At 45.1% G+C, this 144,179-nt stretch overlaps 4 protein-coding genes across 7 annotated transcripts; 2 read left to right on the top strand and 2 right to left on the bottom strand.

The window, feature by feature from the left end:
- Positions 1–2,948: 2,948 nt before the first annotated feature.
- On the top strand, positions 2,949–7,939 carry LOC121531768 (microtubule-associated proteins 1A/1B light chain 3B). 2 transcript variants are annotated; one of them, XM_041837204.2, is made up of 5 exons: positions 2,949–3,033; positions 3,121–3,204; positions 6,158–6,213; positions 6,706–6,812; positions 7,028–7,939. In XM_041837204.2, the coding sequence occupies exons 2-5, from the start codon at positions 3,165–3,167 to the stop codon at positions 7,200–7,202; spliced, it is 378 nt and encodes a 125-aa protein (XP_041693138.1). In that variant the 5' UTR covers positions 2,949–3,033; positions 3,121–3,164; the 3' UTR covers positions 7,203–7,939. The 2 variants fall into 2 exon arrangements, with proteins under 2 accessions (XP_041693138.1, XP_041693137.1); XM_041837203.2 differs by having other exon boundaries at positions 2,966–3,204.
- A 4,906-nt stretch (positions 7,940–12,845) lies between these two features.
- zcchc14 (zinc finger, CCHC domain containing 14) lies at positions 12,846–44,683 on the bottom strand. 2 transcript variants are annotated; one of them, XM_041837205.1, is made up of 13 exons: positions 43,201–44,683; positions 40,513–40,657; positions 30,518–30,588; positions 30,322–30,393; positions 30,032–30,117; positions 29,468–29,565; positions 28,833–28,869; positions 27,149–27,437; positions 26,589–26,677; positions 23,955–24,079; positions 15,492–15,647; positions 14,243–15,391; positions 12,846–14,106 (listed from the first exon to the last, which is right to left on the bottom strand). In XM_041837205.1, exons 1-13 carry the CDS (start codon positions 43,840–43,842, stop codon positions 14,051–14,053), a joined length of 3,015 nt encoding a protein of 1,004 aa, XP_041693139.1. In that variant the 5' UTR covers positions 43,843–44,683; the 3' UTR covers positions 12,846–14,050. The 2 variants fall into 2 exon arrangements, with proteins under 2 accessions (XP_041693139.1, XP_041693140.1); XM_041837206.1 differs by having other exon boundaries at positions 23,955–24,076.
- A 20,508-nt stretch (positions 44,684–65,191) lies between these two features.
- On the top strand, positions 65,192–114,505 carry jph3b (junctophilin 3b). 2 transcript variants are annotated; one of them, XM_041837209.2, is made up of 6 exons: positions 65,192–66,595; positions 82,941–83,742; positions 103,261–103,385; positions 109,504–109,749; positions 109,801–110,534; positions 111,930–114,505. In XM_041837209.2, the coding sequence occupies exons 1-6, from the start codon at positions 66,214–66,216 to the stop codon at positions 112,008–112,010; spliced, it is 2,370 nt and encodes a 789-aa protein (XP_041693143.1). In that variant the 5' UTR covers positions 65,192–66,213; the 3' UTR covers positions 112,011–114,505. The 2 variants fall into 2 exon arrangements, with proteins under 2 accessions (XP_041693143.1, XP_041693142.1); XM_041837208.1 differs by lacking the exons at positions 103,261–103,385; positions 109,504–109,749; positions 109,801–110,534; positions 111,930–114,505 and adding an exon at positions 87,751–88,126.
- A 7,331-nt stretch (positions 114,506–121,836) lies between these two features.
- Positions 121,837–131,206, bottom strand: klhdc4 (kelch domain containing 4). The gene is made up of 12 exons (XM_041837210.2): positions 130,991–131,206; positions 130,572–130,663; positions 130,190–130,268; positions 129,339–129,437; positions 127,480–127,616; positions 127,270–127,362; positions 126,882–127,044; positions 126,659–126,737; positions 126,319–126,527; positions 125,789–126,200; positions 125,578–125,697; positions 121,837–122,201 (listed from the first exon to the last, which is right to left on the bottom strand). Exons 1-12 carry the CDS (start codon positions 131,090–131,092, stop codon positions 122,026–122,028), a joined length of 1,761 nt encoding a protein of 586 aa, XP_041693144.1. The 5' UTR covers positions 131,093–131,206; the 3' UTR covers positions 121,837–122,025.
- Between the last annotated feature and the right edge of the window lie 12,973 nt (positions 131,207–144,179).

The raw sequence follows: 144,179 nt of genomic DNA, 5'->3' as shown, positions 1-144,179 counted from the left end.
CTATGGCATAAGGGGACGACGAGAGGATAAGAGGCAATCTGTAATTTCGATTAAAACATTAATGAGCGAGCTAGGACGGACGTAGTCAATATAACTATTTGTTCAGCGCTTTTGAAATGTACAGCGACAGAATTCAGAACATGGGCCGTTCTTACAATATTCTCCCTGTACACCAAGTCAGAACCGTAGGATAAATAAAGGGGGCATATAAGCAGACAATGAAAGCTCTTACAATATTCGATGATTACATTTCTCTAAAACAGGCTATAGGCTACATGTGCACCACCAAGTCAGAACAGTAGGCGAAATTAGAAGGGGAAACGGGACCAAATTATTAGGGTGAGGCACATGGGCTACTAACAGCTTACTACACAACATACACTTAGTATTACTTTCTTAGCTACAGTATACATATATCCCTGGTATATTACATCATTTATGCAGCAGCATACAAGACATTTTTGGATTCACCTTGTTGTGCTGTGCTCACTTGAACCGGAAAGTGGCACGGAGGTCCTTCGTGGGCAAATTCTGTCATCAAACTTTATCATCAAAGTCTGGCATTCTCTGGATTAATGGTGCTTTCAAGACAACTGGGAATTCTGAAAAAAAACAAGGTTGAATCATGATGACGTCACTGATCTTCAGGTCGGAGCTCTGGAAAGAGGCCCAAGTTCCCGACTTGCGATTCTGAGTTGGATGACCCTTCAAAACGTATTTTCCCAGTCGGAGCTCGTTTTATTCCGAGGTCCCAGTTGTCTTGAACTCACTGAAATCAGATTTCCCAGTTCTGAGTTTCCAGTTGTTTTGAGCGCGGCAGAAGTCATGCTGGATTGACACCATGGCCAATGTTGAATGTTTATCCTTTTAAGCTCTGAAAAGAGACCCTTAATCCCAGACTTCGGACCACACACCCACTTTACTGAATAGCAGGCTAGTGATTGCTTTGCAAGGCTTGCAGTTAGCCACTGATTCCTTCCAAACCACTCATTGTTGAATTTGCAATTTCCAACTTGTTGTGTAATGTTTATGACCTTGAGCCTTCTTGGATGGGCACTTCTAATGTAACTATATGGCAGCACCCAAGGGGCTTGAATTTTCAAGCTCTACCCTTAGATTTGGCGTTGACGTAGTGTCCCCATGAGTGACAGAACACTGAGCCAATCATGGCGCAACTAGAGAACATTACCAACCTCTACCCTCTCACTCATTAACTTACTCACTTATAAAAAATAAAAAAATGTTTTACATTGTTTGCAAACTGATATGTGACACGTATTAATGCCAAAATAACATGCAAAACAGGCATATTATTTTTAGCTAGAAAGGTGGGGCTCAAAACAGGTGGGGCTCTGCCCAACCTGCCCTGAATGAGGGGTTGCCACTGGTAACAATACAAGAACAATGGTAAACGGCACAGGAAGAAGGGTTTGAGGTTGCGGGCTGGAAAAGCGGATCCTTGTTATTCATTTTATTTCTGTATTTTCTGATATCATAGACCTTTATGCCACTAATACCATTCAGGCTGTGGTATTGGTCCTCTACTATTAAACCTGCTGTATCCAGCTTATTCACTCCCCCTCCTGGATATAAAGGAATAGACTGCTGTAAGAAAATGGCAGAAGGGGTGGTGGTCCCTGAGCAAATTCATACTTCAGGGAGAATGGTGGAGAATCTGAATGTAGTCCATGTCCAGAAAGAATCCCTACCTCCTACCTCCTAGGTCCTAGGGCCCCTAAAACGTTTTTGCCATATTGTTTATATCTATCCAGTTCCCTCAAGTACAGTACCTAAGGTGTGCAGGGGCTGGTAATCTCACACAACATATAATAATAGTATGACGTGAAAATGAATAGGAAGCGGTGTTTCACCGCGTGGCACCGTATGCTAGTGTACATGAAGGGTGAGACTGAGACAACCGGCTTGTCTATCTGTGTGGCACATTTTTACGTAGTGACTCACTCACTGCAGAAGTTTATTTACTTTGATTATTTACTACATCCATAACTGTGCTGTCTAAATAAAATACGTTTTCAGTCTGTTGAAAAAATGGTATTTAAATGTTTAATATATTACAAACATATTACATATTACAATAAGACATTATAGGCCCCCTATATGTTTATAACAAGTAATAAATCATTAGTTTATCAAACATGTTTGTTTAAAATAAAGTAGGCCTGGTCTAATAATGTCAGTAGGCCAAATTTGAGTGAAATTGTTCGTTAGCTAGGTTGTCTGAATACTCACCCCAGGCCTGACCAGGATAATCTCTCTCAATTCAATTCAATGGGCTTTATTGGCATGGGAAATATATGTTTACATTGCCAAAGCAAGTGAAACGGATAGACAAAAGTGAAATAAACAATAAAAAGTTAACAGTAAATATTACACTCACAAAAGTTCCAAAAGAATAAAGACATTTCAAATGTCATATTATCTATATATACAGTGTTGTAGCGATGTGCAAATAGTTAAAATACAAAAGGGAAAATAAATAAATATGGGTTGTATTTACAATGGTGTTTGTTCTTCACTGGTTGCCCTTTTCTTGTGGCAACAGATCACACATCTTGCTGCTGTGATGGCACACTGTGGTACGGTTTGACTCTATAGATATGGGAGTTTATCAAAATTGGATTTATTTTCGAATTATTTGTGGGTCTGTGTAATCTAAGGGAAATATGTGTCTCTAATATGGTCATGGTCAAATGTCATTAATTTGGCTGGATGTTAGGAAGTGCAGCCTAGTTTCCACCTAATTTTGTTGGCGATACATTTCAATAAAAAATGTTATATTTCAATTTAAGGGCTTTATTGGTATGGAAAACATATGTTAACATTGCCAAAGCATGTGAAGTAGATAATAAACAAAAGTTAAATAAACAATACAAAAATTACACTAAACATTACTACTTCCTCTCTCTCTCTCTCGCTCTCTCAGTGACGTCAAGTATCAGCTGACTGTTTTGTTTCGCTATAGACTCCGCAGCAATCAGCAAGGAAGGCATAGCACAACATCAGAGGACTCAAGTAACTTCTTATTATTACAAAAAGCTGGGCTTTGATCTGCCAAAAATTTATATGAACTACGTTGAAATATATTTTCAATTCATACAGGGATCTTTTGCCTCGTTTACAAAACGGTTTGACCTGCGTGAAATATGCCTTCAGAGAAGACATTCAAACAAAGGAGGACATTTGGTATGTAGCCTATTAGTAAAGCAGGTTTTATCATTGAAGTTGTCTAATTGTATAGATTATTTCGATTATTATCAAATTTAGTGGCTTCTTATTTCAGTGTCAGCTTTTATTTGGAGAACAGATGGTTTCCCAATTTCCCCTAGTAGGCCAGGCCTAGTGTCTGAATAGTTAATCAGATCAGACGGATTGCAAATATGGTGTTGTTGTGTTTAGTTTATATGCTGTAGCATATAATGTATGTCTCTGTAAAGTGTGAGCGAGTGGCAGCAAAACGTTAAATGGATTATCTTATGCTCAGCTTGTTTGTGACAGAGATGTTAAAAAACAACAAGTAGCCTATATTACTCTTCTCGAAAAGCAGTAAAGTGCGCTGCATGATTGGGGGATGGGACGTATTGCGTAGGTTAAAGGAAGGCCTAGAGGAAAGGGACAAAAACAAATGTCTGTAACCTCTGAGACTTTATCATGTAGGCCTAGACCTAGATAACAATCCAAATATTAATTGTCGTGTTAACTTCGGTTTCTGCCAATAGGCCTTTGTGTCGATACATTTTTGCGTCTGCGATAAGGCCCCTTGTTTACTTGTAGACTTCGCGAAAGTCAGCTCTTTGGCGATAAAAGCCATGTAGCCAAAATATCGGTTAGTTACCATTTCCTGCATTGGCTACGAAGGTTTCCTATTTCTTTGAATTTGGCCAATTTGTCGTCACTGTAAATTACTGCTGCCTCAGTGCCTGTACAAATGCCAGGCGCTGCATAAGGCCTAGGCTATATAAAGTATCTGATGTCATAGAACATTTCTTCAAAACAATTCAGACCAAACGTCAGTCTTCAACGTTTCCATGTGGCCGTGTCCAAACAGAACATTTGCGCAATATCACCACGTGAGAATGAGAGCACTGACTGAACACGTGCAGTGTTTATGAAGAACATAAACATCTTACCAGTTACAATGTTGCTGTAAAATGCAACTATTTTACACTGCAGTAGTTACCACAGGGGATGATGTAGTTATTACATTGGTTATTATTGTAGTTATACATAACGTACATCTATGGATTGGAAAGTGAAATCTAAAAAGTTAAGTTACGTTCACATAGTGTGTAGAGTTGACCAGCTATGCCAAAATATGTGGCTATGAAGTCATGAGTAGGCTAGATCTATGCTTATAGAGGCTACAGACGTGAAATGTGTCCACTTTCGTAATAACTTTTTTTAACAGGGTTTGTGAAAATAGAGATGGATGTAAACAAGCTTTTTATTTTCCTTCTGTTATATTTCATTCCAAATGTTGAGCAACATATTGGTACACTGGCTGGTAGCCCAGAGGTAGCCAGAGCTTCCTTGTTTCTCTAACTGCTCTGGCATTTAACCTGTTAAACTGCAAGTATTTATAATAATTGAAAAGTTACTTATCATTTGAAAGCTGCAGACCTTGTCGTTTTGGAAATTGAACTCAAATCTTACTGCTGACAATGTCATAAGGTCTGACATTTAATCTGACATAAAATCCCCTTGGAACAGTAATTTGTGACATATTTTATTTCAGACCTAGACATTCAAATCTCTTATTCCCCCTCCCCGAATGTAAAACAAATAAAAAACAGTATATTGCAGGGGTTATTGGCCTGCTGTATCTCAGGCTCTGTAGTAGTCACATTGTTTCTGACACCTTTATCAGAATCCCACAGTTCTTTCCAACAATACTAAGCAGTTCTAACAGTGGGGTGGCAGGTAGCCTGGCGGTAAAGAGCGTTGGGCCAGTAACTGAAAGGCCAGTAAGCTGCCATTCTGCCATTGAGCAAGGCAGTTAACCCCCAACAACAACTGCTCTCCAGGCTCCTATGACGTGGATGTCGATTAAGGCAGCCCCCCGCAGCTCTTTGATTCAGAGGGGTTAGGTTAAATGTGGAAGACACATTTTGGTTGTGCAACTGACTAGGTATCCCCCCTTTCCTAAGCATGTGTTTGTAGGACTTATCGTTTTGAAACAGAAATGTACTTTATGAGGGTAGTAAACAATATTAAGCGTTGTTTAGAAAATGCCACCAGAGGGCGTCAGAGTTTAAGAGGTTAACTCATTACAGAGGTAAATGTGGAACAAAAGCCTTTACTCATCTGAAATAACAATTTGTCTGAACTATCACTTTAAGTCTGTTGGATTTACTTAAGAGCAAAGTGAACAATCAGTACTGTAAGCATCTGTTTCTCTAGTGTATTTCTGGATAGAAACATTTACATTTGAGTAATTTAGCAGACACTCTTATCCAGAGCGACTTACAGTTAGTGAGTGCATACATTATTATTTTATTTTTTCATACTGGCCCCCCATGGGAATCGAAGCCACAACCCTGGCGTTGCAAACGCCATGCTCTACCAACTGAGCAACATCCCTGCCGGCCATTCCCTCCCCTACCCTGGACGACGCTGGGCCAATTGTGCGCCGCCCCATGGGTCTCCCGGTCGCGGCCGGCTACGACAGAGCCTGGATTCGAACCAGGATCTCTAGTGGCACAGCTAGCACTGCGATGCAGTGCCTTAGACCACTGCGCCACTCGGGAGAAAGGCAACAATATGAACATTTTAGTGGAGTAATTGGGATCAGGCAGTTCATCCTTCCAGGCATTTGTGTTATTGTTGTTTCTTCTGTCAGAACTAACCCAGACCAGTTTTTGAGTGTAAACAAAGGGGCCCAAGGCGTTATCTGGTGCCATGGAAACAGTAGTTTTGGCCTTGTTGCAAATGGTCACGGAGGTGCAAAGTTCAGCTGGGCTGGATTAGTGCCGATAATGTTCACTTACTGTTTCGTTTAGGGTCTGAGTTGATTCAGCACCTGGTGGTTTGCTGCACTGATTGTATTGTCTAGAAACATAGGAGGTTTGAGATAACATGCTACCATATATTTTCCCATTGATTTGTCATCTCACCTGTTCTCTCTTCCTTGTGTCCACAGAGCAGAGAGTAGATGATGTGAGACTGATTCGAGAGCAGCACCCCAACAAGATCCCGGTTAGTATCACATCTATTGCCACAACAATTCTAAAGTATACATGAACAAAAAATATTCCTCAATACAGACCCACCCTTGCTTCCCTCCACACACTGAAGGTATCCTCCCTAGCGGTTATTCTCATGAATAATAGGTAGAAGGGTGTGGAACTGTCTCTGTGTTAGCCATGTGTCAGGACCCAAGCAGACCACATAGCAGATTGAATATCGCTCTAACCTTCCATCTGCTGCCTCTCTCCCCTCCTCCACCCAGATGTACACACACACACACACACACACACACAAAGACACTGAGAGCCTAACAGAGCCTCATTTACAGTACATGACTGCTTCCTGAGCCTTTCCTTTGTCTCTCCAGGGGTCACAAAGTGCTGAGTAATGCCCCTCCCCCTCTGACTAATACTAGCTGTGTCTTGGTATTGCCCCCCCCCCCCCTCTCTGACTAACACTAGCTGTGTCTTGGTATAAGACATTTCCTCTGCTTCTTTTCAGGTCATCATCGAGAGATACAAGGGAGAAAAACAGCTGCCCATCCTGGATAAAACCAAGTTCCTGGTTCCTGACCATGTCAACATGAGTGAACTGATCAAAATCATCAGGTACTCCTTCAGGATGTTACATTATCGTCTATTAACTTCTCTGTATTTACTGACATCAATTTATCAGTAATTTAATCACTAAAGCAAATTTACTTAGTTGATCTTATAAATAATAATACAAATGTGAGGATCTGATACACTATCTACTCTCTGTCTATCTGTGTAAGTGAGGATATTATGTGCTAAACTATCTGTCTGTATGCTTGCCCCACTAGGAGGCGCCTCCAGCTGAACTCCAACCAGGCCTTCTTCCTGCTGGTGAACGGCCACAGCATGGTCTCCGTGTCGGCAGCCATCGCTGAGGTGTACGATCGCGAGAAGGACGACGATGGCTTCCTCTACATGGTGTACGCCTCGCAGGAGACCTTCGGAACCGTGGCCCCCCAGTAACAGTACCAGTGCTCGGACAATGATACCACCCCCTCCCTCCCTGATCCTTCGTTCCTAAATACAGATCGATCCCCCCTGCCTTCCCTCGAACCCTTGCTTACAACCTTAGCCAAGACAATAGGAACCAGACAGACCTCTTCTCCCATGCCCTTACGGGCCCCTTATAGATATTAAAAGCTATGTCCTGCACCTTCTCATACTCTGCCCCCTACCCATTACTCAAAACCCCTCCCCGTACATCCATTACTCAAAACCCCTCCCCGTACATCCATTACTCAAAACCCCTCCCCGTACATCCATTACTCAAAACCTCTCCCCGTACATCCATTACTCAAAATCTCTCCCCGTACATCCATTACTCAAAATCTCTCCCCGTACATCCATTACTCAAAACCTCTCCCCGTACATCCATTACTCAAAACCTCTCCCCGTACATCCATTACTCAAAACCTCTCCCCGTACATCCATTACTCAAAACCCCTCCCCGTACATCCATTACTCAAAACCACTCCCCGTACATCCATTACTCAGAACCTCTCCCCGTACATCCAGCCATGTGTTTAAGAAAAGAGATTCAATAGTTATGTTTGGTGTATAGAATGGATGAGTATAGCAGAGATGATTGCCAGCTCAGGTTGAGTTCGCTCCCACAAGACTCAAACAATTTACATTTTAGTAATTTGGCAGATGCTCTTATCCAGAGCGACTTACAGTTAGTGAGTGCATACATTTTCATACTGGCCCCACGTGGGAAACGAACCCACAACCCTGGCGTTGCAAGCGCCATGCTCTACCAACTGAGCTACAGCTTAAATCCCTGCTTGAGTCCATCATGGTTGAGTTCAGGTATACAGAAATCTCCAAATTTTATTTTCCACTTGTTGGGTTTGCTAAACTTGAATGAGCTCAGTCTTTTGGAAGAAGCTTCAATCACAACAACAGCTGCTAAGGAATTTGCTAACAGTTTAGTTAAAGCGTTAAATCCATTTTGACTGACATGGGACATATTACTTCCACAAGAACATGTTTCATCATGTGTTAAAAGTCTCCTATAATTGGTGACTCAGGCCAATAATCTTAATCCTCTTTAGACTTTCCTTTAGCAACTTGGTTGAATATTCTAGGCCAAATATAGGCTTCATTATATTTACACAAGTTTTTAAGGCTAACATGTTCATGTTTGTTCAGTTTAGCAGTTCCCCTCCCCCTCTGTTGCTCAGTTGAGCTACTTGATAAGGGTTGTGGGTTCAGAGATTATTTTACTTTGCTCCTAAAAATAAAAAAAGAAGGTCCTTTTTCTAATGATTTTTTATTTTCCCGCGCTTTGTTGGAAACATCTCCACATAGAAGAGATGTGAGGGACTCCTGGTTAATTTTTTTAAAAAATGCTACCGAAAACCTGCTATGATGATTGTAATAAGAAATTTGCCTCCGTGTACAGCATGATGATCGAATTGCACGTGTGTGAAAGGGTCACTGATGTGGGATAATGCTGATGTCAGAAGTAAGGTGTGGGGTTGGTGGTTGTTTTGGACTGGGCGGGCATCACGGCCGGGTCTGTCCACCAACCAACTGTCCATCCCTCCCCCTCCTAGACCTGCCCTAGGGCTCCGAACAGTACTCGTCCCTGGGTGGTATCACGCTTTTAGAATATTCAATTTGTTTAATAGAGGGTTATTTACGCCTTTATAATGTGTACTGACTGTTGTGCTTTTCCCTCTCGCTGTCCTCTCAACTGCTTAAATGTTAGATACCTTTTTATCTCAGCGTTTTTGGCAGTTAATCTTTCTTTCTTTTGTTTTTATTTAATGTGATGTTACTTCCTTGTACAAATGTCCATATGCTATACGTGTGTGTGTAATGAATAAGAATAATTCTATGATCAGTTTGATTGAGGGTTTAATAACAGAGGAATTGTGCAGTTTTATCAGCCCAATGTTCCTCTGCATGCTCCACTGTTTGCCGCTCTCATTCTTCATATTCACAGCAATATTACACAACCTTTTATTGTATTTGTTGGTATTTTATGAATAAAACAAACCAAAACTATGTAAAGGTGGTGTGTATTCCCCATCTAGAACTCCTATCCTGATGTTAGAATTAGATAAAATACTGATCACAGAGAAACACAAATGTTGCCATGAAATCAGAAAACATTTTAATGTATTTTACAATGTTTTTGATGCAGTATATAAAACAAACAATTCTTAACACACTACACCATACAATACAAAAATCGTACATAAAAATGAACAAGTGATTTGCCCTTCAAGCTCAAATCTGCTTCAAAATAAAACCAAATGTTTTAAAACACCTTTTAAATGCACAAAATGTTTACTTGAGAGCAAGCAACATATATATAGCTATTGACTAAGAAGATAGCTATGTTACATTCAAATAATACCAGCTAATAATATTTGTCTTTGGGACAGGGGGGTGTCATGTATGTTTGACAACAATCTCATTGGTACCAAGTAAGGCGAAACAGTTCCAGAATCAAAAATATGGTATCATTTTATTATGGCCATACATTTTCTTTAGTAAATGATTGTACCATGCAGGGTTGCTAAGGCATCCAGGAAGCACAGCTTAGTGCACAAACATGATTTCCAATGGTCAATCATTTCACTCTTTTTCATTTGAATTATATAATGAAGACAGTTGGTGGTTTACACAACATGTTTGCAGCATGAACCAGGGTGTATTCATTAGGCACAATGTTACAGAACAATGTAAAAACAAATGCACCACCAGAGAATCATGTCTGCTCTGTGACCGTGGTGCATGCTAGTTCTGTATGTGGTGTACTGTTACAGTAATGTGCCCACTGTAAGCTATTACTCCCTTGAGAAATAGACAGTATGGATGTGGTAAAAAGATTTGACCACCAAACTTTGACACTTTTTATACTAAATACAACATTCCCTAGCATGCAATACTGTACAGATAGTCAGATACAATTCTTTAATCTTCAGTCCTCAGACCAGATATCACATCCATCTGAATAGAACTACTGTAAATCTGTTTCCTGTTTCAACCAAAGGGATCCTGATTTTGTCAAAGTCTTAAAGAGCAACTGCCCCTAAAAAACACCTTCTCATTTAGAAAACAGCCTGTGGCATCGATATGAGTCAGAAACATTTATTATACTGTCAAAATTGACTATGAAATAGGATAATTTTGGTCATAAAGTCAGTCTCGTCCAAAACAGAGTTTTGTAAGTCTTGTGGTCGTGACTGCATCACAACGTAAATGAAGGTTGGGTTTGCTTCAATCCTGCCCACGTGCCCACAGCACACAAGTAATCATCAATCCAGAGTGGAGCTGCACGCGACCCAATCGTAATGCCTGTGGTAAATTTGGGTTGACTTTGGATATCCCTATGGGGCTAGTTATGGAGCATCTGTAAATTACACAATACAGTGAGGGAAAAAAGTATTTGATCCCCTGCTGATTTTGTACGTTTGCCCACTGACAAAGACATGATCAGTCTATAATTTTAATGGTAGGTTTATTTGAACAGTGAGAGACAGAATAACAACAACAAAAATCCAGAAAAACGAATGTCAAAAATGTTATAAATTGATTTGCATTTTAATGAGGGAAATAAGTATTTGACCCCTCTGCAAAAAATTACTTAGTACTTGGTGGCAAAACCCTTGTTGGCAATCACAGAGGTCAGACGTTTCTTGTAGTTGGCCACCAGGTTTGCACACATCTCAGGAGGGATTTTATTCAACTCCTCTTTGCAGATCTTCTCCAAGTCATTAAGGTTTCGAGGCTGACGTTTGGCAACTCGAACGTTCAGCTCCCTCCACAGATTTTCTATGGGATTAAGGTCTGGAGACTGGCTAGGCCACTGCAGGACCTTAATGTGCTTCTTCTTGAGCCACTCCTTTGTTGCCTTGGCCGTGTGTTTTGGGTCATTGTCATGCTGGAATACCCATCCACGACCCATTTTCAATGCCCTGGCTGAGGGAAGGAGGTTCTCACCCAAGATTTGACAGTACATGGCCCCGTCCATCATCCCTTTGATGCGGTGAAGTTGTCCTGTCCCCTTAGCAGAAAAACACCCCCAAAGCATAATGTTTCCACCTCCATGTTTGACGGTGGGGATGGTGTTCTTGGGGTCATAGGCAGCATTCCTCCTCCTCCAAGCACGGCGAGTTGAGTTGATGCCAAAGAGCTCCATTATGGTCTCATCTGACCACAACAATTTCACCCAGTTCTCTTCTGAATCATTCAGATGTTCATTGGCAAACTTCAGACGGCCCTGTATATGTGCTTTCTTGAGCAGGGGGACCTTGCGGGCGCTGCAGGATGTCAGTCCTTCACGGCGTAGTGTGTTACCAATTGTTTTCTTGGTGACTATGGTCCCAGCTGCCTTGAGATCATTGACAAGATCCTCCCGTGTAGTTCTGGGCTGATTCCTCACTGTTCTCATGATCATTGCAACTCCACGAGGTGAGATCTTGCATGGAGCCCCAGGCCGAAGGAGATTGACAGTACTTTTGTGTTTCTTCCATTTGCGAATAATCACACCAACTGTTGTCACCTTCTCACCAAGCTGCTTGGCGATGGTTTTGTAGCCCATTCCAGCCTTGTGTAGGTCTACAATCTTGTCCCTGACTTCCTTGGAGAGCTCTTTGGTCTTGGCCATGGTGGAGAGTTTGGAATCTGATTGATTGATTGCTTCTGTGGACAGGTGTCTTTTATACAGGTAACAAGCTGAGATTAGGAGCACTCCCTTTAAGAGTGTGCTCCTAATCTCAGCTTGTTATCTGTATAAAAGACACCTGGGAGCCAGAAATCTTCCTGATTGAGAGGGGGTCAAATACTTATTTCCCTCATTAAAATGCAAATCAATTTATAACATTTTTGACATGCGTTTTTCTGGATTTTTTTGTTGTTATTCTGTATCTCACTGTTCAAATAAACCTACCATTAAAATTATAGACTGCCCAATGACAAAGAAATGATCAAACGTACAAAATCAGCAGGGGATCAAATACTTTTTTCCCCTCACTGTATACATGGGACAATATGTAAAAATTCCAATATCTCCAAATTTCAATGACTTAAAACGTCAAACCAACTATAAATTGTAGAAATTCATATACAAATATTGAAAGCATTTAATGAGAACTAAAAGTTGTGCAACATGAAAATATTGTTTCATTTACATTGTGTCATTTATTGACGGTCCCTAACTAGCCCAGGAAATAGGCTATCCAAAGTCAAACAAACTTTGCCGAGGTCGCAGCTGAAGCTAATTGGCGAAATAATTTGGCTAATTCTTCTCACCTGCGAACACACACAAAAGACACCCACATCAAACCACACCCCAAAACCAACTCAGTTTAAATTCAGTCATGGCCCCTAGCATTTCTTAATGAACCAAATCTAAAATGAGGCCAAAATAGGAAGTGCAGTTGCTCTTCAATGACCAATTTGAAGCAATCGGTGCTAGTGTTTATTGGTACCTACATGTACAAATTACCTCGACTAACCTGTACTCCCACACATTGATTCGGTACCGGTACCCCCTGTATATTGTTATTGTATTACTTTTTATAATTTTTTACTTGAGTTTATTTGGAAAATATTTTCTTAACTCTTTCTTGAACTGCATTGTTGGTTAAGGGCTTGTAAGTAAGCATTTCACGGTAAGGTTGTATTCGGCGCATATGACAAATAAAGTTTGATTTGATTTGGTATATAAAGATCATTTTCAACGAAATGTCCCTTATGACTGAATTGTGTCCTCCAGACCTGGCTAGGAACACTCCAGTGCAACACAAAAAAACAATAACTTGTCCATCCTTGAGGACTACTGTCCTCATGTCACACTCACATCCAATGGACTGGGACCAGCCGGTCTCATAAAAGTGCTTTCACATGCCACACCATGGTGGCAACTCAAGGACACATTCACTGACATTCAATATCAAATCTTTCTCAAAAAGGATCCTCTTACATATCACCACCTCATCACATAAAATCCAACTATTATAAAACATGACAAAATCTAATTTACATAACATTATACATACAATTAAAACATACACACATTTCAGGCAGTGGTTATACAATTAGACTGCTCCAACTTCTAAACTTCTAAATGATTAAACAACACAAATATCAATGACATCTTAAAATCTAAACTAAGAATGCTTGCATCATTCTTTCACCATTAATACCTGCACTGTATAGGGCCAGTGAATAATGTGTAGAATAAAGCACTTGTTTCTCTTCCTCTGTGTTTCTCACAGACCTGCTCTGTCAGTCAGTCAGTCAATGTGCATTATTTGGCAGTCATCTTATACTGTAAAGTCTTTACATTCACACTTCAACATCCTCTCAGATACATCCCACTGTCATCTCCAGAGCGACTTAAAAGGACATCTTTGCATACTACATGAGTTGTTATGAAAGGTGTAGATCTGTGGAGTTTGACCAGAGAACTGAGTGAGGCTGAGGTGTGTACCAAGTAGTGTGAGGAGTATTGTATAATATTTTCAACTTTGGGTTTTGTACAGCTAAATCATTTCCCATTCGAAAATACTGTATACCCTGGCCTCAGGGTTTAGACCTGACCATCTCTTGTATTTGGTATGATCAAAATCATATGTTACAGATGGACTGGGGTTAATAGCACCTTCCAAACCGACTCTATGCTTTGACTTCCATCAGTTGAGTTAAGTGGCCTCTGCCTACCATTCATTCACCAATCATCAAAGAGTGTTCAAAGATTCAAAGAGTCACCTAAATGAAAGGGACTCCTCCATCAGGAGGAGCATAAGGTGCTGATGTGCACAGAGGTCACAGGTCACAGGAGTTTCTTGTTCTTAGTCCCCAGAGTCCTGGCTGTCTGATTTGGGAGCATACTTCAGCCGGAACGTGCCTGCAAAAAAACAAAATACCAATGGAGCTAAACATATCAAATTCCCCAAGAGGTTTCTGCAGATATTAAACATATGTATTTTCAATCATGGAATTACAATATCTATTTTAGTAGCTGTAAGGTTTCTATGTTATACCTTGTTGAGCAGCGTCCATGGGTGGCTGCTTGCATTCCGGTGCCCGATGGCCGGTGACCCCACAGTTGTAGCAGGACAGGCTCCCTGGCTTCTTGTGCCCTCCGTTCCCCACCACCCCATGAGGCTGGTGCAGGTTGGCACCGGCCCCCAGGAAGCCCTGCATGGGGGGCAGGACCAGCCCCTGGGTGTCATGGCTGTGAGACATGCTGTTGTTGTAGAGGGGCGGTGCCACCAGGGGGTAGGGGAAGGGGGTGGCAGTACTGCTCCCAGCCAGCAGGGGACTGAGGTGAAGCATGGGCCCCAGGGTGAACACTGACGTCCCTGAGAAGGGGTGCTGGAAGTACCCTGCGTAGCTGGCCGGGAGAGCCCCGTAGGAGCCACAGTTCCCACTGCAGCCACAAGAGCTGCAGACGCAGACAGAGGAGCTGGGGGTGGAGCCAGAGGTGACAGCGTAGCTGCTGGTCTCTGTGGATGTGGGACTGGAGCTGGGTTGGACAGCAGCACTACTGCTCACACAGTAGGTGTTGCCTGGCACCGCTGCCATGGGAACACTGCTCGTAGTTCCCATGCGAACGCCACTCACAGACGGAAATGCTAACTTGGCGGCGGGAGAGGAGGAAGAGGCAGAAGAGGAGGGGTAGGGGTAGTGTCCAGCACGCCATAGGGAGGGGGACACCTGCAGGTGTAGAGGGGGGTGTGAGACGTGGTGCAGGGTGTTGGAGGTTGTGGTGAGGGCGGAGCTGGTCTCCACCATCAAGACTGGAGGGGGGCGCAGCACGGTGACCCCAGAGGGCCCCCGTGGCCCGGCAGAGTCCTGATGGAGGGGAGGGGACCCCATACTGTCCACACTCAGGCCAGGGAACACGCTCTCCAGTCGCACCCCAACAGCTACACCTGAACCCAGGGGTTTGGCCCGCTCGTCAGGGCAGAGGGGAGGTAGCCGGGGATTACGGGGGGAACCCAGGATGCATCCTGATGACTGTAGGTTTAGGGAGGGAGGAGGGAGGCTCATGTGGGAGGGGCAGGGAGTAGGATCATTCTGCACGGGAAGAACCTGAGCAGTGGGCCGACTAGGCCCTGTTGTAACGGTGGGGTTTAGGAGAACATAAGTCCTGTCCTTCTCTCCTAGGTCTAGTCCTGACTCCATACCTGGATAGGGACAGGATGACATAGAACAAAATGTTATCAGTGATATACCCACTTATTAAAGACCATTTCAGTTAGCATAACTGCTGAGGAAGGTACTCACGTCTGTGTGGCTCCTTGGCCCTGTCAAAGGCCCCTTCCCGGGACAGAGACAGAGAGTGAGGGGTCATGGGGCTGGAGGGGGCGCTGGAATACCCTGAAGAGGAGCTGCTGTCCCGGGCAAGAGGGTGCACGCCAGTCTCTACCTCCACACACAGCTCTAAACAAAGAAACTGTGATCAATGAAGCTGAAGGTGTATATACAGTTGAAGTCGGAAGTTTACATACACTTTAGCCAAATACATTTAAACTCAGTTTTTCACAATTCCTGACATTTAATCCTAGTAAAAATTCCCTGTCTTAGGTCAGTTAGGATCACCACTTTATTTTAAGAATGTGAAATGTTAGAATAGTAGTAGAAAGAATGATTTATTTAAGCTTTTATTTCTTTCATCACATTCCCAGTGGGTCAGAAGTTTACATACGCTCAATTAGTATTTGGTAGCATTGCCTTTAAATTGTTTAACTTGGGTCAAACGTTTCGGGTAGCCTTCCACAAGCTTCCACACAATATGTTGGGTGAATTTTGGCCCATTCCTTCTGACTGAGTCAGGTTTGTAGGCCTCCTTGCTCGCACACGCTTTTTCAGTTCTGCCCACACATTTTTCTATAGAATTGAGGTCAAGGCTTTGTGATGGCCACTCCAATTACTTGACTTTGTTGTCCTTAAGTCATTTTGCCACAACTTTGGAAGTATGCTTGGGGTCATTGTCCATTTGGAAGACCCATTTGCGACCAAGCTTTAATTTCCTGACTGATGTCTTGAGATGTTGCTTCAATATATCCACATAATTTTCCTTCCTCATGATGCCATCTATTTTGTGAAGCGCACCAGTCCCTCCTGCAGCAAAGCACCCCCACAGCATGATGCTGCCATCCCTGTGCTTCACGGTTGGGATGGTGTTCTTCGGCTTGCAAGCATTCCCCTTTTTCCTCCAAACATAACGATGGTCATTATGGCCAAGCAGTTCTATTTTTGTTTCATCAGACCAGAGGACATTTCTCCAAAAAGTACGATCTTTATCCCCATGTGCAGTTGCAAACCGGAGTCTGGCTTTTTTATGGCGGTTTTGGAGCAGTGGCTTCTTCCTTGCTGAGCGGCCTTTCAGGTTATGTCGATATAGGAGTCGTTTTACTGTGGATATAGATACTTTTGTACCTGGTTCCTCCAGCATCTTCACAAGGTCCTTTGCTGTTGTTCTGGGATTGATTTGCACTTTTCGCACCAAAGTACGTTCATCTATAGGAGACAGAACGCGTCTCCTTCCTGAGCGGTATGACGGCTGCGTGGTCCCATGGTGTTTATACTTGCGTACTGTTGTTTGTACAGATGAACGTGGTACCTTCAGGCTTTTGGAAATTGCTCCCAAGGATGAACCAGACTTGTGGAGGTCTACCATTTTTTTCTGAGGTCTTGGCTGATTTCTTTTGATTTTTCCCATGATGTCAAGCAAAGAGGCACTGAGTTTGAAGGTAGGCCTTGAAATACATCCACAGGTACACCTCCAATTGACTCAAATGATGTCAATTAGCCTATCAGAAGCTTCTAAAGCCATGACATCATTTTCTGGAATTTTCCAAGCTGTTTAAAGGCACAGTCAACTTAGTGTATGTAAACCTCTGACCCACTGGAATTGTGATACAGTGAATTATAAGTGAAATCATCTGTCTGTAAACAATTGTTTGAAAATTACTTGTGTCATGCACAAAGTAGATATCCTAACCAACTTGCCAAAACTATAGTTTGTTACCAAGAAATTTGTGGAGTGGTTGAAAAACGAGTTTTAATGACTCCAACCTACAGTGGGGGAAAAAAAGTATTTAGTCAGCCACCAATTGTGCAAGTTCTCCCACTTACAAAGATGAGAGGCGCCTGTAATTTTCATCATAGGTACACGTCAACTATGACAGACAAATTGAGGAAAAAAAATCCAGAAAATCACATTGTAGGATTTTTAATGAATTTATTTGCAAATTATGGTGGAAAATAAGTATTTGGTCACCTACAAACAAGCAAGATTTCTGGCTCTCACAGACCTGTAACTTCTTCTTTAAGAGGCTCCTCTGTCCTCCACTCGTTACCTGTATTAATGGCACCTGTTTGAACTTGTTATCAGTATAAAAGACACCTGTCCACAACCTCAAACAGTCACACTCCAAACTCCACTATGGCCAAGACCAAAGAGCTGTCAAAGGACACCAGAAACAAAATTGTAGACCTGCACCAGGCTGGGAAGACTGAATCTGCAATAGGTAAGCAGCTTGGTTTGAAGAAATCAACTGTGGGAGCAATTATTAGGAAATGGAAGACATACAAGACCACTGATAATCTCCCTCGATCTGGGGCTCCACGCAAGATCTCACCCCGTGGGGTCAAAATTATCACAAGAACGGTGAGCAAAAATCCCAGAACCACACGGGGGGACCTAGTGAATGACCTGCAGAGAGCTGGGACCAAAGTAACAAAGCCTACCATCAGTAACACACTACGCCGCCAGGGACTCAAATCCTGCAGTGCCAGACGTGTCCCCCTGCTTAAGCCAGTACATGTCCAGGCCCGTCTGAAGTTTGCTAGAGTGCATTTGGATGATCCAGAAGAGGATTGGGAGAATGTCATATGGTCAGATGAAACCAAAATAGAACTTTTTGGTAAAAACTCAACCTCGTCGTGTTTGGAGGACAAAGAATGCTGAGTTGCATCCAAAGAACACCATACCTACTGTGAAGCATGGGGGTGGAAACATCATGCTTTGGGGCTGTTTTTCTGCAAAGGGACCAGGACGACTGATCCGTGTAAAGGAAAGAATGAATGGGGCCATGTATCGTGAGATTTTGAGTGAAAACCTCCTTCCATCAGCAAGGGCATTGAAGATGAAACGTGGCTGGGTCTTTCAGCATGACAATGATCCCAAACACACCGCCCGGGCAACGAAGGAGTGGCTTCGTAAGAAGCATTTCAAGGTCCTGGAGTGGCCTAGCCAGTCTCCAGATCTCAACCCCATAGAAAATCTTTGGAGGGAGTTGAAAGTCTGTGTTGCCCAGCGACAGCCCCAAAACATCACTGCTCTAGAGGAGATCTGCATAGAGGAATGGGCCAAAATACCAGCAACAGTGTGTGAACCTTGTGAAGACTTACAGAAAACGTTTGACCTGTGTCATTGCCAACACTACTGACGGGAGAGGTTGTGTTTTCTCTAGCAGGAGGTAAGCTTGGCTTCTTATATGGTGTTGAGTAAAGCTTAAACCATGTATTTAGATTGTAGGTAGGTATTGTAGTTAGGTATTATAGGTAGTTTACTCAGGTAGTTATTGAAGGTTATTGTAGGTAATTATTGTAGGTAAGGACTGTATTCGGCGGACTCCGGCGAAGCACGAGGCTAGCCTACCCACTACTTGGACCAACAAAGCTAGCTAGCTAGCGGGTAGCTACCGGTAACTTTTAGCAACTGTGGTTAGCTGTTTCCAATGTTATTTCACGCTTAAGAGTACCTGTAATTGAGCCAGCTAGCTGCCACCTTCAGCTGTTTTTCTAACCTCATTATCATTAACGTTAGGTGGTTGGTAGCTGCTGTACTTAATTTCGGCTACTGATTGCAGTCTGCCAGTTTGGCTTTATACATAGCTTGGGCTTTGTCGAGTAAGGCTTAAACTATGTATTTAGATTGTAGTTAGGTACTATAGGTAGGCATCGTGGGCTGTATATTATTAAGTAGTATAGGTAGGCATCGTGGGCTGTTGTGGGTAGCTGTTGTGTAGTTATTGTAGGTTACTTTTGTATTCGGCGGTGCCGGATGTAGCACGAAGCTAGCTAGCTAACTCACCTCCTGGATTAGCTGGCGAGTTGCTATTAGCAACGGTTGCAACTAAAAACAATATCCTTTTAGCCAGCTACATTCGTTCGCAGCGACGCCGTTTTTCAAACAAAGTCAACACAGTAGCCATTGCTAGCCAGCCAACACTACCAGCAGGCTGTGGTAGCTAAATACAATATCTTTGTGCTAGCTACCCAACGTTTAATCGTTGCTGCGTTATGAAAGGTAAGCTTGGCTTCTTATATGGTGTTGAGTTAAGCTTAAACCATGTATTTAGATTGTAGGTAGGTATTGTAGTTTGGTATTATAGGTAGCTTACTCAGGTAGTTATTGAAGGTTATTGTAGGTAATTATTGTAGGTAAGGACTGTATTCGGCGGACTCGGCGAAGCACGAGGCTAGCCTACCCACTACTTGGACCAAGAAAGCTAGCTAGCTAGCGGGTAGCTACTGGTAACTTTTTGCAACTATGGTTAATTGTTTCCAATGTTATTTCATGCTTAAGAGTACCTGTGATTGAGCCAGCTAGCTGCTACCATTCAGCTGTTTTTCTAACCTCATCCGAGGCATTAACGTTAGGTGGTTGGTAGCTGCTGTACTTAATTACAGCTACTGATAACAGTCTGCTGTAGTTTACAACAATTCTAATTTCTAAAGTGGAAGTTGGGAGAGTTTTACTCGGGTGGTTCAGTGAAACAATTATAGTTTCTGAGGTGGAAGTTGGGAGAGTTATATATATTTTTTTTTTTGGTGAGGGAGGCCTGCTCTCTCCTTTCCCTGATGTTTAGTTCATTTCATCCCGATCTCCTCTGCATTATTGTAGCCATCTGCTGCAGCCTGTCAACTATGCCTCTGCCTATCCCTGTTCTCTCCTCTCCGCACAGGCTACACAAACGCCTCACACCGCGTGGCTGCTGCCTCTCTAACCTGGTGGTCCCTGCACGCACCACACACCTGGAGTTCCAGGTCTCAGGCAGCCTCTGGAACTGCCGTTCTGCCGCCAACAAGGCTGACTTCATCCCAGCCTATGCCACCCTCCAGTCCCTCGACTTCCTGGCACTGACGGAAACATGGATTACCACTGAAAACACTGCTACTCCTACTGCTCTCTCCTCGTCTGACCATGTGTTCTCACATACCCCGAGAGCATCTGGTCAGAGGGGTGGTGGCACAGGAATCCTCATCTCTCCCAAGTGGTCATTCTCAATTTTTCCCCTAACCCATCTGTCTATCTCCTCATTTGAATTCCACGCTGTCACAGTCACTAGCCCATTTAAGCTTAATATCCTTGTCATCTATCGCCCTCCAGGTTCCCTTGGAGAGTTCATCAATGAGCTTGACGCCTTGATAAGTTCCTTTCCTGAGGATGGCTCACCCTTCACAGTCTTGGGGGATTTCAACCTCCCCACGTCTACATTTGACTCATTTCTCTCTGCCTCCTTCTTTCCACTCCTCTCCTCTTTTGACCTCACCCTCTCACCATCCCCCCCCACTCACAAGGCAGGCAATACGCTTGACTTCATCTTTACTAGATGTTGCTCTTCTACTCATCTCACTGCAACTCCCCTCCATGTCTCCGACTACTACTTTGTATCCTTTTCTCTCTCGCTCTCCTCCAACACTACTCACTCTGCCCCTACACAGATGGTAACGCGCCGCCGCAACCTTCGCTCTCTCTCTCCCACTACTCTCTCCTCTTCCATCCTATCATCTCTTCCCTCTGCTCAATCCTTCTCCCTCCAATCTCCTGATTCTGCCTCCTCAACCCTCCTCTCCTCCCTTTCTGCATCCTTTGACTCCCTGTGTCCCCTATCCTCCCGGCCGGCTCGGTCCTCCCCTCCAGCTCTGTGGCTTGATGACTCATTGTGAGCTCACAGAACAGAGCTCCGGGCAGCTGAGCGGAAATGGAAGAAAACTAAACTCCCTGCCGACCTGGCATCTTTTCACTCCCTCCTCTCTACATTTTCTTCATCTGTTTCTGCTGCTAAGGCCACTTTCTACCACTCTAAATTCCAAGCATCTGCCTCTAACCCTAGGAAGCTCTTTGCCACATTCTCCTCACTGCTGAATCCTCCCCCCCCTCCCCTCCCCTCCCCTCCCCTCCCTGGATGACTTTGTCAACCACTTTGAAAAGAAGGTTGACGCCATCCGATCCTCGTTTGTTAAGTCTAATGACACTGCTGGTCCTGCTCACACTGCCCTACCCTATGCTTTGACTTCTTTCTCCCCTCTCTCTCCAGATAAAATCTTGCGACTAGTGACTGCAGGCCGCCCAACAACCTGCCCGCTTGACCCCATCCCCCCGTCTCTTCTCCAGACCATCTCCGGTGACCTTCTCCCCTACCTCACCTCGCTGATCAACTCATCCTTGACCGCTGGCCATGTCCCTTCCGTCTTCGAGAGCGAGAGTTGCACCCCTTCTCAAAAAACCAACACTCGATCCCACTGATGTCAACAACTACAGACCAGTATCCCTTCTTTCTTTTCTTTCCAAAACTATTGAGCGTGCCGTCTTTAGCCAACTCTCTTGCTATCTCTCTCAGAATGACCTTCTTGATCCAAACCAGTCAGGTTTCAGGACTGGTCATTCAACTGAGACTAATCTTTTCTGTGTCACGGAGGCTCTCCGCACTGCTAAAGCTAACTCTCTCTCCTCTGCTCTTGTCCTTCTAGACCTGTCTGCTGCCTTTGATACAGTGAACCATCAGATCCTCCTCTCCACCCTCTCCGAGCTGGGCATCTCCGGCGCGGCTCACTCCTGGATTGCGTCCTACCTGACCGGTCGCTCCTACCAAGTGGCGTGGCGAGAAGCTGTCTCCACACCACGTGCTCTCACCACTGGTGTCCCCCAGGGCTCAGTTCTAGGCCCTCTCCTTTTCTCCCTATACACCAAGTCACTTGGCTCTGTCATATCCTCACATGGCCTCTCCTATCATTGCTACGCTGACGATACACAACTAATCTTCTCCTTTCCCCCTTCTGATAACCAGGTGGTGAATCGCATCTCTGCATGTCTGGCCGACATATCAGTATGGATGACGGATCACCACCTCAAGCTGAACCCTGGCAAGACGGAGCTGCTCTTCCTCCCGGGAAGGACTGCCCGTTCCATGATCTCGCCATCACGGTTGACAACTCCGTTGTGTCCTCCTCCCAGAGTGCGAAGAGCCTTGGCGTGACCCTGGACAACACCCTGTCGTTCTCCGCCAACATCAAGGCGGTGACCCGATCCTGCAGGTTCATGCTCTACAACATTCGGAGAGTACGACCCTGCCTTACACAGGAAGCGGCACAGGTCCTAATCCAGGCACTTGTCATCTCCCATCTGGATTACTGCAACTCGCTGTTGGCTGGGCTCCCTGCCTGTGCCATTAAACCCCTACAACTCATCCAGAATGCCGCAGCCCGTCTGGTGTTCAACCTTCCCAAGTTCTCTCACGTCACCCCCCTCCTCCGCACACTCCACTGGCTTCCAGTTGAAGCTCGCATCCGTTACAAGACCATGGTGCTTGCCTATGGAGCAGTGAGGGGAACGGCACCTCCGTACCTTCAGGCTCTGATCAGTCCCTACACCCAGGCGAGGGCATTGCGTTCATCCACCTCTGGCCTGCTGGCTCCCTTCCTCTGCGGAAGCATAGTTCCCGCTCAGCCCAGTCAAAGCTGTTCGCTGCTCTGGCACCCCAATGGTGGAACAAGCTCCCTCACGACGCCAGGACAGCGGAGTCACTCACCACCTTCCGGAGACATTTGAAACCCCACCTCTTTAAGGAACACCTGGGATAGGATAAAGTAATCCTTCTACCCCCCAAAAAAAAAAAAAAAAAAGTATAATTGTAAAGTGGTTATCCCACTGGCTATAGGGTGAATGCACCAATTTGTAGTCGCTCTGGATAAGAGCGTCTGCTAAATGACGTAAATGTGCCCTTGAGCAAGGCACTTAACCCTAATTGCTCCTGTAAGTCGCTCTGGATAAGAGCGTCTGCTAAATGACTAAAATGTAAATGTAAATGTAATGTATATAACAAAGTATTGAGAAACTTTTGTTATTGACCAAATACTTATTTTCCACCATAATTTGCAAATAAATTCATTAAAAATCCTACAATGTGATGTTCTGGATTTTTTTCTTCTAATTTTGTCTGTCATAGTTGACGTGTACCTATGATGAAAATTACAGGCCTCTCTCATCTTTTTAAGTGGGAGAACTTGCACAATTGGTGGCTGACTAAATACTTTTTTTTCCCCACTGTAAGTGTATGTAAACTTCCGACTTCAACTGTAGTAGGTTACCTGCAGTATGTTGTAAGGGTAATGTTGAGAAGGTGTACATCAGAGGAGGCTGGTGGGAGAAGATATAGGAGGTCGGGCTCATTGTAATGGCTGGAATGGAATAATTGGAACGGTATCAAACACAAACATATGGAAACCACACGTTTGACTCCGTTCCGTTTATCCCATTACAGCCATTAAAATGGGCCGATCCTCCTAAATATCCCCCCACCAGCCTCCTCTGGTGTACATGTTGAGGGATTGCCTATGTTAATTAATGTGTAGTCTACATGCTAACAGAGTACAGATCATTTCTGTGTAACCTGTATTCCAAATGTCAAGTTTACTTGTATTGAAAGTATAACCTCTGTCAGATGAGTTGCATACCTGTGTTGCTACTGGAGTGGACGTGTGCCACTGGGACTATGTGGCTGGATGGAGTAACCCTGGCAATGCCACTGCAGGACACAGGGAACTGGGACAACATATACCTCTTCTCCATCTTCTCCCTACTGACAGGAACACAGTCAGTCATCACAGAAACATCTTTGTCATCTCTACATAGCAGACAGCCACAGTATAATCTGGTGACAATAGCACTATTGAAATCCTAGAGGGTGCTCTAGTCTAGCCGTCAAGATTACAAAAGCACAGCATCAACATCCTCTGTTTCACCTACACACCAGCAACAAGTTGTGTGAGGAATAGTCATTTGAGATGAACACCAGTGCCATGAATGGTACAGAGAATTGCTAGATTTTTTTTTAAACAACTTTTGAGTCAGTACTCTTACAAATACAGTACACGGAGGAGGACATATGACACATGCACGATTTTGACAACTCACCATGTTATATTGCTAGGGAAAAAAGTGTTAATTTAGCTATTTCGCCAGGTGGAGTAAAAACCCGACTTGACAGTGTAATGAGTGATCCCGAATAAGCTCCCATTAAGCTCACTGATAATCAGACAGATCTATGGAAAAGCACCTGAGGAACTTTCCACTTCCTGTCACCAATGCACATGGTCGTACCTGGCTAAACCTGGCTAATGGAAACATGCTGATATTAGCTGTGGAAACAGGCAAAGTGATAGTGTTCTCTCTCAGTACCATTCCTACGCTACAACAGGTGACTGGGTTTTCCATGCGGTTTATTCTTTCCATCTTCCCTTAAGGTACAACTTATCTGGACTAACCAATCTACCCCACCGGAATGCTAGTTAACCATTGACAACCAAATTACCATTATTAATCTTTATACCATTGCATCCCTTACAAAAAAAGATTGCAATTAGAGTGCAGTAAAACTGCAGTATGCTGCAAATACTGCGTCCAAAATAACAGTTTATTTTAATGCAGTAATGTTGCAGTGTACCTGCAGTTACAGTGCAGTATAACTGCAGTTCAACTGCAGTCCACTGCAGTTATTCTGCAATTACTGCGTCCAAAATACCACAGTCGACTGCAGTTAGGGTTTGTTGTAAGGGTTTGTTGTATACTAATTTCTGGCTTGAAGGGTATTCTAGAGCTTGCATTATTTCCCTATAACGCACTGTATATTTGCACGGTACAATTCAATGGCTATAGTTCATTTTTACATGTTTTGTTTGAGCTGCTTTTGAAAGCAAAAGTCAAATTGAAAACAGTATTAGTATTGTTGAATTAGATTTTCATAATAGTAAGCTAGGACTGATGGTTTGGTTAGCTAAACTAGCAAGTCTGTTTGTTTGGTTACCACAGCAACTACTGTTGCTATCTAGTAAACTTGCTAGCTACTTCAGTGAATGTTGAACACATTTCTACCGGCAAATGAACACATTTCGAGTTGCAAATGTGTTAAATTATAGCCATGGTGTAAAAGGGATAATCAACATGGGGCTCTATGCGTTCTCTGGAAAATAATGCAACTCTGTGGAATGTCAGTTCCACTCCGCTAGCGCGTCTTGGAACACACCTTCCACTTTCCAAAGAACTCATAGCCCTATATCGCATTGTTGAATACTCGTTTCTGATTGCCTTGAAGGGCATTCTAGAGCATTCATTATTTCCCTATAACGCACGGTATATTTGCATGGTAGAATTCAATGGCTATAGTTCATTCTTACATGTTCTATGTTTGAGCTGCTTTTGAAAGCAAAAGTCGAATTGAAAACATTATTGGCATTGTTGAATTAGATTTTCATAATAGCAAGCTAGGACTGATGGTTTGGTTAGCTAAACTAGCAAGCCTGTTTGTTTGGTTACTAAGGCAACTACTGTCTATCTAGTAAACTTGCTAGCTACTTCAGTGGATGTTGAAGACAATTCTAGAGGCAAATGAACACATATCTAGCGGGGAATGTATTAAATTATAGCCATGGTATAAAAGGGATAATCAACTCATGGCTCTCTGGAAAATAATGCAACTCTGTGGAAGGTTATCCACTCCGCTAGCGCAACTCCGTGGAAGGTTAGTTCCACTCCACTAGGGTGTGTCGTTCATTATTTTCCATAGAACGCATAGCCTCTTGTTGATTATTCCTTACATATTCCCTCGCACAAAAACATAATTGATCAATCTCCTGTGTTAATGTTTAATAAAATAAACAAACAACAGACGCACCTTTTACAAATGCTACACCAACTATGAAGTATGACTATCTAAATAATAAAATGATGAAACATTAGTTGTAAATAGAGTATCTATCTATCTATCTATCTATCATTTTAGTCATTTAGCAGAAGCTCTTATCCAGAGCAACTTACAGTTAGTGAGTGCATACATTTTTTCATACTGGTCCCCCGTGGGAATCGAACCCACAATCCTGGCGTTGCAAGCGCCATGCTCTACCAACTGAGCTACACAGGATCTATCTATCTATCTATCCATCCATCCTTCTACCCATCCATCCATCCATCTCATAACCCTCTGAACTACATGTGTCTACACATGAGTATGTTGGAATGGGCACGTCACTGCTTTTATGGGGCTGGGGGACAGAGGGCTTGATGAGGGGTCTGGGTTCAGGGTTCAGACTTACTTCTGCAGTTCCAGCTGCGTCTTCAGCTTCTTCTTGGCTCCCTGGGTGAGGTCATACTTGTTCAGATCCTCCTCTGTGAGTCCAAGGAACTGTGGGAAAGGAGAGACATTTTAAGAGCACAGCTAGGGACTACTAGGGAGAAGAATGTGACTGATAGGGGAAGACAGCAACTGTTGTTTGATCTATTCTAATGTCTACTGTTGGGGCTTTGTAATAACAGACATCTAGCCTCTGACATGTAGCCTTATTCTGACATTTTATAATTTATATTGCACTTGTCCAGCCTACTTGCTTGTAAATATCCTTTGCTGTTTTGATGTTGTTTTTTAATATGTGATTTTGTCTGTATTGTGATTGCTGCAAAATTAATCCCTCTTTGAGGACATTAACGTTTTCTGAATCTGAGCTTTCCCTGCATACACCCCATTTCCAAGCCAAAACAAAGCCACTTTTAGTTATATCCTCATCTCTACAGCTCCATAGGTGTCTTAAATGCCACTCATCCACTGTAACCTAAACCCACCAATGAGAGACTCACTCCTTCCTCAGAGCTCACCCACCTCCTCCATGGTCAGCTGCTTGAACACTGGGTAGTACTTGTGCAGGCGTAGTTTCCTCAGCCAGTCCAGGATGCCGTTCTGTTCTGGGCTGCTCTGCAGTGGAGGACCAGGGTTCTGGAGGTAGCCGGGAGGGGGCGCGTTGTCCCCCCCTGCTACCCCCACCCCACCAGGGGGAAGGATGGGCACAGTGCCCTGGGGGGGCAGAGGGGGCAGCTGGGTTGGAGAGCAAGGCTGAATGGAGTTGTGAACGCTCATGACTGTCTGGATACTGGCTACACCACATACAGCCCTGAGAGGAGGAGAGGAGGGCGGGGGGGGTGAAAGAGGAGTGGAAACATGGAAGGAAAATAGGGAAAAGATAAATATATTGCAAACGATGGAAATAATGTAATTCAGATATTAAGATCATTATACAGTTTGCAGATTTGGATTGGCAGCAACAGCCTATATCAGACTTAGTGAAAGAGTACACAACATGACCAAAAGTATGTGGACACATGCTCGTCGAACATCTCATTCCAAAATCATGGGCATTAATATGGAGTTGGTCCCCCCTTTGCTGCTATAACAGCCTCCACGCAATGAGAAGGCTTTCCACTAGATGTTGGAACATTGCTGCAGGGATTTGCTTCCATTCAGCCACAAGAGCATTAGTGAGGTTGGGCACAGATGTTGGGCAATTAGGCCTGGCTCGCAGTCGGCGTTCCAATTCATCCCAAAGGTGTTCGATAGGGTTGAGGTCAGGCCTCTGTGCAGGCCAGTCAAGTTCTTCCACACCGATCTGGACAAACCATTTCTGTATGGACCTCGCTTTGTGCACGGAGGTATTATCATGCTGAAACAGGAAAGGACCTTCCCCAAACTGTTGCCACAAAGTTGGATGCACAGAATCGTCTAGAATGTAATCATATGCAGTAGCATTAAGATTTCCCTTCGCTGGAACTAAGGGGCCTAGCCCGAATCATGAAAAACAGCCCCAGACCATTATTCCTCCTTCACCAAACTTTACAGTTGGCACTATGCATTGGGGCAGGTGGCGTTCTCCTGGCATCCGCCAAACCCAGATTCGTCCGTCGGACTGCCAGATGATGAAGCATGATTAATCACTCCAGAGAACGTGTTTCCACTGCTCCAGAGTCTAAGGACGTTGATCTTAGGCTTGTGTGCGGCTGCTCAGCCATGGAAACCCACTTCATGAAGCTCCCAACTAACAGTTCTTGTGCTGACGTTGCTTCCAGAGGAAGTTCGGAACTCGGTAGTGAGTGCTGCAACCGAGGACAGACGATTTTGACGCGCTATGCGTTTCAGCACTCGGCGGTCCCGTTCTGTGAGCTTGTGTGGCCTACCACTTCGCAGCTGAACCGTTGTTGGTCCTAGACGTTTCCACTTCACAATAACAGCACTTACAGTTGACCGGGGCAGCTCTAGCAGGGCAGAAATTTGACAAACTGACTTGTTGGAAAGGTGGCATCCTTTGACGGTGCCACGTTGAAAGTCACTGAGCTCTTCAGTAAGGCCATTCTACTGCCAATGTTTGTCTATGGAGATTGCATGGCTGTGTGCTCGATTTTATACACCTGTCAGCAACGGGTGTGGCTGAAATAGCCAAATCCACTCATTTGAAGGGGTGTCTCCATACTTTTGTATATATAGTGTATGTTGAGTGTTAAAGACGGGAGCCCACCTGTTGGCTCCTCTGTATTGAAGCAAGCACCCAATACCTGTAGCACAAGAAAGAAACATAGATCAGTCAGTCACATATTCAACAACCTCTAAATAAGCATACTCTATGAATGGCTATATACTGTACGCAAAACACATTTTTGAATCTCGTCTATTGTCTATTGACTTCTTGACCTCTTTACAAGTTAGGAACGAAATATCAGCTGAGGGTCGCCAGTTTGTCCAGTTTAATTTGAGAGCAGTGTGATATTTCAGCATGTCACTGGGGCCTGTGGTACCACATTACAGTGGAGTAAGATAGATTTTTATTCCACTGCATCCCAAGGGTCTCATAATATCAGCCAAGGGGCGAAAGTCTAGCTGCTCCAGACACAGTCAGACAGACATTCAGGTCTCTCCTACTGCCACTGCCCTGCCTGGGGGGACGGAATTATAAATAACTCTAGGATGAGGTCACCATTCACCAGGCCTACCAACACAAACATGCTAGTCCAAATTCCCACACAAATCTAAAATAGAAACCCTCCCCCAACACCCCTCAAACCCCAGAGATGAAGTGCCCCTACTCTCCGCCAACTAGAGAGGGGGAACATATACATCCCATGAACACTAGTAGGGTTAGGACAGGAGTCTTACCTGCAGTGGGGGGGAAGGAGGGGGCGGTGGTGGCAGTGCTGAAGAAGAGTTTAACTTGGTAGTGTTTGAGAATGTGGGCTGGAAGCATTGTCAGGCACCTGTACAGGCAGAGGGTTAAAGGGCAAACATATGAGATAATGTTACATTCAATGCTTGATATGATTAATTCCCTCCTTATCTCTTGTCTTTGACAGTAACACCAAGAACTAGGTCAAAAACAACATTAAAACAACATGGGTTGTTTTCTCAATTACAGTAACTACTTGGTTGTTACTCATTATCATACATATACAGCATGAAAATAATATATATTACATTTTAGTCATTTAGCAGACGCTCTTATCCAGAGCGACTTACAGTTAGTGAGTGCATACATTTTCCATACGGGCCCCCCGTGGGAATCAAACCCACAACCCTGGCGTTGCAAGCGCCATGCTCTACCAACTGAGCTACAGGAGGCCTATATATCACAACACATACAGTATTAACTATGCACCACTGTTATCAAGTGAACATATTCAGGTGGTCTACCTTGGTCAGTGACACAATGCTGATGGACCTTACCTGGGGTCCAGCTCAGGGGCCTGATGAAGGCCAGGGGACTGAAGCAGGAACTTCTCTAGACCTTCATCAGGGAAAAGCTGGGAGACCTGGGAGAAACACAAAATAGATATTGATCTTCACATCACTATCCATCAGACGGCAGATGGGTACAATGGAAATAAAGACAGGTTTTTTCATCACTTCAAATACTGTAAATCCTAACCTGAAAAAAGGTTGCTGCTAGTTAGCAGAACAGCCAATAAGAGACACTAGCGTTCTGTCCCCTCTCTGTGCTTCAGCCACTTTCTTACCTGGGAGAGAAAGTTCAGCACCTCCTGGTGATTCCTGCTCACAGTGGAAACAGAAGAGTCTGACCATGTGACCTGTGGGATAAGGAGAGTGTGAGTAGACAGGGCAACAGCATACAATAACTAACATACAGTACATACTGGAACTTGTGTGTTCCTGCGTGAGTGGGGCTGTGTGTGCGTGCGTGCGCATACCCACCTCTAGCATATATTCACTTGGTTTCTCCCCCTTGTGAGTCACTCCACTCAGCTCTATCCTCTCTATGTTCACTGAAAAAAATAGAAATCATTGTTTGGATTATCTGACATTATCGTTTAGCAAACAAAGAACACCAAGTACGTCATTGCTTGGTGTCTCATATTTTTCTACCATGCTAGATTATGGGAAAAGCATGCTAGATGAAAATGTAGTTCTTAATGCTCCTATTAGATCTACTGTCGTGACTGTTCTTTTGGCACCAAATGTATGTAACTAAATGAAATATCTGAATTCATAGAGAAAATCCCAGGGAATGATATCACCTGGTGTTTATTTAAACACAAACACTTTAAACTGGAGAACAGAGGAGGACAGCGAGACTAGAGGCAAAATACAGATAGAGAAACAAGGTAGAGAGAAAGAGAGCCATGGAGAGAAACAGCGACAGGAGGATGATCTAGATTTATGTCTGGACTAGTGGCACATTTTAGGGATCCTGCCAGTGACATTTTGAAACATTTGGCTGAACTCCGTATCGGAGATTCAGAGAACACACACACACACACACAAACCCTCTGAAATCACATACACAACACTCATAAACCCACATACAGTAGAGCACACACATACACACAGGCCTGTTTGTTAAATATACCTTGCAGACTCAGCACTTCCTCCGGTGTGTATTAGCAATGGGAGAGGCACTAGCTAGCTGAATGAAGCTCTGTACTGAAAGTGCCCTATCTGAGTGGATCAGAAATGTGGAAATATTGTGAAAAACCTCCCGCCACTGTTCTTACCCAGTGGTTTAGCTCTCAGTCTCAGGCCAGGAGTGTGAACTAATCTGAAGTGTTCTGAGTAGCAGAAAGCTTTTAGGCCTCACCGTAAGGCTAAACTGCTTTACTAAAGGCTAAAACTTCATTACTTTCACTGTGTGTGTGTGTGTGTGTGTGTGCGCGCGTGCGGTGCGTGCGGTGCGTGCGGTGTAAGTGAAAGAGAGTAGGAACAGTGTGTGTAAAAGAGTCAGGTGAGTGAGTAAGTGGGGAAAGTGAATGTGATGTGAGTGAGAGACAGAAGAGGAACTATGTCATGCTGTCTGGCCTGAATTCTCTCTTCCTGTGTGAGCTCCCACTCCTGCAGTCATGGCTAGAAGGGATCCAGCTTTTACTGAGTTACAGTTCATATAAGGAAATCAGTCAATTGAAATACATTTATTAGGCCCTAATCTATGGATGTAACATGACTGGGAAAACAGATATGCATCTGTTGGTCACAGACACCTTTAAAAAAAAAATGTAGGAGCATGGATCAGAAAACCAGTCAGTATCTGGAGTGACCACCATTTGCCTCATGCAGCGTGACACATCTCCTTTGCATAGAGTTGATCAGGCTGTTGATTGTGGCCTGTGGAATGTTGTCCCACTCCTCTTCAATGGCTGTGTGAAGTTGCTGGATATTGGCAGGAACTGGAACACGCGGTCATACACATCGATCCAGAGCATCCCAAACATTCTCAATGGGTGACACATCTGATGAGTATGCAGCCCATGGAAGAACTGGGACATTTACAGCTTCCAGGAATTGTGTACAGATCCTTGCGACATGGGGCCATGCATTATCATGCTGAAACATGAGGTGATGGCAGCGAATTAATGGCACGACAATGGGCCTCAGGATGTCGTCACGGTATCTCTGTGCATTGAAATTGCCATTGATAAAATGCAATTGTGTTCGTTGTCAGTAGCTTATGCCTGCCCTACCATAACCCCATCCCCACCATGGGGCACTCTGTTCACAACGTTGACATCAGCAAACCGCTCGCCCGGTACAGTTGAAACCGGATTCAACCGTGAAGAGCACACTTCTCCAGCATGCCAGTGGCCATCGAAGGCGAGCATTTGCCCATTGAAGTCGGTTACGACGCCGAACTGCAGTCATGTCAAGACCCTGGTTAGGACGCCAAGCATGCAGGTTTCTGACAGCTTGTGCAGAAATTCTTCGATTGTGCAAACCTAGTTTCATCAGCTGTCTGGGTGGCTGGTCTCAGCCCTTCCAACAGGACAACGACCCTAAGTACATAGCCAAGACAACGCAGGAGTGGCTTCGGGACAAGTCACTGAATGTACTTGAGTGGGCCAGCCACTGGAGAGAGCTGAAAATAGCTGTGCAGTGACGCTCCCCGTCCAACCTGACAGAGCATGCGAGGATCTGCAGAGAAAAATGGGAGGAACTCCCCAAGTACAGTTGTGCCAAGCTTGTAGCGTCATACCCAAGAAGACTCGAGGCTGTAAAGGTGCTTCAACAAAGTACTGAGTAAAGGGTGTGAATACTTATGTAAATGTGATATTTCCGTTAAATATACATTTGCAATATTTTTGAAAAGCCTATTTTTGCTTTGTCATTATGGGGTATTGTGTGTAGATTGATTAGGAGAAAAAAAACAATTTAATCAATTTTAGAATAAGGCTGTAACATAACAAAATGTGGAAAAAGTCAAGGGTTCTGAATTCTTTACGAATGCACTGTAGAAAAGTATGTGGACACGCCTTCAAATTAGTGGATTCGGCTATTTCAGCCACACCGTTGCTGACAGGTGTATAAAATCAAGCACACAGCCATGCAATCTCCATAGACAAACATTGGCCCATACTGAAGAGCTCAGTGACTTTCAACGTGGTACCGTCATAGGATGCCACCTTTCCAACAAGTCAGTTCGTCACATTTCTGCCCTGCTAGAGCTGCCCCAATCAACTGTGAAGAGGAAACGTCTAGGAGCAACAACGGCTCAGCCGCAAAGTGGTAGGCCACACAAGCTCACAGAACGTGACCACCGAGTGCTGAAGCACGTAGCGTGTAAAAATTGTCTGTCCTCGGTTGAAACACTCACTAACGAGTTCCAAACTGCCTCTGGAAGCAATGTCAGCACAATAACTGTTTGTCGGGAGCTTCATGAAACGGGTTTCTATGGCCGTACAGCCGCACACACACCTAAGATCACCATGCGCAATGCCAAGCATAGGCTGGAGTGGTGTAAACCTCACCGCCATTGGACTCTGGAGCAGTGGAAATGCATTCTCTGGAGTGATGAATCAGGCTTCACCCTCTGGCAGTCCGACGAACAAATCTGGGTTTGGTGGATGCCAGGAGAATGCTACCTGCCCAAATGCAAGTGCCAACTGTAAAGTTTAGTGGAGGAAGAATAATGGTCTGGGGCTGTTTTTCATGGTTCGGGCTAAGCCGTTTTGTTCCAGTGAAGGGAAATCTTAACGTTACAGCATACAATGACATTCCAGACGATTCTGTGCTTCCAACTTTGTGGCAACAGTTTGGGGAAGGCCCTTTCCTGTTTCAGTATGACAATGCCCCCGTGCACAAAGCGAGGTCCATACAGAAATGGTTTGTCGAGATCGGTGTGGACTGCACAGAGCCTGCACAGAGGTGTGGACTTCACTGGCCTGCACAGAGCCCTGACTTCAACCCCATCGAACACCTTTGGGATGAATTGGAAGGCAGACTGCGAGCCAGGCCTAATCGCTCAACATCAGTGCCCGACCTCACTAATGCTTGTGGCTGAATGGAAGCAAGTCCCTGCAGCAATGTTCCAACATCTAGTGGAAAGCACTCCCAGAGGAGTGGAGGCTGTTATAGCAGCAAAGGGGGGACCAACTCCATATTAATGGCCATGATTTTGGAATGAGATGTTTGACGAGCAGGTGTCCACATACCTTTGGTCATGTAGTGCATCTTGATTACATAAGTATTCAACCCTCTGAGTCAAAACATGTTAGAATAACCTTTGGCAGCGATTACAGCTGAGTCTTTCTGGGTAAGTCTCTAAGAGCTTTCCACACCTGGATTGTGCGACATTTTCCCATTATTATTTTAAACATTTCTTCAATAGGTTGATGATGATTGCTAGTCAATCATTTTCAGATCTTGCCATAGACTTTTAAACAAATTCAAACTGTAACTCGGTCACTCAGGAACATCCACTGTCTTCTTGGTAAGCAACTCCTATGTAGATTTGGCCTTGTGTTTCAGGCTATTCTCCTGCTGAAAGGTGTATTCATCTCCCAGTGTCTGGTGGAAAGCAGACTGAAATAGGTTTGCCTCTAGGATTTTGCCTGTGCTTAGCTCCATTCCGTTTCTTTTTTATCCTGTAAAAATCCTTAACGATTACTAGCATACCCATAACAAGATGCAGCTACCACTATGCTTGAAAATATGGAGAGTGGTACTCAATAGTGTGTTGTATTGGATTTGCCCAAAACATAACACTTCGTATTCAGGACAAAAAGTTAATTGCTTTGACACATTTTTTGCAGTATTACTTCAGTGCCTTGTTGCAAACAGGATGCATGTTTTGGAATATTTATATTCTGTACAGGCTTCCTTCTTTTCAATATGTCAATTACAGTGCCTTGCAAAATGATTCATCCCCCTTGGCGTTTTTCCTATTTTGTTGCATTACAACCTGTAATTTAAAATGGATTTTTATTTGGATTTCATATAATGTACATACACAAAATAGTTCAAATTGGTGAAGTGAAATGAAAAAAATAACTTGTTTCAAAAAATTCTACAAAATAAATAACGGAAAAATGGTGCATGTATATGTATTCACCCCCTTTGCTATGAAGCCCCTAAATAAGATCTGGTGCAACCAATTACCTTCAGAAGTCACATCATTAGTTAAATAAAGTCCACCTGTGTGCAATCTAAGTGTCACATGATCTCAGTATATATACAGTCGTGGTCAAAAGTTGAGAATGACACAAGTATTGGTCTTCACAAAGTTTGCTGCTTCAGTCTTTTTAGATATTTTTGTCAGATGTTACTATGGTATACTGAAGTATAATTACAAGCATTCCATTAGTGTCAAAGGTTTTTATTGACAATTACATTAAGTTTCTGCAAAGAGTCAATATTTGCAGTGTTGACCCTTCTTTTTCAAGACCTCTGCAATCCGCCCTGGCATGCTGTCAATTAACTTCTGGGCCACATCCTGACTGATGGCAGCCCATTCTTGCATAATCAATGCTTGGAGTTTGTCAGAATTTGTGGGTTTTTGTTTGTCCACCCGCCTCTTGAGGATTGACCACAAGTTGTCTCTCGAGTGGCGCAGTGGTCTAAGGCACTGCATCGCAGTGCTAGCTGTGCCACTAGAGATCCTGGTTCGAATCCAGGCTCTGTCGTAGCCGGCCGCGACCGGGAGACCCATGGGGCGGCGCACAATTGGCCCAGTGTCGTCCAGGGTAAGGGAGGGAATGGCCGGCAGGGATGTAGCTCAGTTGGTAGAGCATGGCATTTGCAACGCCAGGGTTGTGGGTTCGATTCCAGTATGAAAATAAATAAATAAATAAAATAAACATGTATGCACTCACTAACTGTAAGTCGCTCTGGATAAGAGCGTCTGCTAAATGACGTAAATGTAAATGTAAGTTCTCAATGACAGAGTGATCTCATGACAGAGTGATCTCCAGCCTTGTCCTTGTCAACACTCTCACATGTGTTAACGAGAGAATCACTGACATGATGTCAGCTGGTCCTTTTGTGGCAGGGCTGAAATGCAGTGGAAATCTTTTTTGGGGGATTAAGTTCATTTTCATGGCAAAGAGGGACTTTGCAATTAATTGCAATTCATCTGATCACTCTTCATAACATTCTGGAGTATATGCAAATTGCCATCATAAAAACTGAGGCAGCAGACTTTGTGAAAATTAATATTTGTGTCATTCTCAAAACTTTTGACCACGACTGTACACCTGTTCTGAAAGGCCCCAGAGTCTGCAACACCACTAAGCAAGGGGCAAAACCAAGCAAGCAGCACCATGAAGACCAAGGAGTTCTCCAAACAGGTCAGGGACAAAGTTGTGGAGAAGTACAGATCAGGGTTGGGTTCCCCAAAAAAATTCTGAAACTTTGAACATCCCACGGAGCACCATTAAATCCATTATTAAAACATTGAAAGAATATGGCACCACAACAAACCTGCCAAGAGAGGGCCGCCCTCCAAAACTCATGGACCAGGCAAGGAGGGCATTAATCAGAGGCAACAAAGAGACCAAAGATAACCCTGAAGGAGCTGCAAAGCTCCACAGCGGAGATTGGAGTATCAGTCCATAGGACCACTTTAAGCCGTACACTCCGCAGAGCTGGGCTTCACGGAAGAGTGGCCAGAAAAAAGCCATTGCTTAAAGAAAAAAATAAGCAAACACGATTGGTGTTCGCCAAAAGGCATGTAGGAGACTCCCGAACATATGGAAGTAGGTACTCTGGTCAGATGAGACTAAAATTGAGCTTTTTGGCCATCAAGGAAAACGCTATGTCTGGTGCAAACCCAACACCTCTCATCACCCCGAGAACACCATCCCCCATGCTGTGGGGATGTTTTTCCATCGACAGGGACTGGGAAACTGGTCAGAATTGAAGGATGGCGCTAAATACAGGGAAATTCTTGAGGGAAACCTGTTTCAGTCTTCCAGAGATTTGAGACTGGGACGGAGGTTCACCTTCCAGCAGGACAATGACCCTAAGCATACTGCTAAAGCAACACTCGGGTGGTTTAAGAGGAAACATTTAAATGTCTTGGAATGGCCTAGTCAAAGCCCGGACCTCAATCCAATTGAGAATCTGTGGTATGACTTAAAGATTGCTGTACACCAGCGGAACCCATCCAACTTGAAGGAGCTGGAGCAGTTTTGCCTTGAAGAATGGGCAAAAATCCCAGTGGCTAGATGTGCCAACCTTATAGAGACATTCCCCTGTAGCTCAGTTGGTAGAGCATGGTGCTTGCAACGCCAGGGTTGTGGGTTCGTTTCCCACGGGGGGCCAGTATGAAAATGTATGCACTCACTAACTGTAAGTCACTCTGGATAAGAGTGTCTGCTAAATGACTGAAATGTTAAAATGTAATACCCCAAGAGACTTGCAGCTGTAATTGCTGCAAAAGGTGGCTCTGCAAAGTATTGACTTTAGGGGGGTGAATAGTTATGCACACTCAAGTTCTGTCTTATTTCTTGTTTGTTTCACAAAAAAATAGAGTTTCATTACATGTGAAACTGCAAATATGATTTTTTACATGTGTCTTGTTTTTTACATGTGATGATGCAATTCCATATGTGAATGTGAGATTTTTGCACGTTTAATTTTTTTACGTTTTAGTTTGATTTATTTTGTTTTATTTATTTGCATCAAAGAAAACAAGTGAAGTGTGCAGGTGTGGTTGGAAGCCCAAGGGCTTATATGAAAACCATGTGATTGTTTTTTCACATTTAAAACTGCACATTCCACGTGAGGTGAAAACATGTTTTTCTTCTCACATGCAAAAAGGTGGTGTTAAAATGTGAACTCAAAATGTCATACATTTGAAAATATGGTTTCATATTAAATTTAAGCTCAACATGTGAAAACAGCTATTTCACATGTGAAAATGTTTTTTTGTTGTTGTAAGTGCAGCCACCCAACCCACTGCCCAGCCACCCAGCCCACTGCCCAGCCACCCAGCCCACTGCCCAGCCACCCAGCCCCCTGCCCAGCCACCCAGCCCCCTGCCCAGCCACCCAGCCCACTGCCCAGCCACCCAGCCCCCTGCCCAGCCACCCAGCCCCCTGCCCAGCCACCAAGCCCCCCTGCCCACAGTGCCCATCCACCCCACTGCCCAGCCAACTGCCCACAGTGCCCATCCACTGCCCAGCCACCCAGCCCACATCCACCCAGCTCACTGCCCAGCCACCCAGCCCACAGTGCCCATCCACCCAGCCCACTGCCCACAGTGCCCATCCACCCAGCCCACTGCCCACAGTGCCCATCCACCCAGCCCACTGCCCAGCCTACTGCCCAGCCACCCAGCCCACAGTGCCCAGGTACCCAGCCCACTGCCCTCTACCACCTTGCCTCTCCCTCAGCACCCTGCCCTGCCCTGTGCCCAGCAGGCAGCAGCTGCTGGAGGCTCCACATGCCTGGTGCCAGACTCGTTAATCCAGGGCATTCTGCCATTCTAACAGATCTGGTTACATATTGCACCCTGTGAAAATACACCGGCACACAAAGACACACAAAAGTAGGTATTAAATCAACAGTTTTTCTCTTTTGTGCATTATCAGCACCTTTCGTGTTGTGTGTGTATTATGATAATGACACCAAAACCAAGATTGCATTACCAAAATAATAGTCACTCACTATCTGCATGTTTGAATAACAAGTGCACTCTGGCTGCTGTCTGTGTGTGTGTGTGTGTGTGTGTGTGTGTGTGTGTGTGTGTGTGTGTGTGTGTGTGTGTGTGTGTGTGTGTGTGTGCGCATGTGTGCGTGTGTGTGTGCTTGGAGGTATGCTTGCCCTGCTTTGTGCTGCTGATGACAGGCATGCAGCCCTGGCCATGAGGTAGTGTAGCTAACTCAGCATTGGGTTACCAGAAAACGAAGAGGCCAATCCTACTGAGTAACCGAGAGACCTGCTCCTTTCAAAGCAATATAAGACCCCAGCTTAACATGCTCCTCTAACTATCAACTCTTTACCCCTCTAACACCGTTCAAAAAACTATCAACCCCTTAATATTTGCACTACCTTCAGATAAAAGACAATCCTGCACACTGACACATAGTGTGTGTGTGTCTGTGCGCATGCTTGTGTTCAAAATATTAAATTGTTACAGTAGAATCCATTGACCTGTCACGTCTACCTACAAGATAGTGCACAGTGAATCAAAGAAGAAGAATCAAATCTCGAAGAAGAATCTGGAATTTAGAACTTCTACTGTACTACCATCTACTGCCTATTTTGAAAACTTTGGAGAAAATCTGTAATAATTTCCTATTTGCCCCCCCACTCCGTCCCACCTCCAGACAAAACCTTCCAAAACTGGAGAAGAAAACGTGGCTCGTGAATTACATAACATGTGACCACTCTTGGATTCAACATCTGTTATGCTCAAGAGTAGTCTCAGTAATCTCAAGAGTTCCAGTGTGTTCTGCTTTAGTGTACTTGACATTGACACAACAATATAGAGTAGTAGTGTGGAATGCAGATATATTGCAGACAGTCAGGTACCCAGGCCAGGAGAAGCCATCGTCATTATGCAAAGAGCAGGGAGTTGAAGAAAGACAAAAATACATGCGGACAACTAAGAAACAATATTTATAGCTGTAGTGTCTGGGACCTTAAAATGATCCAATGCAACAGTATCATCCAAATCCAAACAAGCATGGCCCTTTGTGAGTTTGTTTCTTCGTGGGTGTGCATGCGTACAAGTGTCTATTCCGGTCTGTTCATAGCCTAACAGCAAATATTTAAAGATATTGTACTAAGGAGAAGTAGAGAACAGTCTGCTACACTCTCATTGAATAGCATATACAGTATTCCCCCTCATAACAAATACCTTAATACTAAAGTGACACTCTACTAGAGTAAAGGTTTTAAACATCATTCCACATAGCAGTGGAAGTGTTTAGTAGTGTGTGAGAGGTATGTACAGTGTAAAGGACTGACTGAAAAATGAGAAATGTGAAACAGAGGTTGATGGGAGATTCCTGCAGCAGCTTCTCCCTCCAGACCAGAGCAATGTAGTAGTGTGTAAAACATAACACTGATGCCCTTCACCGCACCATGGTGCACCCTCAGGTTGAGAACTAAATATATGACCATCCTTCTCCCTCTCCTTCTGATAGGGGGAGGGCCGTAGGGCAAGCATGCCTCCACATTCCTCAAGGAGCCTGGTTTGTCGGTTTCGGTGTTTCAGCGTGTGGTTTCTTGTTCTGGGTGCATGTGTGAGTGTCTGGCACAAACTGAACTGCTTATTCTAAAGACACGTACTGAATGACTGACAACGTAATACCTTTGAACTCAAGAATCCCATACTACAGTGTGTGACGTTGTTGGAGAGAACCTTGACCCTTACTGTCACTGGGATGTCCTGTCCTGTCTCGTACGCAGACAGGGTAGATAAGTGTGACAGATTTCTGTGTATAAGTATGTCAGAGCAAAGTTCTGTGTCTCACCTTTGCTCGATTTCCCAACATGCACCTTGACTGGCAGCTCCTTGCATGAGAGAGATGGCATGTGGGGCATGGGTTCTGGAACAATCCCCTCGTCCCCTCGCCCTGCACCGTCCCCTCGCCCTGCCCCGTCCTCTCGGAGCGTTGTCTGTGAAACAGGGGTCAAAGGTCAGGTTAAGTAATCAGAGGTTAATATCATGGTCAGAAGCAGTTAGAAGGTTACGGATCTGTAATCTTTCAGCACCTTGACTGCCTTTCAGACTGTCCTACACATTGACTGTCACACATTCAGCTTCCTCATCTATCATGACTCAAAGAGGTAAGAAACAGGATCACACATACATTTTTCAAAATCACTGAATTCATTTGAAAATGACCTCAGATGCCCTCATAGGGGTCATTTTCTCAGGACCTTTTCTTCATCTCTTTTTAACTAAAGAACATAGAAAATCACTGTTTTCACATAGACAATGGTATGGTGCTGGAGATACTGAATATGAGGTTAAAAAGTGATTAAGTGCCCCTTTAAGTGATGGAAAGCTGTCATTAGTAAAAGGTTCCCACAAATATGACAGCTGGTCTTTCACAAAATTGTTTAGCTCTTTCGCAGTAGCCTATATTGTCTTAAGAGTTATACGTTATGACCATTGACAGTGGGCATTGACACACTAAGCAGCACACTTGCTCTGTGATTAGGTACCTTGTCAAGAAGACAGCTAGGTGACAGTAATAGCCACTGTTACTCTGAACACTTGTCTGTACAACTAACCACTTTCCTGGAAAGGTGAGCCATTTGAAAAAGGACTGTTGTTAGGTGGTCTACTCTTATATTATTTCAGGACAATTTATCCTGCTTGTCTTTACTTTTATATGCACAGTAATCTTATTGCTTCAGTAATTATTTACATGTACCGGTAAAATTTAATTTCTAGAGTTGTGCAGTCCAAATTGATTGGTCACGGGAATGGCTTGATTCCAACCAAATGTGTATACAGTTGTGTCTTTCTTTCCTTTTTGAAGCCCTTTCAGTGGTGAGGCTGATGTGTTTAACAGCAGAGGTCATGCAGCACACATGCTCATCCAAGCAGCAACAGAAACACACACAGACAAGCTCTGAAACCAATTAAGTGTGCTTTACAGTGTGCTACTGCCACATCCACATCGACTCCTGCCAAATCTTCTACTTTTCTCGGGGAAAATGGGAAATCCTGCTGCTAGGAGAAATGCTAGCTGCCTGAGCTGGGTTTAGAACTGAAATGGGCATGGCAGTGGCAAAGGTCCTGGCAGATAACATACTGAAACACCGCTAAGGAGTTCCTCCTGCCTTTTTTCCTGAAGGCTTAAACCCAAAATAAAGCAGTAAATGATGTGTGACATTTTTAATTTACTTTTTTCTCATCACTCATTACCATAAGTTTAGAATTTACTGTATGATTAATATGTGAGTGTGGTTTATGTTTCATGTCTGATCGGGTTAGGGTGATCGTAAAGGCTTCTTCTTTGAACAGTCAGAGAGAGCAGCAATCAGAGCTTCCTGGTGATTCACTGGAGGGTTAAGTCTCTCTCACACAGGATTGATTTCAGCATTGAGAAATGTGCTGGCCTGCACTTAACGGAGGCCAAGACCAAAACAACACTAAATACAACCAACCGCTTTCCTTTGAGCAGGCAGGGTACTTTCCCCTCAGACACAAGTTTGAACAGCCCTGTGTGTGTGTGCTGTGTGTCTCAGATTCAACACAATGACAAACAGGCCTTCGTAGAGATCCTCTCTTTGCCTAAGAATAGAAAAAAGTCAACCTGTGTGCCAATGTGTTCAAATCCAACTGATGGTTTACGGTACATTTTTCATTTGTAACATTATATCCGGCCTTTTAAGTGTTCTTGACTCTCTTTCTCTGTCAAACACACACGCCAGTGCATACACACATACACGCACACACACACACACACACACAAGGGTAATGACATTTTCAGATGTATCTAGAGGTTGTTTTTTGTAAATAATAATATTCCTGATGTTCAACAAAAGCCCCTTAAACTGTCGTAACATCATTCATAATGTTTTGCAATACATCTTAAAAGCAAAGAAAGCTGTATATTTAGTTAACAAGGAAGACGTGGTTTCCCATTCCCACATTGCTGTGTTGACATCCGGTTCTCCAGAGAAATAAAAGTCATGCTGAATCTACAGACAGACATTGTGAGTGAATGTTCAGGACTCAGGAGGAACACCAATGGTTGGGGACAACAGACAGACATGCCCCTGGGGGACCAGTGAAAAACATGTTTGTTTATTTTTTTTTATTTTTTTTTCCTTTATTTAACCAGGTAAGCCAGTTGAGAACAAGTTCTCATTTACAACTGCGACCTGGCCAAGATAAAGCAAAGCAGTGCGAAAAAACAACAACACAGAGTTACATATGGGGTAAAACAAAACATAAAGTCAAAAATACAACAGAAAATATATATACAGTGTGTGCGAATAGTCAATTAGGTAAGGCAATAAATAAGCCATAGTGCAAAATAGTGTTGGGAGTTGTTGAATGCACTAGCATTCACCAACTCTTTTGCTTATTAGGTATCCTAGAACTTTGTGTTTTGGATATTTTCTCAAACTTGGCAGTGGCACAAGACCATTCAGATATCTAGCCATCAAGTAAGTGACAACAGGGACAATATATGACCTACCTTATGACAACATGGACACCCGGCCTGACAGGAGTTGAGGGTGGGCGCAGTGATGTAGGTAGGGATGCTAGTGGCGGGAGACAGGGTGGCCAGCGAGCCAGTCCCGCTGCAGCCTCCAGTGCCGGCCTGCTGCTCTCCACAGGTGACCTGCAGGATCTCTTGGATCTGGGTCAGCTCCTGTCTTAGCACCTGTTTCTGGTGAAAGCTGAAAGCCGGGTGATTGGATGCCATGGTGAAGAGGAGAAGGAACTGCTCCCCCGTTCGTCCATCGTTGAGCTGCAGGCCATAGTTGTTGATGATGCTGTCGATGTGCGTGAGCGTTCGGAAGAGAACACCCGCCGCCTCTCGGTTGTCGGAGCTGAGAAGTGCGAGGGAGATGAGCAGCTTGCTCCTCACGACGTCGTCCGTGATGTTGGTAAGATTCGAGAGGTCAGCAGGGTTGTTGGCTTTGATCTCGGCGTCCCTGAGGGAGTGATAGTCTTTGCGGGCTAAGTCTTCCAAGCAAGACCCGAGGAAGCGTAGTTCGATTGGAACACAGAGGTCCAAAAGCCCACAAAGGAACTCAGCTCTCTGGGCCGAATTCAATATCGAGAACCAGTGGTAGACCCCTTCCCTTTGAACGGAACATCGATTTTCAACCATTTTAATAGCGACTCACAAATTTAAACATGGATTATTTTGTTGATAGTAATTAGGCCTAAAAATAATAAGATGGCAAGACTAAAATGAGTCAGCCAAAACTCCATCTAGGCCTACTACAATAAACTTGAAACAAAGAGTGCAGCAATTCCGGTGCCGGAACAGTTACTTTGTGAACGTTCACCTGGCGCTGGTTATTATTTTGACAATAATCGTATTCAATGTATCCAGGACCACTTGAGTTTTCGGAAACATAAGTTAGGCCTATCGCACGCCCAATTTATTTGTTTACAGGCCAGTCGCAACATTGTTGAAATATGTATTCAAAACGTTATTCACGTGAAAGTCTATAAACAAAAGCATGAGTCTGGGTTTACTATATTGCAAGGCTCAGCGTAGTGACAACTCCCCAGTCATCCAGGCTTTCTCCGCCAGCCCTCCGAGGTCCCCACGTCAATGGATTATGGAACAGAGCATGCACATTCCTCCATAAAGTAGATTGAAATGAAAAATACCATATAAGTATTACACACAGAGATACTTTACTTCCAGTGTCATTGGCGCCACTCTCTGATTTCCCCCTGTAAGACAATACTTTTCGATGGGAATCCGCATTGCATTCGTTGAACTTCTGAGAGCGTCCGCCAACAAACAAGACCATAAACTGCAGCCAACAACCTTAGTGTTAAAGTTTAAACGCAAACTATTTAGTTAAATCCTATTGGTCGTAAGCATAACCAGTGGCGCATCCAGATTTGTTCCAGACAAATAAAGGTTATGATGATCATTTCGGTAAACAGTCCGTAACTTTTTCGAAATGCAATTCAAGTAATACGCACCCTCCCTTTCATTCGGTCATAACCCTGAAATCAAGAAAAACAGCTGTGTGATACATTATCCCAACCTCTGCCAGATAAGCCCATTAACTGAAAATTCTCCACTTCGATTGGGTGTACATCTTGTCAGTAACCCCAGCTGCTGGTGTGATTGGTCAGAAAAGTATCTGCACTACACATCTTTTTCATATGCGCTCAAACATACACCTCTCCGATTTGGTCAACGCGGTACTGTACTTTTTAAATAGCGAGTCACCCTCTAAAGTGTATGAGTTGAGGAAGTGTATCGTTTTAAAGACAGACGCATATGGCATCTTTTGTCATCAAATGTTTTTTCAAACTAATATTAGTGTAAGACGAGCAGCAGAATAGAGAGAGCAGAACAGTTATGAAGTCATTTCCATAACGTCACTCTGGCTGTGTGCATTGTTTGGTCCATGGCCTTTATTTTACAGAAGATCTGAACTGTAGCTTTTTCTGACTATGGCCTAAAAAAAAGTACTGACATCTTTAGAAATATACTACATGACCAAATGTATGTGGACACTTGCTCGTAGAACACCTCATTCCAAAATAATGGCCATTAATATGGAGTTGGTCTCCCATTTGCTGCTATAACAGCCTCCACTCTTCTGGGAAGGCTTTCCATTACATGTTGGAACATTGCTGCGGGGACGTGCTTCCATTCAGCCCCAAGAGCATTAGTGAGGTCGGGCACTGATGTTGGGCGATTAGGCCTGGTTCGCAGTCTGCATTCCAATTCATCCCAAAGGTGATGGGGTTGAGGTCAGGGCTCTGTGCAGGCCAGTCAAGTTCTTCCACACTGATTTCGACAAACCATTTCTGTATGGACCTCGCTTTCCCCAAACTGTTGCCACAAAGTTGGAAGCACAGAATTGTCTAGTATGTCATTGTATGCTGTAGCGTTAATATTTCCATTCCCTGGAACTAAGGGGCCTAGCCCGAACCATGAAAAACAGCCCCAGACCATTATTCCTCCTCCACCAAACTTTACAGTTGGCAATATGCATTGGGACAGGTAGTGTGGTCCTGGCATCCGCCAAACCCAGATTAGTCCGTAGGATTGCCAGAGGGTGAAGCGTGATTAACCACTGCTCCAGAGTCCAATGGCGGCGAGCTTTACACCACTCCAGGCGATGCTTGGCATTGCGCATGGTGATCTTAGGCTTGTGTGCGGCTGCTCGGCCATGGAAAACCATTTCATGAAGCTCCCAACAAATAGTTATTGTGCTGATATCGCTTTCAGAGGCAGTGTGGAACTCGGTAGTGAGTCTTGCAACCGAGGACAGACGATTTTTACGCGTTACGCGTTTCAGTACTCAGCGGTCACGTTCTGTGAGGTTGTGTGGCCTACCACTTCGCGGCTGAGCCATTGTTGCTCCTAGACGTTTCCACTTCACAATAACAGCACTTACAGTTTGCCCGGGACAGCTCTAGAAGGGCAGAAATTTTACGAACTGACTTGTTGGAAAGGTGGTATATAATATAATATAATAATAATATAATATATAATATAATATAATATATAATATAATATAATATAATATATAATATAATATAATATATAATATGCCATTTAGCAGACGCTTTTATCCAAAGCGACTTACAGTCATGCGTGCATACATTTTTTTTTTTTGTGTATGGGTGGTCCCGGGGATCGAACCCACTACCTTGGCGTTACAAGCGCCGTGCTCTACCAGCTGAGCTACAGAGGACCACGTATCCTATGACGGTGCCACGTTGAAAGTCACTGAGCTCTTCAGTAAGGCCATTCTACTGCCAATGTTTGTCTATGGAGATTGCATGGCGGTGTGCTCGCTTTTATACACCTGTCAGCAACGGTTGAGGCTGAAATAGCCGAATCCACTAATTTGAAGGGGTGTCCACATACTTTTGTATATATAGTGTATATTATTGCAAACATATTTCTAATGTGTGCAATGCATTCATATATTGTTAAAAGATGCACTTGTTTGACATTTGAGTATTCTCTAATGGAATGTCTTTCCTTGACCACATAGCAGATTGACATTTATTGTCATGAGTCCTGTCCTGAAGGCAGGACTGGCCCACTGGGCAAAAACTTATTGAATCGACATTGTTTCCACGTCATTTTAACCCAAAATCAATGTGATGATGTTGAATCAACTGGAAAACTCATTGGATTTACAACCCGTCATCATCGTAAGGGCATTTAGTCTTTTTTTCATCTAACTTTTAACCTAAATCCAATGACATGGTGAAATTTTTTGTTGATTTCACGTTGAATTCACAATTATTGAAAACAACGCAATGTAAATCAAAACTAGAAGTTGAACAGTTGACAGTACAGGTGCATCAAAGATGGGACCGAGAGACTGAAAAACAGCTTCTATCTAAATAGTCACCACTAGCCGGCCTCCGCCCAGTACCCTGCCCTGAACTTTAGTCATGGTTACTAGCCGGCTACCACCCGGTACTCAACCCTGCACCTTAGAAACTGCTACCCTATTTACATAGTCATTGAACACTGGTCACTGTTTTACCCACTTCATATGTATATACTGTATCCTAGTGAAGACTCATCCTATATAACTACTGCTGTACAAATGTTTTCTATTCATATACTATCCATAATGTCTATACACACCATTATATACATATACAATGCATTCAGAAAGTATTCAGAGTTTACGGTCTAACCAGACACCTAGGTATTTGTAGTTGTCCACATATTCTAAGTCAGACCCGCCGAGAGTAGTGATTCTAGTCGGGCGGGCGGGTGCAAGCAGCGTTCGATTGAAGAGCATGCATTTAGTTTTACTAGCGTTTAAGAGCAGTTGGAGGCCACGGAAGGAGTGTTGTATGGCATTGAAGCTCGTTTGGAGGTTTGTAAACACAGTGTCCAATGAAGGGCCAGATGTATACAAAATGGTGTCGTCTGCGTAGAGGTGGATCTGAGAGTCACCAGCAGCAAGAGCGACATCATTGATATACACAGAGAATAGAGTCGGCCCGAGAATTGAACCCTGTGGCACCCCCATAGAGACTGCCAGAGGTCCAGACAACAGGCCCTCTGATTTGACACATTGAACTCTATCTGAGAAGTAGTTGGTGAACCAGGCGAGGCAGTCATTTGAGAAACCAAGGCTATTTAGTCTGCCAATAAGAATGCGGTGATTGACAGAGTCAAATGCCTTGGCCAGGTCGATGAAGACGGCTGCACAGTACTGTCTTTTATCGATCGCGGTTATTATATCGTTTAGGACCTTGAGCGTGGCTGAGGTGCACCCATGACCAGCTCGGAAACCAGATTGCATAGCGGAGAAGGTACGGTGGGATTCGAAATGGTCGGTGATCTTTTTGTTAACTTGGCTTTCAAATACTTTCGAAAGGCAGGGCAGGATGGATAAAGGTCTGTAACAGTTTGGATCTAGAGTGTCACCCCCTTTGAAGAGGGGGATGACCGCGGCAGCTTTCCAATCTCTGGGGATCTCAGACGATACGAAAGAGAGGTTGAACAGGCTAGTAATAGGGGTTGCGACAATTCTGGCAGCTAATTTTAGAAAGAAAGAGTCCAGATTGTCTAGCCCAGCTGATTTGTAGGTGTCCAGATTTAGCAGCTCTTTCAGGACATCAGCTATCTGAATTTGGATGAAGGAGAAGCGGGAGGGGCATGGGCAAGTTGCAGCGGAGGGTGCAGAGCTGGTGGCCGGGGTAGGGGTAGCCAGGTGGAAAGCATGGCCAGCCGTAGCAAAATGCTTATTGAAATTCTCTATTATCGTAGATTTATCGGTGGTGACAGTGTTTCCTAGCCTCAGTGCAGTGGGTAGCTGGGAGGAGGTGCTCTTATTCTCCATGGACTTTACAGTGTCCCAAACCTTTTTGGAGTTAGTGCTACAGGATGCACATTTCTGTTTGAAAAAGCTAGCCTTTGCTTTCCTAACTGCTTGTGTATATTGGTTCCTGACTTCCCTGAAAAGTTGCATATCGCGGGGGCTGTTCGATGCTAATGCAGTACGCCACAGGATGTTTTTGTGCTGGTCAAGGGAAGTCAAGTCTGGGGTAAACCAGGGGCTATATCTGTTCTTAGTTCTGTTCTTAGTTGATGGAGAGGAAAGCACTTTTGAAGAACATCCAGGCATCCTCTACTGATGGAATGAGGTCAATATCCATCCAGGATACCCGGGCCAGGTCAATTAGAAAGGCCTGCTCACTGAAGTGTTTTAGGGAGCGTTTGACAGTGATGAGGGGTGGTCGTTTGACCGCGGACCCATTACGGACGCAGGCAATGAGGCAGTGATCGTTGAGATCCTGGTTGAAGACAGCGAAGGTGTATTTAGAGGGTAAATTAGTCAGGATGATATCTATGAGGGTGCCCATGTTTACGGATTTAGGGTTGTACCTGGTAGGTTCCTTGATGATTTGTGTGAGATTGAGGGCATCTAGTTTAGATTGTAGGACGGCCGGGGTGTTAAGCATATCCCAGTTTAGGTCGCCAAGCAGTACGAACTCTGAGGATAGATGGGGGGCAAGCAATTCACATATGGTGTCCAGGGCACAACTGGGGGCTGAGGGGAGTCTGTAGCAAGCGGCAACAGTGAGAGACTTATTTCTGGAAAGGTGGATTTTTAGAAGTAGAAGCTCAAACTGTTTGGGCACAGACCTGGATAGTATGATAGAGCTCTGCAGGCTATATCTACAGTAGATTGCAACTCCGCCTCCTTTGGCAGTTCTATCTAGACGGAAAATGTTGTAGTTCGGAATGGACATTTCTGAATTTTTGGTGGCCTTCCTAAGCCAAGATTCAGACACTACTAGAACATCAGGGTTGGCAGAGTGCGCTAACGTAGTGAATAACTCAAACTTAGGGAGGAGACTTCTGATGTTAACATGCAAGAAACCAAGGCTTTTAAGGTTACAGAAGTCAACAAATGATAGCGCCTGGGGGGTAGGAGTGATACTGGGGGCTACAGGGCCTGGGTTAACCTCTACATCACCAGAGGAACAGAGTAGGAATGGAATAAGGATATACCTAAAGGCTTTAAGAACTGGTCTTCTAGTGCGTTGGGTACAGAGAAGAGGGGCAGATTTCCGGGCATTGTAGAATTGATTCAGGGCATTATGTACAGACAAGGATATGGAAGGATATGAGTACAGTGGAGGTACACCTAAGCATTGGGTAACTATGAAAGAGATAGCATCACTGGAGGTACCGATTGAGCCGGTCTCCGCATGTATGGGGGTGGGACAAAGGTGCTCTCTGAGGGTGGTTGAGCTGAACTTGGAGCTCTACAGTGAAATTGTATAATAAGAACTAACCCAAACAGCAAATGGCTAGGCATATTGACATGGGAAAGAGGCATAACGCAATTATTCGAGAGGGCTAAGACAACAACTGGTAATGGCGATGAAAGTTTGGGCTGAGGCTAAACAGATAAACAGGATGGGGTACAGTGTAAAGTAACAGTCCAACAGGCATTAGCTGTGTAGCTGAGTGATCATAAGGTCCAGTGAACAGCACTAAGTAAGTCCGGGAGCAGATTGTAGGCTGCTAAAGCACAGGCGAGCAGGAGGCACGGCTGTTGATTGCGCGTGCTAGCGGGCCGGGGCTAGCAGATGGATCTTCGTGGTCGCCGCAACGGGAAGCCTGTTGAAACCACATCAGACGATTACGTCGGCAGACCAGTCGTGATGGATCGGTGAGGCTCTGTGTCAACACCAGGAGGTCTCGTCCGGTTGACAGAGAGGTAGATAGCCGGGAGATGGGCCTGGCTCGAGGCTAGCTCAAGGCTAACTGGGGCTAGCTTCGGACAGTGGTGATTAGCCAACAACAACAACAGCCATTTGAGTGCAGCTAGATAGTTGCGATGATCCGGTGTTAAGGTCCAGTGATTCAGGCAGAAAATCCGATATGCTCTGGCTCGATAGCGCGATGTGCAGACTGGCCGATAATTGCCCAGGCTAGAGCTGGCTGGTAGGTAGTGCAGGCCACAGACAATGGTGAAGCCCACTAACGGTGGCTAATAGCAAGTAGCTAGTTAGCTGGCTAGCTGGCTAGTTTCAGCCAGAGGTTCTGGATAAAAATAAATAATATAATCTGTTCCACATTGGGTGAGGCGGGTTGAAGGAAAGTATATTTAGTTAACAGATGGAAAGTGAGATTGAGAAATATATTGTGTGTAGATTGATGAGGAAAAACATTTATTTAATCAATTTTAGAATAAGGCTGTAAAATAACAAAATGTGGAAAAGAGGAAGGGGTCTGAATACTTTCCAAATGCACTGTATTTATATTCAGGACTCTGACATTGCTCGCTTTAATATTTCTATATTTCTTAATTCCTTAGCCTACTTTTTATTTTTTGGATTTGCGTGTATTGTTATTACTGCACTGTTGGAGCTAGGAACATAAGCATTTCGCTACAACCGCGATAACATCTGAAAAATATGTGTATGGGACCAATCAAATTTGATTTGATTTAAACTTACGTCTGTGCCCAGTGGGGAGTGATTTCCTCTTAGTTAGGTAAGCTGCAAAGTCTAAATTGGCTATATTGTAAAAATGCATTAAAACAAACATTAATTTAAGGTTGGGATTAGGCATTAGGTTTAGCAGTGTGGTTAAGGTTAAGGTTAGGGTTAACAGTGTGGTTAGGGTTAAATTTAATGGTTAAGGTTAGGGTTAGATTTAAAAATGTTATGACTTTGTGGCTGTGCCAGCTAGTGACCACTCTGCAGAGCTGCCTCCAGAACAAGATTCACAACTAAAAACCCTAAGCTGCTACCTCATACAGGCTGTAATCATAAACATTAAGGGCTATTTGCATATGGTAATCTTGAATTTCACCTAATGAGAATTTGAAGTTTTCTGAGCTTGTCATAAGGCCTTTTCCCCTCTTATACATGACCATGCACTTTCCATAAACGACCAGTAGATGTCACCATTAGTTAATGCTTTGTTGCACTGTAGTCCAAAAGCCTGATTGGTCAGCACACACACACACACACACACACACTCTGGTTAATAAAAAAGTATTCCCAAATATTGCGTTTTCAAAATGATGAGCACATCACACAAGGCTTTTCCAACTCCATTATACTCCTAATTCCAAATGTTATAATATGAAAGCACTACATATTATTAAAGTTAATAGACTGAATAAAACTATGGAAGTAAATGCAAAAAAGGCCTCCAAAAGTACAAGGTCTGCATAACTGTTATGATATGATATGATATGTGGGAAGTGTAAATTGTGACTGTGTATTAACAATACCAGAGGTCACATATCAGTGCACTCTAATGACCAGTAGATAGAGCAGCACAACCCATCTCCCCTGATCGATCATGCTGATTCTGTTCGGCTGCCAACCCTCTAGTATCCGAATTCCAACACACATTCACTTAGATCAGACACATTCACAAATATACATTTATTTGTTTGGTTACAACTAAGATGTGCACTTGATGATCCTTTTAAACAGATGGCAGGTCAAGAGAGTAGGTTTCTGTTTAATGCTGGTCTATATCTCCTTGCTGTTATTTCACTTGACAACAACACAGGAAAACCCTTCTTTGCTGTTGAATGTTTTTGTAAAGCTCCACAGATACGTTTCAGAGAGGATCCATTATATAATGTTTGGTGATGATGATGATGATGATGAGTATGAATCAGCGTGGCCTGTTTTCCCTAACATGGATGGTGACTGTCATTCTGTCATTGAGAGTAGCTATCAGCTGTGTGGCCACCCGGGGATCCCCTTGGGGATTAATAAAGTTGTATTGTATTGTATGCTTTTGACAAATCGCTCAAATTCCTTCACAGCCCCATGGCAGGCACACACACACATTTGGCATCTGTTAACCCGATTTGGCGTACTGCACAACAGAAAGTACTTGACAATAACTTTGAGTGCTGGATTGTAACTTGAGTGTATTTGTGTTTCAGGGCTCCAAGGACAAAGGTGTTGGGACATAAGGATTCCAATGGGCCCTAGAAGCCATTGTGAGATGATATCTGCCCTTATCCTAACCCTAAACTTAACCTTTACCCTAACCCTAACCTTAATCCTTACCCTTATTCTAAACCAAACCCTAACCGTAACCTTAGCAAGCAGTTGCTTATCAACAGATAGTTTGTTGATAGTATGACCATCTGCAGAGCATCTACAGATGGACTTTCTGGACTATCCAAATACAGTGTGATCGAGTCACCCAATGAAAAGGAGAAGCGGAGATAGAAGGTGAGATAGAGAGTTCACAATTGATTTGATGAGGCCTACAGTACAGAAACACTCTTATTCCAAGGAGGCACCAATCGTGACTCAAACACTCCCTACACTGCCTATCTCTGCCACGATCCCCCCCTCCTCTCCCCCCTCCCTCTCTAATGCTAATCAGTTGACAGTAGGCTGAACCAAAGGAGCTACATCAGCTAAACCAGCAAAAGGAAAAGCAGTTGTGTAATCAATATTGACAACCCTGCCATAACACTGTCCTGGCTCCAGAGGATAGACTACAGCAGTTCTTCTGAACCAGGGGTAGTGCACTCCTGGGGGTACTTGGGCTATTCACAGGGGGTACTTGAAAAAATGTATGTCACCAAAGGCCAGGGATGGGCAACTCTCGGATCAATAAAAAAAGAAGAAGAAGAAGAAGAAGAAGAAGAAGAAGAAGAAATAAATACGTACAGTCGTGGTCAAAAGTTTTGAGAATGACACAAGTATTGGTCTTCACAAAGTTTGCTGCTTCAGTGTTTTTAGATATTTTTGTCAGATGTTACTATGGTATACTGAAGTATAATTACAAGCATTCCATAAGTGTCAATTACATTAAGTTTATGCAAAGAGTCAATATTTGCAGTGTTAACCCTTCTTTTTCAAGACCTCTGCAATCCGCCCTGGCATGCTGTCAATTAACTTTTGGGCCACATCCTGACTGATGGCAGCCCATTCTTGCATAATCAATGCTTGGAGTTTGTCAGAATTTGTGGGTTTTTGTTTGTCCACCCGCCTCTTGAGGATTGACCACAAGTTCTCAATGGGATTAAGTTCTGGGGAGTTTCCTGGCCATGGACCCAAAATGTCGATGTTTTGTTCCCCGAGCCACTTAGTTATCACTTTTGCCTTATGGCAAGGTGCTCCATCATGCTGGAAAAGGCATTGTTCGTCAGCAAACTGTTCTTGGATGGTTGGGAGAAGTTGCTCTCGGAGGATGTGTAGGTACCATTCTTTAATTCATGGCTGTGTTCTTAGGCAAAATTGTGAGTGAGCCCACTCCCTTGGCTTTACTGTTGGCATGACACAGGACTGATGGTAGCGCTCACCTTGTCTTCTCCGGACAAGCTTTTTTCCGGATGCCCCAAACAATCAGAAAGGGGATTCATCAGAGAGAATGACTTTACACCAGTCCTCAGCAGTCCAATCCCTGTACATTTTGCAGAATATCAGTCTGTCCCTGATGTTTTTCCTGGAGAGAAGTGGCTTCCTCGCTGCCCTTCTTGACACCAGGCCATCCTCCAAAGGTCTTCGCCTCACTGTGCGTGCAGATGCACTCACACCTGCCTGCTGACATTCCTGAGCAAGCTCTGCACTGGTGGTACCCCGATCCCGCAGCTGAATCAACTTTAGGAGACGGTCTTGGCGCTTGCTGGACTTTCTTGGGCGCCCTGAAGCCTTCTTCACAACAATTGAACCTCTCTCCTTGAAGTTCTTGATGATCCGATAAATGGTTGATTTAGGTGCAATCTTACTAGCAGCAATATCCTTGCCTGTGAAGCCCTTTTTGTGCAAAGCAATGATGACGGCACGTGTTTCCTTGCATGTAACCATGGTTAACAGAGGAAGAACAATGATTTCAAGCACCACCCTCCTTTTAAAGCATCCAGTCTGTTATTCTAATTCAATCAGCATGACAGAGTGATCTCCAGCCTTGTCCTCGTCAACACTCTCACCTGTGTTAACGAGAGAATCACTGACATGATGTCAGCTGGTCCTTTTGTGGCAGGGCTGAAATGCAGTGGAAATGTTTTTTGGGGATTAAGTTCATTTTCATGGCAAAGAGGGACTTTGCAATTAATTGCAATTCATCTGATCACTCTTCATAACATTCTGGAGTAAATGCAAATTGCCATCATAAAAACTGAGGCAGCAGACTTTGTGAAAGTTAATATTTGTGTCATTCTCAAAACTTTTGACCACGACTGTATATACAGTTGAAGTCGGAGTTTACATACACCTTAGCCAAATACATTTAAACTCAGTTTTTCACAATTCCTGACATTTAATCCTAGTAAGAATTCCCTGTTTTAGGTCAGTTAGGGTCACCACTTTATTTTAAGAATGTGAAATGTCAGAATAATAGTAGAGAGAATGATTTCTTTCATCTTTTATTTCTTTCATCACATTCCCAGTGGGTCAGAAGTTTACATAAACTCAATTAGTATTTGGTAGCATTGCCTTTAAATTGTTTAACTTGGGTCAAACGTTTCGGGTAGCCTTTCACAAGCTTCCCACATTAAGTTGGGTGAAATCTGGCCCATTCCTCCTGACAGAGCTGGTGTAACTGAGTCAGGTTTGTAGGCCTCCTTGCTCGCACACGCTGTTTCAGTTCTGCCCACACATTTTCTATAGGATTGAGATCAGGGCTTTGTGATGGCCACTCTAATACCTTGACTTTGTTGTCCTTAAGCCATTTTGCCACAACTTTGAAAGTATGCTTGGGGTCATTGTCCATTTGGAAGACCCATTTTCTACTCTCGGCGGGTCTGACTTAGAATATGTGGACAACTACACATACCTAGGTGTCTGGTTAGACCGTAAACTCTCCTTCCAGACTCACATTAAGCATCTCCAATCCAAAGTTAAATCTAGAATCGGCTTCCTATTACGCAACAAAGCCTCCTTCACTCATGCTGCTAAACATGCCCTTGTAAAACTGACTATCCTAACAATCCTTGACTTCGGCGATGTCATTTACAAAATAGCTTCCAACACTCTACTCAGCAAATTAGATGTAGTCTATCACAGTGCCATCCGTTTTGTCACCAAAGCCTCATATACTACCAACCATTGTGACCAGTACGCTCTCGTTGGCTGGCCCTCACTACATATTCATCGCCAAACACACTGGCTCCAGGTCAACTATAAATCACTTCTAGGCAAATCCCCGCCTTATCTTAAATCATTGGTCACCATAGCAACACCCACCCGTAGTATGTGTTCCAGCAGGTACAGTGGGGAGAACAAGGTTTTCCTACTTACAAAGCATGTAGAGGTCTGTCATTTTTATCATAGGTACACTTCAACTGTGAGAGACGGAATCTAAAACGAAAATCCAGAAAATCACATTGTATGATTTTTAAGTAATTAATTTGCATTTTATTGCATGACATAAGTATTTGATCACCTACCAACCAGTAAGAATTCCGGCTCTCACAGACCTGTTAGTTTTTCTTTAAGAAGCCCTCCTGTTCTCCACTCATTACCTGTATTAACTGCATCTGTTTGAACTCGTTACCTGTATAAAAGACACCTGTCCACACACTCTCAATCAAACAGACTCCAACCTCTCCACAATGGCCAAGACCAGAGAGCTGTGTAAGGACATCAGGGATACAATTGTAGACCTGCACAAGGCTGGGATGGGCTACAGGACAATAGGCAAGCAGCTTGGTGAGAAGGCAACAACTGTTGGCGCAATTATTAGAAAATGGAAGAAATTCAAGATGACGGTCAATCACCCTCGGTCTGGGGCTCCATGCAAGATCTCACCTCGTGGGGAATCAATGATCATGAGGAAGGTGAGGGATCAGCCCAGAACTACACGGCAGGACCTGGTCAATGACCTGAAGATAGCTGGGACCAGAGTCTCAAAGAACACCATTAGTAACACACTACACCGTCATGGATTAAAATCCTGCAGCGCACGCAAGGTCCCCCTGCTCAAGCCAGCGCATGTCCAGGCCCGTCTGAAGTTTGCCAATGACCATCTGGATGATCCAGAGGAGGAATGGGAGAAGGTCATGTGGTCTGATGAGACAAAAATAGAGCTTTTTGGTCTAAACTCCTCTCGCCGTGTTTGGAGGAAGAAGAAGGATGAGTACAACACCAAGAACACCATCCCAACCGTGAAGCATGGAGGTGGAAACATCATTCTTTGGGGATGCTTTTCTGCAAAGGGGACAGGACGACTGCACCGTATTGAGGGGAGGATGGATGGGGCCATGTATCGCGAGATCTTGGCCAACAACCTCCTTCTCTCAGTAAGAGCATTGAAGATGGGTCGTGGCTGGGTCTTCCAGCATGACAACGACCCAAAACACACAGCCAGGGCAACTAAGGAGTGGCTCCGTAAGAAGCATCTCAAGGTCCTGGAGTGGCCTAGCCAGTCTCCAGGCCTGAACCCAATAGAAAATCTTTGGAGGGAGCTGAAAGTCCGTATTGCCCAGCGACAGCCCCGAAACCTGAAGGATCTGGAGAAGGTCTGTGTGGAGGAGTGGGCCAAAATCCCTGCTGCAGTGTGTGCAAACCTGTTCAAGACCTACAGGAAACGTATGATCTCTGTAATTGCAAACAAAGGTTTCTGTACCAAATATTAAGTTCTGCTTTTCTGATGTATCAAATACTTATGTCATGCAATAAAATGCAAATTAATTACTTAAAAATCATACAATGTGATTTTCTGGATTTTTGTTTTAGATTCCATCTCTCACGGTTGAAGTGTACCTATGATAAAAATTACAGACCTCTACATGCTTTGTAAGTAGGAAAACCTGCAAAATCGGCAGTGTATCAAATACTTGTTCTCCCCACTGTATACAGTGGGGGAAAAAAGTATTTAGTCAGCCACCAATTGTGCAAGTTCTCCCACTTAAAAAGATGAGAGAGTCCTGTAATTTTCATCATAGGTACACGTCAACTATGACAGACAAATTGAGATTTTTTCCCCCCAGAAAATCACATTGTAGGATTTTTAATGAATTTATTTGCAAATTATGGTGGAAAATAAGTATTTGGTCACCTACAAACAAGCAAGATTTCTGGCTCTCACAGACCTGTAACTTCTTCTTTAAGAGGCTCCTCTGTCCTCCACTCGTTACCTGTATTAATGGCACCTGTTTGACCAAAATGATCACAAGAACGGTGAGCAAAGTAACAAAGCCTACCATCAGTAACACACTACGCCGCCAGGGACTCAAATCCTGCAGTGCAAGATGTGTCCCCCTGCTTAAGCCAGTACATGTCCAGGCCCGTCTGAAGTTTGCTAGAGTGCCCATTGGATGATCCAGAAGAGGATTGGGAGAATGTCATATGGTCAGATGAAACCAAAATAGAACTTTTTGGTAAAAACTCAACTCGTCGTGTTTGGAGGACAAAGAATGCTGAGTTGCATCCAAAGAACACCATACCTACTGTGAAGCATGGGGGTGGAAACATCATGCTTTGGGGCTGTTTTTCTGCAAAGGGACCAGGACGACTGATCCGTGTAAAGGAAAGAATGAATGGGGCCATGTATCGTGAGATTTTGAGTGAAAACCTCCTTCCATCAGCAAGATGGAACATTGAAGATGAAATGTGGCTGGGTCTTTCAGCATGACAATGATCCCAAACACACCGCCCGGGCAACGAAGGAGTGGCTTCGTAAGAAGCATTTCAATGTCCTGGAGTGGCCTAGCCAGTCTCCAGATCTCAACCCCATAGAAAATCTTTGGAGGGAGTTGAAAGTCTGTGTTGCCCAGCGACAGGCCCAAAACATCACTGCTCTAGAGGAGATCTGCATGGAGGAATGGGCCAAAATACCAGCAACAGTGTGTGAAAACCTTGTGAAGACTTACAGAAAACGTTTGACCTGTGTCATTGCCAACAAAGGGTATATAACGAAGTATTGAGAAACTTTTGTTATTGACCAAATACTTATTTTCCCTTTGTTGGCAATGACACAGGTCAAACGTTTTCATCTTTTTAAGTGGGAGAACTTGCACAATTGGTGGCTGACTAAATACTTTTTTCCTCCACTGTATATATATACACATACATACATATCCTTTAAAAATATATATATTTCCCTTTATTACTTTCCAACCCCACCATCCCCTCCCTAATTGGAGTAAACTAGTGAACAACAATGCTTAGGCCTCTACTTCATGCTTATACATACTATATACATTTTATGGACACAGTCACTAATTATATTTGGTTTGTTTTTACTCCTGAACATCCTCCGATCATTTTCATGATGTCCATCTGGTATGCTTCTATATGCCATATCGTTCTAACTGTGCTCTTTCACAAAAGCTCACAATATATAACCTATATACCCGGAGCTCTACGGACAATTCCTTCGACCTCTTGGCTTGGATTTTGCTCTGACATGCACTGTCAACTGTGGGACCTTATACAGACAGGTGTGTGCCTTTCCAAATCCTGTCCAATCAATTGAATTTACCACAGGTGGACTCCAATCAAGTTGTAGAAACATCTCAAGGATGATCAATGGAAACAGGATTCACCTGAGCTCAATTTCGAGTCTCATAGCAACGGGTCTGAATACTTATGTAAATAAGGGATTTCTGTTTTTTATTTTGTAGAAATTAGCAACATTTTCAAAAATACTGTTTTCACTATGTCATTATGGGGTATTGTGTGTAGATTGCTGAGCACATTTTTTTTATTTAATCCATTTTAGAATAAGGCTGTAACGTAACAAAATGTGGAAAACGTAAAGGGGTCTGAATACTTTCCGAAGGCTCTGTATATATTTATTTTTTAACTCAGTCGGGGTCTCAACTTACGGTTGCAAGTTGGAATAGTACACACTTAGAAAAAAAGGTGCTATCTCAAACCTAAAAGGGTTATTTGGCTGTCCCCATAGGAGAATCCTTTGAAGAACCCTTTTTGGTTCCAGGTAGAATCCATTAGGTTCCAGGTAGAACCCTTTTGGGTTCCATGTAGAACCCTTTCCAAAAAGGGTTCTACCTGGAACCAAAAAGGGTTCTCCTATGGGGACAGCAGAACAACCCTTTTGGAACCCTTTTTTCTAAGAGTGTAGAATACACAAGGTGCAATTTCAATTAGCCCATGTCAGCTATTTTTTTTAGATTGGCAAGTTAGTCTAGCGGCCAGCTATCTAAATTTAGTAATCATGGTTGAATTACTGGCCAGGGGGCACCCGTTGATTTTGTTAGTCAGTCTCACTCAGACGTCACATTATAAACTGCAAATATTTCACTGCACCCTATGGCAAAATGTGTAGAAATGCGGGAAACTTCCTGTAAAACAGCTAATTTTCCTCTCCGCTCCATGGCAAAATGAGTAGAAATGCATGAAATTTGTAAAATAGCTAAATCTTCTCTCATATGCAAAATGTGTAGAATTGCTGCAAACTTGCTTTAAAACTGCAACATTTTCTCTACGCCCCATGGCAAAATGTGTAGAATTGCACGAAATGAACTCTAAAACGTATTTTTGTAAATCTCTGCTGTCAAGAGGGGGGCTGCTAAAATGTCCTCTGTCTATTTATACCCAGCTCAGCTCAGTCTGATCTCATCCCAGGTAATTGACTGGATAAACACATCGCCAACATGCCAGCTGAGTGTGTGATAGGAAGAGATATGGCGATTGGATAAGCGGGAGGGCGGAGTCTGCGAAACACTGGGCGCAACTGAAGAGAGACTAAAGGAGGACAATGTGTAAGGCATTTCACCTTCACCTTGTCACAACACAGAGATGTTTAACTTAGCATCCTGTCTATCTGTATCTTTCAATAAAGTCCCAACTTCAAAATGTAAATCATGTCCTGACATTAAACATATTTAAGTATCTTATGTCAATGTTATTAATCTGATGTCATGTCAAATCAATGTGCATATATTATTATTATTATTATTATTATTATTATTATTATTATTACAGTATTATGTGTGTTTACTGAAGATTTTTTATTTTTTTATTTTATTTGTCACATGCTTCGTAAACAACAGGTGTAGACTAACAGTAAAATGCTTACTTACGGATCCATCCCAACAATGCAGACAGAAAAATATAAAAATAATAGAAAGATAATAACACAATTAATAAATACACAATGAGTAACGATAACTTGGCTATATACACGTGGTACCAGTACTGAGTCGATGTGCAGGAGTATGAGGTAATTGAGGTAGATACAGTACATATAGGTAGCGGTAAAGTGACTAGGCAACAAGATAGGTAATAAGCAGCAGCATACACTACCAGTCAAAAGTTTGGACACACCTACCAAGGGTTTTTCTTTATTTTTACTATTTTTTACATTGTAGAATAATAGTGAAGACATCAAAACTATGAAATAATACATATGGAATCATGTAGTAACCAAAAAAGTGTTAAACAAATCAAAATATATGTTATATTCTTCAAATAGCCACCCTTTGCCTTGATGACAGCTTTGCACACTATTGGCATTCTCTCAACCAGCTTCATGAGGTAGTCACCTGGAACGCATTTCAATTAACAGGTGTGCCTTCTTATAAGTTAATTTGTAGTATTTATTTCCTTCTTAATGCATTTGAGCCAATCAGTTGTGTTGTGAACATGGCCCTATTTGGTAAAAGACCAAGTCCATATTATGGCAAGAACAGCTCAAATAAGCAAAGAGAAACGACAGTCCATCATTACTTTAAGACATGAAGGTTGGTCAATACGGAAAAAATCAAGTGCAGTCACAAAAACCATCAAGCGCTATGATGAAACTGGCACTCATGAGGACTGCCACAGGAATGGAAGACCCAGAGTTACATCTGCTGCAGAGGATACGTTCATTAGAGTTACCAGCCTCAGAAATTGCAGCCCAAATAAATGCTTCACAGAGTTCAAGTCACAGACACATCTCAACATCAACTGTTCAGAGGGGACTGTGTGAATCAGGCCTTCATGGTCGAATTGCTGCAAAGAAACCACTACTAAAGGACACAAATAAGAAGAAGATACCTGATGGCGCCCAACCCAATTGAGATGGTTTGGGATGAGTCGGATGGCAGAGTGAAGGAAAAGCAGCCAACAAGTGCTAAGCATATGTGGGAACTATAAAATATATTTTGATTTGTTTAACACTTTTTTGGTTACTACATGATTCCATATGTGTTATTTCATAGTTTTGATGTCTTCACTATTATTCTACAATGTAGAAAAATTTTAAAATAACGGAAAAACCCTTGAATTAGTAGGTGTCCAAACTTTTGACTGGTACTGTATGTGATGAGTCAAAGGAGTAAGGGTCAATGCATATAGTCCGGGTAGCTATTTGGGTAGCCCTTTCCGGCAGTCAAATGACCAAATCACCCTCATGTGGCCTAATGGGTGGAATGTTATTAATATGTTTCATGTGTTTAATAAACATTATTGAAAAAAACAGCCCAAAATCCGGTGTTTCTATGTCAAACGGTTTTGTTATATTTCAGTATTTTGTGATGTACACTATATATACAAAAGTATGTGGACACCCCTTCAAATTAGTGGATTTGGCTATTTCAGCCACACATATTGCTGACAGGTGTATAAAATTGAGTACACCGCCATGCAATCTCCATAGACAAACATTGGCAGTAGAATGTCCCATACTGAAGAGCTCAGTGACTTCTATTTTGGGAATGAATTGGAACGCCAACTGCGAGCCAGGCCTAATCGCCCAACATCAGTGTCCGACCTCACTAATGCTCTTGTGGCTGAATGGAAGCAAGTCCCTGCAGCCATGTACCAACATCTAGTGGAAAGCCTTCCCAGAAGAGTGGAGGCTGTTATAGCAGCAAAAGGGGGACCAACTCCATATTAATGTCCATGATTTTGGAATGAGATGTTTGACGAGCAGGTGTCCACATAGTTTTGGTCATGCAGTGTATATAAAGTGTAATATTGCGGTGCAAACTCAAACATGTATACATTTCTTGTAAGCCCATAACCATGTGTGTGAGGTGTATACTTTTGTTTCAAAGTAGATTTGTTTAAGACTACCAAGAAACATTCTGTGTGACCCTGATTTAGCCCACTGCAGTAAAAGGTTAACTATTTAGCAGTATTATGGTTTGAGGATAGAAGCTGTTCAGGGTCCTGTTGGCTCCAGACTTGGTGCATCGGTACCGCTTGCCGTGCGGTAGCAGAGAGAGCAGTCAACGACTTGGGTGGCTGGAGTCTTTGACAATTTTTAGGGCCTTCCTCTGACACCGTCTGGTATAGAGGTCCTGGATGGCAGGCAACACGGCCCCAGTGATGTACTGGGCCGTACGCATACCGTCTGTAGCGCCTTGATGTCGGATGCCAAGCAGTTGCCATACCAAACGGCTATGCAACCAGTCAAGATGCTTTCAATGGTGCAGCTGTATAACTTTTTGAGGATCTATGAGCCCATGTCAAAACTTTTCAGCCTCATGGGGGAAGAGCTGCTGTTGTCGTGCCTTCTTCACGACTGTGTTGGTGTGTGTCGACCAGTGGAGGCTCCTCAGAGGAGGAAGGGGAGGACCATCCTCCTCAGTGAATTTCATTTTTTTAAATAGTGAAACATTAAAAAGTTATCCTTTTTAGATAAAACTATACTAAATATATTCACATCACCAAATAATTGATAAAAACACACTGTTTTGCAATGAAAGTCTACAGTAGCCTCAACAGCACTCTGTAGGGTAGCACCATGGTATAGCCGGAGGACAGCTAGTTTCCGTCCTGCTCTGGGTATATTGACTTCAACACAAAACCTAGGAGGCTCGTGGTTCTCATCCCCTTCCATTGACTTACATAGTAATTAAGACAACTTCTGGAGGACGTCCTCCAACCTATCAGATCTCTTGCAGCATGAACTGACATGTTGTCCACCCAATCAAAGGATCAGAGAATGAATTTAGTACTGAAAGCACAAGCTACAGCTAGCTAGCACTGCAGTGCATAAAATGTAGTGAGTAGTTGACTCAAAGAGAGAGAATACAATAGTTGAACAGTTTTAACAAATTAAAGCAAGAGAGAGAGATAGCTATATACTGTATATATAATTGTTTTGCACTTTCACTTACTTAGCTAGCAAATGCAGCTAGCTAGTTTAGCCTACTCAAACACCCGGCTCAAACACAGAGGGATGCTATGTTAGCTAGCTGGCTATGGCTATCCAACACTGGAACTCTTCCAAGTCAAGGTAAGCTTTTGGTTTTCTTAATTTATTTCCACCGGGGCCCGTCGGTGTAACTTCTAAACTGCTTGCTGCTGTCTGTACAGCTTGATTGTAGGGGGTTTACTAATGCGTTAGTTCTAGTAGCTATGTTGACTATGGTGACAACAATGTAGGCTGTGTGTAGCAGTTAGCGGTTATGATATGAAGGTTTGGCTTGGAAAGGTTTTTTCGCCTGATCATAGAAAGCTGATGTGTAGTGCACTGAAGTCCACCAGTGAAGGGAAAAGGTGAGAGGAGGAGAGCGCGTAGATGCGAGAAGGAATACAAATATCAAAGGGATCATGCTGTTAAGTGGCTGCTATGAAAGTGAACTGTGTTTGCATGTGATCAGGGGTGTATTCATTCAACCGATTCTGTAGAAAAATGTTTCTTAAACGGAAGTAAACGGAACGAAATGGTGATAAACATACCTGAATTTGTCCAATAGAAACTCTCGTTTGCAACTGTAGAACTAATGATTACACCCTAGATCAGCTAGATGCAGGTAAGAGTGTGCAAGGCGGTATTGAATGTGTCAATGTCTGTCACAATGATTATTCAAATGTCTCTCGACATGTGCTCTAACTTTAATTCATAGGCTAGGTTGTAGCAACCTCATGATGGGTATAGGGAAAATTAGTGTATCATGTAGTAGCCTAAACCTATCGATGTTATGTTGAGCTGGGTGAATGGAATATGAATGATAGTCCCGCCACTGTTGTGGACCATGTTAATTTCTTAGTGATGTGGACACAGAGGAACTTGAAGATCTGGACCCTCTCCACTACAGCCCCTTCGATGTGGATGGGGGCGTGCTCGGCTGTCCATTTCCTGTAGTCCACGAATCTCATGATGAAACAGAATTGTGGTGAATACTATCTTACCACAAATACAAATGCTATCTTATAAGCTATCATATAAACAGATTTAACCATCTCTATCTATTACCATATAATTTGCTTAATCATGTTGATTTATCATGTTTTTATGCACAGACCAGAGATAGAGAGGTTAAAATGGCTAAAGGCTTAAGAAAGCATAGCATGCAAATAAAAAAGCCATCTCTGCTCTTCAGGGCAGCAAAAGAGAGAGAAGAGAGGCTTGGATTTTATCCTGCCTATGTCTCTTTAAAAACAGGAGCATGCAATCTCTGCTCTTCAGGGCAGCAAAAGAGAGAGGAGAAAGGCTTGGATTTTATGCTGCCTCTGTCTCTTTAAAAACAGGAGCACGCATGTGAGGGGGAGGGGGTGTTGGCTGGTTGGAACAGTCCTCCTCTAATGAGGAGATTTGAGAGACACCGGAGAGAGAGAGAGAGAGAGAGAGAGAGAGAAAGAGAGAGAGAGAGAGAGAGAGAGAGAGAGAGAGACCGAGACCCAACCATAAAGAGAAAAGGGAGAAATGAGATGACAACAGAAAATGCACGCAGTGATACATAAAAGAGCATGATGTGTTGAAGCAGAGGAAAAGGAGAGATACATCTGGATTTCTCACCGGCAAGGGAACAAGAGTAAAAGCATCAGTATCGCTAAACCACTTAAGGACGTGGATTAAAAAAAGAGAGAGGGAAAGGGAAAAGAGAGGAGGAAAATAATCTGATCACTTGTTTATTTTCATGGTCTGTGTGCGCATATGGGAAGAGACTGCATTGCTGTTCACTAGCAGAGGCGTCAGGAGAGAACCAAGCTTAATTCCTCTTTTTTCTTTCTCTCTCTGTTTCTGTGTTGCACTGTGTGGCAGGAGCATGTTAGGTGGGTTGGGGGACAAACGACAAGCTGAGCCAGCCAAAAGAGATGGATCCGTAAAGCTGTAAATGGTGTTGGATCTGGCCAGTGGCTGACTGTTAGCTGTTTGGGATCCCAGGTTTCTAGGTGGAGCCTGGTGGTCCTCGGCTGCTAGGGAGAGCTAAAGCAAAAAGCCCCGGAGAGGAGGAGGCACAAGCAGCTGGGAGCGTGCCAGCGGTGGGGCCCTGCGTGGAGGGAGGGGGCCAGAACCCAAACCCCAAAGAAAAGGAGTTTGCTGCGTTTGTGTTGGCAGGTAAAACACATGGCTGTTGTGGGCCTTCTCCCGTCTGTGAGCTGCAGCTGTAGGAGATTGGACCTGGAGTGACAGTGAACCAAAGCTCCAGGATAATGGTTTGAAGAGGTCCCCGCTGCTCCTCCCTGGCCTCACAGGAGGGACCCTACACACTGGGGGGCTATTTTGCTTTTTCCTCTTTTTATTTTTCTCTTTAAGTCAACCCGGGGGATTTGTTTGGGTGTCTTCCTCCCCCCCACACCTCATCATTATCACTAACCCCGCCCCCAACTCAGTTTTTAATTTGTTTTCTTTTTTTGAGATTTGGGGGATTTGCCAAAACCTATTTCATGCATGTCCACTGGGGGCAGGTTCAACTTTGATGATGGGGGGTCATACTGTGGGGGGTGGGAGGAAGGCAAAGCCCACGGCCATGGCATCTGTACTGGGCCGAAGGGCCAAGGCGAGTACTCAGGGTCCTGGAGCCATGGCTTTGAGGTGGTGGGGGTGTACACATGGCCCAGTGGGAACACCTACCAGGGCACCTGGGCGCAGGGCAAGCGCCATGGGATTGGAGTGGAGAACAAGGGCAAGTGGGTGTATAAGGGGGAGTGGACAAGTGGATTTAAAGGACGCTACGGCCTCAGGGAGAGCACCGGCACCAGCGGGAAGTACGAGGGGACCTGGAACAACGGTCTTCAGGACGGATACGGCACTGAGACCTACTCTGATGGAGGTAAGACCCAGACCCACACTGAGCCAACAAATGGATATTGAGATACTGATGGAGGTAAGACCCAGACCCACACTGAGCCAACAAATGGATATTGAGATACAGACCAGCAGGCCCATTCTTCATAGTGAGTTGACAGTAATCAGGGAAACCTAGGTGCTAGGTGTTCCATGAGGTCATCCCACTCCATTACTATGGTTCACCCCCCCACCACCACCACACACACAATCTAACTGTCTCCTGCTTCATTAGTCTCCTATCTCTCAGACACTCTCTAATCTATCTTTCTCCGTCCATCTGTCAATTGGGTAAGCAGTTCCCTCTCCCCTGCTCGTGCTGCAGTGGGAGATACATTTGGAGGCCCAAGTTAAGGCCATCCGGACTCCCCATGCAGCCTGAGAGAGAGAGATTCCAGGTCAACCGCAAAGTTAGGGTGCAGTTCCCATAACCAGACAGACTCATGGTAAACCTGGCTGGGAGAGACCCAGTTCTAAGGCCATAAATACGCACCTTGAAGATGACAGTGATGAGAGTCTGGAAGTCCTTACTCTACCCCAAATTCACACACACACACACACACTCTTTCTCTCTCTCTACTAATGTGGATTTCAGATCCATTCAGATATATTTATCAAAACACTTCATTTATCAAGGCAAAGGTGCTTAACAATCACACAGTCAAAGTGCATGACGGTCTGTAGAATATTTTGATTTCTTCTGGTGAAACCTCCTGGTGCAACATCATACTCTTAGAACAAAAGGTGTTATCTATAACCTAAAAGGGTTCTCCTATGGCTGTCCCCATAGGAGAACCCTTTGAAGAACCCTTTTGGGTTCCATGTAGAAGCCAAAAAGGTTCTACATCAGTGGAGGCTGCTGAGGGGAGGACGGCTCATAATGATGGCTGGAACGGAGTGAATGGAATGGCATCAAACACATAGAAAGTGTTTGATACCATTCCACTAATTCTGCTCCAGCCATTACCACGAGCCCGTCCTCCCCAATTAAGGTGCAACCAACCTCCTGTGTTTTACATGGAAGGTTTTTTTTCTTCTCTAATTTGCTTTTGAATTCTCTTTTATTTTATATTTATAAATTGTACAATGTGTGAAATTGTAAAATGCAGGGCTCCCTTAAGAAACAGACCTGGGTCTCAATGGGTATCCTTGTTGAAAAAAATTGAACCATTTCCACAGAGGGTTCTAAATAGAACCGAAAAGTGTTCTACCTGGAACCAAAAAGGGTTCTACCTGGAACCAAAAAGTGTTATTCTATGGAGAAGGCCGAGGTACCCTTTTGGAACCCTTTTTTCTAAGAGTGCATTGTTAAACTTATATAACTCTCTAGCACCAGAACCTTACACAACTATGCACCCAACCACCAGCCCAATGAACACTGGCTGAGTCAGGAAAGGAGGTTAATGAGGACAGAGTATGCAGAACAGATATGACACAGATGATATCCATAATGATAACAGTTACAGTATCCACTCTGAAATGAGCACCAGGCCTGCAAGGCTTTGTTATAATGAAATGAATATGAGGCATAAGATAAAGAAAGGGATTTGGAGAAGATTGGTAAATGAAGATGGAAAAGAATGAGGTATAGTAAAGAATAGTGTACTATTTTCATATGAGAGACACTCCAGAGAAACTTCAAATCTACAGTATTCATTATGTAACACTTCAACGTGTCCGTAAATCAGTCAGTGTCTTTAAAATACTCCAGTATACTCTTCCTGTCTGAAGGCTTCCGCATTTTATGCCCAACAACAATTGTTATCAGTTGATTACACCATCTAACATTGAGAATAAGAAATAGTATTGCATTCTACCTCCGACCTTTGCTCACACTCTGCACAACCTGCTTATCAAACCACAACTCAGTGGAGGAGAAAGATCTATGCTCTGAGCAATTGTTTTTCTCTATCTTTCTGTCTACCTCGTTCCACTGCATTACAGCAGTGGTGCCTCTGTCTCTGTACAGCAAGTTGCTGTGGAAACGCACACAGACATGCAGCAGGGCTGCGTGTCACAGGGGACTCAGTGTTGCTCACTCTGATTGGCTGGCTGACTCTGCTAATGTTGTTTACTTACTTGAGCAGTGAGCGCTTATCTGGCTGCTACACAATCACAGTAGACAGTGACAGAGGGGGGAGACAAAGATACAGAGGTTACAGTAGCATTGTCTTTCCATTAGCTTTCCTCTCAGATAGAGTTAGAAATACTATACTGTCAATGGCCATGGAATGAGGAACCCATCCAAGGAGCTGTCTAAGGAGAACACTTGAACAGTGTGTGTAAAAGAGAAGTTAATAATTGTCACGTACTAAGGAGAACACTTGAACAGTGTGTGTAAAAGAGAAGTTAATAATTGTCACGTAGTGTTTCTGATGGTTGTTGACGCTCCACCTTGATTGCTGATTATCACATCTGTGATTGGGAGTAAAGCAAACTCACTGTACTGGGAGCTACAGGAAACTGTCCTGACAGTTGTTTCTGGATATGAGTCAATATTACAGTGCCTGTATGATTTGACCCCTGACCTACATACTGTACCAACATGGTTGTTTAGAAATGGTTTGTACCATGTAGAGATGTGGAGGGGCCTACTTTTGTAGATGCCCAGGCAATTTAGGTAATTGTATCCTTGTGCAAGGTGTGTTATATCAGTTATTGAGGTTATCTTTTTGCTGTTGAAAAAAGATTATGTTAATGAGACTGAAGAGATAGCAAGCGCAGTTACTCCAAATTATGAGCACGATGTGAACAAATGTTGTGATGTCCAGGGCAATTTTGGGGGAATTAACGTTCAAATGATAATTCAATTTTCATGATGTTTCTATGAGTTAAATAATCCTTAAATGGAAAATCTAAGACTGGGGCACATCATCGCCAAAAATCTAAAACCAAATCCCTTAACCGGATAACATCCGTAGTCGATTTAAGCTTACTGAGAGATTTAGCTTTTAACTGCAGCTCACTTTGAATGTTGCCGTTTCTGCAACAGCTTCGCTAGCAGTAGTCTCTCCTGGATTGCAGTCTGTCTGTGTCTGTTCTAGCGAGCTCTTCTATGGTTGGCTTGCAGGCAGAGTGGCATCAAACATTCACATAGCCACATAATGTGCCTATTTCACAAGAAGACACACACACACATTAGGAAAGCAGCACCTGCTTACAGTACAGACCTATCTTACAACACTGTTGTAGCATGTCTCTTGTTCTTTTCCATGCATATTACTCTCCCTGTCTGTCTCTGTCTCTCTCACACACAAACACACACAACTCTGAAGTGCAAGTGCTGACTTGGTGAAATATAAAAATATTAATAATTCATGAAAGAGTCAATCCAAACACACTTTCTACCATCCTTACTCCAGTCTCAATTTTCTCTGTTAGGAATTGAACTCACTATGCGGTCAAGGGCTTTGTGTTGCATATTGGGGAGGTCCAGGTCAATAGGTTCCAGGGTCAACACCCTGGGGGTCCAGGGGCAGACTTTGAGGTAGCCTACGGTTTGCTCTGTTTGGTGGGTGTGGCAGGGTGTGACTTGAAGCCATGAGTGATGTATTTGAAGGGCAGCGGTGCATTTGGAACCCACACCACAACCCCTCCCCGGTTTTTCAACTGGTTGTTCAGAACAGCACTGTTTCCGTTTAATTGAACGTTGCATTAAAACAATTTGTACTGGACACAGCTCTGGTGACTTTTCTACTCTAAAATTAAGGAAAATAAAATGATGTTGAGGCCATAAAAATATAATTTTCCCCTCCAAAAATGAGCCTAACAACATATTGGTCTATATTATCAGGCTGGTGTGTTATTTAACAATAAGCATGATCACCTGTAGCCCAACTGATGCAACATAGTGGCTATAAATAAATAGGCTGTGCTAACCTTTAGCTAGATCAGTGCTTCCCAAACTTTTTCTGTCATGGCCCCCTTTCATCATGGGGGGGAACATCATATGCCTCCCCCCATGCCCCCTAACCTACCCATAAAAATATGGTATACATTTTACTCAAGAAACAGTACATACAAACACCAGTACCTGGTTTCCCTTCCATATTGAAATCAAGAAGAAAAAAATGATAGGAGAAATAAACCAGGTAACTGCTGTGCAATGTCACATGTATCCATATCAATGAAGACTACTAAGGGCCAATTTATTTTGTAGTTGAAATCAGGGGCGCAACTTTCACTGGGGACAGGGGGGACATATCCCCCCCACATTCTGAAATTGCATTCCAATAGAACCGTTACCAATTATCACTCATTTTGAGAAATACCGCTCATAACGTAGAGAGAGGAGAGCTTCTTTGGTTTATAATTAATCCATGAGGTGCTCTTTGATCATTGGATGAAATACTATAGAACAAAAATAAGTTGCTGCTGGATAGTAAACAATGCCGGAACAGCCTTTGTACAAACAAACTTCTAGAAGTAATCAAGGCACTCTTATTTAAAAGCCTTTAATTTATTAAGGCTTATGCATGGCAAGAATAAGAAACCACCGATGCGTTGCGGCTAGAGCATGGCGCTTGTAACGCCAGGGTAGTGGGTAGTGGGTTCGATCCCCGGGACCACCCATACGTAAAAATGTATGCACACATGACTGTAAGTCGCTTTGGATAAAAGCGTCTTCTAAATGGCATATTAATATTAATTAATTCATATTAATTCATTAATTCATATTAATAATCAGGTTGAGAAACGTTCTCCATTTGAAGAATATCCTTTTCTATATCATTATTATTGGTGCTTATGAATTTACCATGTTAAATATGACTGTACTACTTTATTTGTTACAAGTTAGCTCACAGAATTAAGGGTTTGTTCTCCTGACATTTTCGGCTGTGTTTCTTTCAAAATCTTAGCTGTTTTCATGGCTGTGGGGAAATTAAATAATATGCTCACTGATTATTAACTCGACCGAGAGATGCCTCCACAATGCAGAATTTTCTACTACGCCCGAGTTAACTGATGAAACTACTGTAGCTTCAGTCTGAATTGAAATTGGCTTTCTGACTTCCTGATCAAGCTGTAAGGGCAAATACCCCGTGGGAAACTGTTCAGGCAAACCATGGATGAACGTGCATCCATCCACCCGACCCCACAGAGAGAACGTTTCAGCACCATGGAGTCTATAACGGCTACTTAAGGATGACACGATTCAAGTAGGCCTGCCTATAACATGTTTTGCTTGATGTGGAATGATTCATGGCATGTGTAATAACATGCTTTTTATGTCAATGTCAAATTTGAGCCAGAAGGAAAATGTCACTGACATTTCAGGGGCCCTTGATACTTTTAATTCTATTAACACACATTTGTTAAAAGTTTATACAGATACTGCATTTTTCTCTGCTAGTTGTGACATTGGATTTAATTTATGTCTATAATTCATGTTCATGTGTGTTGCACCAGGCATTATAGCCTAGCCTAGCTATGCTTGACTAATGACTAATGACTAATGAGATACATGTCCTAATGGGGAGATCATATTCCCATGGCCGTCAATGGATCCCCAAAGAATCAGAGTTTACACACGCTGCTCTCTCCTGAGAGAGAGAGAGACATCCCTTCCCTACTGTCTTTATGCTTGATTGACATCCTTCATTGAGAAATGTTCTGCTGTTGCAGGTCCGGGACACACCAGTCTTTCATTGCGGCCTGATTCTAGTTAATGTGTCTGCAAACTATAACAACATTATAATATGCTGTATGATGGACCTGATCAAACTTTCAAGAGAGGAGAAGTCACTTCTCTGTGTATGTGGACTTTTTCAGCTGTGACAGCAAAAGCTGTAGAAATACTCCATTTTCAGAGAAACACGGGAGAAGCTCTCATACTCACACACAGACACTCACACATTCTCAATCCCCCCCTCTCTCTTTCTCACTCTCTCTCTCTGTATGTCTTTCTCTACCTCTGGAGTGTCTGTGCTGGAATTAGAGACAGTGGGTGAAGGTGAGGAGCAGAGAGCTGTAGAACAGGAAGTGATCCTGGATAGAAATACGAGATGTGCCAAAGGAGAGCTGGAAGGCTCTGGCTAATTTCACTCTGTCTGTCTCACTGTCACTGTCTTTCTGTCTGTGGGAACATCAGTTTAATCTTATCAGTTGAGGCCTGTGTTTGATCCATCATATGTCACACAGCTGTTGACTGATCAGGCGAGTGTGGCCAGATGTCGGCCAGCTGTCTGTGACACAGCAGAAGGCTAGACGTGTGTGTGGAGAGGGGAACGGGGGCGGGGGTCATAACAGATAGGACAAAAAACAAATACGTTTGTGACACCTCCAACATGAGAGTTAATGTTAGAACTTGGTCTCATTTTAGCTTGCTCTTTCCCTCTTTCTCTCTTCTCTTCTTTCTCTCTTCTCCTCTTTCTCTTTTCTCTCTTCTCTTCTTCCTCTCTTCTCCTCTTTCTCTTTTCTCTCTCCTCTTCCCCCCAACCCCCCCACACACACACACACACACACACAAACACACATACATTTACAAAATATACAAAAAACACACACAGCCCAGAGAAGATAGAGCAGATGCCCACCCAGCTTCAGTCAGACTGCCAGGCCTGTTCTGAAGAGTAGGAGGTTTCAATAGGTTTCCATCCTAACTGTGGTGGCAGCAGTAGCAGAAGCACCTCTGCTGTTGCCTCATTGAGCCATCCAACCCTATGCATTTCACTGACATTCCAGCCCGCAGTAGCAGAAGCACCTCTAGCAGCAGTAGTAGAAGCACATCTAGCAGCAGTAGGATAATCACCTTTAGCAGCACCTCTAGCAGCAGTAGCAGAAGCATCTCTAGCAGCAGTAGCAGCAGCACCTCTAGCAGCAGTAGAAGCAGCACCTCTAGCAGCAGTAGAAGCAGCACCTCTAGCAGCAGTAGAAGCAGCACCTCTAGCAGCAGTAGAGCAGTAGTAGGAGTAGCAGCAGCATTTCTAGCAGCAGTAGCAGCAGCACCTCTAGCAGCAGTAGCAGTAGTAGCAGCAGCACCTCTAGCAGCAGTAGCAGTAGTAGCAGCAGCACCTCTAGCAGCAGTAGAAGTAGTAGCAGCAGCAGTGTGTTGCTGTGGGGGTGGGGATATCCAACACTTTCTCTGCTGTTGCCTCATTGAGCCATCCAACCCTATGCATTTCACTGACATACCAGCCCACAGAGATCAATAAAGGCAGAGAGGACAGGGGAGTGTGCGTGCGTGCGTGTGTGTGTTTGTGTCTTTGCATGTGTGTGCGTGCGTGGGGTTAGGGGGGGTTGGAAAAGGAGCGATACAAACAGAGATACTGAGATTGGTTGGGATCCTTATATGGGCCTATATGTGCTGATTCCACACATAAGCAGCATATTATAGAACGCTTGGCACGATGAATCACAGAGCAGAGGGGCTGTTACATCAGAGGGTTTGCTCAGTCATTGGCAGCATGGACAGGCCAGAAAATAGATTAGATAGGCTGATACTGTACATAGATGGATCCCATAGATCTGTCAATCAGGAAATGTGTGTGTATGTGTGCGTGTAAGAGAGAAAGAGACAGAGAGACAGAGCGAGAGACAGAGAGCGAGACAGAGAGAGACAGAGAGCGAGACAGAGAGAAACAGAGAGAGACAGAGAGAGAGAGAGACAGAGAGAGAGAGAGACGGAGAGAGAGAGCGATGCAGTGAATTGTCCTAGATTTCAGCACCACGCAGTTGGACCTAAACTGTAATGGGAAATAAAGTAAATGAGAGTTTAAAAAATCTAAAATACCAACTACTAAGCCAGTGTACAGAGGAAAAGTACTGGATTGTGCTTATTCACAGACAAAATAGACTCAGAGTGTAGTTCACATTATGAAACCTATCTCCAAAGAAAGGCCTGCAATGATTAAAAAATGTCAAAAACTCATGTAATGTATCGCATCATGCTGAAAATCTGTCACCTAAACTCTGACATAATAGTATAGCACTGAACTGATTTATGGAAGAGAGGGTCAATCTCAGAGTGAAGCATTATTGTTTTGGGATGACAATGTCACGGTTCAGACAGACGACCAGAGGACCACAATTGCGTCACACCAGAAAGTTTATTAAACTTAAGGGAAAAGGGAAGTAGGGAGTGAATGAAGGCTCCAGGGGTAACAGGGATCCCGTCCAATGCGCTGGGTCTGTGCCCCCCCCAGTGGCAGCGATGCGTCCTATGAAGCCGGTGGTGGGTGGTCCAGAAGTCCTGGGGGGGGGAGACACAGACACAACAGGGCGGAATGAAACCAGGCAGCAGTACAGTTCAAGGGAAATCCAAAATACGTAGTAGCAAGGCAGAAGGCTGGTCAGAGTTACCGGGATTGAAGAGTAGTCAGGAGTCGTAATGGCAGAAGCAGGTCTGGATCTCCTGAGGCAGAAGAGTATCCAAAAAACAGGCAGGTCCGGGGGTCACAAAACCAGGGTGAGCCAGAAGCGCGAGCAAACAGGTTCCGGGTGTGAGCTTTGCAGACGATCTGACCCCGGAGAGCTGAAAGACAGGGCCTTAAATACTGGGAGAGGTAGTGGGTAATGCAGCGCAGCTGGCAGAGTAATTAGAGCAGAGCAGAGCAGGGACAGGTGGAGCTAGTTAGGCTGAGTAGAGAGAGTGGTGAGCAGAGTGGAAGAAAATTAAGGTGGTAACCCGGTGGAGTGAGAGGCCCATGACAGAACCCCCCCCCCAAGGGACGGCCCCAGAAGTCCCAAGAGCAACACCACGCCGGGCGGGAGGAGGGGAGCCGGAGGAGGGCTAGAACTCCTCCGAACGGTCCCAGTGAACGTCCTCATCCTCGGAGGAAGCCGGAGGGCCGTGGTCGGGGAGATGGGACAGGTCCCGAGACAGGATCAGGCACAGGACAGGAAGCCGAGCGGGCCGGACGGTTAGGGACCCCTCTGGGGCGGCCCCTACGGATTGCAGGTTGATCAGGATGCCGTTGGTGGAAAGCGGTGATGAGAGTCCTATCCACAATCCGACTAGCTGGCACCCAGGTCCTTTCCTCAGGTCCATAGCCCTCCCAGTCAATGAGGTACTGGAGACCCCTACCCCTCCGTCTGGACCGAAGCAGGCGGCGGACGGTGTAAACCAGACCACCATCGACGAGCCGTGGAGGAGGAGGACCAGGCGCAGCAGGGACCAGCGGACTCTCATGGATGGGCTTAATCTTAGACACATGGAAAGTGGGGTGCACCCTCAGGGAATTAGGCAGTTGGAGCCGGACAGCAGTTGGGCTAATCACTCTTATGATAGGGAATGGGCCAATGAACCGAGGTGCCAGCTTCTGCGACTCCACCCTGAGTGGCAGGTTCTTCGATGACAACCACACCCTTTGACCAACATGGTAGGTGGGAGCAGGAATTCTCCGACGGTTGGCCCCGGTAGTGTAGCTGGCAACGGACCTGAGGAGTGTGGCTCGGGCTTGTGACCAGGTGCGGCGACATCGACGGGCAAAAGCAAGTGCAGATGGGCAAGTAACCTCCTCCTCCTGGCTGGCAAATAGAGGAGGCTGGTATCCATAAACACATTGGAAAGGGGACATACCGATGGCAGAGCAGGTCAGAGAATTGTGTGCGTACTCCACCCATGTCAATTGCTGCGACCAGGAGTGGGGGGTTGCGTGAAGTCATGCATCGCAGTGCCTTCTCGAGCTCCTGATTAGCCCGCTCTGACTGCCCATTGGATTGGGGATGGAATCCGGAAGTCAGACTGACTGTGGCTCCCAGCAGGTGACAGAACTCCTTCCAAAAAGCGGAGGAGAATTGTGGACCACGGTCAGAAACAACATCCCTTGGCAGTCCGTGGATCCGGAAGAGCGTGTTCCAGGACCACCTGGGCGGTCTCCTTGGCGGTTGGGAGCTTGGGGAGGGAATGAAGTGTGCCATCTTGCTGAAACGGTCAACGATGGTGAGAATGACGGTCATGCCACTTGAAGGGGGCAGCCCCGTGACAAAGTCAAGGGCGATGTGAGACCAGGGACGTCTGGGCACAGGCAGGGGCTGCAGCAATCCGGCTGGGGGCTGGCAGGACGACTTGTGTTGGTTGCAGATGGGGCAGGCTTGGACGAATTCCCGTACATCCTTCCTCAGAGAGGGCCACCAGAACCTCTGGGCGAGCAGGTTGTAAGTGCGGGTGGAGCCAGGGTGACAAGCTAGGCGGGGAGTCATGTCCCCACTGAATGACCTGGGACCTCAGGTCTTCGGGGGACAAAAAGGCGGTCAGCTGGGCAAGTGCTGGGACCTGGCTGGTTACGGAGAGCCTCCAGCACCTGTTCCTCAACAGCCCAGGTCAGAGCTGCAACGATGCAGGGACTTGGCAGAATCGACACAGGGTCCTTGGAGGGGGGTGTCATCCTTCTGGAATTGACGGGAGAGGGCGTCTGGCTTGGTGTTGCGTGATCCAGGCCGGTATGACAGAGTGAAATTAAACCTGGTGAAGAACAGGGCCCAGCGGGACTGCCTGGAGTTCAACCGTTTGGCCGTGCGGATGTACTCCAAGTTCTTATGATCGGTCCAAACGAGAAATGGAATGGTGGACCCCTCCAGCCAGTGACGCCACTCCTCCAAGGCAAGCTTCACAGCCAGCAGCTCACGGTTCCCTATGTCGTAATTGCACTCCAGAGGGGGACAACCGACGTGAGAAAAAGGCACAGGGATGGAGCTTCCTATCCTCCGCAGCCCACTGAGAAATCACAGCACCAACTCCCACATCCGAGGCGTCCACCTCCACAATGAATTGCCGGTCCACATCAGGCATCTGGAGGATGGGAGCGGAGGTGAACCTCACCTTGAGGGTACTGAAGGCTTTGTCGGCTGCTGGGGTCCAGGTGAAGGGTTGCTTGGTGCTGGTTAGAGCAGTGAGAGGGGCAGCAACGGTACTGTAGTTCCCGGATAAACTTCCTATAGAAGTTAGCAAACCCCAGAAACTGTTGCAGCTTCTTTCTGTTCTCCGGAACTGGCCATGAAGTGACTGCTGATACTTTGGCAGGATCCATTTGGATACTTCCCTCTGCCACTATGTACCCCAGGAAGGCCACTGTCTTGACGTGAAACTCACATTTCTCTGCCTTGGCGTAGAGGGAATTCTCCAGAAGACGATGAAGGACTTGCTGGACATGGCGGGTGTGTTCAGACAGGTTTCTGGAGTAAATTAAGATGTCATCCAGGTAAACGAAGACAAACTTGTTTAACATGTCCCGCAGTACATCATTCACTAGAGCCTGGAACACAGCAGGAGCATTGGTGAGGCCAAAAGGCATAACCAGATACTCGTAGTGGCCTGTTGGTGTATTGAATGCGGTTTTCCATTCATCTCCCTCCCGGATCCGCACTAGGTGGTAAGCGTTTCTGAGATCCAACTTGGTAAAAACAGTGGCTCCCTGGAGCAACTCAAAAGCAGAGGTGAGCAGAGGCAGAGGGTAACGGTTTTTCACTGTGATGTCGTTGAGTCCCCTGTAGTCGATGCAGGGGCGAAGAGATCCGTCCTTCTTCCCCACAAAGAAGAAGCCAGCACCAGCAGGAGATGAAGATGAACGGATTAATCCTGCGGACAGAGAGCCATTGATGTAGTCCTCCATGGACTTTCTTTCAGGAGCAGACAACGAATAAAGACGACCCCTTGGAGGAGCTGTTCCAGGGAGGAGGTCGATGGCACAGTCGTACGGTCGGTGAGGGGGCAGAGATGTGGCTCTTGCTTTGTTAAACACCTCTCTGAGACCATGGTAGCATTCTGGGACATTGGAGAGGTCAGGAGCGGAGTTAGTAGGTACTGGCCGAGGGGGTAGTGCGGCAGCAAGCAGGCAGGTTCGGTGGCAGTCCTCTCCCCACTCCCTGATCACCCCGGTCACCCAGTCGAGCTGAGGGTTGTGCCGGGCGGAGCCATGGGTAACCCAGGATGAGGGGTTGGCCTGGAGAGGGGAGCAGGTGAAACTGGATAGTTTCTTGATGGTTTCCGGACAGACCCATCGAGACCGGGGCCGTGACATGAGTGACCGATCCGAGTAAGTGTCCGTCCAGTGCCCGGGCAGGAATAGGAGGTGTCAAACGGAGGTTCTCCAGTCCCAGTTGGCGTGCCAGCTTGATGTCCATTATGTTGGCTTCGGCGCCAGAATCCACCAGAGCAGCCAGGGTGTGAGTTGAGTCAGAGAGGCGGAGGTGAACTTGCAGCAGGGGTTTGCGGTCGGAGGACTGGATGGTCATTGAACTCAACCGGACTCCCCCTACGCCCGGTGAGCTTCGGCCCTTTAAAGGGCAGGTTACCACACGATGTCCATCACCTCCACAATAGAGGCAGAGGTTTGAGGTGAAGCGGCGCTGGCGCTCTGCAGGAGTGAGGGGAGGCTCGCCCAATCTCCATAGGCTCAGACTGATCAAGCTGACCTGGGTGAGTGGCAGTAGATGACAGGAGCCCAGTCGGATCTCTCCGAATGCCGGTAGTAGGTGGACCTTGGCGCCCCCCTCTCACGGCAGACGGGTCTGTATCCTTCTGTCGATCCTGACAGTCAGTGCGATGGCTTCATCAAGAGTGGAAGGCAGTTCATGGGAGACCAACTCGTCCTTGATATAGTCAGCCAAACTATGGAAGAACGCGTCCACCAACGATGGTGTGTTCCAAGAACTTCGTCTAGCCAGGGTTCGGAAGTCGATGGAATGGTCTGCGACTGTACGTCTGCCTTGTCGAATACTGAACAGTTCACGAGACGCCTCTGCGGTGGGTGAATCCAGGTCAAACACCTTCAGCATCTCCTCAGCAAACAGGTCGAAGGTTGCACATGCGGGGGTTTGACGTTCGAACTCTGCTGTTCCCCAGAGTCGAGCTCGGCCCGTCAGGTGAGTGATGGCATACCCAACTTTAGCCCCCTCCGTGGCGAAGGTCCTTGGCTGCAAGGAGAACTGAAGTCGGCAGCTAGTCAGGAATGGCCGGACCTGGGTTGAATCGCCGTTGAACCGCTCGGGGTTTCCAATCTTGGGTTCCGGAGCAGCGGCTGCAATGACCGGGCAGGTAACTCGGGGGCTGGGCTGGTGGGCAGACTGGCTGGGGTAAGGTTGGTGAGGAGTTGAATGATCATGGCGAGTTGTTGTTGCTGCTGCTGGAACTGCTGCTCATGCTCATCGGTTTCCATGTCGGGGAAAGTGTGCGCTGAGTCCATAATGGTCAGATCGTACTGTCACGGTTCAGACAGACGACCAGAGGACCACAATTGCGTCACACCAGAAAGTTTATTAAACTTAAGGGAAAAGGGAAGTAGGGAGTGAATGAAGGCTCCAGGGGTAACAGGGATCCCGTCCAATGCGCTGGGTCTGTGCCCCCCAGTGGCAGCGATGCGTCCTATGAAGCCGGTGGTGGGTGGTCCAGAAGTCCTGGGGAGACACAGACACAACAGGGCGGAATGAAACCAGGCAGCAGTACAGTTCAAGGGAAATCCAAAATACGTAGTAGCAAGGCAGAAGGCTGGTCAGAGTTACCGGGATTGAAGAGTAGTCAGGAGTCGTAATGGCAGAAGCAGGTCTGGATCTCCTGAGGCAGAAGAGTATCCAAAAAACAGGCAGGTCCGGGGTCACAAAACCAGGGTGAGCCAGAAGCGCGAGCAAACAGGTTCCGGGTGTGAGCTTTGCAGACGATCTGACCCCGGAGAGCTGAAAGACAGGGCCTTAAATACTGGGAGAGGTAGTGGGTAATGCAGCGCAGCTGGCAGAGTAATTAGAGCAGAGCAGAGCAGGGACAGGTGGAGCTAGTTAGGCTGAGTAGAGAGAGTGGTGAGCAGAGTGGAAGAAAATTAAGGTGGTAACCCGGTGGAGTGAGAGGCCCATGACAGACAAGTGGAACCCTAGCCAGTCAGGGTCAGTTTGCTACCTCTATATAGGACTATTCTGAGACGTGATCTATCAGAGGTGTTGGCAGACAACATGATAAACAGCTGCAATACTGGACATCTCAGGGAAAATAACATTTCCATTATTTTGTTGGCAAAATGACCCATAAATAACGGTGCTGACAGGTAATGGGATGGACATGGTGATAGATAACAGGATGGACATGGTTATTGATAACAGGATGGACATAGTGATAGATAACAGGATGGACATGGTGATAGATAACAGGATGGACATGGTGATAGATAACAGGATGGACATGGTTATTGATAACAGGATGGACATGGTGATAGATAACAGGATGGACATGGTGATAGATAACAGGATGGACATTGTGATAGATAACAGGATGGACATGGTGATAGATAACAGGATGGACATGGTGATAGATAACAGGATGGACATGGTTATTGATAACAGGATGGACATGGTGATAGATAACAGGATGGACATGGTGATAGATAACAGGATGGACATGGTGATAGATAACAGGATGGACATGGTGATAGATGTTATGAGTGCTCTTCACTTACTTGGTACCTCTCCACAGTTTCACTCATACATACACTGAGTGTATAAAACATTAAGAATACCTTCTCTTTCAATGACATAGACTGACCAGGAGAATCCAGGTCAAAGCTATGATCCCTTATTGATGTCACTTGTTAAATCCACTTCAATTAGTGTAGATGAAGGGGAGGAGACAGGTTAAAGAAGGATTTTAAAGCCTTGAAACAATTGAGACATGGATTGTGTATGTGTGCCATTCAGAGGGTGAATGGGCAAGACAAAATATTTAAGTGCCTTTGAACAGGGTATGGTAGTAGGTGCAAGGCACACTGGTTTGTGCCAAGAACTGCAACGCTGCTGGGTTTTTCATGTTTCCCATGTGTATCAAGAATGGTCCACCACCCAAAGGACATCCAGCCAACTTGACACAACTGTGGGAAGCATTGGAGTCAACATGGGCCAGCATCCCTGTGGAATGCTTTCGACACCTTGTAGAGTCCATGCCCCGACGAATTGAGGCTGTTCTGAGGGCAAAAGGAGAACTCAATATTAGGAAGGTGTTCTTAATGTTTTGTACACTCAGTGTATATTGATAACTGGGATACAGTCTGGGATGTAGTATTATTACTCTATCTTTAGTATAGTAGTGTTGGTACTGGTAGTAGTAGCACATTTGGTTGTTGTTAATATGGTAATACTGAATGGTTTAATCCCTAATTGAAGCACTCATTGTCTCAGGTAAGATGCAGACAATACAGGAGGGGAAGAGTGTGTGTTCGAGCAGCGAGTATTACTGTAGTAGACTGTAGTTCCATCAGCTAAGTCCCGACACAGAGGGATTTACACATGGTAGACTCTTTGTTGAAATATGAAATGACTCCTCCCTCCCCAGTTCTCTCTCACTCTCTCGCTCTCTCTCTCGCTCTCCCCCTCTCTCTCCCTCTCAATGGATGGAGTACATTAAAAGCGTGTCATCACATTTTACCCCAAATATGACATACAAGAAAGTGTGGGGGAAAATATTGAATGGTGTTGCATTAATGTAAGTGAACTATAAGTGAATTTGTCCCAATACCTTTGGTCCCCTAAAATGGGGGTGGGACTATGTACAGAAAGTACTGTCATTTCTAAACGGTTCACCTGATATGGATGAAAATACCCTCAAATTAAAGCTGACAGTCAGCACTTTAACATCATAGTCATTGTATCATTACAAATCCAAAGTGCTGGAGTACAGAGCCAAAACAACAACACATATTGTCACTGTCCCAATACTTTTGGAGCTCACTGTATGTGCTGTGTTCAGAGAAAGTGAAGGAAGAGCTTATTTGAAGTGGGTGCTAAAAAGATTGGAGGAGAAAAGGATTGATTGGTTTGTTCTATAAACAGGGAATGAAAGGGAGAGCAGACGTAGAGGGAGCTTTGGTATTGTTCTATAAAGCATTAAGTGAGTGGATGTAGTGTCTCCCGAGTGGCGCAGTGGTCTAAGGCACTGTATTGCAGTGCTAGCTGTGCCACTAGAGATCCTGGTTCGAATCCCACGGGGCCAGTAAAAAAAAGATATATATATATATATATAAAAAGAATGATGTATGCACTCACTAACTGTAAGTCGCTCTGGATAAGAGTGTCTGCTAAAATGTAGTGTATTTTGTTGTCTGCTAGCAATGATACCATTCCCTTTTCAAGAACCTAAAGAGTGGGTATGAGTCTGAGGGGATAATAGCATTGCTCTCTGCCCAGGAGTTCAGCCCTACAGCTGAGCTGTTACTGGTGGTCTGGTGTCTCAAAGCTAACAATGTGATACAGGTCTGGCTGTGAGGGTGAAAAAACATAACATCTCGCAGGGACTCTGTGCAGTATGTTCATGACCCCCAGACACCTTAGGCCCATATCTCCCTCACTAGTGTTGTGGTATGCTGTTATATCATATTGACATGCATTGTGACATTTGTCTCTGTGTCTTTCTGCAGGTACGTATCAAGGCCAGTGGGTGGGGGGGATGCGGCATGGATACGGCATGCGGCAGAGTGTGCCATACGGCATGGCAGCCATCATCCGCTCTCCGCTGCGTACCTCCATAAACTCCTTGCGCTCGGAGCACAGTAACGGGACGGCTCTGCTCGCGGACCGGGCCGGCGTGGGGAGTGGGGGCGGGACGGGCTCCACCGGCAGCCCGGCCGTGTCGCGGGGGGGTTTCGTGCTCACGGCACACAGCGAGGCAGAGCTGCTGAAGGGCAAGAAAAAGGGTCTGTTCCGAGGTCGCTCCATCCTCAGCGGACTCAAACTGAGGAAGTCTGAGTCCAAGAGCTCCCTGGCCAGCCAGCGCTCCAAGCAGAGCTCGTTCCGCAGCGAGGCAGGCATGAGCACAGTCAGCTCGGTCAACTCTGACATCAACTCCACTATCAGCCTGGGAGAGGGCGAAGCTGAGCTGGCCATCGCCGAGGATGACGTGGACGCCACAGCAACAGAGACCTACTGCGGAGATTGGAAGAACGACAAGCGCACGGGCTGTGGGGTGAGCCGGCGCTCGGACGGCCTGCACTATGAAGGGGAGTGGGTGGGAAACAAGCGGCACGGGTACGGCTGCACCACCTTCCCTGACGGGACCAAGGAGGAGGGCAAGTACAAGCAGAACGTCCTGGTGAGCGGCAAAAGGAAGAACCTGATCCCCCTCCGAGCCAGTAAGATCAGAGAGAAGGTGGACCGGTCTGTGGACGCGGCCAAAAAGGCTGCGGACATCGCCAAGCAGAAGGCTGAGATCGCCATGTCTAGGTAAGATTCAGTAGCAGTGCCATGTATAGGCCTTAAGCCTAATTTACACATTCCGCTTCCGCGCCGTCCACTAGGTCCACTCGAATGAAATGATCCAATTCGTACGTCCGGTCTCTGCGTCCACAGAACACTTCAAGGGACTTGCCCTGATGAGGATGTGGAAAACTGTGTGGAAAGGGGCGGACTTAAGTGGAAGGTGTAAATTAGACCTTACTAGTAGGCCTTACTAGCAGCACGTCCATGTGTAGGCCTTATTACAGTAGTCTGCGTTCAAGTTTCAAGTTTTATTTGACACATGCACAAGTACAGTGAAATGCTTAACTTGCAAGCCCTTCCCAACAGTGCAGTATTCAATATCAAGATAGTATAACTAAAAAAAACATGAGAAATAGGAAATAAGAGTGGAAGAACCACATTTACAATGTGCAGGGATACTGGAATAGTTGAGGTAGATACATGTAACTGCCAAAATAATGGAAATACTTGGGTAAATGAGGGATAAAAAGTATATTGAAAGCAGGTGTGGTTCCTGAGTAAATTAAGCAATAAACATCCCATCATGCTTAGTTTCATGTATAAAAATGCTGGGCAGGACATTATTTTGGCCATTATTCTGGCTACCATGGCTATGCCCCCATAGGATGACAATGCCCCCAATTACAAGGTTTCAGTGGTCACTGAATGTTTTTATGAGCATGAAAATTATTTAAACCATATGCCAGGGCAGTTTAAGTCACCAGATCTCAACCCAATTGAACACTTATTGGAGATTCTGAAGCGGCGCCTGAGACAGCGTTTTGCACCGCCATCAACAAAACACAAAATGATGGAATTTCTCGTGAAAGAATGGTTTCGCATCCCTCCGATAGAGTTCCAGACACACTGTTCTGGCTCATGGTGGCCCAACGCCCTATTAAGACACTTTACGTTGTTTCCTTTCATTGGGCAGTTACCTGTATGTACATGTAGACAGGGATTAGGAGAAAGTGACTGGTAGCAGGATAAATAATAATTATAGTAAACAATATGGCAGGAGGATAAGCGGTGGGTGGGTGTGTGCATGGTGGTATGTGTGTGGGTGTTAGTGTGAGTATATGAGTGTGCAAGAGTGTCAGTGTAGGCGTGTGTGAGGGTAGCTAGTGGGTAAGAGCGTTGTGCCAGTAACCGAAAGGTCGCTGGTTCTAATCCCCGAGCCGACTAGGTGAAAAATCTGTCGATGTGCCCTTAAGCAAGGCACTTAACCCTAATTGCTCCTGTAAGTCGCTCTGGATAAGAGCGTCTGCTAAATGACTAAAATGTAAATGTAAAATGTAAAAGTCTCATTGCTTGGGGTTGGAAGCTGTCTCGGAGCCTGTTGGTCCAAGACCTGATACTCTGGTACCGCCTGCCGGACGGAAGCAGAGAGAACAGTCTATGGCAGGGGTGGCTGGAGTCTTTGGCAATTTTTCGGGCCTTCCTCAGACACTGCTTGGTGTGTATGTCCTGAATGGCTGGGATCTCGCCCCCAGTGATGTGCTGAGCCGTCTGCACCACCATCTGTAGGGCATTGCGGACGAGGGCGTTGCAGTTGCCATACCAGGCAGTGATGTAGCCAGTCAAGATGCTCTCAATGGTGCATCTGTAGAAGTTCTTAAGGGTTTAAGGGGCCATGCCAAATCTCTTCAGCCTCCTGAGGGTGAAGAGGCGCTGTCCATGTTAAGTTATCAGTGATGAGGACGGCAAGAAACTTAAAGCTCTTGACCCTCTCTACTGTGGCCCCGTCAATGTGGATGGGGGTGTGCATTCCCCCCGCCCCCTTTTTCCTGTAGTCCACGATCAGTTCCTTGGTCTTGCTGACGTCGAGGTGGAGATTGTAGTCCTGGCACCACACTGCCAGGTCTCTAAATTTGGTTAGCATTTCTATGTCTCGTCACCGTGATCAGTCCTACCACCGTTGTGTCGTCATCAAACGTGATGATGGAGTTTGAGCCGTGCGTGACCATACGGTTGTGGGTGAACAGGGAGTACAGGACAGGACTAAGTACACACCCCTGGGGGGCCCCGTGTTGAGGGTCAGCGTGGCAGCGGTGTTGTTGCCTACCCTCACCACCTGGGGGCAGCCCATCAAGAAGTCCAGGACCCATTGCAGAGGGAGGTGTTCAGTCCCAGGATCCCAAGCTTGGTGACGAGCTTGGAGGGGACTATGGTGCGTGTTGAACGCTGAGCTGTAGTCAATTAACAGCATTCTCACATACACAGTATACACACAGCATTCTCAGGAGGCTGGTAGAGGGTCAGCTTTGGGTTAAGCTGGATGGATGGAGAGCTTATAGTATCTCCAAACAGCATTTACTAGGGCTTAGTTTGTGGATGCATCCCCTACTGGATGAAGACTGGCTTTCACTTTCTGATTAGACTGAGGAACTACACTGAACAAAAATATAAACGCAACATGTAAAGTGTTTCCATGTTGCATGAGCTGAAATAAAAGATCCCAAAAATTTTCCATACGCACAAAAAGCTTATTTCTCTCAAATTTAGTGCACAAATTTGTTTACATCCCTGTTAGTGAGCATTTCTCCTTTGCCAAGATAATCCATCCACCTGACAGGTGTGGTATATCCAGAAGCTGAATAAAGAGCATGATCATTACACAGGTGCACCTTGTTTTGACGGAGTGTGCAAATGGCATGATGACTGCAGGAATGTCCACCAGAGCTGTTGCCAGAGAATGAAATGTTAATTTCTCTACCATAAGCCACCTCCAACATCATTTTAGAAAATGAGGCAGTGGGTCCAAACGGCCTCACAACCGCAGATCATGTGTATGGTGTTGTGTGGTCGAGCGGTTTGCTGATGTCAGCACTGTGAACAGAGTGCCCCATGGTGGCGGTGGGGTTATGGTATGGGCAGGCATAAGCTACGGACAACGAACACAATTGCATTTTATCGATGGCAATTTGAATGCACAGAGTCACTGTGACGAGATCCTGAGGCCCATTGTTGTGCCATTCAATCGCCGCCATCACCTCATGTTTCAGCATGATAATGCAGGCCCCTTGTTGAAAGGATCTATACACAATTCCTGGAAGCTGAAAATGTCCCAGTTCTTCCATGGACTGCATACTCACCAGACATGTCACCCATTGAGCATGTTTGTGAAACTCTGGATCGACATGTACGACAACGTGTTCCAGTTCCCGCCAATATTCAGCAACTTCGCACAGCCATTGAAGAGGAGTGGGACAACATTCCACAGGCCACAATCAACAGCCTGATCAACTCTAAGCGATGGAGATGTGCCACGCTGCATGAGGCAAATGGCGGTCACACTAGATACAGACTGGTTTTCTGATCCACGCCCCTATCTTTTTTAAAAAAGGTATCTGTGACCAACAGATGCATATCTGTATTCCCAGTCATGTGAAATCCATAGATTAGGGACTAATTAACTTATTTAAATTGACTGGTTTCCTTATATGAACCATTACTCAGTAAAATCTTTGAAATTGTTGCATGTTGCGTTTATATTTTTGTTCAGAATAGAAGACTATGGTAACATTGTGCTATATATCACATTGGGTTTCTTTGAACTAAATATCCTCAGGGAGTATTTATTTAGTGATAAACAAGGACTACATAGAGGGTTGCTCTTGGATATCACACATGGATGTGGAAATCTGAATGGTGTCATGGCTATATAAACTATCACATCCCTCTTTCAAACCGCATGTGCATTTGTTTGTATGTGCGTGTGTATGTCAAATCAAATCAAATTCTATTTGTCACATGCTTCGTAAACAACAGGTGTAGACTAACAGTGAGATACTTACACACAGGTCCTTCCTAACAATGCAGAGAGATAGATAAATAATGTGTGTGTGTGTGTGTGTGTGTAGGTGTGTGCTTGCCTGTGTGTTTGTCAGTGTTTGTGTGTGGTTGACAGAGAGGGATAAATAAAAAGTGTAATTAGGCCATAAGCTTTCATAACAGAATATTTGTGTGTGATCTGCCTGTTTATTCACTTAGTTCACTCATGTGTTGGGCCATGGAGGCCTGGTCTACTCCTGGAGGGATGTGGGAGAAAGGCATTATGAGAAAAAGAGAGGGAGAGAAAGCAAGAGAGAGAGAGAGAAGAGGGAGGAAGCGATTTCCGCATTATGCCAACAGTGTTGGCAGACAGCCGGAAAGAGACCAGGAAGGCTGAACTGGAGGCTGGCCCACGCACGCACACACACAATTTGCTCATGCACAGGCAAACAAATGTTCAAACACCCATGCTTACAACATTCATACCCAGCACACTCCTCCAAGAACTCCAAAGTCTTAAAGGGCAATTCCACCACTTTTGTGTTTTTGTGTCTGTATACACACGTACAATGCCTTCCACATTTTGTTGTGTTACAGCGTGAATTTAAAATGTATTACATTTAGATTGTGTCACTACACACAATACCCCATAATGTCAAAGTGGAATTATGTTTTCAGAAATCTTTGCTAATAAATAAAAAATGAAATGCTGAAACTTCTTGTGTTATGTTCCCTAGCAAGAAGCAAAAACGTGTCACTCAAACAGAAGGGGGAACTAACAGAGTCACTGACAACAATCAAAATGAAACAGGTGGGGTTTTAGGAGGGGTTCTGAAAGACACTCATGGGGGTGTCCACTGAAAGTTAACTAGCAACAACAACTGGAACCTAAAAGACACCAACCATAAGCGCCCACTAAATTTGCCCACTAAGAGGCAAACAAAAGAAAAACCCACACCAAACTTAATGACAGGAATCAAACCAAAAACGGTGGAGTAAAACAAAAACAGGGAAGATCCGATAAAGGATTGTCTTTCTAGAAATGTAATAAGGAGCGCCAACTAAAAGAGATAACCCTCCACATCTCGCACGACAACTGGAGCACTGGGCCATCCAATCTTAGATATCACCTGGGCCAGCACAGGTGAAACACCTTCCCACAAACGAGATGACAAACCAGCACAGGGGTAACACATACTGACTAACGAGGTGACACCAATCGGTGCGCCCCATGTGCTAATGACAACCTCGAAATATAAATGGAAAAACCAAAGCCTGAAACACTTGAGTAGTAGTCAATAAGTAGTCAACCCCTTTGTTTTGGCAAGTCTAAATAAGTTCAGGAGTAAAAATGTGCCTAATAAGTTGCATGGACTCCATCTCTGTGCAATAATAGTGTTTAACGTGATTTCTGAATGACTACCTCATCTCTCTACTCCACACACACAATTATCTGTAAGGTCCCTCAGTTGAGCAGAGAATTTCTGTCATACGTATTGTACCACAACCAGAAAGCCCATGGAGGTTTTCCAATGCCTCGCAAAGAAGGGCACCTATTGGTAGATGTGTAAAAAAAAAAATGCTGAAATTAAATATCCCTTTGAGCATGGTGAATTTATTAATTAACCTTTGGATGGTGTATCAATACACTCAGTCACTACAAAGATACAGGCGTCCTTCCTAACTCAGTTGCTGGAGAGGAAGGAAACCTCTCAGGGATTTCACCATGAGACCAATGGTGACTTTAAAACAGTTACAGAGTTTAATGGCTGTGATAGGGGAAAACTGTTTGCAGTAAGGCAATAAAGTAAAACTGCAAAATATGTGGCAAAGAAATTAACTTTATGTCCTGAATACAAAGTGCTATGTTTTGGGCAAATCCAACACAACACATCGCTGAGTACCACTCTTCATATTCTCAAGCATGGTGGTTGCATCATTTTATGGGTATGCTTGTCATCGGCAAGGACTAAGGAGTTTTTTAGGATAAAAATAAACGGAATAGACTTAAGCACAGGCCAAAAAATATCAATTTAATCAATTTTTAGGCTATAACACAACAAAATGTGGAATAAGTCAAGGGGTATGAATATTTTTCGAAGGCACTGCACATGCAAGGGTATGTACAGTGGGGGAAAAAAGTATTTAGTCAGCCACCAATTGTGCAAGTTCTCCCACTTAAAAAGATGAGAGAGGCCTGTAATTTTCATCATAGGTACACGTCAACTATGACAGACAAAATGAGAAAAAAAAATCCAGAAAATCACATTGTAGGATTTTTAATGAATTTATTTGCAAATTATGGTGGAAAATAAGTATTTGGTCAATAACAAAAGTTTCTCAATACTTTGTTATATACCCTTTGTTGGCAATGACACAGGTCAAACGTTTTCTGTAAGTCTTCACAAGGTTTTCACACACTGTTGCTGGTATTTTGGCCCATTCCTCCATGCAGATCTCCTCTAGAGCAGTGATGTTTTGGGGCTGTCGCTGGGCAACACAGACTTTCAACTCCCTCCAAAGATTTTCTATGGGGTTGAGATCTGGAGACTGGCTAGGCCACTCCAGGACCTTGAAATGCTTCTTACGAAGCCACTCCTTCGTTGCCCGGGCGGTGTGTTTGGGATCATTGTCATGCTGAAAGACCCAGCCACGTTTCATCTTCAATGCCCTTGCTGATGGAAGGAGGTTTTCACTCAAAATCTCACGATACATGGCCCCATTCATTCTTTCCTTTACACGGATCAGTCGTCCTGGTCCCTTTGCAGAAAAACAGCCCCAAAGCATGATGTTTCCACCCCCATGCTTCACAGTAGGTATGGTGTTCTTTGGATGCAACTCAGCATTCTTTGTCCTCCAAACACGACGAGTTGAGTTTTTACCAAAAAGTTCTATTTTGGTTTCATCTGACCATATGACATTCTCCCAATCCTCTTCTGGATCATCCAATGGGCACTCTAGCAAACTTCAGACGGCCTGGACATGTACTGGCTTAAGCAGGGGGACACGTCTGGCACTGCAGGATTTGAGTCCCTGGCGGCGTAGTGTGTTACTGATGGTAGGCTTTGTTACTTTGCTCACCGTTCTTGTGATCATTTTGACCCCACGGGGTGAGATCTTGCGTGGAGCCAGCCCCAGATCGAGGGAGATTATCAGTGGTCTTGTGTGTCTTCCATTTCCTAATAATTGCTCCCACAGTTGATTTCTTCAAACCAAGCTGCTTACCTATTGCAGATTCAGTCTTCCCAGCCTGGTGCAGGTCTACAATTTTGTTTCTGGTGTCCTTTGACAGCTCTTTGGTCTTGGCCATAGTGGAGTTTGGAGTGTGACTGTTTGAGGTTGTGGACAGGTGTCTTTTATACTGATAACAAGTTCAAACAGGTGCCATTAATACAGGTAACGAGTGGAGGACAGAGGAGCCTCTTAAAGAAGAAGTTACAGGTCTGTGAGAGCCAGAAATCTTGCTTGTTTGTAGGTGACCAAATACTTATTTTCCACCATAATTTGCAAATAAATTCATTAAAAATCCTACAATGTGATTTTCTGGAAAAAAAATTCTCAATTTGTCTGTCATAGTTGACGTGTACCTATGATGAAAATTACAGGCCTCTCTCATCTTTTTAAGTGGGAGAACTTGCACAATTGGTGGCTGACTAAATACTTTTTTCCCCCACTGTATTTGCTATATTTGGTCCCTCTCTAAAACTCAAATCCTATGTAAGCTCATCAAACTCTTCCAGACACACTCGCCACAGCTAAGTATCTACAGTGGCTTGCGAAAGTATTCACCCCCCTTGACATTTTTCCTATTTTGTTGCCTTACAACCTGGAATTAAAATGGATTTTGTGGGGGTTTGTATCATTTGATTTACACAACATGCCTAGAACATTGAAGATGCAAAATATTTTTATTGTGAAACAAGCAAAAAATAAAAAATAATTTGAGCGTGCATAACTATTCACCCCCCTCAAAGTCAATACTTTGTAGAGCCACCTTTTGCAGCAATTACAGCTGCAAGTCTCTTGGGGTATCTCTCTATAAGCTAGGCACATCTAGCCACTGGGATTTTTGCCCATTCTTCAAGGCAAAACTGCTCCAGCTCCTTCAAGTTGGATGGGTTCCGCTGGTGTACAGCAATCTTTAAGTCATACCACAGATTCTCAATTGGATTGAGGTCGGTGCTTTGACTAGGCCATTCCAAGACATTTAAATGTTTCCCCTTAAACCACTCGAATGTTGCTTTAGCAGTATGCTTAGGTTCATTGTCCTGCTGGAAGGTGAACCTCCATCCCAGTCTCAAATCTCTGGAAGACTGAAACAGGTTTCCCTCAAGAATTTCCCTGTATTTAGCGCCATCCATCAGTCCTTTAATTCTGACCAGTTTCCCAGTCCCTGCCGATGAAAAACATCCCCACAGCATGATGCTGCCACCACCATGCTTCACTGTGGGAATGGTGTTCTCAGGGTGATGAGAGGTGTTGGGTTTGCGCCAGACATAGCGTTTTCCTTGATGGCCAAAAAGCTCAATTTTAGTCTCATCTGACCAGAGTACCTTCTTCCATATGTTTGGGGAGTCTCCCACATGGCTTTTGGCGAACACCAAACTTGTTTGCTTATTTATTTTTTTAAGCAATGGCTTTTTTCTGGCCACTCTTCCATAAAGCCCAGCTCTGTGGAGTGTACGGCTTAAAGTGGTCCTATGGACAGATACTCCAATCTCCGCTGTGGAGCTTTACAGCTCCTTCAGGGTTATCTTTGGTCTCTTTGTTGCCTCTCTGATTAATGCCCTCCTTGTCTGGTCCGTGAGTTTTGGTGGGTGGCCCTCTCTTGGCAGGTTTGTTGTGGTGCCATATTCTTTAAATTTTTTAATAATGGATTTAATGGTGCTCCGTGGGATGTTCAAAGTTTCTGATATTTTTTTATAACCGAACCCTGATCTGTACTTCTCCGCAACTTTGTTCCTGACCTGTTTGGAGAGCTCCTTGGTCTTCATGGTACCGCTTGCTTGGTGGTGCCCCTTGCTTAGTGGTGTTGCAGACTCTGGGGCCATTCAGAACAGGTGTATATATACTGAGATCATGTGACAGATCATGTGACACTTAGATTGCACACAGGTGGACTTTATTTAACTAATTATGTGACTTCTGAAGGTAATTGCTTGCACCAGATCTTATTTAGGAGCTTCATAGCAAAGGGTTGTGAATACATATGCACGCACCACTTTTCCGTTATTTATTTTTTAGAATTTTTTTTAACAAGTTATTTTTTTTATTTCACTTCACCAATTTGGACTATTTTGTGCATGTCATTACATGAAATCCAAATAAAAATCCATTTAAATTACAGGTTGTAATGTAACAAAATAGGAAAAATGTAATGGGGGATGAATACTTTTGCAAGGCACTGTACGCAAGGCACACTGGCTACAGCTAAGTATCTACACAGGGCACACACTAAGTACGTATCTACACCTCGCTACAGCAGGAGATGGCAACCCATGTCAGCTGACTCAGTGTGGCACTGCTGTAGAATGGAGGGAGAGGAGAGGAGAAGAACTGGGGTAAGATAATGAGGTCAGAGCTGTACGAAGGTTCAGTAGGAACCCCAAATAAGACACATATAGCCCAGCATTTACTGCAGTTGTCTGGGGGAAGGACAGAGATTTTTTTTATTTTGTATACAGGAACAATAGCAGTCACTGCTTTACTTTGCAGCTGTGCTAAAATACAGTGAGGAGAACATGGGTAGCATATGTCTGTCTGTCTGTGAGGAGTAGAGAGGACAGGGGAGCACATTTCGAGGAACACTGTGTGAGAAGAGAGACTGACCTCAACCATTCTGTGCTAGAAATTGGAATTGCCTCTAGAGCAGTTATCTGGTGCATACAGTACTCAGGTTAACCCAGATATTATGAGAGGGAAGGTTTTTTCCTTGTAGAACACAAAGACAAAAGTTACTGTAAGAGGTAAGATACCAAGCACTAATGCATAGTCAAAGAATAATATAGACAACATATATTTTGGACAACAAACGCTCTCTCACACATGCACACACTCACAAACAGGGGCAAAGGGAGACCAAAGTAACAGTAGACAGAAAGAGATGTTTGTGAGATGTCTTAAATAGGGTAAATAAGCTTTCAGAGTCCCTGTGTCATGTAGGTCATGTTTAAAACAGAATAATGTCCTCCACACATGTGCTGCTGATGAGGCACTGATACCGGAAACAAGCATGAATCATCTCCGGCTCCGCTCAACTCCATCTTGATGTAACTTATTAAAAAGAGGCAGCTTACATGTGTCATCCTGAGGATTAGTGAGACACCTTGTGTCCCAAATGGCACCCTATTCCCCATAGGGCTCTGGTGAAAACTAGTGCACTATATAGGGAATAGGGTGCCATTTGGGACTGAGCCTCTCTCTCATGCCTTGCCATGTCTTCGCTATGCCTTAGTCAGGCCATTCTAGGTTATTTAAGGTTGTAAGCATGGCCCCTTTTACAGTAACATAAGGTTAGCAGCTTTTCTCAAGACAAATACACTGAGTGTACAAAACATTATGAACACCTGCTCTTTCCATGACATCGACTGACCAAGTGAATCCAAGTAAAGGCTATGATCCCATATTGATGTCAATATCCACTTCAATCAGTGTAGATTAAAGGGAGGAGATAGGTTAAAGAAGGCCTTGAGACAATTGAGACAGGGATTGTATGTGTGTGCCATTCAGAGGGTGAATGGGCAAGACAAAAGTTTTAAATGCCCTTGAACGGGGTATGGTAATAGGTGCCAGGCGTTGGGCTTTTATGGTGACCATATTACCGCCACACCGGCAGTCATGAGTCATGACGGCAGTCAAATTCCACGTGACCGTTTAGTCAAGGTAATTTTCCAAGCTCTGATGCTGCAAACTTGCTAACTGCCTAGTACTCAGCACTCTATTGTCCCTCTAATCATTCTGACATCAATGCAAATGTTATCCAAAATATAACAAACACTTCATGAGTGCCCATGAGTTCATGTTGCTCAACATTTCTATAGGCTATGCAATTGCGTGAGAAAACAGAGTGATGGCCTCTATTAAAAAGAGAAGGATCCTATCAGCTAGGCCTACTATATTTATTTCTCAACTTTCCTAATATGAAGCACTGCTTCTCTTTACAACAGGTGTATAGCCTACCTGGCTGGCATGAAAATGAACCACGTGAAAAGCGTCCTCCATTCGCTATTTAAACGCATAGATGACATATTTTTTTCCGCTGCCCCTGTTTCAAGGGCAGGTGCATGATAATGGTCAATTTTAAATCAAAACAAATTTCACACATATATTATTTAGTATATGTAAAGACAAGATTAAATCAAGAATAGTGTGATGGGTGACAATATTAGCCTATCACTTGTGGATGATATATTATCACTTGTGAATGATGCCCAGCTTAAGGCAAACAGCGCATTAATTTTTTGGCGACTTCTTCAAATCATAGTCGCACACCTCATGTAGCCTAGCCCATAGGCTTATATTTTTTTATAAGGTTTGTATCACAACTAAAGTGGCCAATAACTTCTTAAAATAAAGCACATTAATCTGCTTTACAACTGGTATACATATGCAGCGCGTGAGTTTCAAGTTTGGGGAAGATAATTTTCACCATAAAAATGCACCTTTATAATAAAAGCAATACATGCATAATCGCATTTGTGGTCACGTTTGAGAATGGTGTTTTCCTGCTAATGGAACATTCGCGCTTATAGCCTACTGCCGTGTGTGCATTGCTGCGCTTATAACGTGAAGAAATAGCCTAATAGTTTATCAACATTTTAAGCTAAACGTTCTCATATGTTGCGTCAGGCTCATTGCTTAAAACAGGTTTTTTTATGCTAGTGGTTGTATTAATTTGGGATCTATCGCACCCCACAACTGTCCTAGACTATGATTGGAATATTTATTTCTCGCACAAAATAGAATAGGTCAACTTTCCTACTATGGGGGATAGTAGATGGACATAGGCTAGTGCTTTTGCTGTACGGCAGGCCTACTCATCTTGTTGGCTGATGAAAAGTAAATGTGGATAGTTCTTCCAATATCTTCAATATGCGCCTCGGAATTGGATAAGTTCCGTCCCCGATGTGTCTGTCTTCACTTGTAGCCTGTGAGAAAGACCAAATCACATGACAGAGAGCCATGTGAGTGAGAGGTGCTTCGGCATGCAGCCGGGAGAAGGGAATTATAATTATTATATTCAGCCCAAGGGCACAACGGCCACTGGCCATAAAAGGCATGGATTTTTTTAGGGGGCATTACGGCCACACAAAGGGGATGCAGCCGGGAAATTCGAGGCATTATCAAGTGCTTGTCAAATTGTGAACGAGAGACTGATGAAGTGTGTACAGCCTGCACAAAAAAACAAAGCAGAGCGCATGCTTTTCATATGACTTTTTTCAAATCATCATTAGAGTCGCATCATGCAGCCTTAGAATGTATTAAAAAATCTAAACATATAGCCCAACGTTTGTATCACAACTCAATTTACATAAATAACTGTAAATTAAGCATATAGGAGTATCTGTTTCTTTGTTATCCGCACATCACAGAATAGCTGCATGTGCGCATTGTTTGGAAAAAATATCCTTTCTATTTTATTCAGCTATCTTCAATTGTATTCTTCATACTATTAAATAATATGAAATAATGCCACGGAATTCTAAGCAAATATTGTCTGCTGAATGAACTAGTGTAGCCCACAGCCATATGGCATAGACAGATCTATCATGTTTCAGGAGAAGATTCAGATGCAGACAGTGTCGAAGTAACAAAAGTTTATTACAAAAACAGGGGGCAGGCAAATGACAGGTCAAGGGCAGGCAGAGGTCAGTAATCCAGATCAAAGTCCAAAAGGTACAGAACGGCAGGCAGGCTCAAGGTCAGGGCAGAATGGTCAAAACTAGAAACAGGAACTTGAAAAAGACAGTAGCAAGGGGAAAAACACTGGTCGGCTTAACGTAACAAAACGAACTGGCAACAGACAAACAGAGAACACAGGTATAAATACACTGGGGATAATGGGGAAGATGGGCGACACTTGTAGGGGGGTGGATACAATCACAAAGACAGGTGAAACGGATCAGGGTGTGACAGTACCCCCCCACTAGGGGCGCCACCTGGCGTCCTACCTGGGCGCATACCTGGTTGACCGGGGTGCCGGCGTTGAAAGTCAGCGATGAGGCCTGGGTCCAGGATGTCCCTAGCGGGGACCCAGCGCCTCTCCTCCGGGCTATAACCCTCCCAGTCAACCAGGTACTGGAATCCCCTGCCTCGAGGTCGAACCTTCAGGAGACGCCTCACCACGTACGCCGGTTGGCCGTCGATGACACGGGGGAGAGGGGTGGGCCTGGAAACAGGAGACAAAGGGCTGTGAGACATGGGTTTGATCCTAGACACATGAAAAGTGGGATGTATACGTACGGGGCAACAGAAGACGAACAGCAGAGGGGCTAATGATCTTGAAGATAGGGAAAGAGACGATAAACTGGGGGGAAAGTTTGCGGGACGATACCGGGGAGCCGGGGTCCGGTGTCTTGTTGTCGATACCTGGAGGTGGTCTTGAGAGAAGAGCCGACCGGGCTCTCCTCCAGGTACGACGACAGCGGCGGACAAACATCTGGGCCGAGGGTATGCCAATCTCTTCCTCTTGCTTTGGGAAGAGCGGGGGCTGATAACCCAGGGAACACTCAAAGGGTGAAAGACGTGTGGCAGAGCAGGGAAGGGTGTTGCCGGGCGTACTCGACCCACACTAATTGCTGGCTCCAGGTGGTGGGGTTGGCAGAGACCAGGCAGCGCAGAGTCGTTTCCAGGTCTTGGTTAGCTCGCTCCGACTGGCGGTTGGACTGAGGGTGGAAACCGGAGGACAGGCTGGCCGACAACCCATGTCTTCCAGAACCAGGACGAGAACTGAGGACCCCGGTCGGAGACCATGTCCACTGGGAGTGCATGGATCCGGAAGACATGCTGCAGCATGAGCTGGGCCGTGTCTTTGGCGGAGGGTAGCGTAGGGAGAGGAATGAAGTGGGCGGCTTTGGAAAACCGGTACACAACTGTCAGGATGGCGGTGTTGCCATCAGATGGGGGAAGACCCGTGACAAAGTCCAGGGTTACGTGAGACCAGGGACGGTGAGGAACAGGCAGAGGTTGGAGGAGACCAGCCTAAGCTTGCCGAGGAGTCTTGTTCTGTGCACAGATCGTGCAGGCGGCGACGAACGTGGAGACGTCAGGAACCATGGTAGGCCACCAAATGCGTTGTCGCACAAAGGCCAGGGTCCAATGGGACCCCGGATGGCAGGCAAGCTTGGAGGAGTGGGCCCTCTCCAGGACCGATGAGCGGACAGCGTCAGGAACAACGCTGGGACAGGACTGCCCCCACTCCGACATCCGAAGTGTCGGCCTCCACCACGAACTGGCGGGATGGGTCAGGATGAACCAAGATGGGAACAGTGTTGAAACGGTGTTTGAGGTCCCGGAACGCTGGGTCAGCAGCTGGGGACCATGTGAACGGAACCTTGGGAGAGGTGAGTGCAGACAGGGGGAAGCCAGGGTGCTGTAACCCCGGATAAAGCAGCGTTAAAAGTTGGCAAACCCCAGGAAACGTTCCAGCTGCACTCTGGACGTTGGCTGGGGCCAATCCACCACCACTCTCACCTTCCCGGGATACATCTGTACACTCCCTGCAGCGATGATGTAGCCCAGGAAGAGGATGGTGGAGCGATGGAATTCGCATTTCTCCGCTTTCACAAAAAGCTGGTTCTCCAGGAGGCATTGGAGTACCTGTTCGACGTGGAGCACTTGTTCTTGTGCAGAGCGGGAGAAGACGAGGATGTCGTCGAGGTAGACGAAGACGAACCGGTTCAACATGTCGCGGATAACATCATTAACCAGGGCCTGGACCACAGCTGGAGCACTGTTAAGGCCAAATGGCGTGACCAGATACTCTTAGTGACCGCTGGCTGTGTTGAAGGCAGTCTTGCACTCATCCCCCTCCCGTATCTGCACCAGGTGGAGGCGTTCTGTAGGTCCAGCTTGGAGAACACGTTGGTCCCCTGGAGTGCCTCGAATGCCAAAGAGATGGGTGGTAGGGGGTAGCGGTTCTTCACCGTGATGTCGTTGAGGCCCCGGTAGTCGATGCACGGGCGCAGGATTTTGTCCTTCTTCTTCATAAAGAAGAACCCTGCGCCGGCGGGGGAGGCAGAAGGACGGGTGAACCCGGCAGCTAGGGAGTCCTCAATGTAGGTCTCAATAGCCTTGGTCTCCGGACCCGACAATGAGTACAGTCGTCCCCGGGGCGAAGTGGTGCCTTGGAGAAGGTCGATTCCGCAGTCGTAGGGTCGGTGCGGCAGAAGCGAAGTGGCCCGGGCCTTACTGAACACCTCCCGGAGGTCCTGGTACTCCGCAGGAATGGTGGAGAGGTCCGAGGCAACTTCCAAGCCCCCAGGAAGACGTCCCGGGGCAGGCTGAGCTGACTTCAGGCAATGAGCATGGCAGAACGGGCTCCAGCCCATGATGGCACCAGTAGACCAGTCAATAAAGGGGTTGTGTCGCTGGAGCCAAGAGAAACCCAATACCACGGGAACCTGAGGAGACTTAATTAGCAGGAATTGGATCGTCTCGCTGTGGTTCCCTGACACTCGTAGGTTGATGGGGGTGGTATTGTGGTTGACCCGGCCTATAGAGCGACCATCCAGCACTCTAACGTCCATAGGAAAGGAGAGGGGCTGAGTGGGGATAACCAGATCGGACACCAGGGTAGCGTCCATACAGCTCTCATCGGCCCCGGAGTCGATGAGTACCCGAAGAGATTTCGACTGGTTCCCCCACATCAAGATGGCATGAAAGGGGGTGCGAGTAAGGGGAAAGGAAAAGTTCTCTGTATGGTCCACCAGAGTACTCGCTCCTACCGGTGAGCCTGGTCTTTTAGTGGACAGGTGGACACAAAATGACCAGTAGTCCCACAATACAGGCAACTCTTCGTGTGAAGCCTGTATTGCCGTTCGGCTGGAGACAGCCAAGCTCTGCCTAGTTGCATCGGCTCGGGAAGAGGTGAATCGGCAGACTTCGTAGACTCTTGGGGGAACTCGGTAGCCTCAGAGGCGAGGTGGAATCCTTCCTCTCAATCCTGTAGTCGCCCATCAATCCGAATGGTCAAGGCGATGAGCGAGTCGAGATCCGATGGTAGTTCCTGGGCTGCAAGCTCGTCCTTTACTTCCTCCGATACTCCGTGCTGGAACGTGTCGAACAGCGCCTCCGGGGGGCAGGCAAACGACAGGTCAAGGGCAGGCAGAGGTCAGTAATCCAGATCAGAGTCCAAAAGGTACAAAACGGCAGGCAGTCTCAGGGTCATGGCAGGGGCCAATAATCCAGGGTGGTGTGACAAGGTACAGAACGGCAGGCAGGCTCAGGGTCAGGGCAGGCAGAATGGTCAAAACCGGGAAAACTAGAAAACAGGAACTTGAAAAAGACAGGAGCAAGGGGAAAACCGCTGGTAGGCTTAACGAAACAAAACGAACTGGCAACAGACAAACAGAGAACACAGGTATAAATACACTGGAGATAATGGGGAAGATGAGCGACACCAGGAGGGGGGTGGAGACAATCACAAAGACAGGTGAAACAGATCAGGGTGTGACAAGATCAGGGCCTAACATAAGGACAACTCAGAGTATGCTATTCTGTTTACATTTTACATTCTGTTCTTCTGAAATAGACCACATTTACATAATATCATGTTTCTTTAGACCTGTCTAAAATAAATAATGGATTTATTGTGAAGGTGTAGGCTATATGTCATGGATTTATTATACTTTTTTAAATGTAGATGTTCCGAAGGTCTGCATCAGTGGCTTGTAGGCTATGTGTGGAAGTCAGGAGATGCTAAATGTGTTTATGTTAGTTAACAGTCAATTACCATGAGACCGGCAGTTATTTGCTTGACAATCGCCGGCTGACAAAATGTCATGACCGCCACAGCCCTAGCCAGGCGCACCGGTTTGTGTCAAGAACTGCAACGCTGCTGGGTTTTTCATGCTCAACAGTTTCCCATGTGTATCAAGAATGGTCCACCACCCAAAGGAACTGTGGGAACCATTGGAGTCAACATGGGGAAGGTGTTCTTAATGTTTTGTACACTCAGTGTAAATTCAGTGTGAATAAATGTGTTGGATAGATAAAGGCGTTACAAGGTGAGTGCAGTTTGTGTGAGAAAACGTGTCTGTGTTTGCATTAGAAAGAGGGTTCAACAAGTATAGAGACAGTGTGCACGAGTTAGTGTGAGAGTCAGAGAGTGGTGAAATAACTTATTTGAATGTGTGTGTGCGTGTGCATGTGTGCGTGTAAGATGTTGTATTAAGAGGGAGGAGGGGTGCCGGCAGGAAGGCCTTTGTGTGTCTGATGTCATGGAATGATTAGTGTCTCTGTGAAATCAGAAGTGGTGTTCTTACTGCTGCGGCTCGGTGGGATATACAGTGCATTCGGAAAGTATTCAGACCCCTTGACTTTTCCCACATTTTGTTACGTTTCAGCCTTATTCTAAAATGGATTAAATAAAATAATTTCCTCATCAATCTACACACAATACCCCATAAAGCATGGTGGTGGCAGCATCATGTAGTGGGGATGTTTTTCAGCAGCAGGGACTGGGAGACTAGTCAGGATTGAGGGAAAGATGAATGGAGAAAAGTACAGAAAGATCCTTGATGAAAACCTGCTCCAGAGCTCTCAGGACCTCAAGACTGGGGCGAAGGTTCATCTTCAAACAGGACAATGACCCTAAGCACACAGCCAAGACAACGCAGGAGTGGCTTTATGGACAAGTCTCTGAAAGTCCTTGAGTGGCCCAGCCAGAGCCCGGACTTGAACCCGATCTAACGTCTCTGGAGAGAACTGAAAATAGCTGTGCAGCGACACTCCCCATACAACCTGACAGAGCTTGAGAGGATCTGCAGAGAAGAATGGGAGAAACTCCGCAAATACAGCTGTGCCAAGCTTGTAGCATCATACAAAAGAAGACTTGAGGCTATAATCGTTGCCAAAGGTGCTTCAACAAAGTACTGAGTAAAGGGTCTGAATACTTATGTAAATGTGATATTTCAGTTTTTTATTTTTAATACATGTGCAAACAAAGTCAAGGGGTCTGAATACTTTCCAAATGCACTGTAAATAGACAGAAAATCAGTACACCTCAACCCAGGACCACAGTACATATAGATCAGATCCATATTTGTCTTACACGCCAACCCTACTGTGCTACTGTGTGTGTGTGTGAGAGAGAGAGAGAGAGAGAGAGAGAGAGAGAGTATACTATACTGCTTTGGCAATATCTACAAATTGTAATTCATGCCAATAAAGCCATTTGAATTTGAGAGAGAGAGATGATCACTGCATTCGTTCTAAATTATGAAGCTCTAAATGAACTCATGCAGTGCTCTGGGTAACAGTAACACTGATGGAAGAATCTTCCTATCCTCCCTCACGCTGCCTCGCTTCCCTTTCTCTCTCATTCTCTCTCTCTCTCCCTTTCCCCCTCTCTCTCTGTTTCTCAATCCTTCGTTCCTGCAGTTGCTAGGACAACGGTCCAGGAGAGGGCTAGTTCCCAGTGTAGAGCAGGATATGGAGCGCTATCTCCAACCCACCCCATCTCACCTCACCTCAGCTGCCTCCTCACCCCCACCCTGACCACACCCCTCTCCAACACCCACTAATGTGTCCTACCAAACACACCAGGCCAGCCAACACTGTCGACACATGGCTAACTAAACCTAACAAACAGAAAAAACGTACAGACTATTACTCACACCATAACTCATACAATATCTCTCTTGCTCACACACATACACACAGACACAGTGCTGTGAGTTCTCTGACATGTCCGGCATGGCTCTAATGCCAGTGCGAAAAGAGCCAGAAGCAAAAAGAAACAGAGAGAGACAAAAACAAATCAATAACCATCGACATGCAATACTGCACCAAGACAGTTCCTGCACAAACAAGGAAGAAGAGAGAGAGAGAGAGAGAGAGAGAGAGAGAGAGAGAGAGAGAGAGAGAGAGAGAGAGAGACTAGGAAGAATGGTAAAGGCAAAACGGCTTTATGTCGGCATTATGTCATGCGAGCTTAAACAGAAGTATCCATTGTCATCAGGCCTCTATTATTTTATGAGACCACAGTAGCATGACAGAGAAAGATGAAAGCATGGGGCTGTCTGTCTGTCGTCATATGTACTGTACAGTCAGTAGGCTACCTCACCAGACTGCAGAGAGGAATCTGAGTCTAACGTAGGATCGAAGATAGGTAAAGCATATGGCAGAGATCAATGAGAGAGCAGCCAGATGAAAACAGAGAGAGGAGACAGTGATTATGGCTGGGATACAGGGTGGGCTCATTGTTTCTGCAGGTGCATTATTTATTAGGCTATCCCAGCTTGCCAGACTCTTACTACTTAGAGGACCTGACCTCAAACAGAGTGGGTCTTAGGAAAAGGGAAATTGGCCATCTATTATATTTTAAGCACAACAAAAAAGCTCTACATTCCAATGCACGTACAGTACACTCACAAAGTCAGTCACATCAACTTCCGCCCTGCAGTTGCTTTCAGGAATTTATTTAGTTTTTTTATTATTATTATTATTATTATTATTATTATTATTATTATTATTATTATTATTATTATTATTATCTCCCCCCTACAGGACGGCCCATGCGCGGGGGAAGGCGGAGGCGGCCGTGGGAGCTGGCCAGAAGGCCCAGGAGGAGTGTCGCCTCGCCAGGGTCACCGCCAAAGGGTTCTCCCCCTCCTTCCAGCACCGTGAAAACGGTGAGTGTGCCACCACTTGCTGCCATGATCACCATCCCCATGGCAACCATCAATACAATACACCAGAAGCACCAGTTTTGAAGACACACAGTAGTCTTTTGATAACCACAAATGAAAATACACTAATGCTATTAGTCTATTTGACACTTACAGTGTGTCACTTTATGTAATCAACTTGAAATGCTGAGAGAAAATATTGTATCAAAGTGAGGCAACCACCCCATTGTCCCATACAGTGCCTTGCAAAACAACCTTTAATTTAAATGGATTTTTATTTGGATTTCATGTAATGGACATACACAAAATAGTCCAAATTGGTGAAATGAAATGAAAATTCACCCCCTTTGCTATGAAGCCCCTAAATAAGATCTGGTGCAACCAATTACCTTTAGAAGTCACATAATTAGTTAAATAAAGTCCACCTGTGTGCAATCTAAGTGTCACATGATCGGTCAAATGATCTCAGTATATATACACCTGTTCTGAAAGGACCCAGAGTCTGCAACACCACTAAGCAAGGGGCACCACCAAGCAAGCGGAACCATGAAGACCAAGGAGCTCTCCAAACAGGTCAGGGACAAAGTTGTGGAAAAGTACAGATCAGGGTTGGGTTATAAAAAAATATCTGAAACTTTGAACATCCCACGGAGCACCATTAAATCCATTATTAAAAAATTTAAAGAATATGGCACCACAACAAACCTGCCAAGAGAGGGCCACCCACCAAAACTCATGGACCAGGCAAGAAGGGCATTAATCAGAGAGGCAACAAAGAGACCAAAGATAACCCTGAAGGAGCTGCAAAGTTCCACAGCGGAGATTGGATTATCTGTCCATAGGACCACTTTAAACCGTACACTCCACAGAGCTGGGCTTTACGGAAGAGTGGCCAGAAAAAAGCAATTGCTTAAAGAAAAAAATAAGCAAACACGTTTGGTGTTCGCCAAAAGCCATGTGGGAGACTCCCCAAACATATGGAAGAAGGTGCTCTGGTTAGATAATACTAAAATTGAGCTTTTTGGCCATCAAGGAAAACGCTATGTCTGGCGCAAACCCAACACCTCTCATCACCCTCAGAACACCACCCCCACAGTGAAGCATGGTGGTGGCATCATCATGCTGTGGATATGTTTTTCATCGGCAGGGACTGGGAAACTGGTCAGAATTGAAGGAATGATGGATGGCGCTAAATACAGGGAAATTCTTGAGGGAAACCTGTTTCAGTCTTCCAGAGATTTGAGACTGGGACGGAGGTTCACCTTCCAGCAGGACAATGACCCTAAGCATACTGTTAAAGCAACACTCAAGTGGTTTAAGGGGAAACATTTAAATGTCTTGGAATGGCCTAGTCAAAGGCCAGACCTCAATCCAACTGAGAATCTGTGGTATGACTTAAAGATTGCTGTACACCAGCGGAACCCATCCAAATTGAAGGAGCTGGAGCAGTTTTGCCTTGAAGAATGGGCAAAAATCCCAGTGGCTAGATGTGCCAAGCTTATACAGACATACCCCAAGATACTTGCAGCTGTAATTGCTGCAAAAGGTGGCTCTACAAAGTATTGACTTTTGGGGGGTGAATAGTTATGCACGCTCAAGTTTTCTGTTTTTTGTCTTATTTCTAGTTTGTTTCACAACAACAACAAAAAAGATTCTGCATCTTCAAAGTGGTAGGCATGTTGTGTAAATAAAATGATACAAACCCCCCAAAAATCAATTTTTAATTCCAGGTTGTGAGGCAACAAAATAGGAAAAATGCCAAGGGGGGTGAATACATTTGCAAGCCACTGTATGTCTCCTGAACATGTAACTAATGGAGAGAGATAGGAGAGAATGACAAAGTAAATCGGGTGTCAGTGTCAGGCGTGTGGTTTCTGTACAGTATGTGCTCGGGCCCCATGGGACCAGTTACCCACAGTGCAGTGCAAGCCATGCGTGATGGAGGCAGTAACAGGAAGCTGGAGGGAGGTCAACAATGACCTTTCCAACCAGCCCACGCAAGGCAGGCTGACTGACACACACACACAAACACACACACAAACACTTCCTGACATATACTGTCCCTAACTTGTTTTTTTTGTCCACGTACCTGACGATACCTTGATAGCTGGTTTTAATGTCATGACATTATAAAGAATCACAGTAACAGATTCCCTAGAAGGCTGGGTTTATCCTCAGAGCCATGGCAACAGAGTGTCCTAACCGCTCTTTGAAAAAGGGTTCATTTCAACAAGCTGCTATGGGCAGATAAAACATAAGGTTTCTGTACTTGCGTAACCCCGGTTCTCTGATATTATGAGTGAGATATCTCACATGATTCACCAGAATCTCAGAAGCTCAAAGAACCAATCACACACGTCTGTCGGAGACAGACAGGTCGAGTGGCAAAAGAGTTGAGTCCCTTCCCTGATCATAAAGTGACAGTAGGTGTACTCTGCTCCACAGAATAATCCTGATGGATAGTCTGTGTAAGAGAGAGGACCAAATGCCACCCTGGCGGTTGATATAAGCTACCACAGTCGTATTGTCCGTTCTGATCAAGACGTGAAAATTCCGAAGGGAGGGTCAAAAGTGTCTCAGAGAGAGAAACACTGTCAGCAATTCAAGGTAATTTATGTGAGTAATGCAGAGTTGTGGGTTCCACACTCCATTTATTGCCTTCCCCTCATGACCTGCGCCCCAGCCTGTGAGTGACGAGTGTGTCGTCATCACTTTCCTCGTTGCCACTACCCCTAGGAGAGTGCCAGGAACGAAGATTGAGGGGCTCTTCCAGTGACGGAGAGCCAAGAGACATGTGGAGGTCACCTTTATCTGAAGACTGAGGTGACGCCGTGTACACGGAAGTCTCTCATCCTCAGTAGGCCAAGAGGTACCACTGAGATGGTGAACGCCATTAACCCAGTGTTCAGTTTGTCAACATTAACTATGATTAAAAATACTCGTCAACTATCTATTTTTCCTGAGGAAAACGAATTATGATAACAAGACCAGATGCACTGAGAAATACGATAACTATTACCAATTACTTTTCATTTTTGTTGACGAAAATGTAACGAGACTAGAATTCCACGTGAGACTAATGGATGTTCAATTTGACATGAAGCTCCTTTTCATCTGTTTTGTTCAATCATAAGCATGCATCTCTTTGCAGAATATATAATGCATTCCTCTCATTGGCCGATAATGTGTATCTGTTGCGCAGGCTGATTGAGTTGATCTGGCTCGTGGGCTAGTAGCCTAGCTAGTTAGCACAATGTTAGCCAAAGAAAGCTAGCGCTTTGTTGGACTTGCATCGAAGAAAACTGTGGCTCTCAACCGATAAGCAGTGAAACTAGGACAGTCGGTTTAGTCAACGTGGCACTGTATTGGTTTGAGCTAAATGAGAGAGCGAGCTAGTAATTCTACCCTTCCAGGTAGAAAATCTAGTCGGCAGGATAGTTAGCCTTGCGGCAAGCTAGCCAGGTTAGCTAAGCCTTGCAGCTAAGCTAGCCAAGTCTCAGTAGCTAGCAATGTGATGCTAGCTACCACAGGAGACAAAAGGAAGAAAAAGCAGAAAGGATAATTCTTTCCTGAAACGAAAACTTTCGTTTTGGTAAAGTCACCCAACACAGAAGACAGGAGCTGAAAAACCTGCGTTCGGCGGCGTAACCTCACGGCACACCTGCGAACAGTTGAACAGGAAAACAGGTCAAGTCGTGCCGAGGAAAGCTTAAAGTAGGACTCTTCTGTGAGGAAGAGATGTGAGAATGATCAGAGGGCGGGTGAGTGGCTCTCTATGATGAGGGGAGGGGCTAACCTCATTTGCCACTCAAACCTTTTGCATACATTATCTGTGCATTTGTACATGATAAATTAGCCCATTGAGCACTATGCTGAGGCTCAGAGTGATAGTGTTGTGTTATGCTGTGCACTTTTAGAATTACAGGTGACTCGAGGAACCCTGGAGATCCTCAAGGAACCCTGGAGTTCTTCAAGTAACCATTGCAGTCAATGGGTTCATATTTGCACCTTTGGTTAGTTGAGGGGTTCTTGGAGGAACTTTAATGTTTCAATGTAGCACAGGGTTCCTATAGGAACTATTTTGCTGGCACATGCAGAGCACTTTGAATGTATTTATCTGTTGGATTTTGTTGTGCTGCCAGACTCAGAAGGTTTTCGGCGATGGCTTTATGGGATAGCTAGCAACTTGTAAACAATTACCCATTCCTATATGAGTACTATTTCAATAGCAATGTTAAATAATACAACATTGGCTGTCAAGCCAATGATATTATATGACTGCTAATTCCAAAAAGTGATGGTAATGACGTTTGTTTATGAAGATTGATGATTGATGATTTGATTGGGTGTTGACTTAGGTCACTAGCTAGCTACAGTATCTTCAGCCTAGCTTTTAGCTAGCTGCTCTGTGTAAGAGTAACAGCAATAATATTGTAGCGGTGGCAGCCTATCAGAAGATTGGAGGCTTGGCTTATTGGAGGCATGGCTTTCAGATAGTTATTTTTGTCCACCCGTGATAGTAAATGTCATGCCTGTTCTGTTGTACTGTTATTAAAGGCCAAGCTTGTACACTATCAGTTCCGAAGCCTTGTAAAGGCTTACATAAGTGCATGTGATACTAAGAGACAAATAGTTGTATTGTCATTATAGGTTAAGGTTGTACACTGACAGTTCTGAAGTCTTGTTAAAATAGCAATCCATTTTTCAGATAGCCACCATTTTGTTACAATAGTGTCAGAAGAGGCATAACAGCGCACCCAAGCCTTGGTGACGAAATGGTGACTATCTGAACAATGGATTGCTATTTTAACAAGACTTCAGAACTGTCAATGTACAACCTTAACCTATAATGACAATACAACAGAACACAAGAACAGGTATGACATTTACTCTCACAGGTGGCCAAAAACAACTATTTGAACGCCACGCCAATACACCACGCCTCCCATCTTCTGATCACAAAAAGGTTAATGTTTGAAACTTTTCAGAGGGGTTCCTCTAAGAACCTTTTCAGAGAGGTTCCTCAAGGAACCTTTTTGAATTTAAAAGGTTCCCCCACAGTGGCAATCGTTTTGAACCCCAAAGGTTCTTCAAGGGTCCTTTTCTTCTATGAGTGTGCTGTGCTGTGTTGCACAGGATAAAGATTGTGTGAGTGCTGTGACTGTCTGGGTGCAGATGTCTAGGAGACAGCGAGGTAAGGTAGGCAATGCAGGGAAAGAGAGGGGTGATTAGCGTAACTGAGTAGAATGCTTAACCAGCTCCCGATCTCTCACAGGTTCTGCTGACTTTGTAAAACCTGAAAAAAGGCAGAGTCTAGTCTACAGACAGGACAAGGGTGGTCACGAATAGTCTGTCTACTTTAAAGAGGTATTCTGTGCTGTATGCATGATTGCATAATAGAATGGGGACGTCAACTACACGCATCTCGGGAAAGGAAATTAGGTCATTTAAAGTCAATGTGTGGGGTTATGGTTCCTTCCAGATGCACATCCCTTTGATTTCCTTAACATTATACTGACATCATCTGGTTGACGTTAGCAGTACAGTTGTTCATGTCATTCATGGGGTCAGTTGGTTTCGCCCATAAAACAGAGGTTGGACTACATGCATACAAAACAGAGAGAATAGCTAAATCATTCTAAATCATTCACTTTGAAATGGAACTATGCCAATGTTTTGAAATGTGACTATCCCAAAGTTGTGTGTCATGCTGTCCTGACTCTTTATCTCTCTCCCTGTGTCACTCTCTCTGTGTCTCTCTCCCTGTGTCTCTCTCTCTCTGTGTCTCTCTCCCTGTCTCTCTCTCTCTCTCTGTCTCTCTCCCTGTGTCTCTCTCTCTCTGTGTCTCTCTCTCTCTGTGTCTCTCTCCCTATGTCTCTCTCTATGTGTCTCTCTCCCTGTGTCTCTCTCTCTGTGTCTCTGTCTGTCTCTCTCTCTCTCTCTCTCTCTCTCTCTCTCTCTCTCTCTCTCTGTGTGTCTCTCTCTGTGTCTCTCTCTCTCTGTGTCTCTCTCACTGTGTCTCTCTCTCTGTGTCTCTCTCTCTGTGTCTCTCTCTCTGTGTCTCTCTCCCTGTGTCTCTCTCCCTGTGTCTCTCTCCCTGTGTCTCTTTGCTGTTGGTCAGGAGTAGAGGTCCGAAGGCCAAAGCATCAGAACTCCAGTGAGAACGACATCGAGGTGATCTCCAGTGGCACGGGGCCAGACAGTCCTGAACTCTACATAAAGGGCACCACGCCCCCCAACCTGACCCCTGACCTTAGCCCTGAGGCCAGCCACCCATCCTCACCCCCCTGCAGCCCCACCACTGCCAAGCCACACCGCACCAAGAACGCACGCTTCCTGCGGCAGAGTGCTGTGGACGACACTGGGGGTGGCGGTGGGGGCAGTGGCGGTGGGGGAGGGGGCAGTGGCAGTGGAGGAGGGGGCAGTGGTGGCCAGGAGATCCAGGTGCTGATGGAGGGCCGTGGAGGGGGGGAGTACCTAAGGGCCAACAGCTGGAGCGAGGACAAGCGCTCTTCTAAAGGGGGCAGCAGGGGGGGCAGCAGGGGCAGCAGTCGCTCCACCACCCCCTCTGTCCAGGACGAGGCCAGGGGCCGCACCAATGGCCACGGCCATAAGCACGCCTCCTCCAATCACAAGTCTCGAGAGCATGGCTCGTCCAATCACAAGGCCTCCAGGGACCGATGGTCGGACTGCCCGTCGGCATCGTGGAGGTCCCAGCAGACGCACAGCGGTGACACGCGGCTGCTGGAGCAGGATGAGGAGAAGCTGAGCAACTACGAGATGGAGATGAGGCCGCTGCAGCCCATGGACTCCAACTCCCAGAAGCCCTATGGGTTGGGAGAGGAGAGCCATGGTCACAGTGGTGAGGCCCGCTCCCACACGCTGCAGAGACAGCGGCCTTCTAAGAGCCGGGAGGCCAGGGAGGGCCGGGAAAGGGAGGCGGCACGGCCGTCAGGAGAGTGGGAGGGCATAGAGGGAAAGGAGGGTCCGGCCCCAGACTCAATGCAAAAGCTGGACAGTCTGAGCAAGGGGGACAAGTTGGAGGCTCGGCCTCTGCGCAGGGATCTCACCCTCTCCCCCCCACAGAAATCCTCACCCATTGCACTAGAACACGACGATGACAAGAAACTAACCCAGCTCAAAGCAAACTCGGTAAGGACGCCTCCTCTCACCCACACACTCATAGTCACACTTAGTCATATCATTTGCTTGTTGTGTGCACACATGCTGAAAATCACACATGCGTGAGAAATCACTTGCATGCACATGTCAACTGCATTTACACAGCATTCAAACACAATTTTACTGTAATCAATGATAGAAGTACTATAAATGTATAATTACTGTGCTGTATACAGACATAATAACAGAATGAACTCATACTGTAGCTATGTACAGTAGTAAGTGGGAGCATCCCGGGCCCTGATGTAGTCTCCTGATAGGCAAGTGCTCTACACAACACAGACACTGTGGTCAGGCTCTCTAACCTCCCACAGTCCCCTCCACCGCACCACACAGCCTCAGCTAGCTATCTCCCACTGTACTCCCAGCACCTTAGTAACAGCAGATTGGCAAAGTATCTCCTTCCACAAAGCATCCCTGCATTGGCTGCCCCACGCTCTGTTGCTAGGAAACAGCTTATGCCTTGCTTCAGCAGGAGCCAATCAGTGGGTGTGTGTTGGTGTCTGGGGGGGGTTTGCAGCCGCAGAGAGGCAATTAATGCAGCTGACTTGTGTAAGACAGGTTCACATGAAACATAGATACATTCACGCATAAGCAGACACAGATTCTGCAAGTGACCACATTGTAAAACACCTTTACACAAAGCTCTCCCTATAGTCTATTCTAGCAGCACAGTTAAACATACAGATATCCACGAGGATACTCCAACAGGACACATGGAGCTAATGTCCAAGTATCACACAGACAAATGGGATCAGTGAACTGAGCCATCTACACAACCTGTTTGGCATGGAGAGTGCACCACCATAACGACAGGGTCACTGGCATATGAAGTGCATCAATTATACACAATATCCATATCCTTCGGATGAATCATTCAGTAGCATGGTGTAGGGTAAACATAGCTGTTGTTAGAGGATACCAATGATCATGTGAATTACAGTTGAAAGAATTATCTTTATTCAAAATATTTTAGATGTCATGCTATGTACTCAACTTAAGTAACTGCTTTAATAATTACATAGGTCATTTGTAATGCTCTTTCCCTTTTATGAGTGCTCCAGCCCTATACATTTTCCATGACAGAGTTACAAAAGCTCATCAGTTAGGTGTCCCTAATAGTCTGCGGTTTTAACATGCTGGCTCTCAATAACACTGAGAGACTAATTTACAGTACATGAAAATACAGTATCTCTCAAATGAACCTAATTATACAGAGTAAATACCAACATTAAAGAAAGTACACATTAGCTGTGTCTGCTTGTGTGTGTGTACAGTTAGAGCTGTGTGTGTGTGTGTGTGTGTGTGTGTTAGTGGGGGAAGTCTGAATTAACACATTCTATTCTCTCCCTCCCTCCTCCACAGGGCTCCAGCTCAATTCTGGTCGTCATGGTGATTTTGCTCAACATTGGAGTCGCAATTTTGTTTATTCACTTTTTTATTTAAAATTGGATTGCCTAATGATTCCTATTATTATCTATGCTATTATTATAACATATTATGAGTATCATCATGACAATACAGCCCTTGGCCATTTTACACTATGTAAAGAGTACAGTAAGAGTATTAACAATATGGGGATAAAGATGGTTCCCAATGCCCAGATTTCAGATAAGCAGTGATCTGCTTTCTCTCCCTGACATTACCTGTTTTTCATCTTAAATTGTTGTTTAAAAAAGGTTTGTAACTTATAATTTAACTTATTAATTTGCTCACGTATGATATGTTATTTTAAATCATTTTTTATTCCTTGCTTGCCTTTTCTCTGTTAATATTGCTGATGTGTGTTTGGGATGGTAGACTCAGATGAGCACTTCTTGTATGATGGTGTAGCGGGTCGAATGAGACAGGATATAATGTATCTTGTCTGGTTGTGGCTGTGTCCACCTGACCTGGGTTCAAATTCTATTTGACATCATTTAAAATACTTTAGCTGTGCTTGATTGAGCTTGACTGTTGCAATGGAAACAATAGAAAAGTCTCAAAAGTGCAAAACCCTGCCTACCTGGTAGTCGAGGCAGGCTAAAGCAAATGCTGAAAGTATTTTAAAGATTCCAAGTAGTATTTGAACCTAGGTGTGTTGTCCACCCAGGTAATACAAGGTTCAAAGGGAGGGAAACGGACCCCGGTCCTACCCACTGCCCTCCAAACCCTCCCCCCTCCCTCCTGCACATTTATACCCTTCTGACACGCTGTTACCCTTCCCAATTATTAGTTCAGCCTCTCACCCCCCCCTTCCCCCTCTTCCCGGTAGTCCCCTCATGACCTCACACCATATCATGTTACCCTCTTTTCCTTGTTTCATGTAACTCTCCTTTTATTTTATACCCCAACATGCTCCCCTATTCCTACAACCAACCATCTTAACCAAGACTTCCCCAAATAGACCACAGAATGTCATGGCAAGCAGGTGTTTCATGAAAAAGGAAACAACATATAGATATATAGATATAGATATGATTAAATAAAATAGGGCTAAAAAAAACACTTTTGCAACTAGAGATCCTGGTTAGCAACAGGACATGTTTACAATCTGAAAAAGCAGGATGACCAACACAAAATTGCCTCTAACAACTATAGCACCATAAAACCTATCTATGTTAGTAAACCTGTTGCAAATTTAGCAACTTGGGTTAGCAAGATTGAGCCATGTGCAAATAACTACTGTATATCAACTCTAATCTGTCTGCAACCGGAGTAGGAATAGTTTTGTCTGAAAGGGCTTCTAATATGAAAGATTCTCTTTATAGTCAACATACAACAAAATGAAAATATGATCTAAAGGAAAGAACTCTCAAACACACACACACACACACACTGTACAATACCATGTACACAACAGGTACAATACTCACACACATACAGTGGTATGTGAATGATGATAAGCTATATTCATATAAAATATTGACATTCCAAACAACTTTCTCAATGTCTCTCTGGCCTTTAACGCACAGGTTGAACTTTATATGAGGACTAGCGCATGACATTCTGTCAGTTCTCATCCATCTGCTCCTCTGTCCCCTACAGAGCCATTCTCTCTCTCTCTCTTTCTCTCTCACTCTCTTTCTCTCTATCTTTTTTTCCTTCTCTCACTCTCTTTCTCTCTCTACAGTATCATGTCTAAAGGTTTCTACCCAAACCTCACCCCACACACCTGGTCTGGTCTGGAGGCACTGGCTGGCTGGACAGTAAGAGGCCCTAGTGCAAGTTCAGAGACTGTTATGTTTCAAACTGCTGCTTTCAAAACAAATGATTTACCAAGACAGAAAAAAAAAAAATATTGAGCTATTTGCAAGACTTCTTAAAAAAAACGCCTACTGCCTTGTTTTATAAAGTTGAAAAAATATATATAAAATGCATGCTCATGTATGTTTTAGTTTTGTATAGATCAACTTTTTGGGGGAAAAATATAAAAGTCTCCTCTAGCCCTCTACTGCTAATATTCCATCCTATTTTTTGGAAGATTTAGGCTTTTCTCCCCCTCCACACAGATTTTATTTGTTGCTAAAACACCAAGGAAAATATGATATTTTTAGAACATTTATTAAGAGGAACATAGTAGAAACAAGCATTCTTTTCATAAGCATAAACTAGTATTTCACTGCCTCTCAAACCTGATTCTTCCTCGCTGTCACTGTCCTCAAGCTCACTGTTCTCACTATCAGAGGGTATGATCCTAACTGCTCCATTAGGCTCCTTTCACCCATAGAATGTCGCTGTGTCCATTGCCTGTGAATGTCAGTGGATATATTGGCAAAAACATTGACCAAGGCCATCCTTTTACATCAAATTACATGTCTTTCATTGAGCATGATATTGCCCTGAAAAGTAGCCAAACTGCACAACGTTGCCTGACTGCACAAAGTTGCCCTGAGGCAACAAAAATAAAGCTAAATGTATTTATATATACAGAACCAGTCAAAAGATTGGACACACCTACTCATTCAAGGGTTTTTCTTTATTTTTACTATTTTCTACATTGTAGAATAATAGTGAAGACATCAAAACTATGAAATAACACATATGGAATCATGTAGCAACCAAACAAGTGTTAAACAAATAAAAATATATTTTATATTTGAGATTCTTCAAAGTAGCCACCCTTTGCCTTGATGACAGATTTGCACACTCTTGGCATTCTCTCAACCAGCTTCATGAGGTAGTCACCTGGAATGCATTTCAATTAACAGGTGTGCATTCTTAAAAGTTAATTTGTGGAATTTATTTCCTTCTTAATGTGTTTGAGCCAATCAGTTGTGTTGTGACAAGGTAGGGGGGTATACAGAAGATAACCCTATTTGGTAAAAGACCAAGTCCATATTATGGCAAGAACAGCTCAAATAAGCAAAGAGAAATGACAGTCCATCATTACTTTAAGACATGAAGGTCAGTCAATACGGAACATTTCAAGGACTTTGAAAGTTTCTTCAAGTGCAGTCGCAAAAACCATCAAGCGCTATGATGAAACTGGCTCTCATGAGGACCGCCACAGGAGAGGAAGACCCAGAGTTACCTCTGCTGCAGTGGATAAGTTAATTAGAGTTACCAGCCTCAGAAATTGCAGCCCAAATAAATGCTTCACAGAGTTCAAGTAACAGACACATCTCAACATCAACTGTTCAGAGGAGACTGCGTGAATCAGGCCTTTGTGGTCGAATTGCTGCAAAGAAAACACTACTAAAGGACACCAATAGTAAGAAGAGACTTGCTTGGGCCAAGAAACACGAGCAATGGATATTAGACCAGTGGAAATCTGTCCTTTGGTCTGAAGAGTCCAAATTTGAGATTTTTGGTTCCAACCGCTGTGTCTTTGTGAGACGCAGAGAAGGTGAACGGATGATCTCCGCATGTGAGGTTCCCACTGTGAAGCATGGAGGAGGAGGTGTGATGTCTGGGGGTGCTTTGCTGGTGACACTGTCAGTGATTTATTTAGAATTCAAGGTACACTTAACCAGCATGGCTACCACAGCATTCTGCAGCGATACACCATCCCATCTGGTTTGGGCTTAGTGGGACAATCATTTTGTTTTTCAACAGGACAATGACCCAACACACCTCCAGGCTGTGTAAGGGCTATTGGACCAAGAAGGAGAGTGATGGAGTGCTGCATCAGATGACCTGGCCAAAATCACCCAACCTCAACCCAATTATGATGTTTTGGGATGAGTTGGACCACAGAGTGAAGGAAAAGCAGCCAACAAGTGCTCAGCATATGTGGGAACTCCTTCAAGACTGTTGGAAAAGCATTCCAGGTGAAGCTGGTTGAGAGAATGCCAAGAGTGTGCAAAGCTGCCATCAAGGCAAAGGGTGGCTATTTGAAGCATCTCAAATAAAAATGTGTTTAACACTTTTTTGGTTACTACATGATTCCATATGTGTTATTTCATAGTTTTGATCTCTTCATACATTTTTCTACAATGTAAAAAATAGTAAAAATAAAGAAAAACCCTTGCATGAGTAGGTGTTCTAAAACTTTTGACCGGTAGTGTATATATACAGTGAGGGAAAAAAGTATTTGATCCCCTGCTGATTTTGTACGTTTGCCCACTGGCAAAGACATGATCAGTCTATCATTTTAATGGTAGGTTTATTTGAACAGTGAGAGACAGAATAACAACAAAAAAATCCAGAAAAACGCATGTGAAAAATGTTATAAATTGATTTGCATTTTGATGAGGGAAATAAGTATTTGACCCCTCTGCAAAACATGACTTAGTACTTGATGGCAAAACCCTTGTTGGCAATCACAGAGGTCAGACGTTTCTTGTAGTTGGCCACCAGGTTTGCACACATCTCAGGAGGGATTTTGTCCCACTCCTCTTTGCAGATCTTCTCCAAGTCATTAAGGTTTCGAGGCTGACGTTTGGTAACTCGAACGTTCAGCTCCCTCCACAGATTTTCTATGGGATTAAGGTCTGGAGACTGGCTAGGCCACTCCAGGACCTTAATGTGCTTCTTCTTGAGCCACTCCTTTGTTGCCTTGGCCGTGTGTTTTGGGTCATTGTCATGCTGGAATACCCATCCACGACCCATTTTCAATGCCCTGGCTGAGGGAAGGAGGTTCTCACCCAAGATTTGACGGTACATGGCCCCATCCATCGTCCCTTTGATGCGGTGAAGTTGTCCTATCCCCTTAGCAGAAAAACACCCCCAAAGCATGTTTCCACCTCCATGTTTGACGGTGGGGATGGTGTTCTTGGGGTCATAGGCAGCATTCCTCCTCCTCCAAACACGGCGAGTTGAGTTGATGCCAAAGAGCTTGATTTTGGTCTCATCTGACCACAACACTTTCACCCAGTTCTCCTCTGAATCATTCAGATGTTCATTGGCAAACTTCAGACGGCCCTGTATATGTGCTTTCTTGAGCAGGGGGACCTTGCGGGCGCTGCAGGATTTCAGTCCTTCACGGCATAGTGTGTTACCAATTGTTTTCTTGGTGACTATGGTCCCAGCTGCCTTGAGATCATTGACAAGATCCTCCCGTGTAGTTCTGGGCTGATTCCTCACCGTTCTCATGATCATTGCAACTCCACGAGGTGAGATCTTGCATGGAGCCCCAGGCCGAGGGAGATTGACAGTTATTTTGTGTTTCTTCCATTTGCGAATAATCGCACCAACTGTTGTCACCTTCTCACCAAGCTGCTTGGCGATGGTCTTGTAGCCCATTCCAGCCTTGTGTAGGTCTATAATCTTGTCCCTGACATCCTTGGAGAGCTCTTTGGTCTTGGCCATGGTGGAGAGTTTGGAATCTGATTGATTGATTGATTGCTTCTGTGGACAGGTGTCTTTTATACAGGTAACAAACTAAGATTAGGAGCACTCCCTTTAAGAGTGTGCTCCCAATCTCAGTTCGTTACCTGTATAAAAGACACCTGGGAGCCAGAAATCTTTCTGATTGAGAGGGGGTCAAATACTTATTTCCCTCATTCAAATGCAAATCAATTTATAACATTTTTGACATGCTTTTTTCTGGATTTTTTTGTTTTTATTCTGTCTCTCACTGTTCAAATAAACCGACCATTAAAATTATAGACTGATCATTTCTTTGTCAGTGGGCAAACGTACAAAATCAGCAGGGGATCAAATACTTTTTTCCCTGTTCAAAATCTATCAAATATGCTTCTTTACAGGTTCCTACACAAGTAGATATTTATTGTCAAGTTCTCTCTATTTAAACATGCAAAAGAATGAAATGTATTGTACACTTCAGTCACACCATGTGCTCAGGTTGCTCTGCTTCCTGAATGAAGGTCCCTCCCCCAATTGATACATCATACCAACTTCTGCACCTCATTGGATTGTTTACAGGCATGTCATCATATATTATCATAATATGGGGAGGGTGAGGGGCAAAAATATTTTCTGTTGCCTAAGGGCAACTATGTGCAGTAGAGGGCTAGTTTTGGAAGCAGTTAAGGAGGGGGGTGGTGGTGTTGCAAATAAAGTTGTATTTTACAGGCTTTGCCAAGTTGCTCTTAGTCCTGAGCAAGCAGAACTTTTCCAGGTGTTGTCCAGTACTGTTCTGTGAAGCAGACTCTTCCATAGGGTAGCCTGGGCTTGCGCTACAGTACAGTACATTACAGGAGACAGACACAGGCTATTAATCTACTGCATCCCACTGCTTCTCCAAGACAAAACCCAAATATTAGACGTAACTAAAATGAGAGAGGAAAAACAGACAAACTAAGAGAGAAGTGTTTTGCTTTTTCTTTTTTTTAGCTGGCTAACTAACTCAAAGACTCTGAGATGTTTTTATAGCATGTCTGTAAGGGGCTTGTACTCCGCCCTGATTCTCCTGGTCCTCCTGTAAGTGATCATCCACAGTCTGTGTGTGCTCCTTCTTCACTTCCTCCTATACCTCTCCAGCAAAGTTAAACAGAGCTGCCGATGTGAAGGAATGAAAGCTGGGGCCAAACGTGTGGAGTTTTATTTTTCAACAACGTTTTCTCCCCCAGTCTTGACTACCTGAGGTAGTAGGTACTGTTGGAAACTGGACTGATACTGTTAGATGGTTAAGGCATATTATGGGAAAAGGTTTACAGACTCAAAGAATAACTATGAAAAGTGTCCCAGTGGGTGTTGATGATACTGAGAGGTGCAGAGGTGATGACTGGCTGATCTACCTGCTCCTGTGGTTTTTCTACCATTCCGACTGGAAGTACCCATCACCCTGGGAGCCCATCGCATGCCCAAGCATGCCCAGTTCTTTTTTTCTCCTCCTCTCTTTTATTTCTATACTTTTTGGGGGTCTGTTCGTTTTTGAGTTATGTGGAGAAAATAATCAAAGTGTTTGAAAGAAAACTCCTGGTTTGTGGTTATTGAATCTTTGTCCTCTCCCTCTTTCTTCAAGTCTTATTTTACTCAGGTCTTCTTTTCATAATGAAAAAGAGTATTGAAGATGTCAGAGATAAAATGCATTGAGTGTGTGTGTGTATGCAGGTGTACACTGCATATAGTTAAATGTTTTAAGGTGAACAACATGTTAGATACCAAAGTACGATAAAGACACAGAGGGAGTAAACCAAGCTGCTACTTTAAACTGCAAAATTGGAGGGTGGGTCACCATGGCAACCCTGACTTAGTATTTCCCTCCAGCACGTGAGGGGCGTGGTCAGACAGATGAGGGCGGGGTTTGTCTCCCGGGACCTATTTTCACAATAAAAGGGAGGAAAGAGAAAGAGAAGAGAAAAGGCAGAGGAAAATGCTGTATCAAGCTCGACACGCCTTCATTTCCCTCCAATCAGTCCTCCCTCTCTATGCCATTTCAGTCTATATACTGTATGTGAACCCTTCCTCTATCCCTTTCTATCCTCCTTTATTTCCCATGCTCTTGCATTACCATAACCCAGAGATGAAAAGCTGATGAAGCAAAGAAAAAAAGTATTCCCTTGAATAGATTTAAAAATGGTACATTCCAAATACACAACTGCTGCTTAGTTTGTAGGCTTCCTGTCAACAACATTAGTTTGTGTGTGTGGCCTATATGTTGCTACATCCGACAGCAAGACCACACAACAAAATCAGCAGGATGCAACATACATACAAACTATATTCTTTAGCTTAGCTGGTATATAATGGCACAAGTACATAAGAACATAGCCTAATTATATTGCAAGTATTGACGTACCCCTGTCAACCCTAGTAACCTGTCTCTCAGACTCTGGAACCACTGTCCTTTTCTCAGTGCAGTTCTCTGTCGGTCTTGTTGTGTCTCTGACTGCCTCCCTGTCTACTTGTTGTCTGAAGGGAAGTTAAGCCAATTTCACCAGATTACTGTAATGAAATCACTGTGTGGAGTTTAGCCGTGTCCCACCACTGGAAGAGGACGCTGGGTCATTTCTCTAAATCTATTGGAGGAGTTAGAGAAAGAGGTAACAGTCTGTCATGGACTCACCAAACAACTGGGTGTATGATCACAACTACTCACATAAAACACACAAACAAATGGCTATAAATGTAATTATTTGACTTCATATATTGGAAACTGTATTAACATGTTATCATGAGTCAGAATACTGGGCCGGAACAGCTTCAGTGCAACAACATTGAAAAGTTAAAGATAATGATAATGAATGGTGATTATTGCATCTAGTCAGTCTAAAAACACCTAATATGGTATTATCAAAGAGGAGAATACCAAAAAGATCAAGAAAACAGGGTATGAAATTATACAACTAACATACAACTAATTGACGTAGCCATACACTCTGAGTGAGTCTCACTCTCACACACGGGACCACTGACGAGTCTGTGACGATCACACTTCATGTGCCCCGACACGTCAGCAGCACTGCGCCCACAAAAAAGTATATTTTTAGTTATTTATATCAGTCTTTTTTACAGGATTTAAAATAAAAAAGGGGGTCGAAGGCGAATGAAGAAGGGAGTGAGTGAAAGAGTTGGAGACAGTCTGCAGCATCCCAGTAACCTCATCCATCTCTCTGCTCTCCATCTATTATTCATCACTCCACTCTTCATCCCTCATTCTTCTCAGGGCTGAGAAAATAGGTCACTCTGGGATAGCTAGCTATTTAGGCTGTGTTTCATTTGGAGGCACTGATTGCCTCCCTGGCTCATAATCTAGCCCTGCTTTCCTCACCCCTTGTCTCTTATCTTGTTGTAGAACGATCTGGCCTTAATGGCTATGTACTCCTATAATCTCCACCCTGAACAGCCAGAAGAGGACTGGCCACCCCTCAGAGCCTGGTTCCTCTCTAGGTTTCTTCCTAGGTTATTGCCTTTCTAGGGAGTTTTTCCTAGCCACCATGCTTTTACATCTGCATTGCTTGCTGTTTGGGGTTTTAGGCTGGGTTCTGTATAAGCACTTTGTGACATTTGCTGATGTAAAAAAGGGCTTTATAAATACATTTGATTGATTGATACCTGACTATTTTTCTAAAGTATTTTCATTGTCCTTTTCAATCACTCACTCGCTGAATCGTCCTCCTCCTGCGATATAGCTTCCTATCTCCATCTTAAGATAAGAAGATGAGTCTGGAGTCGAACTAAAAACAAAGTAACTGTTCTACCTTTAGCATACAGCAGGGGGAGTTTGACTACGTGTGACTGCTGCATACTATAAGGTAAACAATAGGGGGAGACAATGTACTACAGTAGATGTTAAGGCAAAGCTTTGGTACAAGTCAGCAGGGTAGTGGTTCAAACGTCAAGAGTTGAGTCAACAATCTATTTTAAAGGCAAAAACGTAATCTTCTTATCTTCAATACAACACAAACCCTGGGAAAGACCAACCAGTACTTATCAAGTTGAGCCATGTCAACACTAAACACATAGGACATCACCCTTAAAAAGACTACAGAGACTACAGAAGTATTGTGGTATTATTTAATGACAAATTGGTTTAGAAAACAATAATCAAAAGGGGGTGAGCAATGACAACGATTTTCTTACCATCTTCATGAAGATATGAAACTAGAAACTAATTCCAGATACAATACAGCATACATACTGCAGTGTAGTCCAACTGCCAAAACAACAGCATCTTTTCTTGCACGGTTAGGCCTACTGTACAAAGGCATGAAATGAGGGCAGGAAATGTTTACAAAGCAGAGAGATGATTTCATTGGACTCTTCAGTTTAAAGCAGTGTTTTCCAACTCTAGTAGTGTGTCATAGGGAAGGATGAGGGTACTCATCAGTGGTTCCCAACTCCAGTCCTCGAGTACCCCCAACAGCACACATTTTTGTTGTAGCCCCAGACAAACTCACCTGATTCACCTCATTGAAGGCTTGATGATTAGTTGACAAGTTGAATCAGGTGTCCTTGTCTGGGGCTACAATACAAATGTGTACTGTTGGGGGGTACTTGAGGACTGGAGTTGGGAAACAATAGTTTAGAGTACCCTCATCCATCCCTATAACACACTACTACTCTCCATCTGGATCCATTCACACACACACACACACAAAGAAGGCGGATACACATGCACACACACCCTGGCTCACTGCTTGTCTTCATAGAACACCTTGGCCATGGCTATGCCCACTTTCTGCACCTTCGTGTCCTTAGCCTCTGGGCCCATGTTGGCCCGGGCCAGGCCTACCCAGTATTGCTCTGTACGACTCTGGAAGTCTTCCAGCGCCTCACCTGGCTGCACTGGGGGGTGATCCTCCTCATCTGTAAACACACACACACACACACACACACACACACACACCACACCATCATTAAGTTTGCCGATGACACAACAGTGGTAGGCCTGATCACCGACAACGATGAGACAGCCTATAGGGAGGAGGTCAGAGACCTGGCCGTGTGGTGCCTCTGTAGCTCAGCTGGTAGAGCACGGCGCTTGTAACGCCAAGGTAGTGGGTTCGATCCCCGGGACCACCCATACACAAAAAATGTATGCATGCATGACTGTAAGTCGCTTTGGATAAAAGCATCTGCTAAATGGCATATTATTATTATATTATTATAACAACCTCTTCCTTAACGTGATCAAGACAAAGGAAATTATTGTGGACTACCGGTAAAGGAGGACCGAGCACGCCCCCATTCTCATCGACGGGGCTGTCGTGGAGCAGGTTGAGAGCTTCAAGTTCCTTGGTGTCCACATCACCAACAAATCATCATGGTCCAAATACACCAAGACAGTCGTAAAGAGGGCACGACAAAGCCTATTCCTCCTCAGGAGACTGAAAATATTTGGCATGGGTCCTCAGATCCTCAAAAAGTTATACAGCTGCACCATCGAGAGCATACTGACTGGTTGCATCACCGCCTGGTATGGCAACTGCTCGGCCTCCGACCACAAGGCACTACAGAGGGTAGTGTGTACGGCCCAGTACATAATTGGGGCCAAGCTTCCTGCCATCCAGGACTTCTATACCAGGCGGTGTCAGAGGAAGGCCCTAAAAATTGCCAAAGACTCCAGCCACCCTAGTCATAGACTGTTCTCTCTTCTACCGCACGGCAAGCAGAGCGCCAAGTCTAGGTCCAAAAGGCTTCTTAACAGCTTCAACCCCCAAGCCATAAGACTCCTGAACAGCGAATCAAATGGCTACTCGGACTACTTGCATTGTCACCCCCCCCACCCCCCACCCCCTCTTTTTACGCTGCTGCTACTCTGTTTATTATCTATGCATAGTCACTTTACCTCTTCTCACACGTACACTACCAGTCAAAAGTTTGGACACACCTAGTTTTTTCTTTATTTTTACAATTTTCTACATTGTAGAATAATAGTGAAGACATCAAAACTACGAAATAACACATATGGAATCATGTAGTAACCAAAACAGTTTTAAACAAATCAAAATAGATTTTATATTTGAGATTCTTCAAATAGCCACCCTTGGCCTTGATGACAGCTTTGCACACTCTTGGCATTCTCACAACCAGCTTCATGAGGTAGTCACCTGGAAATCATTTCAATTAACAGGTGTGCATTCTTAAAAGTTAATTTGTGGAATTTCTTTCCTTCTTAATGCGTTTGAGCCAATCAGTTGTGACAAGGTAGGGGGGGTATACAGAAGATAGCCCTATTTGGTAAAAGACCAAGTCCATATTATGGCAAGAACAGCTCAAATAAGCAAAGAGAAACGCCTAAGACATGAAGGTCAGTCAATACGGAAAATGTGAAGAACTTTGAAAGTTTCTTCATGTGCAGTTGCAAAAACCATCAAGCGCAACGATGAAACTGGCTCTCATGAGGACCGCCACAGGAATGGAAGACCCAGAGTTACCTCTGCTGCAGAGGATAAGTTCATTAGAGTTACCAGCCTCAGAAATTGCAGCCCAAATAAATGCTTCACAGAGTTCAAGTAACAGACACATCTCAGCATCAACTGTTCAGAGGAGACTGTGTGAATCAGGCCTTCATGGTCAAATTGCTGCAAAGAAACCACTACTAAAGAGACTTGCTTGGGCCAAGAAACAAGAGCAATGGACATTAGACCGGTGGAAGTGTGTCCTTTGATCTGGAGTCCAAATTTGAGATTTTTGGTTCCAACCGCCGTGGCTTTGTGAGACGCGGTGTGGGTGAACGGATTATCTCTGCATGTGTATTTCCCACCGTAAAGCATGGAGGAGGTGTTATGGTGTGGGGGTGTATTGCTGGTGACACTGTCAGTGATTTATTTAGAATTCAAGGCACACTTAACCATCCCATCTGGTTTGGGCTTAGTGGGACTATCATTGGTTTTCAACAGGACAATGACCCAACACACCTCCAGGCTGTGTAAGGGCTATTTTACCAAGAAGGAGAGTGGTGGAGTGCTGCATCAGATGACCTGGCCTCCACAATCCCCCGACCTCAACCAAATTGAGATGGTTTGGGATGAGTCGGACCGCAGAGTGAAGGAAAAGCAGCCAACAAGTGCTCAGCATATGTGGGAACTCCTTCAAGACTGTTGGAAAAGCATTCCAGGTGAAGCTGGTTGAGAGAATGCCAAGAGTGTGCAAAGCTGTCATCAAGGCAAAGGGTGGTTATTTGAAGAATCTCAAATATAAAATATATTTTGATTTGTTTAACACTTTTTTGGTTACTACATGATTCTAAATGTGTTATTTCATAGTTTTGATGTCTTCACTCTTATTCTACAATGTAGAAAATAGTAAAAATAAAGAAAAACCCTTGAATGAGTAGGTGTGTCCAAACTTTTGACTGGTACTGTACATATTACCTCAATTACCTCGACTAACCTGTGCCGCCGCACATTGACTCTGTACCGGTACCCCCTGTATATAGCCTCCCTACTGTTATTTTACTGCTGCTCTTTAATTTGTCTATTTTTAGTCTTTATTTTTTACTTATATATTTTTTACTAAACACTTGTTTTTCTTAAAACGGCATTGTTGGTTAAGGGCTTGTAAGAAATCATTTCACTGTAAGGTCTACACCTGTGGTATTCGGCGCATATGACAAATAAAATGTGATTTGATTTGATTTGAAGAGAGTGTTACTGCTGGTGTCAACACTACTGCGACTGACATTGTGTTTAGACAGCACTGTCCCTTGAGGCTTTCTATAAGAGGCTTTTGGCTTCGGCTTTGATGCAACCTGTTCACTGCTCTAGTGGAGAGGTACATTTAAGCAATAAGGCCCGAGGGGGTTTGGTACCGTATATGGCCAATATACCACGGCTAATGGCTGTTCTTAAGCACGACGCAACGCGGAGTGCCTGGATACAGCCCTTAGCTGAGGTATATTGGCCATATACCATAAACCCCGAGGTGCCTTATTGCTTTAATAAACTGGTTACAAATGTAATTAGAAAAGTAAAAGTAAATGTTTTGTCATACCCATGGTATACGGTCTGATATACCACGGCTTTCAGCCAATCAGCATTCAGGGCTCGAACCACCCAGTTTATAGTCTGATATACCACGGCTTTCAGCCAATCAGCATTCAGGGCTCGAACCACCCAGTTTATATTGTCTGATATACCACGGCTTTCAGCCAATCATAACCATTGAACACATGAAGAGCAGAATAAAGTAGGGTTAGAAACAAACACTGAAAAGAATAGAGGGATTTTTTGTCATTTACCTTGTTCGTCACCTTCTTCTTCAGATTCCTCCTCTTCGTCATCACCTCCTTTAGCTTCCTCCTCATCCCCCTCCTCATCCCCCTCTGAGTCAGACCAGTCGTCCAGCCACTCTTGGGTCTCTGCAGAGAGAAGGGGTCACTGTGATCAGGAACACAACCTCCATCCCACAGAAACACACAGACAGAAAAGCCCAGTTTCCCTCTTACTTACTGGGGTCCATCTCGACCAGCACCTCCCACTGGTCCATCTTGTGGAGGTCTAGACAGTACAGGTCGTTGAGGGTGAACTGGCGGTCGCCCACCTCAAACATGCCCCCGTATAAATACAGCTTCCCATATTTCACTGTTGCCATGGCGCTGGAGCGAGCACAGGGCTCCACCAGGATGGCCGAGGCACCTTCCTCATCTTCCTCCTCCTCTTCCTCGCTCTCTTCCTCCACCTGTGTCCCGGGGATTATTTCCTTGATGGTCATGACCGTTCCATCTTCAGTGACGATCTCCTTGATGACCTCCACAGGTCCCTGTGCTGCTGCCCCTTCCTCCGCCTGACCCTCCTCTGACCTCTCCCCTTGCTCCCCTCCCTTCTTCCCCCGTCGACGCTTCTTCTTCTCCGACTTACAGCCCTGGACGAGGGGAGGGAAAAACAGGGCAACAACAATAATATTAACACAGTTGCTTACAATTGTCCAAGTAAACATACTATTTACTGTATGTGCCAAAAGGGAGGTTTCCAGCAGTTACCTTGAGCTGAGCAGGGAACCAGCGGTGCTTGTTGATGTCATACAGGTAAAGGTCGTTGTAGAAGTCCCCCTCCAGAGTCTCATCTTCCTCCTCGTCACACACCCCTCCGAAGAGCAGCGCCCGACCCGTGGGCCCCACAGCCAGGGAGAAGCCCGACCGGGCGGGTGGCTTGGAGCCTGAGGGACTCACCCGGGACCACAACCACTTCTCTGACAGGGAGAAAATCAAAATGAGGAACAATGTTCTGTGAATAGAAATCACATTGCTTCTCTGTCCTGCGTTTTATATGTCCAGGCTAGTCTGTAGCCAATAGTAAGTATAAGCCTGAGCATCACTGTACCTTGTTCTTCTTTGCCATCTCTCTTGAGCAGAAACATGTCAGAGTGGATGGTTCCCTTTTCCACATCTTTCTTAGCTTTCTAAAAGGGAACAATAAAACACAACTTTGATTAAAATGTAATGGAGTCATTCAAAGACTTGCTGCATATCTCTCAATATCATATCAAATTAACAAGAACCTGTTGAGTGCACGCACACACACACAAATGCACAAACACACACACCACTTTGGAGTATCCTCCATAGATGATGACCCCGGAGCTATCGGGGGTAGAGGTCATCTGGCAGGCAGAGCGAGGGGAGGGGCCGGTGCCGGAGGGGGAGAGGCGACTCCAGGTGAAGGAGTCCAGACTGAAGGCGTGCACATCGTTGTAGTAGATAAAATCCCTGTAAGAGAAGAAGTACACTATCAACAAGCAGAAGACTAATCTAGTTTATTTTGCATATTTCACGCAGTGGCTACATCTAATATTGTGATATTTTGGCCACAGCCATAAAGCAAGCCACAAGGTTATCACTCTTTTCTTTCCTCTTATTTCCTACAATTACAAATACTCCACCTATCACCTCTCCTTAACTGACACAATAGCGCCTCCTATCATCTCTCCTTACCTAGCACTTTCGTGGAAGCCTCCGAACAACAGCAACTGCCTCTTACTCAGGACCATACGATGTCCACTCCTACCAGAGGGGGCACCTGGAACCCTGGGTTACAGACACAACACTTATACTCACAAACACTGACACAACCAGGTTAATCTAGTAGCATCTCAAACATACTTTACACCCACTATTACTACAATAGCAATATGGCTCCCTCACTTGATCTGCTCCCAGGTGTTTGTGGAGAGGTGAAGAACCCAGAGGTCTTTATAGTGGTAGAACTGCTCCCCGTCAGGAGACGCAAACTCCCCCCCAAACACCCACAGCTGCCCCCCTGCCTGTGGAACTACCACCGCCTGCAGAGAGAGAGAAGAGAGAGAGACAGAGAAAGGAGAGAGAGCGAGAGAGCGAGATGGAGAGAGAGAGATGGAGAATGTTAGAGGGAGAGAGAGTTATCAGATAGATACCATCTACCTTGGCAATCTCTCAAATCTCTTCATAGTTGTATCAAAGTCTGTCCCCTGGTGTCCAAAAGGGAGAATGACAGAACGATGGCCAGGCTGCAACCTGAGATCCGCAGTGAGAGGAATCACTGCACCACTAATCCACAACAGAGAAAAATAATAAAAATACAATAATTGTCAGTAAAGGTGTGACATACTTTTGAGTTCCCTAAAAGTAGAACAAATGTGTGAAAAAGTTCCCCATTCTGAGCTGTCTAAGTGACGATAAAGAGTAAAGGTAGACTCCTGGCAGAAGGAAGTGGGGGATCTGGTGAGCTCTGTAAAGTACAGGGATGTAAACTGGTGAGGGCCCAAAAAGTTGACCTTTTTTTTTTATAGCACGGAAACACACGAGAAATCGATGGAGATTTTCTGATTGGGGTTGTCTCTCTGCATTTAGATATATTCATACTGATACTGTATATTTTTACATCCACTGTATATCAACCATATATAGCTCTATGCTCACTCTACCTAGTTGTATATAATGTATGTAAACTTTGTTTAAACTCTGCTGTCTGTATTCTGTCTCTAAATGTTGTCTATCACTAGCAGCACCATACCACTAAGTAAAATCTGATTATGTCTAAATGTCCTTGGCGAATAAAGGGGATTCTGATTTTACTAACGATGTGATACCAGGCCAACAATCACAATACAGAGTAGTATCGTGACACCACAGGGTTTCCCCCACCCCTTCAGATATAGCTTTGAAGTACATTGATTAGGCATATGCATCCTACCTTTGAAGCATCTCTTTGAGTAGGCGATCTATCCCTTTTCCGTTATTTCCTGTGCCATCCAAATGTGTGCATAGCCAAGGTACCATGGTGTTAGCTAGCTAGCCAGGTAACATGACTAAACAAGGTAGTTTGTTATGAAACCAAAAACTCGCTGCCCGTGAGTAGTTTAAAACGGCCCGCGACATGGTTTATACAATTATATAAATGGCCTTCTTGTTCTTACAGGCGAAATGAAAAGATACGTATCCACTTCGCTCACCCTGGGAGCTGCTCCAATAATTAAACATATGTAACAACAGAAACCCCATCACTGTCTGCACACCCCAGCTCGCCATCACAAAATAAGATTTAAAAACTGATGGAGATGCGCATAAAGAACAGACTGAAAGAAGCAGCTGAGTAGGCTAATGGCTGGTTAGGGGATGCAGCTGGCTGCTCACATCGGTCACACGTGATATTGGATGAATCACTCATTCTGACATGACATATCTGACATCACGCTCTGAACTCCGTTTGATATTCAATTTGTAGGACGAGTAGGGTAGGGATGCATTCTGTACTCAGTCATTAATTTAGAGAGAGAAGGTAGTCATCGCAAAGGGATAAGATCTGTTTGCGCTCTCTTTTATTGCTTAATGGGTGATACACTCTGCGTCTGCGCACTTTCGTCATACCTGCCCCACACGTTCCTTTACGGATCTACACGTTTCATCTGGATGACCTATTTTGAGATCAAAACTGAGAATATCGCCGAAAAGTGACATGTTTGCATCCCTGAAAGTGGATGTGGGTAGAGATGGTGGTTGGAGGTTGACAGGAGGTACATAGTTACCTGGTGAGCACAGCGTCGTGGAGGAGGGTTGGGGATGTCTGACTTCACCCAGGTGTTCTTCTTTATGTTATAGAAGAACAGGTCGTTGTAGAGGTACGTCTGAAAAGAAGAAAATAAACCCACTGTCAATCAAAAACCCTATTCATCCAAAGCCGATAAGGATTAGTAAAATACAAAAAATTAATATAAAAGGTGTTCAAGGTACACTCTATATACAAAGGTATGTGGACACCCCTTCAAATTAGTGGATTCGGGTTTGGTGGATGCCAGGAGAACGCTACCTGCCCCAATGAAGTGCCAACTGTAAAGTTTGGTGGAGGAGTAATAATGGTGTAATAATGGCTGTTTTTCATGGTTCAGGCCCCTTAGTTCCAGTGAAGGGAAATCTTAATGCTACAGCATACAATTACATTCTAGACGATTCTGTGCTTCCAATTTTGTGGCAACAGTTTAGGGAAGGCCCTTTCCTGTTTCAGCATTACAATGCCCCCGTGCACAAAGCGAGGTCCATACAGAAATAGTTTTTCAAGATCGGTGTGGAAGAACTTGACTGGCCTGCACAGAGCCCTGACCTCAACCCCATCGAACACCTTTGGGATGAATTGGAACGCCGACTGCGAGCCAGGCCTAATCGGCCAACATCAGACCTCACTAATGCTCTTGTGGCTGAATGGAAGCACGTCCCTGCAGCAATGTTCCAACATGTAGTGGAAAGCCTTCCCAGAAGAGTGGAGGCTGTTATAGTAGCAAAGGGGGGACTAACTCCATATTAATGCCCATGATTTTGGAATGAGATGTTCGACGAGCAGGTGTCCACATACTTTTGGTCATGTAGGGTATATGAATTGTACCTTTTTGCCGTTGAAGAACTCGCCTCCAAACAAGATCAGCTCATCCTTGTCGGGGTGTGCTGACAGAGAGGCGTTCAACCTGAGGAGTGATGAGACAAACAGGATACCACTTCTATCAAATCAAATCACATTTTCTTGGTCGCATACACATATTTAGCAGATGTTACAAAAATGCTTGTGACACCTGGCTCTGACGTGAGCTGTTCAGTAGGCACGAAACAGTAAGGGTTTTGAAATGGAACAAATCTAAATGAGACAATTCTTATTGGACAAGATCAGCCATAGTAACTCCCTGGTTTCAACACATTTTCTCCCGTTTTGTGCCCATTGAACACAAGCTAGGTCAACACCTATCAACATCTAGGACAGAGTAGTGGGTCACCTGGGTGAGGGGGGTGGGCAGGCGGTCTCCACAACTGTTGTCTTCTTGGCATCCAGGGACTGAAACTCAGCTATCAGTGCCGCCAGGTCCTCCTGTACCAATGCCAAATGAAAACAACACCTAAATGAACAACAGCTGAAACTATTCACTCTGTACAATGTCTGTCAGATAATGACATTAACTTTATGTGATTGAGTAGGAATTTTTTACACTCGCACGCACGCACGCGCGCACACACACACACACACACACACACACACACACACACACACACACACACACACACACACGATGACGAGTTTATGCCATAAGATGTTATGCTATAAAGACATAGCTATGTCTCTTGTCTTAAACTGTAATTAGAGCTAGCTAGCTAGTAGCTGACAGTTGAAAGGGGAGACAGACATGCCTAACGTTACCTCTTCTCGTTTAGACCGCTTTGAAATCTTTTTATCCATTTTGGCTGCTGTTTTCTCTGCTCCTTTCACTTTCTTTTGGTCTTTTTTACCCTTTTTGCCCATTTTTACAGTACAGTACTAGCTACAGATTAGCTTTGAAACAGTTGTTGAATCAGAACCACATGGAAATTGTCTAGCTAAATAAACGCCACACTTCCACAGACAAGCGCGGTTCACTTCCGGCAACAACAGAGAAGTGACATAAAAACATGTCTATTGTCTATACAATATAAAACAGCGTCACCTGCTGGACTGGTTGAATGAAGAAATAAGAAGCAGGTTTAGACTCCAGAAATAAATAGTTAGTTCGTGATAAACTGTCAATCTAAAGGAATATCAACTTGGAAAGTGTAGGCTAGTTCTGTGGACCAGTGGTCAGGGAAGCATTGCAGATGTTATTTTACACAATGAGTCCAGTAGATTATGCTACATTTAAAGAAATTATGTTTGAACTCATAGTTGTATCATGTAAGACATAATGCCTGGTATTGTAAAGAAGTATGTTAAAGGGCACTAAAGAGGAGGAAGTTCATGTTCATAGAGAGCACAAGCCTGTTGCGTGTTGTAACATAATTAATTGAGCTGGTCAGGAGAGTTCCAATCACTCATGTAGACCACATATTCCTCCTGGTGGTGAAGAATGTAACATCGCTGCAAATTGATTAAACAAGCATCAGTTTACTGTTGAATCCCTGTGACAGGCATAGACCACGTGCACCTGGCAGGCTTCATGTATGGCTCTCACACAAAGCATCTAATTGGGGAGCTAATCTTGATGCTGTTTTTGGCCACTGCCTTCATTGGTTTCCCTTTGAGTCCTGCCCTGATCTACAGCTGTAGCATTAAGGTATAACAGATTTATTCTTGGAACATCACCTTAAGGAACATGGTCAGTATGTCAGCATGCATGTGGAAGATAGCTGATGGGATGGTTGGTCAGATAAGGTTAGTCACATTAGTATTGGTCACATTCACATAACTCAAGGTTTCTTTCATAACCCCTGTTCTCTGATAATATGAGTGAGATGTCTCACAATGGGATTCGCTGGAGGCAGATCACTACTATGAAGAACCAATCACACAATGTTTGTCAAAGGTGAGCCCCTCCCTCTTTATAAGGCGGCACTAACCCGTCCTCTGTGCGGACAGCCCAGTACATCACTGGGGCCGAGCTCCCTGCCATCCAGGACCTCTATATCAGGCGGTGTGCAAAAAAGGCCCTGAAAATCGTCAAAGACCCCAACCACCCAAGCCATAGTCTATTTTCTCTGCTGCCGCAAGGCAAGAGGTACCAGTGCATCAAGTCTGACACCAACAGGCTCTTGAATGGCTTCTATCCCCAAGCAAAACTAGTGATAAATAGCTAACAAAATAGCTACACGGACTGGGTTTACCTTGTATCTTTATTGACTTTTTATTTCAATATTTGCTCTCTCTATGCAAATTCACAGGGCCCTACACACTCACACACACTGTCACTTCAACACACACACAAACACTCACTCCTAGTAAAATCTTGGATACAGAGCATTGATAAGGAATTGTCTTTTTTAGGTCACACCACTTCTCAAAAACACAGCACTTGTTTTTCCATACAGTGAGCGTGTAGAAGGGGCTCAGGCATTGGATACTAAATGGCCTTGAGTGGCAAGCCTGTCACATTCAGATTCATCTTCTCACAGGCCAGGGCCAGAGGGCCATGGTTTCTTGGTGAGGGTGGCAAATCTCCTCGTTCACTTGGGTCAAAAGATCCCTGCATAACGATAGCTGCCTGGGCTGGTTGTAAAGCAGGAGAGCGATCTCTGCCAACCAGAGCTTCCCTGGTCATCGAGGGGCTCGAAGATGAGGGATAAGCCCTGTTCCCGCACTCTGGTTATTGGAGTGGGGACTATGAGGCATAGAGTAGGAAAAAGTGTAAGGCATCATCCTTGCCAGGGGTGTGCTAGCACTTTAACCCCTAGTGGTGCGTTATCACCACTTGGGGATGGAGTCTCCAAAAACCCTTACAGTGTTGTCGCCTCTAACAGTCTGGGAGTCAGTCTGGATAGATGCGAGAAGTGGGCTCTCTAGAGGCTGGAATACGCTTGTGCCCATGTGTCATGCACACCTGAGGGTGCAATAAAGCTGCAGAGGGGGCAGAGAGTCTGTCCCAGTAACTGGGGTACTTCAAAATGTGTGAAAAACATGCTCAATCCTCTTGGACTGCGCCCTTGTGAGTGGCGACATGTATGGCCATACCGTGTCACCGAGCGGGGCTATGTGCAAGAGAGAAGTCGACGGAATGACGTAAGACATCAGACGGTGTAGCTAAAAGACAGAAGGAAACATACTGGTTACCTGGACATCCTAATCCTGTGCAATAGAGCAGCTACAGTATGTGTTTGGTCCGTCTTGGCTCTAAAATATCCCATCGCTTACTCCCGTAAAATGGAGGTAGAGTGTGCCCCGACTGCATGTACCAAGCACAGGTGTAGAAACAGGACGAGGAAGTATCCGATTGCTGTCTGGGGCTCTGACGCCTTCTCTTCATCTTTAACCAGAAAGTATAAGTAACTGTACTGACTGTTCTTTAGCTCGATAGATAGGGTTCTCCATCAATAGAGCTGAGTAGCCATTGGCTTGCCGAAAAATCCCCAAAACAAAGTGGGCTTTAGATGTAGGTGTGATGCGTGATTTGAAGGAGTCAGGCTCAGGAGGGTAAATCACAGTATACAGAGTTTATTCTGTAATCCAGCGTAACCAGTCCAGTGCGCAAAACAGGTGCACTGGAACAAACATGCACACAGGGAAAATACCCTGGCTATACAAAATACTGAGCTTAACCAAGCTACTAATCCTCACAATGAACAATCACCCACAAGGACAAGGGGGCAGAGGGAACACTTAAACACGTACTAATGAGGGGAATATGAACCAGGTGTGTGTAATTGACAAGACAAGACAAATGGAATGATGAGATATGGAGCGGCAGTGGCTAGAAGGCCGGTGACGACGAACGCCGAAGCCTACCCCAACAAAGAGGGGAGGCAGCTTCGGAGGAAGTCGTGACAGTACCCCCTTGACGAGCAGCTCCAGCAGCGCGCCGACCCCGGCCACTGGAACGGCCAGGAGGACGCGGAGCAGGGCGAGCCGGATGGAGACGGTTGAAATCCCGCAACAGGGAGGGATCGAGGATATCCCTCACCGGGACCCAGCACCGTTCCTCCGGAATGTACCCCTCCCACTCCACGAGGTACTGAAGGCCCCCCACCCGAGGCCTCGAATCCAGGATGGAACGGACGGAGTACGCCGGGGCCCCCTCGATGTCCAGAGGAGGCGGAGGGACCTCCCACACCTCAGACTCCTAGAGTGGACCAGCCACCACCGGCCTGAGGAGAGACACATGAAACGAGGGGTTAATACGGTAATCATGGGGGAGTAATAATCTATAGGTAACCTCGTTGATTCTCCTCAGGACTTTTAACAGCCCCACAAACCGCGGGCTCAGCTTCCGGCAGGGCTGGCGGAGGGGCAGATTCCAGGTTGAGAGCCAGACCCGATCACCCGGTACGAAGACTGGGGCCTCACTGCGGTGGCGGTCAGCGTTGGCCTTCTGACAACGCACGGCGCGTTGGAGGTGGACGTGGGCAACGTCCCATGTCTCCTCCACGCGCTGAAACCAGTCATCCACCGCAGGAGCGTCGGTCTGGCTCTGGTGCCACGGTGCCAGAACCGGTTGGTAACCTAAAACACATTGGAATGGCGTTAGGTTAGTGGAGGAGTGACAGAGAGAGTTCTGGGCATATTCGGCCCATGGCAAGAACACTGACCACTCCCCCGGCCGGTCCTGGCAGTAGGACCGCAGGAACCTACCCTCATCCTGATTTACCCGTTCCACCTGCCCATTAGACTCGGGGTGGAAACCAGAGGTCAGGCTGACCGAGACCCCCAGACGTTCCATGAATGCCTTCCAGACCTTGGATGTGAACTGGGGACCCCGGTCAGACACAATATCCTCTGGTACCACGTAGTGCCAGAAGACGTGTAAACAGGGCCTCCGCAGTTTACAGGGCTGTGGGGAGACCGTGCAGAGGAAGGAGGCGGCAGGCATTGGAAAAACGGTCCACAACGACCAGGATGGTGGTGTTACCTTGGGAGAGGGTTAGATCGGTAAGGAAATCAACACTCAGGTGAGACCATGGTCGTTGTGGAACTGGTAAAGGTTGTAATTTACCCACTGGGAGGTGCCTAGGTGCCTTATTTTGGGCGCACACCGAGCAGGAGGAGACATACACCCTCACGTCCTTAGCCAAGGTAGGCCACCAGTACTTTCCGGTCAGGCAGCGCACTGTATGACCGATACCTGGGTGACCAGAGGAGGGTGATGTGTGTGCCCAGTAGATCAGACGGTCACGGATAAGAGCAGGCACGTACTGCAGCCCAGCTGGACACTGAGTGGAGATGGCTCTGTGCGTAACGCCTGCTCTATATCCGCGTCCATCGCCCATACAACCGGCGCCACAATGCAGGAGGACTGGAGTATGGGGGTGTTGTCTCTGGGCCTCTCCTATGTGTCATACAGCTGTGACAATGCGTCTGCCTTCACGTTCTTCGTACCCGGGATGTATGATTGTGTGAAATCAAACCGGGTGAAGAATAGGGCCCACCTGGCCTGGCAAGGATTCAGCCTCCTCGCTGCCCGGATGTATTCCAGGTTACGGTGGTCCATCCAGATGAGGAAAGGCTGTTTCGCACCTTCGAGCCAATGCCTCCACACGGTCAGGGCTCGGACAACAGCCAACAGCTCCCGATCACCAACGTCGTAGTTCTGCTCTGCCGGGCTGAGCATCTTAGAGAAGAAGGCACAGGGGCGTGGTAGCGTGCCCGAGCATTGAGATAGGACAGCACCTATCCCTACCTCGGACGCATCCACCTCCACTACGAACGGTAGTGATGGATCGGGGTGGGCCAGTACCGGGGCTGAGGTGAACAGACCCCTCAGGTTACTGAAGGTCCTGTCAGCTTCAGCAGACCAGCGGAGCCGGGATGGCCCACCCTTCAACAGAAATGGAATGGGAGCTGCGACCTTGCCAAAGCCCCGGATAAACCTCCGATAGTAGTTGGCGAAGCCAATAAAGCACTGCACCTCCTTAACCGTGGTTGGAGTCGGCCAATTACGCACAGCTGAAATGCGATCTCTCTCCATCTCCACACCTGAGGTGGTAATGCGGTATCCAAGGAAGGAGACGGACTGCTGGAAAAACAGACACTTTTCTGCCTTGGCATAAAGGTCATTTTCCAACAGTCGGGCCAGCACTTTGCGAACCAGGGACACATGCTCGGCGCGCATAGTGGAATACACCAGAATGTCACCGATGTAGACCACTACACCGCGACCAAGCATGTCCCGAAACACCTCGTTCACAAAGGACTGGAAGACGGATGGAGCATTCATCAAACCGTAGGGCATCACCAGGTATTCATAATGCCCCGTGGTTGTGCTGAATGCTGTCTTCCACTCATCCCCCTCTCGGACACGCACCAGGTTGTACGCACTCCGGAGATCTAATTTGGTGAAGAAGCGCGCCGCATGCATTGACTTGATCACTGAAGGAATGAGGGGGAGAGGATAACTAAATCGTATTGTCTCCTTGTTCAGTGATCGATAATCAATGCAAGGGCACAGACCGCCGTCTTTCTTCTTCACAAAAAAGAAACTCGAGGAGGCGGGTGAAGTGGAGGGACGTATAAACCCCTGGCACAGGGACTCGGTGACGTATGTTTATATAGCCTCCCTTTCAGCCTGTGACAGGGGATACACATGACTCCTGGGAGGCACAGCGTCTACCCAGAGGTTTATCGCGCAATCCCCCACCCGATGAGGTGGTAACTTGGACACCTGCGTTTTGGAAAACGCGTGCGCAAAATCTAGGTATTCGGGGGGAATGCGCACTTTGGAGGTAGTGTCTGGACTTTCCACCGTGGTTGCACCAACGGAAACACCGAGACACCTACCCTGACACTCTCGCGACCACCCCGTGAGAACCCTCTGCGGCCATGAGAATGTGGGGTTGTGGAGTGCCAACCAAGGGATACCTAGTACCACAGGGAAAGCAGGAGTCTCAATGATAAAAACGTGACTTGCTCGCAATGAGTCTCGTGGGTAACCATGGTGATTGGTGCGGTAACTTCCCTAACAAACCCAGACCCTAATGGTCGACTGTCAAGTGCTCTGATGGGGAGTGGAATGGATAGGGGAACCAATGAAATGCCTAGACTGTGTGAGAATGCCCTGTCCATAAAGTTCCCAGCTGCGCCTGAATCGACTAGCGCCTTACACTGGGGAACTACAATGTGATCAGGAAAGTGGATGGGTAGGGTACAGTGCGCAGCAGAGGGCTCTGAACAAGTGTGGGTGTTCGATACCTGGGGGTGATGCAAGAGTGCCCTGCCTGCCGCCTCCAGACCCAAAAAAATGCTGACGACATCGCTCGCCTCTTCGTGCCACCAGAGTGACACTGGCGCTGTCGTCCTCCGCTCTCTCGGATCGCGGCTCCACCCAGCTCCATCAGCTCGTGATCCGAGTCGGCCGGGGTTGGAACGGGCAGACCCCCTCCAGGATGTCTTCTGGCCGCCAGCAGGTTGTCCAAACGGATGGCCATGTCCACCAGTTGCGTGAAGGACAACATGGTGTCCCGGCAGGCTAGCTCCCTTCGGACGTCCTCCCGCAGATGGCACCGGAAGTGGTCGATAAGGGCCCGCTCGTTCCACCCGGACCCAGCTGCTAAAGTCCGAAACTCCAAGGCAAAGTCCTGCGCAGTCCTCCTCCCCTGCCTCAGGTGGACCAGCCGCTCGCCCGCCTCTCGACCTTCGGGCGGGTGATCGAAGACAGCCCGAAAGAGGCGAGCGAACTCCCCGTAGTGTCCAATGCGGCTCCTCCTTCGTTCCAGACCATTTTGGCCCACTCCAGGGCTTTCCCTGAGAGGCAGGAGACGAGGGCGGACACCTTCTCCTGCTCCGATGGGGCCGGCCTGATGCTGGAGAGGTAGAGCTCCAGTTGGATGAGGAATCCCTGGCAGAGAGCAGCTGTCCCGTCGAACTCCCGTGGTCAAGATATATGGATCCCTCTGGGTGCTGGGTGGCTGGATCCGGTTGCCCAGCTGGTCTCGACAGATCGGGTCCTCTCCTCTCCAGGCGTTGGACGACCTGGAGAACCCGATCCATCGCTTCTCCCAAGCTGGCTAGCATTGTTGAATGCTCCTGGACCCGTGCCACAACTCCAGGCATGCGCTCCTCTCCTGCTGACTCGATGTTGGTGGGTGATTCTGTGATGCGTGATTTGAAGGAGTCAGGCGCAGGAGGGTAAATCACAGTATACAGAGTTTATTCCGTAATCCAGCGTAACCAGTCCAGTGCGCAAAACAGACGCACTGGAACAAACATGCACACGGGAAAAATACCCTGGCAATACAAAATACTGAGCTCAATCGAGCTACTAATCCCCACAATGAACAATCACCCACAAGGACAAGGGGGCAGAGGGAACACTTAAACACGTACTAATGAGGGGAATATGAACCAGGTGTGTGTAATTGACCAGACAAGACAAATGGAATGATGAGATATGGAGCAGCAGTGGCTAGAAGCCCGGTGACGACGAACGCCGAAGCCTGCCCGAACAAGGAGGGGAGGCAGCTTCGGAGGAAGTCGTGACAGTAGGATCTTAATTTGAGCCAGTTTGCTACAGCAGGAAAGTTATCCTGCAAGTGTGATCAAATTTAGATCCTACATCTGTAAGGGAGTTTTGTAGTGAGCCAAAAAAGCCTGTTCCCGTGTTAAATAAATGAGAATTGAGCTTATGAGTGACAGGAATCCACCGAGAGAATGGGGAAGTGTTAATCAGGTTTTACTCCCTGCCTTGTTCACCTAGAGTGATGGCAGCCACTGGTGGCGTTCCGAGGAGGTGCACTTGTGAAACTGTTTTACTATGTTCGCTTGCATGGGAAGAGGACTATGATAGATGGCAAATGGCAATCTGTCATCCTTCTCTGCTTGTCAGATAAGACCGGAGGAAGAGCGGACATGCTGACTTTCGCCCTAAGGCTGGAACCTGAAAAGGCGCAGAGGGTAGTGTCTAAAGGGCTCTACACAGTCTAAGCAAAAGGAGCCGACAGAGGTCTGTTTGCATTGCGTTCCAAAATTTCAGCCGCACAAATGTATGTGCCACCGTGCTTCTACACCTGCATTACTAGCTGTTTGGGGTTTTAGGCTGGGTTTCTGTACAGCACTTCGAGATATTAGCTGATGTAAGAAGGGCTATATAAAATAAAATTGATTGATTGATTGATTGATGTAGAAATATGTAAAGAGCGATGCAAACGGACCTCCATCTGCTCTGTTTTTGTAGACTGTGAAAATCCCTTAAGGGATCTACCCTTGACGCCTGTGCAGCAGCTCATTTTCGTGGCCTTGCTCACATGGGAAAATGGAGGAGCTGCACTTTACCCCCAAGTGCCATCATCCCAAAGCCAGCTTGTTGTTCCCTCCCAGCTTTGAGGCTGGGATGAGTTGAATGAACCGACGGGCTTCGCCTTCTTTCTTACTTACAGTGCATTCGGAAAGTATTAAGACCCCTTCACTTTTTCCACATTTTGTTACGTTACAGCCTTATTCTAAAATTGATTAAATTGTTTTGTTTTTACCTAATCTATCTCCACACAATATCCCATAATGACAAAGAAAAAATTGTTTTTTTAGATTTTTTTGCAGATTTATAAAAAAGAAAAAATGGAAATATAACATTTACATAAGTATTCAGACCCTTTACTCAGTACGTTGTGGAAGCACCTTTGGCAGCGATTACAGCCTTGAGTCTTCTTGGGTATGACTCTATAAGCTTGGCGCACCTGTATTTGGGGAGTTTCTCCCATTCTTCTCTGCAGATCCTCTCAAGCTCTGTCAGGTTGGATGGGGAGCGTCGCTGCACAGCTATTTTCAGGTCTCTCCAGAGATGTTCAATCGGGTTAAAGTGCGGGCTCTGGCTGGGCCACTCAAGGACATTCAGAGCCACTCCTGCGTTGTGTTGGCTGTGTGCTTAGGGTAGTTGTCCTGTTGGAAGGTGAACCTTCGCCCCAGTCTGAGGTCCTGAGCGCTCTGCAGCAAGTTATCATCAAGGATCTCTCTGTACTTTGCTCCGTTAATCTTTCCCTTGATCCTGACTATTCTCCCAGTTCCTGCCGCTGAAAAACATCCCCAAAGCATGATGCTGCCACCACCATGCTTCACTGTAGGGATGGTGCCAGGTTTCCTCCAGACGTGACGCTTGGCATTCAGGCCAAAGAGTTCAATCTTGGTTTCATCAGACCAGATAATCTTGTTTCTCATGGTCTGAGAGTCTTTAGGTGCCTTTTGGCAAACTCCAAGCGGGCTGTCATGTGCCTTTTTCTGAGAAGTGACTTCCGTCTGGCCACTCTACCATAAAGGCCTAAATGGTGGAGTGCTGCAGAGATGGTTGTCCTTCTGGAAGGTTCTCCCATCTCCACAGAGGAACTCTAGAGCTCTGTCAGAGTGACCATCGGCTTCTTGGTCTCCTCCCTGACCAATGCCCTTCTCCCCGGATTGCTCAGTTTGGCCGGGCAGCCAGCTCTAGGAAGAGTCTTGGTGGTTCCAAACTTCTTCCATTTAAGAATGATGGAGGCCACTTTGATCTTGGGGACCTTCAATGCTGCAGAAATGTTTTGGTACCCTTCCCCAGATCTGTGCCTCGACACAAACCTGTCTCGGAGCTCTACGGACAATTCGTTCCAACTCATAGCTTGGTTTTTGCTCTGATATGCATTGTCAACTATGGGACCTTATATAGACAGGTGTGTACCTTTCCAAATCATGTCCAATCAATTGAATTTACCACAGGTGGACTCCAATCAAGTTGTAGAAACATCTCAAGGATGATCAATAGAAACAGGATGCACCCGAGTCTCATAGCAAAGGGTCTGAATACTTATGTAAATAAGGTATTTCTGCTTTTTATTTTAAGAAATCTGTTTTCACTTTATCATTATGGGGTATTGTGTGTAGATTGATATATTTTAACAATTTTAGAATAAGGCTGTAACGTAACAAAATGTGGAAAAAGTCAAGGGGTCTGAACACTTTTCGAATGCACTGTATGTCACACTTCTGCCACATTGTGGCGACAGCGGGCCCGAACAACTCCCTGGGTATCAACCGGGCATCCAGGAGGTCCACTTTTTCTTTGTCTGTCATCCTGGACAAGCTTAACCAAAGTGCCCGCTCTCCCACCACAGCCAGGCTCATGGTACGACCACAGCCTTGGATGGCATTACAAGAGGTACTGAGGTTTAGGTCTGTAATTATACAGATCTCATCCCAAGCATCTGGATTCAGGGTGTCTGAATCCAGTTGATTCCCGACCTCCTCCAGTAACTCGGCCTGATAAGCCATCAATAAAGAAGTCACGTTGAATGCTCTGATTGACTCGGCCGAGGCTTTGTACGTCTTCTGAAAAATGGAGGCAGAAAAGTATTTCCAGGGAGGGAGGTACTGGCAGTGTTAGTAACACGGTGCATGGGGTGGAGGTGGTCAGCCAGTGATGGCTCCACCGTGGGGGGGTTTCAAAATCCGGATTCCTCCCTATTTTGCATGTCCAGGCTAGGGGAGCCCCTAGCAAGGATCTTGCTAGTAAGGGGCTTTTCCAACGAGCCCTGAGGCAAGCTGGGACAGTGGGAAGCAGTTGTTTAACAGTAGCCATACGGGATGGGAGTATTTTCCCATCTTACAGGTCCCTTACGAAATCTTGACGCCCACCCAGGGAGCCGGCCATACGATGCAGAGTTTGGCCGAGGCTCGCTTTCAAACATTGAAGAGCCCAAACTTGAAGCTGGGGAGAGCAGCTCCCCCGTCCTGGGGGAAGGGAGACATAGGGACATCAGAGGGAGGAAGAAAGGAGTCTTCACCCTCCATTTCAGTCAAGAAGTTGAGAAGAGCCACAAGATTAACCCCATCGTCATCCCCTAGCTTGCCTTCCCCTGACACCAAGTCGTCATACAGTGAGGGGTGGGAATCGAGGCTATCAATAACCTCGCCCCCAGCTAGGCTCAGTGCCCAACCTCACTAATGCTCTTGTGGCTGAATGGAAGTCCACACAGTAATGTTCCAACATCTAGTGGAAAGCTTTCCCAGAGGAGTGGAGGCTGTTATAGCAGCAAAGGGGGGACCAACTCCATATTAATGCCCATGATTTTGGAATGAGATGTTCAACGAGCAGGTGTCCACATAGGGTTGAGCCCCAGGCATATGTCCTGAATGAGCTAGCCTCAGGCATATGTCCTGAATAGAGCTAGCCCCAGGCATATGTCCTGAATGAGCTAGCCCCCAGGAGTTATTCCTGATCCAGTGAACCCCTGCTGGTCAGGTCACATGGTCAGGAAAAACGATTGGCCTTATTCATTACATAGGCCGGGTCAGGGGGTTCAGAAAAACTCATGGTCTGCTCAGGTGGTCAGGAAAAACTCCTGGTGAGGTCACATGGTCAAGACTAACTCCTGGCCCTAAGCATGTGTGCCTATACATATAAATATAATCACCCTGCATGATACTTGGAGAGCCCAGTGATATGGGACGTCAGCACATCTAGCACAACAGTAACTCTAGCAAGTTTATCACCAGTGGAGGAGAGCAGGCGACAAGGTCAAGGTTATGGCCACAGCCGGTCAGCCGCACTTGTGATGTATCTCTCACTCTTCTGTCACCGTTCTGAACAACACATAGAGAGATACACACAAAAATACTGTAGATCCAATGTCTGTGTGGAGGATATAAAGCTGTCTTCCAGGGCCCAGCGGAAATAAAACGATCACAATCTACTTGGAATTTCTTCTGTGGCAGTCTGAATGATCTGAATGCAGGAGATGTGTCCTTATTAGACCCCTACAATCAGGGGTTGGAACCTATTTTTGTGTGGGCTACCTGCCCTTCCCCCTCCGAAGCATAGGCTACTGCCTACTGACGTTACAAGCGTGATTCAGAAATTAGGGTGAGAGATGTTTTATTAGAGAAGAATGGATTCACTTTTTCAATGCTAGTTAAGGATACTATAGTTATCACATTTCACATTAGATGTATTACTACAAAAAGGTAAGACCTGTTTTTATTTTAAACACACAAGCTTGGTCTAACGTTAAGCCAACTCTCGGAAGTTCAAAGACATTCAAAGTTCCTTTATAGAAGCTGCTCCTCCGTAGGTATAATTCTGTGGGCCTAATTCAGGTAATGCATGTCATAACAAAATGCCCAGCGCTTCAAGCCAAGCCTCCTCCTCCACCCTCTCTCGGCTTTCAGTCGCATTTCGTGCCCTACACTTCTCTGTCCATTGCATGTGTAAACAGCTATAGCTAGCTTGCCCGCTCCATAGCAAGCTGCTCTATCCGCACTGATTGGTGAAGTCATTTAATGTCGAGCTAAATGTCGATTTCAGAGGTTTAAAAAGGAACAGAAAGGAACAATATAAACCATTACTATTTTTGGAACATTTCAGAACATTATTTTGCTGGTCGGAACAGTAGAACGGAACGAAAAACAAATAATGGTTCTGTTCAGAAAGAAATGATTGGAAACTTATTTCAGTTCCAACCCCTGCCTACAATACAGTACCTTCCATCAACTGCCAATGTGTCTACATGCATGTGTCTGTGTCTGTGTCTGTATCTCTCTGTTATGTGATAAGGAAGTGGTGATATCTGTATGATAACGTTATGTGATAACATAACATGTTATGTAATAACATCACCACACTACCTGTGTTGGCCTGTCATATATGATGCAATACACTAAACTGGCACAGTGTGGCAGCACAAATAATGAAACTATGAATGGTAGGAGAATGAGAAACTGCCTGCAATGATAGCTGGGGCTAGGTAGGTAGAGCTCTTTTGCACAATAATTGTTCGAAATCATTCAATAAATTGATTTAAAAACATGCTGGAAATCATGATTTATGGAGGAAAAAATGTACACACATTCACACTTTTCCTTTATTGCATTTCCAAGAACTTTTAAACCCCTTTTTCAAGGGTAGGCATATTGTAATATTACAAAAGGGAAAGTTAATGTTCTTTCCCCTTTCCTGCTCTCTGCCTTCTACCTCTGCCTC

This window comes from Coregonus clupeaformis, chromosome 19 (assembly GCF_020615455.1).
Source record: "Coregonus clupeaformis isolate EN_2021a chromosome 19, ASM2061545v1, whole genome shotgun sequence".
NCBI classification, from domain to species: Eukaryota; Metazoa; Chordata; class Actinopteri; order Salmoniformes; family Salmonidae; genus Coregonus; species Coregonus clupeaformis.
The sequence above is the reverse complement of the archived record's forward strand: the minus strand, read 5'-3'. Positions and strand labels throughout refer to the sequence as shown.

Excerpts from the sequence above, each read along its gene's own strand:
- LOC121531768 (XM_041837204.2), top strand. The coding sequence starts at position 3,165 with ATGCCTTCAGAGAAGACATTCAAACAAAGGAGGACATTTG. Across the intron at positions 6,214-6,705 it reads AGCACCCCAACAAGATCCCG|GTCATCATCGAGAGATACAA; the intron begins GTTAGTATCACA and ends GCTTCTTTTCAG. Across the intron at positions 6,813-7,027 it reads GAACTGATCAAAATCATCAG|GAGGCGCCTCCAGCTGAACT; the intron begins GTACTCCTTCAG and ends TTGCCCCACTAG.
- zcchc14 (XM_041837205.1), bottom strand. The coding sequence starts at position 43,842 with ATGGTTGAAAATCGATGTTCCGTTCAAAGGGAAGGGGTCTACCACTGG. Across the intron at positions 30,589-40,512 it reads TGTTGGGAAATCGAGCAAAG|TGAACATAGAGAGGATAGAG; the intron begins GTGAGACACAGA and ends TATTTTTTTCAG. Across the intron at positions 28,870-29,467 it reads CTCCTTCCCCCCCACTGCAG|GTATTGGGTGCTTGCTTCAA; the intron begins GTAAGACTCCTG and ends CTTGTGCTACAG.
- jph3b (XM_041837209.2), top strand. The coding sequence starts at position 66,214 with ATGTCCACTGGGGGCAGGTTCAACTTTGATGATGGGGGGTCATACTGT. Across the intron at positions 83,743-103,260 it reads GCTGAGATCGCCATGTCTAG|GACGGCCCATGCGCGGGGGA; the intron begins GTAAGATTCAGT and ends TCCCCCCTACAG. Across the intron at positions 109,750-109,800 it reads TGCTGTGGACGACACTGGGG|GGGGCAGTGGTGGCCAGGAG; the intron begins GTGGCGGTGGGG and ends GCAGTGGAGGAG.
- klhdc4 (XM_041837210.2), bottom strand. The coding sequence starts at position 131,092 with ATGGGCAAAAAGGGTAAAAAAGACCAAAAGAAAGTGAAAGGAGCAGAG. Across the intron at positions 127,617-129,338 it reads CACGACGCTGTGCTCACCAG|GCGGTGGTAGTTCCACAGGC; the intron begins GTAACTATGTAC and ends CTCTCTCTGCAG. Across the intron at positions 125,698-125,788 it reads GCTGGTCGAGATGGACCCCA|AGACCCAAGAGTGGCTGGAC; the intron begins GTAAGTAAGAGG and ends TTCTCTCTGCAG.